Here is a 113523-nt window from a genome sequence, read left to right on the forward strand (position 1 = left end):
CACTAGATACACTTGATAGTATAGGCGTCATGCGTTTTATTTTTTAAATTTTCGATAAAAATGCGATACACAATACATAATGTGGTGAAGAGATTGGAGTAAGTCGCTTCCTTTCCCCTTTCCTTCGATTTCTTGTATAAGCCGTTCATCTGGCATGCGAGCGAGCGATGTAAAATGTAATCTTGCTCGTCACCGGCATGTGTATCTGTGAATTCAAGATATAATAATATGATAAGATATAATATGGAACCTTGACAGTATTTTTCTGAAGCTGGTCTTTAATATTATTGGTGCTGTTATATGCATTTTCTTTAATGAGTCGATACGTCTAGGCATTTTCCCAGATGCACTGAAAACTGCCAGAGTAATGCCAGTGTTTAAGAAAGGCTGTAAAAAGCTAATTTCTAACTACCGACCAATATCTGTTTTGCCAAATCTTGCCACGGTTTTTGAGAAACTGATTGACTGCAGACTTAAGAACTTTTTTGAATTGAATGCAGTACTGTCTCCGACCCAGCATGGATTCAGATCCAACCACAACACCAACCATGCAATACTATCAATTGTAACGGACTATTACAAAACCATCAAGCAAAAAGAAAGTGGCTGCAGCATTTTTATCGATCTCCGCAAAGCTTTCGACACAGTTAACCACAGAATCTTAAGATACAAGCTAGAACACTATGGAATCAGGGGTATTGCAGCAACTCTACTTGAAAGCTACCTGGCAAACCGCAAACAATATGTTAAACTGGGGACATTAAGAACGACTACCAGAGATATAACTTGTGGAGTGCCACAAGGCTCAGTCCTTGGACCGACTTTTTTCCTCATTTATATTAACGACATTGTTAATGCATCTTTATTCCGCACAACGCTATTTGCTGATGATACTCACCTCTTCATAACCTCCAACACTGTCGATGATTTGCATGCATCTGTGAATAGGGAACTCCCAAAAGTGTCGAGATGGCTGCAAGCAAACAAACTAAGTTTGAATGCAGATAAGACCGAGATGCTCGTTTTAAATAATGCCAGTCATAATTTCACTGTGAACATCAATCATAAACAAATCTCAATATGTGACTCAGCAAAATATCTCGGCGTCACCATTGATTCCAAATTGTCTTGGAAGCAGCATATTGAATGCACAATATCAAAATTAGCTCGGTGTGTGGGAATAATGACCCGTCTCCAATCTTTGGTTTCCAGATCAGTACTACGAACCATCTACTTCTCTCTTTTCCACTCGCATCTGCAATATGGAATCGTAGTATGGGGAAATGCATGTACAACATTTTTGTGCAGAATTCGAACCCTGCAAAACCGTGCGATACGGCTGATCTCATCTGTACCTTTACGTACCAATTTATCGCCTTACTACCGTAAGCATCGAATTTTGCGAGTTGATGAACTGTATCGCTTCGAAGTATCAAAAGTTGTTCACAAATATTTTTCCAATAGTCTCCCTCCTGTGTTTGATGACTTTTTCATACCTGCTAAACATGTCCATTCCCATTACACGAGATCTTCGTCTAAAGGAAACGTCTACTTACCCCAACCCAATAGCAACCTAACTAAGAGATCTATCGACTACTCGGGACCTATCATCTGGAATGCATTACCATCACATATCCGTGAATTGCCTTATAATAGATTCAAAAAAGCCCTACTTGATCACCTCTTGTCGTTACACTAACTGTTGCCCTACCTCGCCCAGACATTGCTTCATTGATCATTTGCTACCATTGTTTAATTTTTTTCTATTTTCCTTTCCTAACTAAACAATTTTTTACAGCCAGACTGTTCTGAGTCAAGTGTACCTGTTTGATGCTGGTGTGATCAGACTAGATGACCTTCACGGTCTTATCGATCATTCCTATCTAATACCGAATACTGTGCACGCATATTTTCTGTACCACCATCACTGCCGTTTGTTATGTATTTTGGTTCGATGAAAATAAAGACTCTCTCTCTCTCTCTCTCTCTCTAGTGGGGAGCATAGTCGGTAACTACGTGAAGCACTATGAATTCCGACAGTTTCAGGTGCAGCACTGAAGTTTCAGGTGCAACACTGATCGGTGGTGGTCATGGGGAACACTGGCCGGATTCTACACTTGACCCTATAGCTTTCCTGTGGCATTCCGTGATATTTACAGTCAAATCAAAAACGGATCCAAAGAAAGTAAATTTGAAGATGTTGCGTTCTGAGTAGTTGCCGCGTGCACAATGAGGATAGGCGAAATGTGCGTGCGCAAAATCCCCATATGTATTTCAAGTCTCTTTTTCGACTTTGAATTTGACTTTCGATATGAATAAAAATAGCGACATTTTGATTATCGAACGACCATACAAACCAAATGAAATTTATAATTGATTTCATCACAATATTATCCATTACATGAATACATTTATAATAACTCAAAAGAATTTTCCTGTACCTTTTATCCTGTACTGTCAATCTGTCTGACTAAAGGAATTATAGTAACAGATTCAAAAGTGAAATTTAGTATCTAAAAGTGAATTTTCATGAGGTAAAATTCGGACTTCGATGGATGATGGCCAACTAACATTTAGATTTGAAATATAGTCATGGGTTTTGTGCATGGGCTGTCATTGTGCATTCTATGTTTCAGTCATACCAAGCCTGAAGCTTTTACCAGCAATAGCATGTCAATTCGATGACTGCCTTCTGTTGCTCTGTATTTCATTTATTAGCAGTTCTTGAACAGGTAGGCCTATACTTCACAATTATCAGTCAAATATAGGCAGAAAGTTACACGGAATTGTTCATTGCCCAGTCATATTATGATAAATGAAGCTGCAGCCATGATATATCAATTGTAAGGGAAAGTATATTACTATAACAGGCCTAACACATACATGGTAAAGTGAACCAGTTGCAATAATTAGTTGGATGTGTTTGCTATGATACTTCAAGAAGAGAGTAGGGCAACTTTCTTAATATCACAACAGTACAGGATCCTTGGCATAGCACGGAAATTTGTCCACGGCCCTAGCTAGGAATGAAAATACTGGTAAATGTCTGAAATACTCAAAATTCAGGTTTTGGTGCTGATAATTCACGTATGTAATACACCATACATGTCGTTGATAAATATATACATTCTGTATTGGGTCTCTATTTCAACAGCATCAGGAAGGCACTCTATGTAAGAAAATGGCCATAAGGAAGACGGCAGGGCTTTAGGTAGTTTCAAAAATATTTACGTGATATAATATTTGAAATTTGACCATTGGTAATTAGCTGAGCTCTACTTGTTATTGTCCAAGACTTGTATGGAATTATAGTCTTGAGCATTAGCATTGTTCAGACTTCTATAGTGTTGGCAGTGCATCTATATATCATCTGTAAATATGTTCTGTGACTCCTGTATGGAATCGGTGTCCTGTGCTGACACTGTTGTTTTCTTTTTATATTAATTTTTATTCAATTATACCAGGCGAAACGTACCGAGATTCCAGTAGGGCTGTGACTCAACTCCACAGGAGTTTTCCAAACTTGGAGAGCAACCCAAAATCCAAGTTTTATGCAAGTCGAACAAATCAAAACGTGCTTTCTTACTACTATCGTGTAACAGTTTCATGTATAAAGTAAACAAGGTCATTGATTGAGTGTAATTTTTGTCACATAATTGTTCGGAACCTCCAAGAGCCTGTCTATTTGTAATGAAGTTTCAATGTCACATACCCATCAAACCGTGACGCTGTCCAATGATTTTGTTGACCTAGCATTAAACTGCAATATAAGCTCTCATGTGAAAGGTGAAGGTGGTATGTCATCAGGGCTTTTATGAGATTATGATCCTGTTTGCGCGATCCCACAGTAGCCTATGACAAGCCAACCAACAGATAATCTGTAATGTGACTTCGATATCAGTGCTTTAACCTCACCAGGTCTGACGCCAATTCTCTCTGGTTTGAATATTTGTTACATATAGGCTACAAACTGCTGCTTTCTCAAGATTGGCAACCAAATGTCAGGCAAATATGGGTATGGTATAAAACCGCATTGCATAAGGAAGGGTGGTCACCCTCTCTTCATCATCAGATCATATATTCATCACAACTCGTCTCCGCCAACCACTTAGTGGCTAGCGACCGATGCCAAAGACTTGAAAATATACAGATACACAGGATAACTGTTGCAAAGATTGTGTGAAGGTAGCATTAACTGTAACATTTGAGGAAAATTTTAGGTAACTTGAAAGATCCATCAGATTTGGCATTTACGAATCCTGTACTTGAATCAGCGTTGTCGCCCAACCCAAGGTTACACCCTCACTGTCTCTTGAGGCGACACCCATGCTTCGGGAACCACTGTCCTGGTCGGTTACAAACATTTATTTGGACCTGCATACAATTATGCTAGATTGCCTGTTCTCACCGCAAACTTACTCTCCTATCTGAGTTTGTTAGATTTGACATAATTGCAAATGCAGGAGGAGAGTAACGTCTGTAGTGGGGCATACCGGTAGCTAAAGTTCCCGGTTATGTTTACAAATGTTATATTATATATACTTCTCATGCTGGTCAACTTTGATCATGACTGCGAGTAGAATTGTAACGTTTATTAGGTGGGCAGTGGGCACGTAATGTTGTTTGAATTAGGGGCCCGGCAACCTGTTTTTACTCTGTGGACTGGTTTGAAAATGAATTCTTTTAGTTAAACAGATTTCAAAAAACACATTCATTCAACATTTAAAATGGGGCGCCTCCTAATCACACATTCCATAACGAGCCAGTGTTGTTTCTTGCACTCACGTCATCAGTGAATCATCATGCAAAAGTATACAAATTTTATGTAGACCACGGAGGATGCTTACCACTGCTCTAGTTGAGCATCAAATTCATCAAGCTCTCTTTCAATTATGAGGTCTTCGCACCAGTTAACTGTCATGTTTTTGATACATTTACTTATAATAGCTGATCAGTTCTACGGTTTTGGCGTACGAATGCAGGTTTTGTTTTCTTGCAGTCTTCAACAAACTGGTAGTATTCTACAGATTACTGTGTGTCGGTTGTAAGATTTTTCTAGGAGGATGTGTGTCAAATTTATGCGTGAAATTGTCATGACTGCATTGCATCATAACCCATGCATAAGGACAATAGAATCTAATTTAAAAATTGCAGCGCTGCCAGTAGTTTTCCAGGAACTCAGTTACCATACCACAATAATAATGCTGAATTGGGAAAAATTTAAGGAGTACAAGCAATATTTGAAGGAAGGGTTCAGTGAGATGTTAACGGTCCCTGACATCAAAGACCCTCAAAAGGGGTAAGTGACTTTTCATACGATTTTAATGCGAGTGATAACAATGGATTTGTCTTTAGGGTACAACCTTACCGAAGTTGTAGAGATTGCGAACTTATTACGGCTGGCTTTTCATTCTCTCTGTGTGGCTACTTCTACTACTTGACAAGAATGGGTAGGATCCAGCCTCAGATTGGATTGATTCTTGGCATCGGTAAATTTATATTTCATATATAGATATAAATTGTTGTTCAAAGGTTATTAGAATGGTACAGCTACGAATTATTGACCATGCATTTCCAAGCATACTCTCCCTATTGTTGCCAATATTGCTGCCATAAGTCGAGTAGCCAGGCTTCTCATTGCATAGTTAGGGGTGGGGATCCCCTACAACTAAACTTTACATTATATTACTTCACGTGATCTGCATGATGTCACATTGTGTGACTAAACCTTTCCGGGTGAAAACATCAGATATACTTATCAGTCTGGTAAGGAACACTGACGCTGTTGATAGCCATATGCACAAGCATATTCAATTGCAATTTATTGCACTGTTTTAGTATCTAACCCAGTTGTTGGCAATCAAATTGCAAATTGAATATCACCACACTCGGGGTTGCAGTCGTTCGTCGAATTGAATATCTTCTGAATACAACCAAACATGAGGTTGCAATCTTGACTGAGGCATCCTGAAAAGAAGTATAATCTGATATAAATTAAACAAGGAGTTGCTATGACCTAGCTTTCAACGTGTTCCAAATCAACACAGCATGATTCACGAACCCCTGCTGTGCTAAAATTCACTAATAGGGAAACAGGCAGGAGTAATTGGTTTCCTGTATTGTTGAAATGTTACATCTAGTACTCAAGTGTTCAAATCAAAAGCATCAAAGTCTCTACATTGGTGGTCATCCTCAGATATTCAATGATCACTTTTGTTACTATGCAACTACGTGGATATATTTAAAGTTGCATAGTACGAAAATGACAGCGAATACCGAGCTACCTTCTGAAGTGTCCTAATTTGTATTAAACAGCTACATACATTCCGAAATATTGAGTCAACAAATTCTGTAGTACAAACATTAAATTACTGTTACGCCAGGATATCTCACCTAGTCATACTACAACTACTAAATATATGATACACGATTCCCCTGTACTTACATACATACAGAGTACATCGTCAAACTCTCACAGGAAATAGCCTATTTGTAATTGAATGCTTCTGGGAGCCACAGCACAGCGCGTTCACCGAGGAAGCCCATAGAAATGATTTCGCTATACTGACACCACAATGACTGCATCGCCAATTGAGGGAAGGGCGCGTAACGTTCTCTTCAAGTGGCACTACTCCCATGGGAAGCTACTTTCCACTTTATTGAGCTATAGAGTTGCCATGCGCAACTTACTAAATACGCTAGCGTTTCACTCTGAAACTATGTTCAAGTGGCAAGAAGAGGCGTACTCTTGAAAAAGGTCTGATAGTCGTTGGATACGGCTCACCAGACACACACAAAAAATAACAAGTGAATAAAACCAACAGTCAAAATTATCACAGTAGTCCAGCAATTACAACCATTGTTTGGTTGAAAAAACTAAGGGAGGTAGCTTTCGAGTGGGCTACTGCTCGACAATGACAATACAACACTATTACAACACAGCACAGATATTCGGATCCTCACTGATATTAGGATCTTAACTTTTACTTTCACTCCCATCTAGTCATTGAAACAATAATTTTGTAATGGATAAGATGATGAATCACTCTCAAGACAGTGATCCACCCTCTGAATCATGATCAGCGCTTTCAAGTACTGTCTATATTATATCTATTATTTCAATGTTGTGAACACATCACACAATCAGTAAATAAACAATGTTTTGCAGGAACTACATTATGTGGCATAGCTGCTTTGACCAACCAACGTCCATATAACAAAGTTAGAGGTGAGGTAACAAACTTATTAGCTCGGATTTTCAATAAGCAACTGCACAGTGCAGACAGTAATTGCCTTGCTCTATTCAACTTGTGACTAAAGTCAACAGATAACCACCAGGAATTAGTTGATAATAACCAGACGTTTTTTCCATTCCAGACATCTCCATATCTGACGTATTTACAGACAGCCGCACTCCTACAGTAGATCCTACCACCAACGATTCTAAATGAAGAAACATTGCCAGGAGACACAAGTATTCTGGATACCCCTATAACGCAGCTTGCGCGGCCTACGGAGGCAGCTGGCATGCATCAGAGTTGCGGCATTTTTTCTGTTTCACGTTTTGTCTGAATAATTCATGACACGGAACAACTTTATATCACCTGTAAGGGATATATTGCGTACGAAAACAAGGGAGAGAATAAATAATGGGATTGAAAAATTGTGTTTCTTCAGCTCGATTGAGATGGGAGCGGGTTTTTAACAAGTTCAACATTTACGCAACAAAATCTATCCTTACCAAAGTGCTTTATGTGCGTTAAGGCGGACATCTTCGCTGAATGATAAGGTTGCTGTGCGTCGCATAAACACGGTCGGTTAAGACACAGCGTGTGGTCATTTGAGATCACCTTTGGACATGCCAAGGCTCTGTTCAAGGAAAATTTTCATTCAGACTCAAAAACGCGAATATCAATCAGAATAACTTACAGGCATTTTCCAGGGACGAAGTATGATGTTCCTCACACTGCCAAGCAAAATGTTACAGATACCAATAAAACTTACAGGTATCACTGGAAATGAAATGTCTGCTCCGATCACAATATATTCACTTTTCCACATTTTAATCTGAATTTGCACACTTCAGAAATATAACTGGAAGAAAACCTTCACCACATTCGAAGTTACAGTGTGTTATCTCAACTCAAAATTGAGTATACCACATCAACCACAATCGTAAATTAATATCAGTACCAAGAGAGTTGAATATACACCCAGTCACAAATGCATGCATAATACAAGGACATTGATTCGTGGATTTGCGCAAGCTTAAGGATGAAATTTGAAAAAATTCATCTTCCATCCGATGGAAGTCAGTAGGCTTGATCATTGATGCGCAATTATTTCAGGCTTTGGGTCTGAAAAAATTAAAGCTTATCATCTGAATCAAGCCCCAGTATACTTGCATTGAACCGAAAGGATCTCTACTAGTTGCTGGTAGGTATTTCAATACGAATTTATTATTCAAAAACTTGTGCCAAGACAGTTGTTCATGTGATACCTGTGTGTCAACGGTAGAATCTTCGGTCTGCATGAGACACCGATTCCATATTGATTAAAAACCGTGTACCGAAATTGCCATAGAATTTCAGTACAAGATTTAGACAATATTCATCGAACCAAAGACAAGCATCACCAGTTTGAACTTGATGCAGGCTTAGGAAAAAACCAAGCAGGATTCGTACACTCGATTTGACTATTTCCGGATTTCATACAATACGAAATATTACACAAAGCTTGCTTCAAGCAAAATGAACACCATTAGAATTAAACAAATGAAGTAAATTGAGAAAATCATCCATGTCCATCGTTCGAGCTCGCTTGTCACTTAACCCATTATTATCTAATATATCATCAACAAATGTTTTCATACAAAAGTCATCCGGTATGCTATTATTATTGATGGAAGAATGGATTCGGTAGTTTTTCTCTAGCATTTCAACCACGGAATTGTTTTTGAACGCAGCTCCCAGCGTTTTGTTTTTACGCAAGAAAGCAATTCTGACGAGACCGTCCCACTCGGTGAAATTAATTGCGGGCGGTGGATTTTTTGGTTCGATTCGAACAACACTCGACTCCACCTTGGGGGGTGGTTTGAAATTATTTTTACCGACTTTCATGAGCAGGTCAACACGAGCAAGCAATTGGGTGTTTACAGATAACCGACAATAGAGCTTATCTCCGGGTTTGGCAACAAGTCTGTGAGCAAATTCTCTTTGAAACATCAACACCGCACACCTGAAGAACGGACGGTGTAGCAAAAGTTTGAACACAATGGGGGAAGAAATTTGGTATGGTAGATTTGCAACACAAATGTCAAAGAAGGGTAACGGATCAACTTTCAGTACATCTCCAACGATGAGATTGAGTTTTCTTTGTAAATGTGTCCCTTGCACCCGCTTTTGTAGCTCAGCAGCTAGTCTTGGATCGATTTCACAAGCAACTACCTTTTTCACAGTCTCCAGCATCCGCACTGTCATGTTCCCAGTCCCAGGTCCTACTTCAAGAACGGTGTCAGTAGCGCGCAGCGCAGCTTTCTCTATCATAGTCTTGACAACCAGCGGATTCTTCAGTATATGCTGTCCCACTTGCGTGTTGAATGTAACACCTTGCCTCGCCCTTGCGGCGTGCTCCCGCGATTTCTTTTCCGCCTTGACTTTCGGCATTTTTTATATCGCAAAAAGATGTGACCGCGTGCAAACGCACTGATGTAATGCTATCAATTGTTTCTAGCGCTGATAAACTACCGTATGTTAGCTGGGCCTAATCTGACAATAATATCATAGCTGTTGATTCCATGCTTTCACTGTCAGTGAAGCGGTGACCTACATCGTTATCGTACATTGTATTATACGCGGGTGTCGCACCACACGAGATACGATGAAGCGACCCCCTTGCATTCAAAATCAGTACACAAAATGACACGTAGCTGAAACCGGCTTAGTTAGCTTGTCTGGTTTAATGCTCCATATATAGACGAATATTCATTATCAAAATACGGTCCCCGCACGTGCCAGCGGCGATAGTATTTCGCAATACAGGAAATTGCGTAACGCCTTGACTGCGTTCCCGCCCAGAGGGACAACTGGCGTTGGTGACGTCATACACTGGCGCGACGACGCCTCGAGCTCGTCGGGTCCGCTTCGTTTTCGTTCCGCGCGAATAAAGAATTTGAGAAAAACGCAAGAGTGTTTATATTTCTGACAACGCTGTGCAAGAAATTGACAGGTTCATGTGTCAGTGGTGTCAAGTTCACTTTTGGCCTCTGTCTTGTCAAATTTTACCACATGAGCCTGTGCAATGCAGCGTGAATATTTACAAGACCTACACTGGACCTCGTCATCATTATTTTATATCAGTCAATCTAAAGTTTTGATGGTCACGAAATCAGTATCCGTAGTAAGATGGTTTTGGCCTGGGTCACTGGGTGGCTCCGCCCACGTTTTGATGACTCTGCTATAAAAATATATATTGACTCGCCGCCCGTCTATCCATGCTTGTAAATCGCATTTGCCGAATTTCAATTTTGTTATTGATGATTTCCACAGTTGACAAATAATCTCCGCCCCGTCGCTCAAATGTCATTCAGATTAACCATTATCTACGACCTGGGCAATGGGCATATTGGGTTGTTGTGATTAATCCACTATTACAATACGTTTCGGTTCTGTCCTATAATAGTGTCCTATGGTGTCGACACAGCCAAATCTCACGCCTCAGTGAAATTGTATCACGTCACAATGTCCATTTGGCTACAGGCAATTTGACGGTCAGTTTTGACCGGCTTGCCGAGCTTGCCAACAATTAATGCTGTCTGGCGAAACGAGAGAGTTAGTCTCTCGTTACTCTCTCGTTTCGCCAGACAGCATTGTTGCGTCCCAATGCCAATCTCCATAACAATGAAAGATTCGAGGCTGATTGTGGGGGTTCCAGGACCGCGAGCGGAATAAAATTTATATTTTCGTAATCAGTGCAGAGACACCTTCCGATTGATACCCGTTACACCAAATTTAATGCTCGGCAAGTCGGTCAAAAATGACCGTCAAATTGCCTGTAGCCAATATGGAAATTGTGGCGTGTGATACAATTTCACTGAGCCGTAAGATTTGCCTGTGTCGACACCGTGTGTCCTATCATTTCATTGTCCCGATCCGTAAATAACACCATGTAAAAAAATTTTGCTAAAATTGGCCAAATTTTTTTATGTATAGTGTTTTAGTATTTTAAACTAATTATCAAAATACCCAAATTTTTCCTGAAGTGTCCCAAATTTTGAAGAAATGTCAATTTCTCTAATTTTCTATTTTACTCATAATTGCTCCGTTAGTTAGAGACGTAAGAAAACGCTAATGAAACGGATAATATGAACAAATATAGCTAACTCATACTCATGCATCATACAACATTGCGACACTCTAAAAATCGGCAGTGTGTAAAGGCCGAGTTATCAAAAGATACGACATAGGCCTGAATCACCTGAAATCGGTGCCATTACAGAACAAATTCCACAGCAGACTTCAGTCGTAATAATTTGTGAAACAGTTCGGTGTCACCGATGTTGCGCATCCAGTTGTTCGCGCGCGTGTTAGTGAATATAGTGAATAGTTGATATTGAAGTGAGATCGAGGAATTGCTAATTAACCACTGGACTCGCAGGCAAGCTTATGCGCATAACGCGCAAATTCGTCAACACGATGAAGCTTGTCCTATCCATGTATTATGAGCATTTACGAATGTACTTAACCGTAATAAATTGATGCTACCTTGCTATTTTGAAACAATTTCAAACCCCTTTCTTTTTATTCAACCGAATCCCATTTTTTCATCTGCAGGCAACCCCATGTAAAAATAAAAGTCGGCGCCTATGGTATGGTTGCAATGTAACACGATAGGACGACCACGAGCAGTCCATCAATCTAGCCTCGGCTTACTGATATTGCATTGTGAAGAATACAGTCACAAACTTAATTCCTTCATTCTGAATTTTGTAAACATACATCGGCGTTCAAGTTCAAGTTTATTCATAGAATTCCATCACTTCAAAACATTACAAGTCTGCAATACAATGAATGATAGGAAGATGCCGAAACGACCAGGAGTAGTCTTAAGATCATAGATACCCAAACCTGGGCCTAGGCGATCGATGTAAAGAGGAGGCATAGTACACTGAATGAAAGTAAAAGATGATAATATAAAGTGGCAAGCGATAAAATCAGGCGGCAATAAGTGACGGAAGGCGAGATCGATATATGTCAGCTGGTCGTGGTCCGGTAAATGGTGAGGGCTGACTAGTATTCATTTAGCAGAAATTGCTTGTATTTCGACTTGAATGTGTACAATGTAGCCTATACATGCTCGACGACTGTCGGATAGCCGGCGAGACTGTTCCTCTTATCATTCGATATAGTTCCATACATCAGGTCCGGCATATTTGATGGAGCGATGATCTTTTTTGTCAACCATGTACTGATAGTTGGACGACGTGAACGCACGTGTGTCGTATTTATGCACTTTTGATACCGAGGTAAAGAACTCATTGAAGTTTTTGGGGCAGTGGTCGCAGTGGAACTGATAGATAAACTTTGCAATTTCTAGTTTCCGCATATCTTTTATGTTTAGGACACCAAATTTTTTGAGCAGTGATTTGTTGGACAGGACACACATCCTGGTCTTTTTGGGGCCCTGGCTATAATACGGAGGTCTAATGTTGTAGATCCTGTAGCGGCTTCAGCGCAGTTTTACTTTTACAGCCCCCCAACTAATGATGCCATATATTGTAACTTCGACAGGAAAAATGATTTAAAGAGTATCAGAAGGACTCAGACTGGCATGTAGTTTCTAAGGCTATAGAACAGACCACAGTTTCGTGATAATTGTTTTTCTTGCGACTGAATGTGACTCTTCCAGAGATATGTTCGAGTCTAGTAAAACCCCAAGGTATTTTGCATTTTCCGAGTTGAAAATAGATTGACCAGCGATTGTAACGGTTAATTTTTTTTCCGGAGTTTAAGGCCAATACCTGAGATTTCGTGGCGTGACCAAAGATACTTCCAGACTTTCGTATATTTGTTCTACTTGTCCGGAGTTGCCAATATCATTGGTAGTGCAATCGACGATTTCAGCGCGATAAGTATTTCATTTGCTAATTGGATCACCTTCGTTTTGAGCGGGCTGTCTCGCTGAAGTAGACTGATTTCTAGCTAATCAGAATCAGTATCAGTTTAGTAATATTTTCATCATTTCAAAACACCACAAAACTGCGATACAATGAATAGATAGGAAGGTGTCGAAACGACTTAGTGAAGTAGAGAAGAGGCATGCACACTGAATGAAAAGTAAAGCAGAAATATAAAAAGCAAGCGACAAAATGAGGGGGCATATGACGGAAGGTGAGATCGATGTTAGGTAGCGGTCAGGTAATCTTGAAGGCTAGTTTTATTCAGAGTCGGGATTTTGTTCATTGAATATCAAGTTCTTCATCCAAACGATACCATCCGTCTCAAGATGAAATCGCATGATAAAAACTTGACTTTTCCTTTAGGCAGGCATGGAACACGATGTTTGGTCACGGCCAAAGTCACCCAACTATAGTTGAGTGACTTTGGTCACGGTGAAATTATGAAAAATATTTTATATAATATTTGAAATTTCAAATTCTATAAACCTCAATTCTACTGGTTGGAAATGAGCAAATTTCGGTTTGCATCATTTTTTAGTCAACTCAACAGTATTTTCGGTATTCAGTTCGGCTTGTCTTTTTGTATTATCTTATACTTTTCATTGTGCATTGCGCATGCATCCAATTTATATCGCCTAGGTCCGGGTGGGTGTCTGATTTCAAAGACCATTCCAAGTCGCTTCGACACCACCCTCCTATATTTTCGCTGTATCGCAGTCCTGTCATGATGAAAATGATGAATATTCATAATAAACTCAACTGAGAAAGAAAATAAGGAAACAATTTTTTTTATTGTGCAACACTACTGTACTCCCATCAGTTTTCGAGGAGCCTTTTATTCACTGTTGTTTTTATCATTTGCAACAAGGGTCGGTTAGTTCGTCATCATTAATGACATTGTGATTGCTATGAAATACTAGAAATAGTATGTTTTGCAATAAGCGCTGGATTAATTATTCCACGAATATCATTCTGTTCGCAATCGTAGTGCTCGGCTGGGTCTACGCTCTCATCGGCGGGAGGATTATCGCCGTAGAACTTCTCACGCGAGACAGCCAAACGCAATGAAGATGTTCCACACGGAAGATACAAAATCCTCTGGAATTACGCACATCAAAGATGTCAGACCAGGCATGAAAAGCCTGAAAATGAAAATAATAGTGTTGCAAGTTAATAACCCGTACAAAACCAAAGACGGAAACGAGGTTCGCTCCTGCAAAGTTGCTGATAAGTCGGGCAGTGTTAATATCTCGATTTGGGGGGACGATGGAAACTACGTACAGCCTGGCGATATCTTACAAATTACTAGAGGATATGGTACATTGTTCAAGAACTGTTTAACATTATATGTTGGCAAAGGCGGCACCTTGATAAAAACTGGAGAATTTTGTTTTACGTTCAATGAGGTTCCGGACTTGAGTGAACCGAACCAAGAATGGATACAGCAGGCAAAGGATAAGGCCGCTCAAGGTCCAGCCGACCCTCGCCTTCAAGGTGGCAGTGCTGCACATGCCGTAAAACCACCTCAAAAACAAAAATCTTGAGACAAGCTGCTGTAGATTTTGTAGTCGGTTTCTTTGCGACTATATGTGAACTGAATTTTGTATTTTGAACATGTCATATTCAATAATGATGAAAATTGTAGTGGCTTTAAATATGACGAGTCGGGCTGGTCAAAATTGAGTAAGTGAGTGATTCGATTCTGAATCGAGTATTATAGGCTTCAAGTTCCAAGTTGAATATCACCGATTATGACCCTGTATGGGATCGGTGTCCTGTGCTCACAGCATTAGTTATTATACTTTTTATTGAATTACTTCAAATTGTAGAATCATCGCTGCTCACCTGTTATATTAAGCAAAACGTACCGAGATTCCAGTTGGGATTATGACGTCGCAGCAATATGAATGGCGTGGAAAGTCCGGATATGTACCATTTACGCGACCACCAAGAATGCAATGCCAGTTCTAAATCACATTAAAGATTATTCGGTATTTTTTCGACCATCCCTATTTCATTGCACTAATCTTGGTATGCTTCAGGTTGATTGCGACTTCACAGAATATCATTTCCACTAATGTGCGTAGCTTTGTAGTGCACTTTTCGTACGCTTTGATACGACTAATCACAATTTACATCCTTCTACATTGGAAAATTGTATCGGAACTGTAATTCTCGTTGATAAATTAGCTTAGTGGGAATGGATGTATAATTTCAGTAGTCAAAATACTCATCTCTTCATACTCAACTCAAATTACAATTAATACTCGGTTCAGATTCGAGTGCTCGAATCATTTTGCCCAGCCCTAATGACGAGCAATACACGGTTTTATTCACGTTACTGCACCGAAGCAAAACTTTTGAAACTGGTTATCTGACATGCATTGCATATTCCAACCTGACGGTGTCCTAGAAAAATGCGCATTATTTTGTCTGTTTAACAATTAGTGAATCTTGTCTTGGTATGTGAGCTAAAATATTGATGAGGTGAATAACGCACTGTAGGGATGAATGTATTATGATTGCTGCTAATTATACTTACTATTGTGTAGGCTACATCCTTGTAGGCTACTTGTTTATATATGCATGCATTTTAGAAATCCGTTGATAGTAATGTGTGGAAATTTTTCGTGTCGCGGACAAGTTGAATGCCGTGTCATTATTCCTTTTCGTACATAAAGGATGGGCTTGTTACCAATGTTCCCTCTAAGCTGTGCAAATGCGCAGTGCTGACTCGGTCTCTGCGCACGGAAAATCTAAGTTGTGCACAAAAAATCCGAAGTGGTGACCTTTTTTTAGTCGTTACACACTGTCGTCCAAGAGTCTGCGCAGTAAGTTGGAGTGTGCGCACACTCATTAAAAATTAGAGGGAACATTGCTTGTTACCGTGTTATTTTCTTTTTTTAGATAAATGGCAAACACGCTGTCCTCTAGAAAATTAGCGACTCGATTTATATCCTATAGCAGGAACACGAAAAGCATCCGAACATTGGCGTGTCAAATACGTAAATTCAGCGGTCAGGAAGACGGGGGTGACCAATATTCCGTTTCCAACGACCGAACGCGATCAGTGATATGGCCGGATGAAAAAATGGGGCCGCTGAACGTGCCTGACTTAAGATTTGCACTGCCAGGGAACACTGGAATACTTGGATCCACAGAAAGCGATAAAAACGAGCCAGAATCTATTGATATCCTGCCCGAAGGAAACCAGCAAAGGCATTTGACTGTTGTGTCTCAACTCATCTCGGAGTCAGACTATCTAGATCCCGAAGATAGGCCTGGTACGGAAATGGCTGATTATATGATCCGCAAATACTTTGAAAATGCAAAAGTCGAGTTGATAATTCAAGACTGCCCGGATATAATATTGAAAGATTTTAAAGCGTTATTTCCAGATCTGTCCAGTTCTGGTAAGCTAACTGTAGTCACCATCACGCACCGTACGAAAAACGACATGTCAGGATGGTCGCAAGAAGTGGAAGAGGAACGTGATGAATTACTAGAGAACTTTATCGACACTGCGAAAGAAGTATGCCACTTATTGAAAGCACATCATTACTGGTGCGACTTTGTCGATCCGTCGTCCGGCCAGCCGCACTTTGGGCCGTACACGAATACAACATTTTACGAAACTGATGAAAGATACAGGCATTTGGGGTTCACTATTGAAGATTTGGGTTGCTGCAAGGTGATTTATCATAAGAAATGGGGCTCGAAGGTGTTTGTCGGGAGCATCTTCACCACCGCTCCCAAGGAGCATCTGGTGATGCGGGACTTGCTGAAGAATAAAGATTAATGTAGCGTTTGAAATTCAAATGATTCATCTACACTTCGTAATACAAGAATGATATGATATTGCATCATACTCATTAAAACGACTCCTCAATATTGATTGTTCATTTCAGATCTTTCCATTTCATTCTTTGAAAAAAGGTAACTCGAACCATTCCATCATCTTTGAGGTATGGTATCTGTTATAGGCCTTTAGTGCCAGTTGTGCATCCTGCTCAGGCTGGACAAAATCGAGTATTAGGCGTTGTGTATCACTCATTTTGAGTTGAAATATTTACCTTTTGTGCTACGGCGCTACCACAAAGAATATATGTCCATTTTACATCACATTGAATATAATTCTGTAATTTTTCGACCATGCCCATTTCATTGCACTTTGTGGCAATGCTATGGTTTGATCATGACTTCTTGCAGCTTTTTAGGCTACAACCTGTTCTGTATTCTATGATACGACAAATTGTATGGTGGCAATGTTACGAGTTGATCAAAATTTCACAGATAGGTAATTTCTACATACGTGTTTCGTATGCTCTGTGATACATCCAATTGAGGTTTCAAGGCTGCCGCAGTGGAATATAGTATCGGAACTATAATTCTTGTAGATAAATCAACTCTTGATCGAGAGCATAACGTCAGTAGCCTACTCAAAATCATATCTCGCCACTGGAATCATATCGCAGTCCTCAATCATTGTGCCTAGCCCTGATCTCCACTAGGTGCAGCAAATTCCGAAACTGGATTCAAAAGTTGGACTATTACTGTTAGCTAAATACAGACTGGACCGTTCTATCCTATTTTCCCATTCTGTATCATGCAGCTCTTTTTTGTCTGTTTCAGACATATCTCTTGCCCATATATTTGATAAGCCTAATAAAGGTCAAGGTCTTGAGTTTCTATTTCTCCATCACACGCCCACCCAAGAATTTCATATTTGACAGAGTTCATTAACCATGTTGTTAGCAGTAAGAACAGAATAAAATTGTAGTTAAATAATTGCCAGCAGCCGTAATGGCATGCTGACTGGAGCACAAAAGAACAACAAGATTGCATGACATGAGCTAAGCTAGAAAGTCCATATTTTTCTCATGGATGTCAGAAAATTCTTATTCAACGAGTAAATTAGTACATGGACACCTGACATACTCATCCTACCTCTTTCTGTTAGACGCCGGATACTTTTCACATGGAACATGCTTAGCTGCATGGTAATTTGACATTTACACTTGTAAAAACTCTACAAAATTTGAGACATCAATATTTGTTACCAGTACAGACGAGCTACGAAGAAGTCAACCCAAGAAATGTCCGGTTCTGATTAGAGCAGATCGGCTTTCCATATTGAAGTGACGTTACTGTTATCCAAATAACATCACCCACTATTTGCAACTCAAGATTAATGGCAAGTAGTGAAAAGTCACAAATTGACACACAATCTCGTTTTAGAAATGATGACAATGTTAAACTAGGACTCTCGCTGACCTGTCAGTTGCATGATCGACCAAACATTCAAATAGGGATTTGTGACTTGCATGCCATGCGACTGACTCTGGCATACAGCAGACCGTATCGTAATCTACAAGCTATATAGTGTAACAACACACCAGCACATGATGAAGGACAAGTTACATGTCCAGACAAGAGGGCTAGAAAAGTGGGATGCTCGATGACAATTCAAGTGAAAGAAGGTCACAGCAGCCTAAACGTACGAATGACGAACTCGTCGAAGAATACCGAGCAGAGATTATTACACTCAAGTTTCTATCACAGTACTATATAATAGAGAGTTCAATGTAAAGAAAATTTCTTGAAAATCGCCCCGATTTTAACAGTAAAGCCAACAACCTCCTCTCCCATTTAGTAACGCGGAAAGCTGTGAAACTCTTTGCGAACCACAGTAAAAGTGTGTTTAAGCAGTAAGAACAGGTAACATTGCGGTCAAAGTCAAGTCATCAATCTTTCGGTTTTCGCTTACTCTCTGTCGAGGGAACGTCACCAGATGGGTAAGTTATCGCGGCGGCACTTCTCCTTGAATGAGGATGGGGTCTGCGGTATGGCTCGTGACGGCCGCTCAGTCTGTGATGTGACACGCCGCGACGGTGACGCCCGGCGGAGGACATTTTCTGGGTCCATTCATGATTGAATGAGTCTGCGTCGTCTGTAATACGCAAGAATTTCAAAAACAAGTAAGAAAAAAGGAATTTTGCTGCAGCAGTAAGTTATGGTCACACAGGAAAGCAAAAGTAGCAATCGTAGTACCAAACTCAAACCTACAACACGATAGCTAGCAAATATCAATCATATCCCATCAAGATACATTTTGCCGGCAGCATTTACATATCGGACTTGCGGATGCTTTTATGTCTTCTTCCTCTTGAATATATTTTCTTATCATTATCATAGTTGGATTAGTACCTTCTTCGATATTGATGTATTCCTGTGTTTCTTCTTCGTCTCCTGTCCTCTGGTTCTTAGACTTCTCAACAACATGGGCTCTTTCATCTAGACGTGAATGGGCAATGCATCGTTTATTCAAAATGTCACCGGCGCAGTTTCATGACTTGGAAATGAAAGAGATTGTTTACCAACTATGAATAGGGAAAACTAACCTTTCAGTTCGAATTTAGATTGACAATAGCATTCTCTTCCGAGACCAGATAACGTAGAAAACTAGTCTGCATGTAAATTGCGAGCTAAGTCGACGCTACAACTTGACTACTTTGTTTCAGAAAAGCAGGGTATCGTTCCATCACTCATAGAGAGGGATGAAAAGTCTTTTGACCAGTTAAAAACAAGTCAATCAAACAGTGAAGCTCCATACAATAAGAAATAAGACCAGAAAAAATATGCACACGACTACTTACTGATGTGATGTCCGATTGCCATTCGCATTTCACCGGTCCCAGAGTCCTTATGTGATCGCTGCGTCTCACGAACCTTGATCGAGAAACATAAAAATTCGAAAATGCAGCAGTTACATCTTGCCACATATTTCGTTAACTAAACACACATTATCAGTTAAGGAAACGCATATATTTACTATGTTCTGATCACGGCAAAACACTACTTTTGAACTACTTGTATGTGCTTTAACATCCAGCAACATCCTTCAACCGCTTTTGGAAGGTCTTATAAAAATATTCCCCTTACCCCATCAGGTCCAACCCGTGATGAAGACGACGATTGAATTACCCTTGGTCCATTGCCGTAATTAGTCATTACCATGGACGAAGACTGGAAGGAGTGAGCCCCGCCGTTGATTGACGGCATAGCGTGCATGCCCTGAGAAATATCACAAATTCAAAACAGAGATTTGAACAGGCCCTCATTTGTTTCAAAGTGACGCACAGTAGGCTAACATAGAGGCTATCTTGGTGCAGAGATGGTCAATGTAGCCACCATCAGTTCAAGTACAAGTAATGCCGTCAATTTCTACTAAAGCCGAAGTATTGATTGGCAAGTAAAAAAGTGAATATTCTAGGGCTATTTTTGCATAAGAAGTAGAAGTAGTCTCAAATCATAACCACTTGAGGAAGTAGTTCAACTACTGACCACTTGTATTGGTGGCATTTTAAATACCATAGGGGCTGTATTTCCCGGTGGTGTCTTCTTTTGCGGAAATCGTGAATAAGATCATCCAAAAACGGCTTTTTGTACTGAAATTCTACGCAGACTAGAGCGGTGCTTTTCAAGCGGGGGTCCGTGAAGCATTTTTAGGGGGTCCGCGAAACCTTCAAATTTGCAAAATGGTTGATAACCTAATTTGCATTTCTTTAAATTAGAGAAATCACAAGGCAGTTTTGCTCCATAACCGCCAAAACTTCGGGACCCACATAAACAGAATGGCAATCTGAGATGAAGTATTCTACAGTGCAAGCTCATTTTGATTGCCAATAGCCCAAACATATTGCTGTTTCGAGATGTTTTGTTGGGGTTTTGTAAAAATGTTTGTAAAAATATTTTTTCTTCTGTGATATCGGCTGCATAACCGCTATTCCAGAATAACTTCAAGAAAAGCTGCTAGAGAAAAATGACTAGGCTGGACGGTACATGTTCATTAAAAATTCTAGTGTCATACATGTCGTGACTTGCGATCATACCCGAGGATGGCCTTGTAAGCGTTACGTGTTATTACTACATTCGCCACCATCTTTGGAAATGAATTTTAGGCACTCGATCATATCAAATCGACGTGGATTTTCAAGACTTGACCGCGTAGTTCAAGAAATGCAGCTACTGGTACAAAATTCGTTTTGAAACAATAAAAGTTTTCCCAAATTTCTACTTAATAGTATGATGCTATTTTTAAAAAAGTCCTTTTATTGCTGTTTATCACTACACTAGTAAAATATAATTGCACAAGACAGATGACAGCTGCACGATAATTGAGCTAAAATTGTGCTAAAACTTGAGGGTTCGTGACGGCGAAAGGGCCCGCGAAGACAAAAAAGGTTGAGAACCACTGGACTAGATGATGAAATAGTAGGACAAGACTGTTCAGAAAGAATACCCTGTGTCGATGCACATACATCATGAGTTTTTTTCATGTAAACGCGGGCAGAGGTGGTCAGTAACGAAGTACTTTTACTTTTAAAAGTACTCCAAGTAGGTTTTGCCTACTTGCACTTCTTCCTGAAGTAGTTATAACTTCTGACTACTTCCACTTTAGTTTTCACATTCTTAGGCAAAACTAGGTCCAGAATACTTTGGTTGAAAATTGCTACTTCTATTCGTCTAGTCATTTACGATTTTACTTATATTTCTAGTTGAGTACCAACAATGACTACTTTGACGCCTACCATCATGCTCTGCTGCATACTTCTCATCATTTGACTCATCCCGCTCATTTCTCCCATCATGCCGTCGAATGGTGACATGCTCTGCGAAGAAAAAAAACATATGTCATACGGTGTCTTGGATCAACATCTTTTCATGACATGAAAAATATCAGTTCAATCCATTCCATCGTGCCAAAGCAAGATATAGATTAGGGCTGGCTGGGTGCAGTGATTGGAACACTCAATATCTAGTTAAATATTGATAGCACCGGGGAAGTAGATTAAAAACAGTCCCTGAAAGTATTCTGTGTGAACGTGTTAAGAAACATATTTTATGTAAGCTTTACTTCAAGATAAGGGATGGATCTTACATGCAGGAACACTCAATTTTTTCAATGATGTATTTCTGAATACAATTCCTTAATGTCACAAACCTCCAACAAAAACCTTTTTCTTTAACCTGGTCTTAAGATTAATTTGAAACCTGCCCTCAGTTGAATATCTATAATACTAAGATCCTCACTACATAAATATTATACAAGATCGCTATTACATAAATACATTACCTGTCGTACTTGTAGCTGTCGAGTTGACGGTATTCCGCTTTCAAGTTGTAGCATTCTTTGTGGCCGATGCATCATAAATGGGTCACTATACATTGGAGCCAATGAATTTCTCATTATTCTGTCCATTTGGTCGAATGGATCCCTGTAAAAGTGTTAACTTTATCATTTGAAGTCAAATTTCAAACTGTAAACAACCTACACACAACCAAACATACTTGATCATGTCATATAAGCTAGATACTGAGCATTAAGAGTGCAAGTTTATATTTTTAGCTGTGTAAAATAATTATTAGGCAGTTTACTCACATGGAAAACAGGTCACTGCCAAACATTGATGGAAACATTTCCCAAGTTGTGATGAATGGACAAGATGAACAGGAAGATATGATGCTTGCTACAGTATTCGCCTATTTGGCAATAACTATCAATTCTTCTTTACAAATAACTAGATATAAGCTTGAAAGAAATTGACAAGAAATTGAAATAACACATGCGGACACCGCACCTGTCAAAATATAGTTACCGAGTGCTAGCCAGGCCAGTACAAGTAAATGTTGGAACGAGTCATGACTTGACGCCTGCTTTTATTTTTGAATGGGGTGGCGGCAGGCTCGTAGCCAGGGGGTTTCGAAACCCCCTCTTTTTGAAATGACCATTCTGATGCTAATATTCAGTTGCAATTCAACTATAGTAATATCAGTGCTACGCACGGCCGCGACCAATTAGCGAGATTCGCTTGTGCATGCATAACATAGGGTTGCCATATTTTTGTGAAGCAAAATTCCGGACACTCTTTAGCGCCCACTAGCGGATTTCAAAATGAGGCGTAACTCATTGACCATCAATATGACGTCACACTAGCAAAGCATTGCCCATCGACTGTGTACACCAGTGGTTCTCAACCGGTGTGCCGCGGCACACTAGTGTGCCAATTGGACTGATCAGGTGTGCCGCGAGCAAATGTGGTAAAATAGGTCGGAGTATAACAAAAATCCAAATTTTGAGTGTGTCATTGTCGGTTTTTCTATTGAATATACCATATCAAGACACGCTACGTGGGAGGTGACTAGATAGAGCAGTGGTATATTCCACGGCTGCAACACCAATGGGTTGCGGGTTCGAGTCCGACCGATATCGACTATAGAATTCCTACCTAAGTGTTGGAGGTATATTTAGCTAGGCTCTTCGCCATCTCATCCGCGTAAGAGGTGTCTTACAAAAAGCCTAGAAGTGGGCCGTGCGTCGGCAGATACGGAATCATAAATGCACAAAATCGGCCTGGTGTGAATGACCGTTGTAGTCGACAAACACCATGAATACCCCAAACACACAAACGCGCGATGTAGGCTATAATCTGACGCAGTGAACAGATACAAGGATGTCGAGACGACCATAGTTACGGTATCTGAATCAGGCATCCCCATTAGATTTGGTCTTTCTCTGGCTTTTTATAGTAAAGACGCTCTGAGCGTTGGAGAATCTCATAAATCTGCGACGCTTCGTAACTTGTCGTAACTGTCATGAATAAAACTGGGGTCTCCACCGTCAATGGCTGTGATACGCTAGTTTGCCCACATATTCTAGCATTTAGGACGGTGGTAGATAACTAAACTCGAGAAATTGGACCGTGATGTTGAGGTGTGGCCGAAGGTGTTCACCTTTTACTTGTCACCCCATCAGAACCGGAGGCAGAACAGGGACATGACGCAGGTTGATGAACTTTTCTGTTTCTGTTTGTAGTCGTATTTCTTGCCATGCCTTCGTCGTCGATGATCATTTTTCACCATGCCGATATTACTTATTTTGATTCCTGAGATGCCAACTAGAAGCACGGACCACTTTTTGTAAGACACTGCTTTTGCGGATCGGAGGACGAGTAGAAGCCTATATAAACCTCTTAACACCTAGGAAGGCATTCCCACCATCGAGAAATGAACTCATTGTAAGTGATGTTCACGTTTACAAATTAGAATTGCCAGCATAGCCATTCACATTGCGATTGTTAGGTAGCGTGCCAGCACTGCAGGTAGAATGTAGGCTCAGGACGCAACGTAATGTTGCAGGGGACAAGTTTGAGAATTGAGAAGTGTGCCGCAGAGTGACACACAAGTGAAGCTCCGGCGGGTATTTCGGAGTGAAAAACGGTGATTTTAGCTCTGAGCGAAAAGATGACCTTTTTTTTTTTAGTCAACCGATCAATTCACCGGTTTTTGAGAATTCTACTCCGGTTTTGCATCTTGCAAATTTCTGAAAAAGTGTCCTCTTTTTCAATTTCCAAAATGTGGTTGGCCCCGGTCGTGTTGCATATTTTAAGTTTGTACTCTGGGGATTGGCAGTCGCACTGCGTGGCTTCATCTTCATTAGTAACATTGTTGTAAACACACCTTCACAACGATCTGCTCATGGGAAAGGCAGCAGCAATGGCATGTAAATTGCCTGTAGTATGTTTTTTTTTATTAAATTGTAATTGGTAAGTGCAGTAGACTTAGAGATTATAAGTTTTCATCTCTCCTCGTGGTTTAAAGTTTCCGGAGCCGGAATCGGTATATTAAAAATTTCTGGAGTCGGAGTTGGGTGGTAAATTCAACCGACGCATCCCTGGTTCAAACCCTCTCTTTGAAACATAATTCCTTAACTAATGTCTTGAACAGCTCCACATTTTTGAAGTTGTATACTTATGCCATAATGGTGTAATTAAATACTTTACTTTTCAAAAACATGCTGTATGAGCCTACGATTATCACCCGATATAGCCGACGTCCATATGTACGCCATATACCAGTGGTCGGGAACCTTTTTCGTCTGAGAGAGCCATGTTAACCCTATATTTTCCATACTAACTTCCAAAGAGCCATACAGGACACTCGATTGTTACGTCACACTAGAAAATTCATGACGTTATGGTACTACTAATTTGAACTCACTATATGAGATTCGTCGTGGGCGCCATATAAACTCGTAGGCTACTAATCATCCTGTGATAGCGCAATTAATCGTAAATAGCTCAGAATTTCTAATAACTGATATTAATCTAATATAGCATAACTATATCACTGATTCCGAAATTCTAAATATTGATCGACTTCTTTTTCCGGCGATAAAACAAACGTTGCACTGTACGCCTACATTTTAACGGCAGTATTAGAACGCTACTTATCGACTGGTTCTATCTATACCAACCAATACCGAGATAACCATTACCGAGAATAGACTCTACCGTGAATAGTTAGTCAGTCAGGTTTATTAATATTTTCATCGTTTCAAAACATCACAAGACTGCGATACAATGAAAAGATAGGAGGGTGTCGAAACAACTTGGAGTAGCCATTAAGATCAGACACCGAGAATGGCCAATGCCAAGAATCTAGCCTACTGAGACGGACGTTGTCGAGTAATTTATATCTTAGAATCGACACCGAATTGGCCACGTCGCGATGTAGCCTACATTAAAAACACGGCATGTACAATGCAGACACGGGGTGATTACTTCATGAATGTAATCGATTGCGATTACGATTACGATTACATTGGAAAAGTAATCACGATTACTCACGATTACATCACTATTATTACACCGAAATTGTGTTTTTTAAGTTGTAAAATTATGACATAGTTGTGTAAATACTTTCCAAAAAACATTTTGTATGAGCCTACGGACAATTACTACCCGATTTAGCCGACGTACATCGATATGGTATGGTTGGAACCCTCAAAATAGTCTGTTCAACAGTTGTACTATAGATATTTCGTCAAAGGAACTATATTTACCCTACATATTTTCAATTGTCAATGTCAATCCACTATGACGTCCCAAATGAATATTCGTGACGTCATGGCTTAAAAAAAACATGTTTTAAACAAGGGCCTTGTTTCATACGTGTTTGCTTTAAATTGCTTTTTGCTTGAATTGCAACCCCAATTTATAGTAATTTTAGGCATTTAGGTTCCAGTCAATATCGTGCCACGACACACCAAAAGACATATGCAGTTTCGACCAACACGCGACTTAACGAAGTGTGCTACTAAAGAAAGAACTAGGCCGAAACTTAGGGTATGTGTCCATTGTCAATAGCCGCGCTGGGTGGGCGTGACTAATAGTCCGATCCGTTTGTCGTCTGTCGACTCCGTTTGGGCTGGGGGACGAATTGCTGTTTTGGTACTGATTCTAGCTACAACCCACGCTAACATGGTATATAAGCCCATGGCTATGGCGGCGGGGCCCAATGTTGAGTAAGAATTGTGAAATAACGATTGGCGCCCGTTTCAAGTAGAGTCATATGAGAATAACAGTGTTGGGATGACTCGAGTCATGACTTGACTCGAGTCTGACTCGAGTTAACTTTTTCGAATGACTTGACTTGACTCGAGTCACTTTGCAAAAATGACTTGACTTGACTTGGCTCGGCGCTTCAAATATGTGGATTGACTCGTGACTCGGAGCAAAATTTACGAGTCAATTTCAAGTCATCAAGTAAACGGTGTCGACTAAATCAATGAATTTGTGTATGTTTGGATTATTCACGATATGCCGCTGTAACTTGTGAGAGCAAACAGTCATTCACTGATTGTACGTTTCAATGATCCCACATTGTTACATCATAACACTAACCGCAAACGAAATGATAACAGCTTGTCGTAGTACCAGATTAATTTAATAGCAACGTATCGCTGTTTATTGGACGGTTCTGTCCTAACATTGCACGGCGCTCACCTTTACCAACTGGTACGATTTAAATCGAACAAATATATTTTATGCATGTATATCCTCACAGATGTGCATAGATGACTATAGTGTATTGTACAATATCAATTTCTTTCATCTTCACGAGGCTACGTATTCGATCCTTTTCAACTCCAATTCGCTTCTACCAGTCGGAATTTCATTACATTGCATGACAATTCCAGTAAAATTTGAAAATAATTTATTGTTTTTTTTATAATACGGTAAATTCTAAATTTTCCAACTCGGATAGCTTCACTTTTACTAGTAGGAATTGGGTAAAATTTGGTGTGCGACGTTTTTTTAGCAAACCCAACAATTTCAGCTAATAGCCGCGAAAATCTGAAAAAAAGTTATGTTTCAACAACCCTACTTTACAAACATTGTGCGTTGATATTGATTCTTGAAAGTTTCAAAAAAGGTTTGAAATCTGTAAAATTAGGTGTGAAATATTCACTGGTACGCAAGTTGAAAGGGTTGGGAACCACTGAAGTGCAGGGTAATACTTGAAAAGTAGTGATCGCAACACATAAAAATACTGTACCCAGATCAATTTGGAAAACGAAATTGCTGTATCTCCACTCCGGATGAAATCCAGATATGATAATCATCACTGTTTTGCCGTTAACATCCACAGCGTGAGCTGTGTGTCCAAATAATGGAGGTGGTGTTCCAGATAAAGTAATTTCTTGCCAGCTTCGGGTCGTAGCGTTGAATTTCCGAAATTCGTTTGTGACCGTGAAATTGGTCGACTTGAGTCCGCCGTACATCAAGAAAGAATCCTATAGTATGCAATGAATATGATTTCATATAAATTCATTTACGAGTCGATATTTCAAGTAAAAATGCAAGATTCTAATGAAGTACTGATTAGCGCTGGATTTCAACCAGTGGAAGCAAAGTTATTACAGTAAAAAATTTTGGATTTATTTAATAAAAATAGATGAAAATTTTTCTCAAATTTCACTGGATTCGCCATGGAATTGTTAAGTTGACTGAAAAACCAACGCTTCTACTGGTTGGAATTGACCCAAATTTGCTGTGCATCGTTTTTTCAATCAACGTTACAGTTTCATAGGGTACTTTGCCAGTAAAATTCGAAAATTGTTTTATTTATTTATATAAAATAAATCCCAGAATTTTCTGCTACAATAACTCCGCTTCCACTGGTAGTATTGGAGTCAGTGTTCTGCGTTCCTGGTCATTGGATATAGGGTCTAAGTTAGGACACTAGAGAAATAGGCCTATCGACATTGAACAGGATTATGACTATAGGATAGGAGGTGGGCCACAAAACATTTTCAAACCCGCCAAAAGAAGGCTGAGAAACACTGGTATAGGGTATTGCACCATATCATTTTAAAACTTTCTGAGGTTTCGTATGTTATCCTGTGTTTTGGCTGTAGTTTAGCAGTTTACGTATACGTGAGCGATACAGCGCCCATTTGCACGTATAATCAACTCTTAATTTGTTCCTCGATTCAGAATAAATGGAGACTCCATCTGTATTGAAAATAGTTAGCAAATGCGATGACTTTGAATCATGTCTCGTACTTCGAAAATTCAACTTGACTTGATTAGTGACTAGACTCGAGTCCCTTCAAAAATGGAGTGACTTTACTTGACTCGAGTCAAAATGTGCAATACCTAAAGCCTGGAAGTGGGCGGTGTTACAAATAAAGAATATTGACTTGATGTAAAATGACCAATGTAGTCGAAACATCATGAATATCAAACAAACAAACCAAAGGAGTGGTTAATGCAGCGAATTAAATATTGCGAATACATGGTAATAATGTTCTGTCGCCCGTCGCGTCTGTCGTAAGGCGCCGAGTTACGGGGTGGCGAGGTGGCGCAGCCACCCCGTGACACATTTATGGGGTGGCGGCCACCCCGTACAATTAGACTAAACGCCCGCCGTCTGCGATTTTAAATCACCAGCGATGTCAATTAGCCAGTCCGTGATAGCACGTAAATGCCAACTATTTAGCATTAACCGATACGCGCGCGAATAATTGAATGAGCAGCTTCGTCGGCGATGACGAACTAGTGCTTAAACGCCCCAATAAGTTGTAATCCGTGATCAGACAATCGTAGCAACCTCGTTTACGACGTCGATTTCGACACGCTTGTGCTGAGAAACACCATCTTCTTTCTCGACCAGAGAAGCGAATTCACGTTCTCTTCTCCTAATTAAATTGTATTTGCGCCCATATTCGTTTACAAAATAATTCTCGAGTTAGTTCCGTGATAGTCTCTGTAATTGGAGGCTTGGAGCGCGAAATAGGACAGTGCGTTTGTGTATGACTACGAATTGAAAGTCATTCCTGCGCAAAGTGCGCATATTCATTACTTTAACAAAGCTTTGCCAATCCAACTTTTATCGGAAAATGCAACAATGCAGCTCAAACGTCGTTATAATGAGCAAGCAATTGTCGCGATGTCAGACTTGGAAGTTCCAAGTTGGAACCCCATTATGCTGTACGCAAGTTGATGAATTACTGATTAGATGCGCGCTTTCTCGTTTGCTATCATCTGTAGGCTACTGATTCTTGTTTGCTTCATACACTCGTATTCCCTAGGTGTCACTTATTGTCAGTGTTTGATTTGTTATCAATACTGCACATTGTGCAGTGCACAGCGTTGATAAGGTCGCGCCATGCGCCCATATTGCTCTTACTGCAATAACACGTGGATGATTAAAAGCGGGGTCCCGGGCTGATATTAACTAGCGTGTTGTCGGCATTAAAATCCCAGGTGCATAGCCAGGGAGCTTGTCATTTAGAACTAGAAATCCCGTCCTTTTAAACTGCCATTTCACTAATTCGTATTATCGATGTTGCGTACTGCAAATTAGCGAGAATCATTTGTATGCGAAATGGGTCATCGGTATTCCATGTGCACTATCGGCGGTGGTTTGATTTAGCGCGTCCGTATGTAGGCTTGCTACCGTCCGCAGATACACTTTCGCCAAATAGTAACAATTTCGGAGTGTAATATTGTTTGTCTTTATGTATCTTTTTGATTAAAACTTATGCCCGCGTCTGAACAAATTGTGCTTGTTGCCATTGTCGAATCTGTGTATTTAGGTATAACTAGCACACCCTGTAATTGTAATTATTGCAGGTTTGCGGCATGTCTGCAATTTCTTAATCAGCGCAACCTTGCCGGCCGTTTGTACAGTCCAATAAAATTGATCACTACTCAGTATTTCGCACAGCGTATTGAGGCTGATTTCAGCAAACTAACGATCCTTATTAAATGTGCAAATTTGACCTCATCGTTAGAAACGTAAATTCGAAACACTATCGTGATTTGACGACCAAATATACGGTCACCTTCTACAAATTAAGGTGCATTATTCGCATTGATGAGGGCCGCAAACTGCGTTTGAAGTATTTTGTGAATCATTTTTGTGACAAATATTCTCGGAGTGCAAAGTTGAACAGTGTTTAATTGTGTGTGCCTGCTAGTTGGAATTTATTCCAGTGCCCATAATATTAATCCAATTATGCTTTGCGAACGTAAATCGGGAAATGCAGCAATGCAGTCAAAATCGATGTTTTAAATAGCAACCAATTGTCGCGATGCGAGCTAGTCAATACTAATTAAAAATCCTTTGTGTTGGCGGTAAGGGATAATTAAAATTACTGATTGGCCACGCGCGTTTGTAATCATAATTCTTGTCTGTCTTTCGTGTTCTAAAATTCTCGCGCCGTGTTACTGCTCAGTGCTCAGTCCAGCGACGAATGCCGAGCGCGCGGCAATCAATGACACAATTTCGCAATCGTCGTGAGACGAATCTCGCTAATTGTTCGCGACCCGCGTAACACTGATAATACGACTTGTTGAATTGCAACTGAATATTTGCGTCAGAATGGTCATTTCAAAAGGACGGGGTTTTGCGTTTCAAAAGGAGGGGGTTTCGACACCCCCCTGGCTACGCGCCTGCCGCCACCCCATGCCAAAATAAAAGTCAGCGCTTATAGAGTCGGTGTCCTGTGCTCACACTATATTCTATTTTTTAATTATTTTTTTATTAAATTACTTTAACTTGGAAAATCATCGCTGGTCACCTGGTATATCAGGCAAAAAGGCCAGTTGCTACAATGTCGTCCGCTATGCATAGAAAGTTTACAATCGCTGCCCTATTGATAGGAATAGTTGTTGCCTGTTTTGTGATGGTCGTGGAAAATTCCATGACACCAAAACCCTATATAGTTTGTTAGAAAGTCGTTTCCTTGTTTGCGTCAAACCATCAGATCTGATGGTTCATCAGGCGAGCTTCCTGATGAAAGCGATTCCGCGTATTTCATAAACGATATCGATGATCTGACTTCCTCGAAATCACGCAGTCGGCTCTGAAACAACACACCAAATCGTCATTGCACAGTTGCAGAGGTTTTGCAATTGATAGAAAGTTGATTGCGTATCTAAAACCTAAATTCCTAATAAATTGTTGCAAGCGGCACTGTGATAGACATTTAGGTGTGAGGCTTAGTTGAAGTCGGTCGCATTATATTGCGCACCTATCCACCACCATCTATCTATCTTATCAATTCAGTTCCGAAAATGTCGCTCAAGTATTGGATTCTCATTATTTTCGTTATCGCCGTCTGCTCGCGTTCGTCAGGTACGAGCGAATTGTGTTCCATTTAGAATCGGATTGAGATTTCTCTTTTTCAGCTCAATTTTGCATGAGACGTTACGTCGATGGCAGATGGATCTCAAAGGGGGATTGCAGGGTTGGTATCCGTGTAGCTTTACGTCTCCGACAAACGTTCTACTCAGTGTACATTTCATGTAGGGTGCGGAAAGGATGTCGGAGATGATGAGGGATCTTCAACGCAGATCAGAAGAAGAGAAGGAGAAATGGACTGTGGGAAACGGTGGGAACAGTGGGAAATGTAATATCCAATGTAATATCTAATGCAAAAGAGTATTCAGTAAATGCGGGCTCTGGGACTGGTAGATTGAGACAGGGGAAAATTGGGCATGAAATATATGATCTAATCACGCATTGGGTCATATAAATTCCACCACAAAGCAGGGAATTGTAGTTTATGTTTTGAAAATGATAAATTCTGATCAACATCCCGGTCAAAATACGAGACACCGTCGCAATTAACCGCAACAGACACGTGTTCAATCCACACAGAATGCAAGTGCGTACTCTGCATGAGTAATATATAAAAGAATGTATAGCTAGGAGACATATCCTCCAAAATCTGACTGTTACATTGTGACGTCACTAGTTTTAGCCACGTTACGATGGAATCGTGACTTATTGTCATCGTTAAAAATATTGCGGGCTAAGAATAAACGCGGAGTAAGCATATGCTTTCGACTACTTGCAAGACCCATCATATCATGATTGGCAGAGATGATATGGATTATATATCAATAAATTAATTAAATAGTATTGTCATATTGAAATGAACCCGAATATTTTCGGCTAACACTCGTCAGGGGTAATCGTCAGCAACTAGTAGAGAATTGGAAAGAACATTGTATATCAACAATCGTATCACAAAATATGACGTCACCAGCATGAAATTTCGAATGAGAGAGCGTTCAATGTACTATTTTTAGGTGGTACACGAACTCCTTTTGTTGACAGAGTTTTGGTTGGTGTATTTTGATAAAAGTTGATTCCAAGGCACACAAATGGAATTGTGAACGGCCATTTGTGTGCCTTGGAATCAACTTTTATCAAAATACACCAACCAAAACTCTGTCAACAAAAATCGCTCGTGTACCACCTAAAAATAGTATATTGAACGCTCTCTCATTCGAAATTTCATGCTGGTGACGTCATATTTTGTGATACGATTGTTGATATACAATGTTCTTTCCAATTCTCTACTAGTTGCTGACGATTACCCCTGACGAGTGTCAGCCGAAAATATTCGGGTTCATTTCAATATGAATATACTATTTAATTGTATATTGAAGTTCTGTACCTCCAAGAAGCTCATCAATAAATTAGATACCGCTCCATAAATACCAATCGCAAACAGCAATAAGTACACTGCACGAGGCGCGAAGTATTTTGTTGTTATTGAATACACTTGACAGAAATATTCATGTGAATAGTTAGCATATACAATATACATATTAGTGTCTCTTCGTGGCTTACAAGAACTTAGTATCGGACTTAGCTAAATCGTAAACCCATCCCGCAAGGCGTAGCCTATACAGTATTTAAAATAGGCACTTCCCGAATCGCTGTATTATTGAAGGCACATTAAAAAAAATAACAAGTAACAGTACTATTCGAGTATACATGCAAGTGAACCAGTGAATCCGTTGGATTACGGGTGATAGTTCTTCTCGACAAGAAGAGATATAGTCGGGACCCAGCACATTCGCCGGTATCTATGCTACCTAGGGATGGTGTGAACGTGAGCTTCACGTTCGCGTTCTGTGTGTGAGCCGGAGAAATTTAGAGGTTCCCGTTCACAACAAAACCTTGGTAGGTTCTGCCCTGTGAACCTTTTTCATACATTACAATTTTTACGTCACTATAACATCTTTGGTTCGAATTTTATTGCATTTCAACTACTGGTCACTCTAAGCATGGCGCTGGCAGCATAAGAAATCAACACAGAACGAGCATGCACCTTGACAATCTCGAAGATTTTACTTGCTTTGTTACAAAAGTTTGCTCGAAATATCCATCTTTCCGTTTGTGAATAATTAGTGACTCTCTGCTGTGAGGTTGACCCGCAATCACACAACATCATGAGCAACATACACTACGTGTAGTCAGAGAATGATGCTTATTCAACCAATCGATGAGATTGATATCGTTTTTTGATGTAACAAATCTAGCAGACGCACGCGGTCAATCTTGACTTCATATGTTTAATACATCATTAAAACCAAATCCGTGCGATTGAGGTGTTGGCTACAGCTGTATAACTTGTGTGGTAACCTGATATCGGTTACACTCTGTTCAATATCAACGTAGCAATACTCAGACGCCGAATACATTTTCCGGCCCGGCCAGGACCGTTAAGGCGTGAGCTTATATTCCCTGGCAAGTCCTCGTCGAAATTGTTGGCAAAGCGACAGAATTTATTGGATCATTTGATTGCCTCAGTTGCTACATTTAGCGACGTTTAAAACGCCCATATGTTTTTACGCATTGTGTCATTATGTGGCCCAAATCGTCGCTAGGTACTGTGTATATTAATATAGCCTATTACTTCATTGAAAGATAGGGTATGAATCAGTGTTGGGATGACTTCAACTTTTTGAATGACTTGACTTGAGTCACTTTGCAAAAATGACTTGACTTGACTTGACTCGGCGCTTCAAAAATATGGATTGACTCGTGACTCGGAGCAAAATTTACGAGTCAATTTCAAGTCATCAAGTAAACGGTGTCGATTAAATCATTGTGCATGTTCGGATTATTCACGATACGCCGTTGTAACTTGTGAGAGCAACCAGTCATTCACTGATCGTACGTTTCGATCACTGATCCTACATTATTACATCACAAATACACTGACCGCATACGAAATGATCACAGCTGGCGTTGTCGTAGTATAGCAGATTAATTTAATAGCAACGTATCGCTGTTTATTGGACGGCTCTGTACTTACATTGCACGGCGCTCACTTACCAACCCTCATGTATGATTTGAATCCAACAAATATATTTTATGCATTTATATCCTCACGGATGTATATATATATGGCTAGTGTGTTGTACGATATCAATTTCTTTCATCTTCTCGAGGCTTCGTATTCGATCCTCTATTTTGGCTGATAATAAGAGAATGTAGCATGTAGCTCAGAGCTGTCAAACTCAGCTGACGTCGCGGATCGAATTCAAATATACAGATCACTTGCGGGCCGCACCAATCAAATGATTCCAAAATATTACTAACTTTTAACAGACTTAACTCAATATATGCACTTTTTCGCATTCTCGGAATTGGGTGTTAATGTCAGCGATTTTCTCCTGACGATAACTACAATCACAACTCCGCTGTCGGGTTGTTTTAATGTGGCCTATGAACATACCCGAAATTTGCCATCTTGAAGGAATATTTTTAGTAGTATTTCTTACTACAAATTCGAGAAATGTGTTGGATAAAATCACGCAATTTACAACATATACTCAGAATTTCTTCGCGGCCCGAATGAAATCATTTGGCTGGTCGTATGTTTGACACCCCTGATGTAGCTATACAGTTACTTACGTGTTTTATTAGCAGTTCTACGTGTGCGTGAGCGATACAACGCATTTTTGCATGTATATTTAACGTTGAATTCGTTATTTGATTCAAGATAAATGACCAATTGATCTCTTTAACACAGCAAGTAAAATATAATGAATTTAAATGATCACCCATACTTCGAAAATTCAATTAGACTTGAATTGTGACTTGACTCGTGACTTGACTTGACTTGACTCGAGTCACCTTTGAAAATCGATTGACTTGACTTGACTCTAGTCAAAATGTGCAATGACACGAGATGACTCGTTACTCGAAGGTAGTGACTTGATCCCAACACTGGCATGAATTAGCAATATGATATCACGTGACGTCATGAGGTTCACGTTCGCATTCATACAGAACCTTTCAAAAAGGTTCGCGTTCACACGATCCTGAACCTTTCAGAGGTTCACAACATCCCTAAATTGCTACCATGCTAATAACCAAGAACTTCAAAATGATGTCGCTTTTGTCAATAAAGGTGACTATTGCAATTATCACCAGAAATGTCAGAATTATGACACTCAACAGTACTATACGTGTAATTGCACCGACGGATATTATCGAAAAAACTGCAGCCGTAAGTATATCGCTTCTAATTTTTGAGCAATGCCCAAGAAATATGTCACTCAGTGCCATAACTATAGGGTTCATTTAAAAATAAAAGCCAATTTAAAACAAACATGCTTAAAACATGGCTCTTGTTTAAAACATGTTTTGTTTTCAAGTCAAGCTGTAATTGTGACGACACAAGGGAGTGGCATTGACAATTGAAAATATAGTGTAGCCTATATATGGACGCTTCGACGAAAAGGGCTTCCGGCTACGGTCATAAAGAGACCAACAATATCTTTAACCAGGACTACGTCGTTATGCAGCATTTTTACGGTCGACGGTCATCATCATAAGAACACCCATTCCGTACCAATCTATGTCTACTTACTATAACTGTCGAACCAACGATGAGGTCCAGGGTTCGAGCCACTCGATATCGTATACGTCGATATTATCGTATATCATCATCATCATCATTAGTTTATTGGCAATTTTATCAGTTCAAAACACCACAAAAAAGCGATACAATGAAAAGATAGGAATATGTCGAAGCGACTTGGAGTAGTCTATGGAATCAGACACCCACCTTGGCCAAGGCGATGTAAAGAGGAGGCATGCACACTGAATGAAAGTAAAGAAGATAGTATAGAAAAAACGACAAGAAATCGGGCGGCATTTCATGAAAAGCGAGATCGATATGTCAGTCGTGGTCCGGTAATTTTGAGGATGGACTGTATTTATTTAGTAGTAGCCTAATTGTTTGTATTTCGACTTGAATGTGGACATGCTCGTCGACCGTCGGATGGCCGGCGGGATACTGTTCCACACATCAGGTCCGGCATATTTGATAGAGCGATGATCTTTTCGGTCGATCATATGATATTTGGACGACGTGGACGCGCGTGTGCTGTATACTTGTGAGTCAGTATTGGGTGCAAATCGTCCGTAGGCTCCTACTACACGTTTTCGAAAGTTCTAGCACAATTACGGCTGTATTATGCTACGTTTGAAAAAAAAAATTTTGTTTAAAAAATGCATTTGTTTAAAACTCTGTTAATAAGATGTTTTAAGCAAAGTGTTTAAAAAAACGTTTGTTTTAAATGCAACCCTAGTCACAACACTTGGCTGTGTATAAATTCAGTAGGTTTGACACATCTCTTCGTTTCATCTAGAAAATTACTGCAAACACCATAAGAATGTATGTCAACATAACGGAACGTGTCTTAATACTGTCACTCATCCGTACTATTCGTGTAATTGCACCGATAAGTTGTATGTATTGCGCCCGATTTGGAAAATGGAGAGGATGTGTTCCTTTTCTTTCTTCAGTTGTGGGTGTGTTATTATTGCATCTATAACTGCCGATGCATGGATTTGTGCGGGAACCAGCAGGTCAAGCGACCTGGGTCTTGTCCCATATGTAATCCTATTGGTGTTGTAGTTCTCGTTTCTAATTGCATTGGCGTATGCCATGTTATAGTGGTTAGGTAGAGTGGTTAGCTCTGCTGGTAAGTGGTGTCTGACGTCTGCTGCAGTCCACTGTATGTTGTCTACGTGCGCTGTTTGTCAGCGCTAAGCCTGTATATCCTCTGCAGTAGGTTATCTGCAAGATTAACTGCAACTTCAGGCTGCTTTAGCGTGTTTGTTAAACGCGTTTTTAAAGGCGTTTCTGCGCGCTTTCGAAAGGTGAAACTAGAGTATCGGTTGCGCTAGACTAGCGTACGAGCACTGTCTAGACCAGTGGTTCTCAACCTTTTTCGCCTCGCGGACCCCTTTTGACCGTCACGGACCCTCGCGGACCCCCTCAAGTTTTAGTACAATTTTAGCTCCATTATGGTACAACCTTCATCTGTCTTGTGCTAATATGAACTGTAGGCTCGTGATAAACAGCAAAATAATGATTTTTCTTGAAGATAACATCCTCCTATTTATGTAGAAATTGGTGGAATTTTATTATTTCAAAGCTATTTTGCAGTGGTATTTCTTGAAGTACATGGTCGTGTCTTGAAAATCCGCGGCTTCGTTTTGATATGAACGAGGAGTGCCGAAAACCATTTCCGCTAATGTAGATGGAGGCTAATGCAATATTAACGCATAACGCTTCCGACGATAGTTTTGGTGTGATCGCAACATTTATGGCACCAAAATGAAGAAACACATATTTTATGAACACAACACGTCTAGCATCTAGCGCAGGGACGGGCAACATACGGACCGCTGGCCGGATTAGGCCTGCAACGGCATTTTAATCGGCCCGCAGAGAGTTTCTACCGTCAAAGTGAAATCCTAATCTAAAAGTATAGACAAATTTTATGCTCCAAAGAATGGATCCAAGTTTTCCAACCAGAGAAAGACTGTCATGAAACGATTTGTTCTGTTCGGGTATACATATATAATTACGAGCAAACATTTTCGACCATGAACAATTGAACATTAACAAGACAGGGCTGCATACCAATATAACTTGTGATATGAATTTCAGGGTTGGAGGGTAATGCTTTGATAGCAACGAAACACTCCTTGTTCATCAAAAAATCAGCCTTGTCGATAGGGAATCCGCAATAAGAGTGCTCAAAATCTGATAGCCCGGCTAAGAGCAGGTATATCATTGTCCGATTTATGACGAGTGTGAGCCGAAAATATTCGGGTTCATATCAATATGAATATGCTATTCAATTGTATATGAAGTTCTGTGCCTCCAAGAAGCTGTTCCCTGCATTGGGACAAATTATGGAAATACTTCGGAAACGACTTCGCAAACGACTGCTAACTTCAAATCGAAAAGGTTTCGCAGACATTACGAAGTCACCCTGATTGACGTTACTATCTCCATATTTTTATTTTTTCCACCAACTCCAACAAAACAACATTTTGATGATATGAGTCATGAGGTTTTAGCAGTTGTGGTGCGAAACTGCTTCATGCTTTCTCGAATTCAAAAATAGAATAAAAATTAGGTTATCAACCATTTTAAAAATTTAGAGGTCTCGCGGACCCCCTGAAATTGCTTCGCGGACCCCCGGTTGAGAACCGCTGGTCTAGACGGTGTCGTAGCGCTTCGGTAATTTAAAAAGAGAGCCAGACAGTCTCTCGTCGCCTCAAGGGAGAGGCGCGAGAGAGAGGAGAAAAGTGGACGCTTGACTCAAGAGAGAGTCAAGTCTCCAAAGAAAAGACTCAACAAGTCCTGACTCGAGAGAGAGAGTCGGGACTCGAAGAGAATAGACTCACCCAGACTCGACCCACGAAGAGGAGTCGAGTCTAGGGGAGGTAGAGCTGAAGAGTCTGAAGGAGACTCGAAGAGGAAATCCGAACGTTGACGAAAAGAGTGAAGAAGGAAGTAAGTAGTCTAGTTAAGGCTAGGTTATAACTAAGGTTTACGGTAGTTATCTAGTGCCCCAGCGGCTCCGGTACGCTCCTCGATTCTGAAAAAGCCGTTATTTACCTGTGGATATATCACTCTAATGATATGCGTTGCATACTGTACCGTTCGCTGTATCGAGAGCACCAATGGTAGTTGAGTGAATAACCAAGATGGACAAATATACCCGTAAGTTTGTCCGAATTTTACATTGGATCTCCAAGCCTTCCGTCGTCTATGCCACCGATTGAATATACAAAATTGATTTTATTGACCTCGCGATGCAATAACGAAGTCCTGGAGGGTATGATGATGTTGTCTATAGGTCATACCGATGTGTGCATAAACACCCAACATTTGTACACCGACACATTGTATGTAATGTCATAAACCACATTTACGTGAATACTTGGTAGGGTTGAACAATCGTAAAATATATTCGATATGTATTGTCATTTTTTACGAAGAAAAAAAAATCAAGGGTTGTGAATCTACATGTTTAATTACATTTGGTCATTGATTCTGCTTTATCGCTTTGCATTGAATATCCGGATCCGGTTATGAACTGACCTGTATTGGGTTTGTAATTCCATACTGAATGGGGCGATATGTATTGACCAAACCGATTACCGCTACATATCCCTGTACGTATAATCTGTATAGGGTGAGCAAGAAAATTATTTACAAGTAACCTGGAATCGTTAGCACGACGGGTAGCATGCATTCCTACATTTTCCGAAGATTGTTATCCGTGTATCAACCAGTTAACAAAGTCGGGGGATTACAACTTTAGACGGATTGATTCTGGAAAATCTAAAGCACGAACCCGGACATCGCAGTCATATCGAAATAGCGCATTGTTATTGTGTGTGTGTGTGGCTAACCGTCGATTTTGATGGGATGCACCAGAACAAGTGAGTATGCGATTACACAAATGTATCGGAGTCGTTGTTGGTGTATATTTTGTCACTGTCTGTTGTAACAATATACAAAAATATCAAATTGGCCGGTGTGGTGGTCAGTTTTCAAAACGAAAATGGTATTGTTACCCAGGGAAAAGATAGATTTCCAAGTGAAAACGGTATTGGTACTCAGGTAAATGATAGTTTTCCAAACGAAAAAGGTTTGTTACCCAGGGAGAAAATATATTTCCAAAAGAAAATGGATAGTTACTTTAGGTAAAAGTATTTTTCCAAGTGAAAATGGTTTGTTGTTGTAGGAAAAAAATAAATTTGCAAACGAAAAGGGTTTTGTTACTCTAGGAAAGGATAGAACCCAGAGTGAAAATGTATTGTTACTCCGGGTAAACGATAGATCTCCAAAGGAAAGTAATGTTTTTACTCAGGTAAACGACGACCCGCCGAGTGAAAATGGTTTCTTGCCCAGGGAAAAAATATATTTCCAAGTGAAAATGGTTTGTTGTTCAGGGAAAAAATATATTTCCAAGTGAAAATGGTTTGTTTCTCAAGGAAAAAATATATTTCCAAGCGAAAAAGGTTTGTTACCCGGGGGAAAAATATATTTGCAAGTGAAAAAGGTTTGTTACCCAGGGAAAAATCGATTTCCAAAGGAAAGGGGGCTTGTTACTCTTGGAAACGATAGACCCCCAAATGAAAATGTTTTGTTACTCTGATTAAACGATAAATCTCCTAAGAATAATGGTATTTTTACTCAGGTAACGGCCGACCTCCAGGTGAAAATGGGAATTTTACTTGGGTAGGTATCGTATGTTTAGTGTCGTTGGTGTTGTTAAACGTTGTCGCCGGTAGCCGTTGGGATACTATTACGAGTGTGAAAAGGATTTACTCGTCCTGTGCAGAGTATCGCGATAGTGAACATATTTTTCGCGTGATGAAACAAGATCGCTGTTTAAATTTTAATGCATTTCGATTACCGAGTTGCTGTACAATAGAGATGACTCTACATTAGACCGGGCTGTGTACTTCGATTAAAACCACAAGACCACATGTAAATCTATTCACACAACTCGATGATGTTGATATAGTGTTACTAAAATGAATTATTACCTATTTACACAACATAAAAATAACAATTCATGTCGTAGTAAGTAGGTTTCGTGAACTCGTGCTTGATGAAAACGAATGGTGACAAGTATGTGTTTGTGTTTGAGTGAAAAATAATTATTTAGAGTAGTGACATTTTGTGACCAACGAATGCAAATCGATCATGATATTACAATAGACGCTTTCGTCAACATAACGACTTGGCGCAGGAGAAACACTTTCACGTTTTTTCAATAACTGGATTCTCGAGACTTGTTACTTGTACCATGTACCGTTGGTGACTATAACGGCCATTTTGTATAATAGTACGTTTAGCTGTTTTGTTGCTAGGGCAATCACTTGATGACTCAGCACTTTTTGTTAGCAAAGTAGATTGATTTGTGTGTAAGATGTAAGCACCGTAACTAGAAAACATATGTACTCTGTTGTTGGAGTAGCTGATTTATTGCTATGACATGGACATATCCTGAAGCCTTGGTTGGTTTGTTGTCTTACGAAAGATGAGGCGACCTCGGTGTCGTAAATTGTGTTAACTAAACCCGGATGGATACCACAATTGTGTTGGACTTACACATGATATTCGCATACTGTACACATACAAACTTTTGTGTAAACAACTCTGATGTTTCTGTTAATACTAGTTCTGTGTTGAACTATTTGATTATTAAGATAAATGAACAACCATTCAGACAATAAAGGTCTTGAGGTATCGAAACAGTTTGAAAGCGTCACCAATCATTGTACAGGTTCGTAGCATGGGAATATCGAGTATTTTCGTGTAACATGAATATATTTCATATGCCTTCGGTAAGAAATGAGTTGCGTGGGGTAATCATACACAACCTACAAAAGTTAAACTTGTAGCGTTTGATTGCCTACTTTTTATCAATGTCTTTGTGATGTTAAAAGACGGCTGAGTTTACATTTACATTAAGCGGAGAAACTCAAGAAATATGAGTATCAATATGAGTGGTATATTATTTTTCACGATATGCAACCAATCTTCTAAGCATAACTTGTCAAAAATTTATCATGTCATAGACACGCCGGTTGTTACGAATTCGAAAGAAATGTACTTCGATTATCACGATGATGGAAATTAAGATCAACGCAGTATTTCGGAGGTGGATGTGTATCGTTTGGTATGTTCACCAATCACTAAATTTCGGTTAGTTAAACGATACATTTACAAGTTTACCGAAATCTTGATTTACAAATGACAGCTTGATGATGTAAAGCTCAACCACTCAAATGTGTTCATTGCAAAGTATTTGACACAAACAAAATATCGAATGGAGACCAACAAATTGGTTTCATTTCCGAGTGAGTGAAAATTGTTTTCTGATGGACATATATGATTTACATTTAGTAAAACGATCTACACCGATTAAGGACGCTGTTTCATAGCCGATGAGTGAGTGGAATTTCTTAGGGTTTGATTTAGCGAGTTAATTACCGGCGATTCAATCACATACAAGTAAGTTCTTTTAGTGACTATGATTACATCTACTTTGACGAATGACAATGGGGAGATTTCTAATTTCTCTGATCGTCTGTGTGTTTTACAAATAATTGTAATACGCCTAACTATAGGATACATTTAGCAAACGTCATGCAAATTGTTTTTGTGATGACGACTTTCAGTAGTCTGGTTAGATGATGACAATTATTTTAGGCGGTTCAAATCGGTATCACTACTTTGAACGACAATACAAACAGATTTTTGTAGATTTCAGTGTAGGACATATTTCGATTTTAATACGGCTATCAGTTTTATATATTACCCAAGTGTAGTAGAATGAGGTGTGCCCAGTGAAGATATTCCAGATCGCTTCTGTGCTGATCAAAGCCTTGAAGTGTAAATCTGTAGACTTCACAATGTTTTTACATTTAGCGCCTACGACAGAGAGTGTGGATGTAATTGAGTATTGGTCGCACGCTTCGAACGATGTTCGATATCCAAAAGTGATATTTTACCACTCTGTAAAGTGCATATGTTTCAAGTCCTGTCACAACTCCGACAACAAATTGTATCAATTGCTGGATTCAATATAGTAACGACATGAAATTGTGATATACTGACTCTATACGTAGTCGTTTCAATTAGCCGTCACGAATTTGACCAATAAAGCATTTTGCGTCGGGTGTTCAATGTTTTAATAACGAAATTGTTGTTTCATCTTTAGTCATGGTTACTGGAAACAATTACATTTGTAAAAATATTTTCTGATATCCGTTATACGCAGAGTGATTTGTACCAACATGGAATATCTTTCAAATCAAGAACATTTCGCACATGTAAGTCTAGTTTTACAAATCAATATGTTAATAACAATGTTTCTGAAAAGTTTGTTGGTATCGTAATAACTTTTAACACAACCCCGGTCTAATTACGTCATAATTTATTAATCAAGTCGTGATCGACTATTACAAAATCTCGTATGTCAAACCAACGTGTTAATAAGAATGTTTACAACATGATAACTTTCAATGTAACACCGGTGTTCGATCGTAAGAAATGAATTCTTTACTACGTTGGTCAGACATTCAAATATCATATACTCAAAACATATGTTAATCTCAAGTTGTGCGCACCGAGTAGTAATTACTTTAGGTGTCAGAATAGTAACGACTTTTACAGTTGAATAAAAAAATACGAGTTGGCGGACTATGAATACAACCGAACTTGCTATGGATTTTGGATTGTGGTGATTACTCGCGTAGTCTTGTTTACTTTTCATAAGGATACTGTTGAGTTGGTTGGGTAAGTTACAAACGGATTGACTTGACAAGGTTTTTGTATTTTACTCTTTTGTGTATGGCAAGATGTTAAAATGTTGAGATGTCATAGTGATAGTATTTCTGAAACTATCTTTGCCAAACGGAAAGTCCGATCGCGAATATAGTTGTAATATTTCATTACTTGTTTCAAATCAATATGCGTATAATTTCGAAATGTGACTGGGTGAAAGTTGGTAGTTATGTTTGTCAATCTATTTCAATTCAGATTATGTCAAAGTCCTAATATTTCATTTTGGATTATCTGAATTTACCTTTAGTACATCCCGCGAACGGATTCCGACGCCGTACTATAACATTCTTAATAATACAGGTTCGAGGATTTTCATGATAGAGTTGACAAGTGATAAGATGGGTGTTTGTATTAAGAGTTTGATTTCAAGTTGACAAAGACAATAACTGTATAATGCACATACTTGTGATTCTTGATTCTTGTAGAGTTATAGTTGGTATTGATTCTATAGGTGTGAAAACAGCGGCGCGAATGTGTGAATAATTCAATGTGACTGAAAGTCGGCGTCAGTAATATTCAGGTTACGGTCGAATCAAAAGATCGCGAAAAGATTTCTCAAAATAATTAGAATTGTACCGAATTAACACATTCAGATACGAATCAACTTGAGCCGTGTAGTAAGTTTCATTTCAAGTTGACAAATTGACACATTACTTGTATATTCGCATGATTCTTATCATACAACTAAAGCCAACCACGTTCCGAAGTGTCGAACACATAGCGACCACCAGAAAGTGTCAAATTGTTGGTTTACGAATCACCGTCTGCGACGACTCTGTGACAAACTAATTACGGAAATATTACCTTGTGAGCGATCGGTATGTCTGTAACACCAAATCATGAGCGATCGCTATGTCTGGAGCATTACCCTGTGAGCGGTCGTAGGATTTTAAAATTATTTCACACCTTTTTGAATAAGCGAGATCAATGATATTCTCTATAACCATCCTGATACACGAAGTCTATATCTAGGGACTTATCCAGTAGACCAATTACCAAAGAAACCAACTAGCGGAAAATTCGCTATCACCATTAATTACGACGAATCGAGTTTGCCTGGGTCTCACTGGGTGTGTATATACAGAGATGACGATACTCATTTTCATGATTCACTAGGTTTCGGCCCGCTGAAACCTCAGATAATCGAATTCCTGGCGCCGGATGAATTTTCCGTGACTGGGAGACAGTTACAGAGTAAAACTTCGGATGTGTGTGGAGATCATGCTATAGCATTCTTGATAAAAACAGCTCAAGGATTTTCAGCCAAGGAATACTTGAATAATTTTGGTGATGATAAAAAAGTTAATGATACGATTGTGCGTGCTTTTGTGAAGAGTTTGATTTCAAAGTAATAAATTCAACGAATGTATAATGTGTATACTTGTGATTCTTGTTGCGACTGTGAACAGCAGACTATTCTGTAGGTGCGAAACAGCGGTATGGAAGGTGCGAATAATCCGATCTGAAAGTACTATTCAGGTTACGTAGGAATCAATAGCGAGGAAAGAGTTAGAACACGATCGGTCATTTGTCACGACTGAACTACGGTGTCTTCGTGTGAGCGATCCCTATACCTGTAACGTTATCATGTTGCGTCTATATCAGCTACCGTGTCGCCGCGGTCTATGCCCGAAAGTACGAATCACCGCCGCGTCCATAAGAATAACGATATATTGAAGTCGCATTCACCGTAAACGTTAGGATTCCCTCGAATACGAGACCGCAGGTCATCGCCGCATCTTACACCTGAAAGGGTGGTATCATCACCGCACCCATAAGAACACATGGCGACTCACCAGCGATAGGGGGGTCTAAAAGGGTGGGGTCATCACCCCGGGTTTTCAGGCAGGTCACCACCCTGCCCATAAGAGCCCCTGCCACCTCACGACCGATCATACTAACTACTTACGTGTAATTTCACCGACGGATATTATGGACAAAACTGCAGTGGTAAGTAGCCTACCTGGTTTCTAATTCTTGAGATATCTTCAGAAATTGACTTGCTCACTGCCACAACACTTGGTTGTGTATAAATTCAGTACGATTGACACATCGCTTCGTTTCTATTTAGAAAATTTCTGTGAACACCACCCCGATGTTTGTCAACATAACGGGACATGTCTAAAGAATGTCACTCATCCGTACTATTCGTGTGACTGCACCGACGGATCTTATGGAAAAAACTGCAGCCGTAAGTATATCGCTTCTATAATTTTTGAGCAATGCCCAGGAAATAAGTCGCTCAGTGCCGTAACTAGGGTTCTTTCAAATATAAAAGCCAATTTAAAACAAACATGTTTAAAACATGGCCCTTGTTTAAAACATGTTTGTTTTCAAGTCGTGACGCCACCAAGCTGTGATTGTGACGTCACAGTGGAGTGGCATTGGCAATTTAAAATGTAGGGTATATATGGCTATGCTTCGACGAAAAGGGCTTCCGGCTACTGTCATAAAGAGACCGACAATATCTTTAACCAGGACTACGTCGTTATGCAGCATTTTTTCGGTCGACGGTCATCATCATAAGAACACCCATTCCGCACCAATCTTTATATACTTACTATAACTGTCGAACCAACGATGATTTCCAGGGTTCGAGCCGCTCGATAGTCGATATCGTATACGTCCACAGTGTTGGGTGCAAATCGTCCGTAGGCTCCTGTTATACGTTTTCGAAAGTTTTCGCACAATTTTGTTTAAAAAAGGCATTTGTTTAAAACACTGTTAATAAGACGTTTTAAGCAAAGTGTTTAAAAAAGCGTTTGTTTTAAATGCAACCCTATCGTCACAACACTTGTCTGTGTATAGATTCAGTAGGTTTGACACAACGCTTCGTTTCCATCTAGAAAATTACTGCGAACACCATCCGAATGTATGTCAACATAACGGAACGTGTCTTAGTACTGTCACTCATCCGTACTATTCGTGTAATTGCACCGATGGATATTATGGTAAAAACTGTAGTGGTAAGTACATCGTTGTTAATTCTTGAGCTATACGCCCAGAAGTACACTCGATCACTGCCACAAAACCTGGATGTTACTAAATTCAGAAGGTTTGTCTTGTCGCGTTGTTTCCGTACACAAAATTACTATAAACATCACCCAAATCCCTGTCAACATAGCGGAACATGTCTGCATAACGAAACCCAACCGTATACTTTACGTGTAACTGCACCGAAAGATATTATGGCAAAAACTGCAGCCGTTAGTAGGCTATATTGCTTCTAGGTTTTGAGCTATGCGCAGGAAATGAGTCGCTCAATACTTGACTGAGTCTAACTTGAGTAGGTGTGATACATCGCCTCCTCTCCACACATAAATTACCGTGAATCAGTGTTGATGCGGATCGAGTCATGACTTGACGTGTCTTGACTCGGCGTTTCAGAGATGTGGATTGACTCGTGATTCGAAGCAAAATATTCGAGTCAATTTTAAGTCACCAAGTAATCGGTGTGGACTAAATTGCTTACGTTGTTGTAGACTAGAAGCAGACTAGGAGAAATTATGGACACCCGGCATTGATACCGCAATGTATATCTGTGACGAGACACAAGAGCATTGCTCGTTTTCGCGCTGCCCATTGATTACTCTCACTCTCGTCACAGCTGATACATTAAACGCGTATTTATCCACCTATGGAATTAATCGTATTTAATGTAAACTATAAGTTAAAGGCATAGACACCAAAACCCATTCAACAAAATGGGAAGCGAACGCCTGGCGTCCCAGTCAACAAAATCGGATGCGATCGTCCCGCGCATTCGATGTCAAAATGATGCTTCAAAAGATACAATTTTCGCACTTCAGCTGCAGACTCATTAACCCTTTTGTTGCCGTGCATTTACCCTCTCGCTACTACAGCTTACAATCGCTAGTAACCCTATCGCTACCTGAATCATTGTTGCTTTCTGACAGATATATTATAACCTTATGTTGTAAGACATCACAATTTGACAATATGTTTTTTCATTATCATGTTAGTTATAATAATAATAAAATCCACCACGAGCATACATGCAAAATACCGGCAAATACAGACAGTCAATCATATAAAATGCATAAAACGACGCATTGGTTTCAGTCGAGAGATCTTCTTTCCGGGCCAAGTTTGATACAACTATTCCTGATCTTGAATTGAAATACAGACAAGATCTGGTTTATCAAGCAAGGCAACGAGGAGCTACAATCAGCAGCCAACTCACTGTTTGGCACGCTAACCAGTGATGAGCATCGGAGCGGAGTCGCAGTGGATTCGGAGCGGAATTTTGCCGATTTTGTGACAGTCGGAGCGGAGTCGGAGTTTACTACAGATATTTTTCGGAGAATTGTAACTTTTGTCTCCGATATCTTTGGATAGCTCTGACCAGAATACACTCTTGATTATCATTACAAACCAAAACACGGACAGTTTACACGTTGTAAAGTTGTAATATTACGGGTAACAAGCAAAAATGATTGCCAAGTGCATAAAGATCAGCCATCTGCACTGCAATTGGGGGACTGGAGAGTAAACAATACTATGAAGCCAACCATATTATCACATGTACCATGTTGTACCGTGTGTGCCATGTATACCGTGCTTGCCACTGTTTCGGATACTTGACGAGATTCACCGGAGTATCTCGGAGTCTGGAATTGAGCTCTTCGGAGTCGAAATGAGTTTTCCTCAGACACTAAAGTTGTCGGAGGTATTCGGAGTCTCGAAAAGCAATATCCGCTCATCACTGAGGGGTACCGACACGCTTCGGCGGTTTAGCATTAAAATATCAACGGACGCATTACGTTCAGAGCGATAATAACTTGACAAGTATCACGCTGTTCAGTGTTCACTGCCACCAATCTGACATTTCAAGGCTGGAGAGATTTCCATCGCTGTCATTCGTCGATTGACGATTATGAAACGAATTGTATTATTTCTAGCTCTTGTGAGAAGTTGTGAAGACGCCCAATCAGCATTAGCGCGCAATGACTCTGGAGGTGTGTTTAAATTAGACATACCGGAAGTCGGGATCACGAATGTATTCTGTGACGTAACTGACGATGGAGGAAACTGGACCGTGAGTTCAATGTGCGATTATTGCAGAAAAATTTGATTTATTTCCATTTTCATTTCAGATTTTCCAGCGAAGAATGAACGGAGCCGTTGATTTCAACAGAGGTTGGGATGATTACGTGAAAGGATTCGGCGATTTGCAAGGAGATCATTGGTTGGGTAGGACTTTTGTATTATCTCATGAAGTGCGCAACATGAGGAGCGCCATATTCATTGGTTGTGATCTAAGCACATCTACGGCAAGGTCAATTGACGATCGAGTTTAGAGTGAGCACTAATAGAGTATTTGTTCCACCATCTTGTCACTGAGCCCACGCCCAGAGCTCCTTCGCATATGTTAGTTTGTAAATCATCTGGCAATCAACTTTCTTCCAGGCCTGGAAGCGTTGCATCAATTGACCAAGACAGGGAATATGGAGATGAAAATCGAAATGATCAAGAAAGATGGGGTTCATTTGGTTGCTAAATACAGGTGAATATGAATCGTTGGTATTAGCATTCCGGCGCATTTCATAAATCTTGTATTTCTCACAACGCGCGCGCAAGGGTATAACCAGGGTTACCACACATCCTCTTTTAAGAGGATTTGTCCTCTTTTTTGACTTTTTTTTAAAGTGGCCTCGGAGGACGCCCTTTGTCCTCTTTTTGAGGGAGCTATAACGCAATAATTTTATGCGACCTCCTCGCATCCGCAGCTCCTTCCGCATCGGACCCGGCTCCGACTTCTACAGACTGCACGTATCCGGATATTCCGGGAATGCGACCCACGATGGTCTCTCATATCACAACAAGCAGCAATTCTCAACGAAGGACGTGGATCGCGATTCTCATCAGTCATTGAGTTGCGCTTCTGGCCTCGAAGGAGCCTGGTGGCACCACAACTGCGCTGACAGCCACCTGAACGGGAACTTCAGCGGAACAGGCGACAAGGGATTCTACTGGCAGAGTTCCCCCAACCCCGATCTCCTGCGGTTCTCGGAGATGAAGATCCGGAAAAGAACGTGAAATGAATTTTCAAAACTCTGTGACGTCGCTCTCCAAAAGGATCCCACTCATGTGAGCGTGACGTCACCGCCGGGGTACGACTGTGTCGACTCAAACTCCATATCACAACAATCTCCAATTCTCAACGAAGGCCGCGGCAACTTATGCGGCGTCGCCAACCTGAACGGAAACTCCAACAAAACAGGCATCGAGGGAATCCTCCTTCGACCTTCTGCGCTTCTCCGAGATGAGGGTTCGGAGGAGGTTTTGAAATTGACTTTCGTGGATCTGTGACGTCACGCTCCTCTTGTGTGAGTGTGACGTCACACCAACGCGTGACTGTATTGACTGAAACTGTATTATTGTTTATATAGCTCACTGGTATTGACTCAAACTCCATAGCGCCCTCTCGCGGTCAGCGATTTGCGAAAGGTTGCGAAAAGAGGAGAAAGGAATTGGGCTTCATAGCGCCATCTCGCGGTCCGCAATATGAAATTTTTCTTACCATATCCTGCAGTCTGAATCAAAATATGTGTCTGAAATATCCTATGACCATAGATGGGTGAAAGCACTAGACGGCCTGGAGATTTTGAAGGGGGCGGAAACGCTCAGGGGGCGATATGGGGGGGCGGTGTGGGATGCGCTGGAGAAAAATGGCTTTGCAGTAGATGATGTGGTGGTAGGACATATCCCTAATGAGTAGTTTGAAGTAGTTTGGCATGAAAAAACGTTTTTGGCTTAGAAACATGCAACATTTTACACGGACAAACCAATATTTTAACGAAATCTGGCCCTATGAAGAATTCTAGTGGTTACAATATGTCTTATGGTGGAAATTTTTTAGAAAAAATTGTAGTACAACGAGAGATACTTTCCTACATTCTTGGGTAGAAAGTGCATGTCTTTACTAAGAAGCTTGACAAGGACGTTCAACAGCAGCAGTTGTTGGCTGACAACACTCAAGTTGTGCGTACACTGCTGGTGATAAACCGTGTTGTTTCATTCTGACAATGTTGTCTGCATCACAATTTTTCATCAAGCGCTTCTTAATATAAAAATGATGCAATGCGTAAGAAGTCTTTCTTCAGTTAGGATATTGTGGTACGTTCACCATAACACCATGTTTACCAACTTGCTTTATTTGACCGTTTATGATTCACAATGAGCAGACAATTAGCCGTTTACAACGGTAGGCCTGTAAAATAGGCTACAACCTACAAGCTGTAAAATATCAAATGATAAGTTCACCGACAGTGCAAAATCTACGATACGAACGAAATGCAGACGTCTAAAAAATTTTGACAAATTTTGACCTAACGCTACACTTTTGACAAAATTTTGACAAATTTTGACATGTCAAAAAAAACTGCCCTACTAATGAATATTCAGAGTAAATTAACACCAAAAACTTCGTTATATATAGCCTACAAAAGACATATAGGTTTAATTGTCCATGGCCGCCTAAATAACTGGCACCGAGTGTTCCTGTCTTGGCAATCCGAACCCCAGAAGACGAATTCCATCTGGCAGGGAAGAATTATATGCAAGAGAAGAAATACCACTCTGAAATCGTGTGCGTCTTTTAGTTTAGTACGATTTGGCGACAGGGATATCTAAAACTAGATATCTAAAACAGGATATCTAAAACTAGATATTCCGGTTGGGCGATGTTACTCGTTACTTCATAGCCGACGGCTATGACCAAATCCCATCATGGTTTTTAAAAATGATAAGCCTGCATATCGGTCAATATATGGCCCATTTTTTCAACTTCATGATAGAAAATGGAGTCTACCCAAGCTATCTAAAAAAAGCCAGAGTAGTCCCTGTACACAAAGCTGGGGATAGAACTAATGTCACCAACTACCGTCCGATATCCGTTCTCCCATGCATCGGGATTGTATTCGAAAAGTTGCTCCTCTCCAGCCTGTCCTGATTCCTCGCCAAAATGTCTGTCATTTCCCCTCAACAATTTGGCTTCCGAAACAAACACCAAACCGCTCATGCCCTCCTAACAGTGGCCGAACAGTACTATGATATCTCAGAGAAGCGAAATGTGGGATGTAGCATTTTTCTCGACCTAAAAAAGGCGTTTGACTGCGTAGATCATAAAATTCTCATCTCGAAATTGGCGCGTTACGGACTTCGGGGCCCACAACTTGAGCTCATGAAAAGTTACCTCACTGGACGCCAACAAATGGTTGCGATCTCAGACACCTTGTCCTCTCCTCGCCCGGTGACCTGTGGTGTGCCCCAGGGCTCAGTACTTGGACCGGTCCTTTTCACCTTATATGTCAACGACATTTTTGAAACCTCCTCATTGAACACCACACTGTTCGCTGATGATACTCACCTCCTCTCTTCCGCATCTTCGACGGCTGAGCTGGATGCCCTGACTGGTGACCAAATGCCCAAAGTCCATGAGTGGACGGCCCAGAACAACCTTTGCATAAACGCCTCGAAATCGCAATTGCTGACAGTAAATTCAAAAAATAACCTAACCGTTAATATCGCTGGTCAGCCCGTTTCCAACACAGATAATGCCAAATATCTCGGAGTTTTACTGGACTCGAACATGTCCTGGAAGAGTCATATTCAGTCCCTAGAAACTAAATTATCACCGAAGTGCGGCCTGTTCTACAGCCTTGGGCGCTTCATGCCAGCATGGGTTCTTCTGATACTCTTTAAATCCTTAATCCAATCGAAGTTACATTATGGCATCCTCTGTTGGGGGGCTGCCAGTAAAACTGCACTCAAGCCACTGCAGAAACTACAGCATAAAGTACTCCGAATCATAGCTAGGGCCCCAAAGGGGCCTGGCTGCCCATCCAATAAGTCGCTGCTGAAGAGATTCGGCGTCCTAAACATAGAAGATATGCGGAAACTAGAAATCGCCAAGTTTATGTATCAGTTTCACTGCGGTCGTTGCCCCGAATATTTCAACGACTTCTTTACCTCTGAATCAAAAGCGCACAAGTACAACACACGCGCGTCCACGTCGTCCAAATATCATATGATCGATCGAAAAGATCATCGCTCCATCAAATATGCCGGACCTGATGTGTGGAACAGTATCCCGCCGGCCATCCGACAGTCGACGAGCATGTCCACATTAAAGTCGAAATACAAGCAATTACTACTAAACAAATACAGTCCATCCTCAAGATTACCGGACCACGACTGACCTATCGATCTCGCTTCCCATGACATGCCGCCCTATTTCTTGTCGCATTCTTTTTCTGTACTATCTTCTTTACTTTCATTCAGTGTGCATGCCTCCTCTTTACATCGCCTAGGCCAAGGTGGGTGTCAGATTCCATAGACTACTCCTTGTCGCTTCGACATCTTCCTGTCTTTTCATTGTATCGCATTTTTGTGGTGTATTGAACTGATAAATTGCTAATAAACCAATGATGAACAGGCTATTGGCAAAATTGATTAGCTTCCAAATCGCTGCAGCCAATGTATAATGTATATGTTAAACTGAATGTTACTAATATAACATTCTCGTGGTGATTTGACCTGATTCAACCTCGTTCGCGAGACAGGGGTAGGTCATACGGTATGGTTGACCCTAGTACCGGGGTTCTCAGCCCTTTCTCGGCAGTGGCCCAATTTCCGATTTGAAAATGTGTTGTGGCCCACCTCTTGTCTTTGAGTCATAACCCTGTTCAAAGCGTGGTAATCAACAGCGGCGATATGACTATTTCTCTGAATATGCGCGTTTTTCACTTAATTTACTGAAGATATTTAAATCTACACATCCAGGGACAAAAAATCGCGCCAAGCGCGACGAAATTTTTCAAGTTGAATAAATATGCTCCAACAAACGACCGACGAAATAATCTTGGGCCCCTTGGAGCTATTTAGAAATCCGTTAAGCAATTTGTTATTGAGCCTAACGTCGTGTCGGAAATTATTATCTGTAAATGAAATACAACAAACCTAATCTGTGATAGCATAATAGCAACAATTGATTATAGCATTAGTACCTTCCTTCTACCCTAACTAATCTTCACTACGTCACTCAGCACATACAAAACATTCTGGTAAAATATTTCCGCGACCAATGTTTAGTCGGCTACCCTAAAATACTAAATCCATTCTTGTTATGCTTGCAATTAGGCCGGAATCTTGTATACAGCCTGTCATTGCCTGCATTATAGCAGTTGCAAAATGAAAGTCAGCACTGTCTACCATTTCTGCCTCCCTTGCGTTAAATGAACAGAGATGCGCCTCGTTCTTGTGTTTCAATAACGTTTTTTGAACTCAGAAATGGCCTACCAACCTATACCTACCAGCTACCACCTTATGACGACCAACACATATATGGCATTACAATAAAAGAGGTGAAGAGGCCGCTGGTTACCTGAGTATTTGAACATGCTATTTGGGGGTACAGAACTTCAGAATAACGCGAAACAATAACTTCATATTGTTAATTTATTCGCTAAAACCTTTTCGACTGACTCTCACCAGTAGCGAAGGTCAGTAATACTCTAACCTACCGATAGGCTAGTTATCTATAGTGATACCTGAGTCAGGGTTGTAATGACTCGAGTCAGACTCGAGTCACGATTTTCTGATGACTCGACTTGACTCGAGTCATTTTCTCAAAATGCGGAAATGACTCGACTCGACTCGAGTCAATCTATGTATTGACTCGACTTGGACTCGAGTCATTGCGCACGACTCGAACCAAGTCATATGACTCGAGACTCAGACGGCCAATACCAACATTTCATTGTAATTTCGAAGAATAGTAAAGTAACCACCCTATTTGGGCTTCGTCTATTGGTACTGGCACTTGAAAATGCGACCGGAAACTGTTAAGTGAGGGAAATTAGTATATTATAAATGCGAACCGTTTGATATCACCAAACAGAGTTATAAAAGCGAGTAAGACCTTAACTGAGAACTGAGCAGTCAACACAATGACTTGGACTCGGACTCGAGTCATTATCCCATGACTCGGACTCGAACCTCTGCTCGACGACTTGGACTCGGACTTGACTCGGTGGCGAATTGAAAATGACTCGACTTGACTCGAGGCAAAACTATAAAAGTGAGATGGACTTGTGACTCGGAGTCTTGTGACTTGGTTACAACCCTGACCTGAGTACTGAGTATGTTACCTATCCACTAGTAGTGCTGTCGGTCAAACCATCGTTAGTTCTCAAAGCGGAGTCTCCATGTCAGTATAGAGATTGTACAATCTCTATAATGCCAGCTACGTTGTAAATTGCTATGGAATAGGTGTTGCCAGTTTTGTGATGGTCGTAGAAAATTCCATGACACCAAAACCCTATAGTTTGTTAGAAAGTCGTTTCCTTGTTTGCGTCAAAACATCAGATCTGATGGTTCATCTGGCGAGCTTCCTGATAAAAGCGATTCTACGTATTTCATAAACGGTATCGATGAATTGACTTCTTCGAAATCACGCAGTCGGCGCTACACAGCTTATCGTCATTGCACACGGTATGCAGTTGATAGAAAGTTGATTGCGTATCTAAACATGAAATTCCTAATAAATTGTTGCACGCGGAACTATGATGGACATTTGGGTGTGTGGCTTAGTTGAAGTTGGTCGCATTATATTGTGCACCTACCCACCCCATCAGTAGTTAGTATGATCGGTCGCGATTCGTAATGGGGTTCTTATGGGCCCGCTGGTGACCTGCCGCGAAACTCGTGTTGGTGACCCCACCCTTTTGACCCCCCCTTCCGCTGGTGACCTGCCATGTGTTCTTATGGGATCTCTGGTGACCCCACCCTTTCAGGTATAGGGCTCGCTCATGACCAGCCGTGAAAACTCGTGTTGGTGACTCCACCCTGCCGTATCGTCGGTGATACCACTCTTTCAGGTATACGTTGTGTCGATGACCTGTCTGATAACGTTACGGGTATAGGGATCTCTGGTGAGGTGGTGTTGAATATCAATTATAGTAAACAGTGACGCCAGTACTTAGCATATATATTCAATATTATTATATATGACCGATTTGAGTTATTCCCAACGTTTACGGCGAGCGCGACTTCGATATATCGTTTTTCTTATGGGTGCGGCGATGATTCGTACTTTCGTTTATAGACTGCGGACGGCATGTCGTACTTTCAGCAAAAAGGTGTGAAATAGTTTGCTAAATCTAGAAATCACTTGAAAGGTAATATTTTGGTAATTAGTTTACCACAGAACCGGTGTAGACGGCGATTCCAATACCAACAATAGCCGCGTTCACATATTAACACTCCAAATAGGTGTGAAATAGTTTGCAAACCCTGCGATCGCTGACAAGATAATGTCTCGGACATAGCCATCTTTCGCGGCTTCGTGTTACAGGCATATCAATCGCTCACGCGGTGAAATTTTCGTAAGCAGTTTGTCACAGAACTTGATTTCACTCACAAAGATTTAATAAGTAACGAATAACAGACCGCCAGTGTCGGTAACTTGAATAGCGACAAATTGTCACTTATTTCTACTCTAACCCTAATCCTTTGTGAAGTGTACGCTTATTCAAAAAGGTGCGAAATAATTCTAAAATCCTACGATCGCTCACAAGATAACACCTATAAGACATAACCATCTCTCGTGACTTGTCGTTACATACATCGCAATCGCTACAATGTAGAATGTTGGTAGTTTGGTGTAGAACTGGATTTCACGAGTCTGATATAATAAGAATATTACCTATTAAGTAATAAGCACCGAATAACAGAACCGTCGCAGACGGTGACTTGAATATCCAAGATTTGATACTTTTCGCGATCGCTATATGTTTCACGTTGACTTTGGTTGCGTGATGCAAATCATGAGAATATTCAATCAATGTGTCAATTTGTCAACTTGAAATGAAACTCACTACACAAACCAAGTTGATTCGTATTTGAATGTGTTGATCCGGTACAACTCTAATCCTTTGAGAAATCCATTTACCGCGATCAGTTGATTCGAACGTAACTTGAATATTGCTGACTCCAACTTCAGTCGCATCGAATTATTCCCACATTCCACGCTGCTGTTTCACACCTATAGAATCAATACCAACTAACTAAACAAGAATCAAGAATCACAAGTATGCACATACAATAATTGTATTTATTACTGAGAAATCAAACGCTTAACAAAACCACGCAACTTATCATTTGCCAACTCTAGCATTACCAAAAAATCAGGTAGGCCTATTGTTGATTGAAAATCCTTGAGTCCTTATTATCAAAAATGTTATAGTGCGGCGTCGGAATCCATTCGCGGGATGTACTAAAGGTAAATTCAGATAATCCAAAATGAAATATCTCGACTTTGACATAATTTGAATTGAAATAGATTGACAAACATGACTACCAACTTTCAACCCAGTCATATTTAGAGATTATACGCATATTGATTTGAAACAAGTAATGAAACCTTACAACTCTATTCACGACTAAGTTTTCCGTTTGTCAAATAGAGTTTCAGTAAATAATTTCACTATGCTATCGCGATATTTTAATGTGTTACTACACACAATCAAGTCAATCAATGAAATAGCACCTGTTGTAAATATTTCTTACTTGACAGCCACTTGTGCATACCGCGATCGAGTTGCGACGCGATGAGTTAAATCGGAATATTTCAATCTATTTGTCGAAACCTTGAACAAGCTGTCTGATTATTTTTTTGTTGCAATTGAGTTAACGGAAATAGTATTACGCATCGACATCTTACCATCTTACCATACTCCAAAGAGTCAACAAGGAAAAACCTTGCCAAGTAAACCCGTTTGTAACTCACCCAATCAACTCAAACAGTATCAGTATGAAAACACCCAAGCATACAGGAGTCCATACAATCACTAAAACCTAAAGTCCGTAACAAGCTCGGCTGTATTCATATCCCTACGACGGGTCTTTTTTTTTCAACTGTAAAAGTCGTTACTATTTCGCAAGACAAAGTAATTACTACTCGATATATTTTGTAAGATAAAAGTAATTTCTACTCGGTGCAGGTGACTTGAGATTAACACATTACATTTGAGTATACGAGATTTGAATGTCTGACCAACGTAGTTGAGAATTCATTTCTTACAATCGAACGCTGGTGTTATATTCAAAGTTATCATGCTGTAAACATAAGGATTGACACATTGATTTGACATATGTTATAGTTGATCATGACTTGAATATTAAATTGTTTGCGTTAATTAGACACGGCGTTGTGGTAAATGTTATGACAGCAACAAACTTTTCAGTGCCATTGTTCTTAACATATTAAGTTGTAAAACTATACGTGTCTGAAATGTTCTTGATTGGAGAATTACTCCACCTCGATAAAAATCACTCTGCGTATCGCGATATCAGGAAATATTTTACAAATGTAATTGTTTCCAGTAACCAAGACTAAAGATGAAACAGCAATATCGGTATTATTACATTCAACAACCAGTACAATTATTAAAATCTATCGTTTGCGATAAACAACGCTAAAGATGCAATAATTCCAATATTCATACATTGAACATCCGATACAAAATGCTTTATTATCCCGATTCGCAACGGGTAATTGAAACGACTAAGTGTAGAGTCAGTATATCACAATGACACGTCGTTACTATTGAATCCAGCAATTGATACGATTTATTGCCGGAATTTGTGACAGCGCATTGAAACATACACAACTTACAGAGTGTGAAAATATCACTTTGGGTATCGAGTACCCTTTGAAGCGCGCAATCAATACATAATTCCAGTCGCACTCTCTAAGACATTTAGAAGTCTACGGATTTACACTTCAAGACTTTGATCAACACAGAAGCAATTTGGAATATCTTTACTGGACGCATCCTATTCAACTAGACTTGAGTATACGCAAAACTCATAGCATTAACAAAATCGCAATAGGCGCTACACTGAAATTTACAAAATGTGTTTGTATTCTTGCTCAAAGTAGTGATCATGAATTATCATTTGAATCTTCTAAAGTAATTGTAATCGTACAACCAAACTTGCGAAAGTCATTACCATAACAAAAGAATATTGTAGGTTGCTTGCTAAATGTATGCCGGAAATATTTGTAGAACGCTCACGACCAAAGAAATCGGAAATTGTCATTCATCAAAGTAAATGTCGTCACAATACTCTGCCACTAAAAGACGTTACTCGTATGTGATTGAATCGCCGGTAATTAACTCGCTAAATCAAACCCTAAGAAATTTCACTCACTCATCGGATATTAAACAGCGTCGCTTAATCGGTGTAGTTCGTTTGTTTCTAAATACAAATCATACCTAGCCAACAGAAAACAATTTTCACTCACTCGGTAATGAAACCAAGTGGTGGGTCTCCATTCGATATTTTGTTTGTGTCAAATACTTTGCAATGAACACATTTGAGTGGTTGAGCTTTACATCATCAAGCTGTCATTTTTAAATCAAGATTTCGGTCAACTTGTAAATGTATCATTTAACTAACCGACATTTAGTGATTCGTGAACATACCAAACGATACACATCCACCTCCGATCTTAGTTTCCATCATCGTGATAATCGAAGTACATTTCTTTCGAATTCGTAACAACCGGCTTTTCTGTGACATGATAAATTTTTGACAAGTTATGCTTAGAAGATTGGTTGCATATCTCGAAAAATAATATACCGCTCATATTGATACTGTTACTCGGTATTTTCCCGTTGTCGATTTTCAAACGAGTAAAATTTATTACTTGAGTTTCTCCGCTTACTATATGTAAATGTAAACTCAGTTGTCTTTTAACATCACAAATACATTGATAAAAGTAGGCAATCAAACGCTACAAGTTTAACTTTTGTAGGATGTGTATGATTACCCCACGCAACTCATTTCTTACCAAAGGTATATGAAATATATTCATGGTACACGAAAATACTCGATATTCCCATACTACGAACCTGTACAACGATTGGCGGTGCTTTCAACTGTTTCGATACCTCAAGAACTTTATTGTCTGAATGGATGTTCATGTATCTTAATAATCAAATAGTTCAACACAGAACTAGTATTAACAGAAACATCAGAGTTGTCTACACAAAAGTTTGTATGTGTACAGTATGCGAATACCATGTGTAAGTCCAGCACAATTGTGGTATACATCCGAGTTTAGTCTCGAGAACCAGTTATTCAAAAAACGTGAAAGTGTTTCTACGTCAAGTCGTTATGTTGACGAAAGCGTATATTGTAATATCATGATCGATTTGCATTCGTTGGTCACAAAATGTCACTACTCTAAATAATTATTTTTCGCCCAAACACAAACGCATACTTGTCACCATTCTTTTTCATCAAGCACGAGTTCAAGAAACCTACTTACTACGACATGAATTGTTATTTTTATGTTGTGTAAATAGGTAATAATTCATTTTAGTAACACTATATCAACATCATCGAGTTGCGCGAATAGATTTACATGTGGTCTTGTGGTTTTAATCGAAGTACACAGCTCGGTCTAATGTAGAGTCATCTCTGTTGTACAGCAACTCGGTAATCGAAATGCATGCATTAAAATTTAAACAGCGATCTTGTTTCGTCACGCGAAAAATATGTTCACTATCGCGATACTCTGCACAGGACGTGTAAATCCTTTTCACACTCGTAATAGTATACCAACGGCTACCGGCGACAACGTTTAACAACACCAACGACACTAAACATACGATACCTACCCAAGTAAAATTTCCATTTTCACCTGGAGGTCAGCCGTTACCTGAGTAAAAATACCATTAGTCTTTGGAGATTTATCGTTTAATCAGAGTAACAATACATTTTCACTTGAGGGTCTATCGTTTCCAAGAGTAACGAACCCCTTTTCCTTTGGAAATCTATTTTTCCCTGGGTAACAAACCATTTTCACTTGGAAATATATTTTTTCCCATGGTAACAAACCTTTTTCACTTGGAAATATATTTTTCCCCGGGTAACAAACCTTTTTCGCTTGGCGTTCCGTCGTTTACCTGAGTAAAAATATCATTTTCCTTTGGAGATCCGGCGTTTACCCATTGTAACAAACCATTTTCACTTGGAAATATATTTTTTCCCTGAGCAACAAACCATTTTCACTTGGAAATACATTTTTTCCCTGAGCAACAAACCATTTTCACTTGGCGGTCCGTCGTTTACCTGAGTAAAAATATCATTTTCCTTTGGAGATCGGGCGTTGACCCATTGTAACAATACATTTTCACTTGGAAATCTGTCGTTTACCTGAGTACCAATACCGTTTTCACTTGGAAATCCATCTTTTCCCTGGGTAACAATACCATTTTCGTTTTGCAAACTGACCACCACACCGGCCAATTTGATATTTTTGTATATTGTTACAACGAACAGTGACAAAATACACACCAACAACGACTCCGATACATTTGTGTAATCGCATACTCACTCGATCTGGTGCATCCCATCAAAATCGGCGGTTAGCCACACACACACACACACACAATACCAATGCGCTATTTCGATATGACTGCGATGTCCGGGTTCGTGCTTTAGATTTTCCAGAATCAATCCGTCTAAAGGTGTAATCCCCCGACTTTGTTAACTGGTTGATACACGATTAACAATCTTCGGAAAATGTAGGAACGCATGCTACCCATCGTGCTAACGATTCCAGGGTACTTGTGATTAATTTCCTTGCTCACCCTATACAGATTATACGTACAGGGATATGTAGCGGCAATCGGTTTGGTCAATACATATCACCCCATTCAGTATGGAATTACAAACCCAATACAGGTCAGTTCATAACCGGATCCGGATATTCAATGCAAAGCGATAAAGCAGAACCAATGACCAAATGTAATTAAACATGTAGATTCACAACCCTTGATTTTTTTTTTCGTGAAAAATGACAATACATATCGAATATAAATTACGATTGTTAAACCCTACCAAGTATTCACGTAAATGCGGTTTATGACATTACATACAATGTGTCGGTGTACAAATGTTGGGTGTTTATGCACACATCGGTATGACCCATAGACAACATCATCATACCCGCCAGGACTTTGTTATTGCATCGCGAGGTCAATAAAATCAATTTTGTATATTCAATCGGTGGCATAGACGACGGAAGGCTTGGAGATCCAATGTAAAATTCAGACAAACAAACGGGTATATTTGTCCATCTTGGTTATTCACTCAACTACCATTGGTGCTCTCGATACAGCGAACGGTACAGTATGCAACGCATATTATTAGAGTGATATATCCACAGGTAAATATGGGGACTGGCCACAATAATTGTACGACGCCGACAAATCGATGCACGCAAGGTGTGGTTGATAATAATTGTTTCATGTGTCAAAGAGACAGCACTTTCTCGTAAAGGTTAGCAGATCCCGCAGAAACACACCTTGGATTACATTACCAAATCGATTTCAAACTTAAACCGAATCACTGGTGTTGAGAGTAGTGATATCCGATTTTTCGAATATTCATATCGACTTAGTGAACGATCGGTAACGACACTTATCATAAACATTATGAATATTAGTAATTCCAGTCGTGTCTATCTTGTGTTGTTACAAGTTGCTAAAACCTTCGAGTGAATGAGTGAACGGATAGTAATCTGGGTTAAATCTCGATACAATTATTGTGGCCAGTCCCCATATTTACCTGTGGATATATCACTCTAATAATATGCGTTGCATACTGTACCGTTCGCTGTATCGAGAGCACCAATGGTAGTTGAGTGAATAACCAAGATGGACAAATATACCCGTTTGTTTGTCTGAATTTTACATTGGATCTCCAAGCCTTCCGTCGTCTATGCCACCGATTGAATATACAAAATTGATTTTATTGACCTCGCGATGCAATAACAAAGTCCTGGCGGGTATGATGATGTTGTCTATGGGTCATACCGATGTGTGCATAAACACCCAACATTTGTACACCGACACATTGTATGTAATGTCATAAACCGCATTTACGTGAATACTTGGTAGGGTTTAACAATCGTAATTTATATTCGATATGTATTGTCATTTTTCACGAAAAAAAAAATCAAGGGTTGTGAATCTACATGTTTAATTACATTTGGTCATTGGTTCTGCTTTATCGCTTTGCATTGAATATCCGGATCCGGTTATGAACTGACCTGTATTGGGTTTGTAATTCCATACTGAATGGGGTGATATGTATTGACCAAACCGATTGCCGCTACATATCCCTGTACGTATAATCTGTATAGGGTGAGCAAGGAAATTAATCACAAGTACCCTGGAATCGTTAGCACGATGGGTAGCATGCGTTCCTACATTTTCCGAAGATTGTTAATCGTGTATCAACCAGTTAACAAAGTCGGGGGATTACACCTTTAGACGGATTGATTCTGGAAAATCTAAAGCACGAACCCGGACATCGCAGTCATATCGAAATAGCGCATTGGTATTGTGTGTGTGTGTGTGTGTGTGGCTAACCGCCGATTTTGATGGGATGCACCAGATCGAGTGAGTATGCGATTACACAAATGTATCGGAGTCGTTGTTGGTGTGTATTTTGTCACTGTTCGTTGTAACAATATACAAAAATATCAAATTGGCCGGTGTGGTGGTCAGTTTGCAAAACGAAAATGGTATTGTTACCCAGGGAAAAGATGGATTTCCAAGTGAAAACGGTATTGGTACTCAGGTAAACGACAGATTTCCAAGTGAAAATGTATTGTTACAATGGGTCAACGCCCGATCTCCAAAGGAAAATGATATTTTTACTCAGGTAAACGACGGACCGCCAAGTGAAAATGGTTTGTTGCTCAGGGAAAAAATGTATTTCCAAGTGAAAATGGTTTGTTGCTCAGGGAAAAAATATATTTCCAAGTGAAAATGGTTTGTTACAATGGGTAAACGCCGGATCTCCAAAGGAAAATGATATTTTTACTCAGGTAAACGACGGAACGCCAAGCGAAAAAGGTTTGTTACCCGGGGAAAAATATATTTCCAAGTGAAAAAGGTTTGTTACCATGGGAAAAAATATATTTCCAAGTGAAATTGGTTTGTTACCCAGGGAAAAATAGATTTCCAAAGGAAAAGGGGTTCGTTACTCTTGGAAACGATAGACCCTCAAGTGAAAATGTATTGTTACTCTGATTAAACGATAAATCTCCAAAGACTAATGGTATTTTTACTCAGGTAACGGCTGACCTCCAGGTGAAAATGGAAATTTTACTTGGGTAGGTATCGTATGTTTAGTGTCGTTGGTGTTGTTAAACGTTGTCGCCGGTAGCCGTTGGTATACTATTACGAGTGTGAAAAGGATTTACACGTCCTGTGCAGAGTATCGCGATAGTGAACATATTTTTCGCGTGACGAAACAAGATCGCTGTTTAAATTTTAATGCATGCATTTCGATTACCGAGTTGCTGTACAACAGAGATGACTCTACATTAGACCGAGCTGTGTACTTCGATTAAAACCACAAGACCACATGTAAATCTATTCGCGCAACTCGATGATGTTGATATAGTGTTACTAAAATGAATTATTACCTATTTACACAACATAAAAATAACAATTCATGTCGTAGTAAGTAGGTTTCTTGAACTCGTGCTTGATGAAAAAGAATGGTGACAAGTATGCGTTTGTGTTTGGGCGAAAAATAATTATTTAGAGTAGTGACATTTTGTGACCAACGAATGCAAATCGATCATGATATTACAATATACGCTTTCGTCAACATAACGACTTGACGTAGAAACACTTTCACGTTTTTTGAATAACTGGTTCTCGAGACTAAACTCGGATGTATACCACAATTGTGCTGGACTTACACATGGTATTCGCATACTGTACACATACAAACTTTTGTGTAGACAACTCTGATGTTTCTGTTAATACTAGTTCTGTGTTGAACTATTTGATTATTAAGATACATGAACATCCATTCAGACAATAAAGTTCTTGAGGTATCGAAACAGTTGAAAGCACCGCCAATCGTTGTACAGGTTCGTAGTATGGGAATATCGAGTATTTTCGTGTACCATGAATATATTTCATATACCTTTGGTAAGAAATGAGTTGCGTGGGGTAATCATACACATCCTACAAAAGTTAAACTTGTAGCGTTTGATTGCCTACTTTTATCAATGTATTTGTGATGTTAAAAGACAACTGAGTTTACATTTACATATAGTAAGCGGAGAAACTCAAGTAATAAATTTTACTCGTTTGAAAATCGACAACGGGAAAATACCGAGTAACAGTATCAATATGAGCGGTATATTATTTTTCGAGATATGCAACCAATCTTCTAAGCATAACTTGTCAAAAATTTATCATGTCACAGAAAAGCCGGTTGTTACGAATTCGAAAGAAATGTACTTCGATTATCACGATGATGGAAACTAAGATCGGAGGTGGATGTGTATCGTTTGGTATGTTCACGAATCACTAAATGTCGGTTAGTTAAATGATACATTTACAAGTTGACCGAAATCTTGATTTAAAAATGACAGCTTGATGATGTAAAGCTCAACCACTCAAATGTGTTCATTGCAAAGTATTTGACACAAACAAAATATCGAATGGAGACCCACCACTTGGTTTCATTACCGAGTGAGTGAAAATTGTTTTCTGTTGGCTAGGTATGATTTGTATTTAGAAACAAACGAACTACACCGATTAAGCGACGCTGTTTAATATCCGATGAGTGAGTGAAATTTCTTAGGGTTTGATTTAGCGAGTTAATTACCGGCGATTCAATCACATACGAGTAACGTCTTTTAGTGGCAGAGTATTGTGACGACATTTACTTTGATGAATGACAATTTCCGATTTCTTTGGTCGTGAGCGTTCTACAAATATTTCCGGCATACATTTAGCAAGCAACCTACAATATTCTTTTGTTATGGTAATGACTTTCGCAAGTTTGGTTGTACGATTACAATTACTTTAGAAGATTCAAATGATAATTCATGATCACTACTTTGAGCAAGAATACAAACACATTTTGTAAATTTCAGTGTAGCGCCTATTGCGATTTTGTTAATGCTATGAGTTTTGCGTATACTCAAGTCTAGTTGAATAGGATGCGTCCAGTAAAGATATTCCAAATTGCTTCTGTGTTGATCAAAGTCTTGAAGTGTAAATCCGTAGACTTCTAAATGTCTTAGAGAGTGCGACTGGAATTATGTATTGATTGCGCGCTTCAAAGGGTACTCGATACCCAAAGTGATATTTTCACACTCTGTAAGTTGTGTATGTTTCAATGCGCTGTCACAAATTCCGGCAATAAATCGTATCAATTGCTGGATTCAATAGTAACGACGTGTCATTGTGATATACTGACTCTACACTTAGTCGTTTCAATTACCCGTTGCGAATCGGGATAATAAAGCATTTTGTATCGGATGTTCAATGTATGAATATTGGAATTATTGCATCTTTAGCGTTGTTTATCGCAAACGATAGATTTTAATAATTGTACTGGTTGTTGAATGTAATAATACCGATATTGCTGTTTCATCTTTAGTCTTGGTTACTGGAAACAATTACATTTGTAAAATATTTCCTGATATCGCGATACGCAGAGTGATTTTTATCGAGGTGGAGTAATTCTCCAATCAAGAACATTTCAGACACGTATAGTTTTACAACTTAATATGTTAAGAACAATGGCACTGAAAAGTTTGTTGCTGTCATAACATTTACCACAACGCCGTGTCTAATTAACGCAAACAATTTAATATTCAAGTCATGATCAACTATAACATATGTCAAATCAATGTGTCAATCCTTATGTTTACAGCATGATAACTTTGAATATAACACCAGCGTTCGATTGTAAGAAATGAATTCTCAACTACGTTGGTCAGACATTCAAATCTCGTATACTCAAATGTAATGTGTTAATCTCAAGTCACCTGCACCGAGTAGAAATTACTTTTATCTTACAAAATATATCGAGTAGTAATTACTTTGTCTTGCGAAATAGTAACGACTTTTACAGTTGAAAAAAAAAGACCCGTCGTAGGGATATGAATACAGCCGAGCTTGTTACGGACTTTAGGTTTTAGTGATTGTATGGACTCCTGTATGCTTGGGTGTTTTCATACTGATACTGTTTGAGTTGATTGGGTGAGTTACAAACGGGTTTACTTGGCAAGGTTTTTCCTTGTTGACTCTTTGGAGTATGGTAAGATGGTAAGATGTCGATGCGTAATACTATTTCCGTTAACTCAATTGCAACAAAAAAATAATCAGACAGCTTGTTCAAGGTTTCGACAAATAGATTGAAATATTCCGATTTAACTCATCGCGTCGCAACTCGATCGCGGTATGCACAAGTGGCTGTCAAGTAAGAAATATTTACAACAGGTGCTATTTCATTGATTGACTTGATTGTGTGTAGTAACACATTAAAATATCGCGATAGCATAGTGAAATTATTTACTGAAACTCTATTTGACAAACGGAAAACTTAGTCGTGAATAGAGTTGTAAGGTTTCATTACTTGTTTCAAATCAATATGCGTATAATCTCTAAATATGACTGGGTTGAAAGTTGGTAGTCATGTTTGTCAATCTATTTCAATTCAAATTATGTCAAAGTCGAGATATTTCATTTTGGATTATCTGAATTTACCTTTAGTACATCCCGCGAATGGATTCCGACGCCGCACTATAACATTTTTGATAATAAGGACTCAAGGATTTTCAATCAACAATAGGCCTACCTGATTTTTTGGTAATGCTAGAGTTGGCAAATGATAAGTTGCGTGGTTTTGTTAAGCGTTTGATTTCTCAGTAATAAATACAATTATTGTATGTGCATACTTGTGATTCTTGATTCTTGTTTAGTTAGTTGGTATTGATTCTATAGGTGTGAAACAGCAGCGTGGAATGTGGGAATAATTCGATGCGACTGAAGTTGGAGTCAGCAATATTCAAGTTACGTTCGAATCAACTGATCGCGGTAAATGGATTTCTCAAAGGATTAGAGTTGTACCGGATCAACACATTCAAATACGAATCAACTTGGTTTGTGTAGTGAGTTTCATTTCAAGTTGACAAATTGACACATTGATTGAATATTCTCATGATTTGCATCACGCAACCAAAGTCAACGTGAAACATATAGCGATCGCGAAAAGTATCAAATCTTGGATATTCAAGTCACCGTCTGCGACGGTTCTGTTATTCGGTGCTTATTACTTAATAGGTAATATTCTTATTATATCAGACTCGTGAAATCCAGTTCTACACCAAACTACCAACATTCTACATTGTAGCGATTGCGATGTATGTAACGACAAGTCACGAGAGATGGTTATGTCTTATAGGTGTTATCTTGTGAGCGATCGTAGGATTTTAGAATTATTTCGCACCTTTTTGAATAAGCGTACACTTCACAAAGGATTAGGGTTAGAGTAGAAATAAGTGACAATTTGTCGCTATTCAAGTTACCGACACTGGCGGTCTGTTATTCGTTACTTATTAAATCTTTGTGAGTGAAATCAAGTTCTGTGACAAACTGCTTACGAAAATTTCACCGCGTGAGCGATTGATATGCCTGTAACACGAAGCCGCGAAAGATGGCTATGTCCGAGACATTATCTTGTCAGCGATCGCAGGGTTTGCAAACTATTTCACACCTATTTGGAGTGTTAATATGTGAACGCGGCTATTGTTGGTATTGGAATCGCCGTCTACACCGGTTCTGTGGTAAACTAATTACCAAAATATTACCTTTCAAGTGATTTCTAGATTTAGCAAACTATTTCACACCTTTTTGCTGAAAGTACGACATGCCGTCCGCAGTCTATAAACGAAAGTACGAATCATCGCCGCACCCATAAGAAAAACGATATATCGAAGTCGCGCTCGCCGTAAACGTTGGGAATAACTCAAATCGGTCATATATAATAATATTGAATATATATGCTAAGTACTGGCGTCACTGTTTACTATAATTGATATTCAACACCACCTCACCAGAGATCCCTATACCCGTAACGTTATCAGACAGGTCATCGACACAACGTATACCTGAAAGAGTGGTATCACCGACGATACGGCAGGGTGGAGTCACCAACACGAGTTTTCACGGCTGGTCATGAGCGAGCCCTATACCTGAAAGGGTGGGGTCACCAGAGATCCCATAAGAACACATGGCAGGTCACCAGCGGAAGGGGGGGTCAAAAGGGTGGGGTCACCAACACGAGTTTCGCGGCAGGTCACCAGCGGGCCCATAAGAACCCCATTACGAATCGCGACCGATCATACTAACTACTGATGGGGTGGGTAGGTGCACAATATAATGCGACCAACTTCAACTAAGCCACACACCCAAATGTCCATCATAGTTCCGCGTGCAACAATTTATTAGGAATTTCATGTTTAGATACGCAATCAACTTTCTATCAACTGCATACCGTGTGCAATGACGATAAGCTGTGTAGCGCCGACTGCGTGATTTCGAAGAAGTCAATTCATCGATACCGTTTATGAAATACGTAGAATCGCTTTTATCAGGAAGCTCGCCAGATGAACCATCAGATCTGATGTTTTGACGCAAACAAGGAAACGACTTTCTAACAAACTATAGGGTTTTGGTGTCATGGAATTTTCTACGACCATCACAAAACTGGCAACACCTATTCCATAGCAATTTACAACGTAGCTGGCATTATAGAGATTGTACAATCTCTATACTGACATGGAGACTCCGCTTTGAGAACTAACGATGGTTTGACCGACAGCACTACTAGTGGATAGGTAACATACTCAGTACTCAGGTCAGGGTTGTAACCAAGTCACAAGACTCCGAGTCACAAGTCCATCTCACTTTTATAGTTTTGCCTCGAGTCAAGTCGAGTCATTTTCAATTCGCCACCGAGTCAAGTCCGAGTCCAAGTCGTCGAGCAGAGGTTCGAGTCCGAGTCATGGGATAATGACTCGAGTCCGAGTCCAAGTCATTGTGTTGACTGCTCAGTTCTCAGTTAAGGTCTTACTCGCTTTTATAACTCTGTTTGGTGATATCAAACGGTTCGCATTTATAATATACTAATTTCCCTCACTTAACAGTTTCCGGTCGCATTTTCAAGTGCCAGTACCAATAGACGAAGCCCAAATAGGGTGGTTACTTTACTATTCTTCGAAATTACAATGAAATGTTGGTATTGGCCGTCTGAGTCTCGAGTCATATGACTTGGTTCGAGTCGTGCGCAATGACTCGAGTCCAAGTCGAGTCAATACATAGATTGACTCGAGTCGAGTCGAGTCATTTCCGCATTTTGAGAAAATGACTCGAGTCAAGTCGAGTCATCAGAAAATCGTGACTCGAGTCTGACTCGAGTCATTACAACCCTGACTCAGGTATCACTATAGATAACTAGCCTATCGGTAGGTTAGAGTATTACTGACCTTCGCTACTGGTGAGAGTCAGTCGAAAAGGTTTTAGCGAATAAATTAACAATATGAAGTTATTGTTTCGCGTTATTCTGAAGTTCTGTACCCCCAAATAGCATGTTCAAATACTCAGGTAACCAGCGGCCTCTTCACCTCTTTTATTGTAATGCCATATATGTGTTGGTCGTCATAAGGTGGTAGCTGGTAGGTATAGGTTGGTAGGCCATTTCTGAGTTCAAAAAACGTTATTGAAACACAAGAACGAGGCGCATCTCTGTTCATTTAACGCAAGGGAGGCAGAAATGGTAGACAGTGCTGACTTTCATTTTGCAACTGCTATAATGCAGGCAATGACAGGCTGTATACAAGATTCCGGCCTAATTGCAAGCATAACAAGAATGGATTTAGTATTTTAGGGTAGCCGACTAAACATTGGTCGCGGAAATATTTTACCAGAATGTTTTGTATGTGCTGAGTGACGTAGTGAAGATTAGTTAGGGTAGAAGGAAGGTACTAATGCTATAATCAATTGTTGCTATTATGCTATCACAGATTAGGTTTGTTGTATTTCATTTACAGATAATAATTTCCGACACGACGTTAGGCTCAATAACAAATTGCTTAACGGATTTCTAAATAGCTCCAAGGGGCCCAAGATTATTTCGTCGGTCGTTTGTTGGAGCATATTTATTCAACTTGAAAAATTTCGTCGCGCTTGGCGCGATTTTTTGTCCCTGGATGTGTAGATTTAAATATCTTCAGTAAATTAAGTGAAAAACGCGCATATTCAGAGAAATAGTCATATCGCCGCTGTTGATTACCACGCTTTGAACAGGGTTATGACTCAAAGACAAGAGGTGGGCCACAACACATTTTCAAATCGGAAATTGGGCCACTGCCGAGAAAGGGCTGAGAACCCCGGTACTAGGGTCAACCATACCGTATGACCTACCCCTGTCTCGCGAACGAGGTTGAATCAGGTCAAATCACCACGAGAATGTTATATTAGTAACATTCAGTTTAACATATACATTATACATTGGCTGCAGCGATTTGGAAGCTAATCAATTTTGCCAATAGCCTGTTCATCATTGGTTTATTAGCAATTTATCAGTTCAATACACCACAAAAATGCGATACAATGAAAAGACAGGAAGATGTCGAAGCGACAAGGAGTAGTCTATGGAATCTGACACCCACCTTGGCCTAGGCGATGTAAAGAGGAGGCATGCACACTGAATGAAAGTAAAGAAGATAGTACAGAAAAAGAATGCGACAAGAAATAGGGCGGCATGTCATGGGAAGCGAGATCGATAGGTCAGTCGTGGTCCGGTAATCTTGAGGATGGACTGTATTTGTTTAGTAGTAATTGCTTGTATTTCGACTTTAATGTGGACATGCTCGTCGACTGTCGGATGGCCGGCGGGATACTGTTCCACACATCAGGTCCGGCATATTTGATGGAGCGATGATCTTTTCGATCGATCATATGATATTTGGACGACGTGGACGCGCGTGTGTTGTACTTGTGCGCTTTTGATTCAGAGGTAAAGAAGTCGTTGAAATATTCGGGGCAACGACCGCAGTGAAACTGATACATAAACTTGGCGATTTCTAGTTTCCGCATATCTTCTATGTTTAGGACGCCGAATCTCTTCAGCAGCGACTTATTGGATGGGCAGCCAGGCCCCTTTGGGGCCCTAGCTATGATTCGGAGTACTTTATGCTGTAGTTTCTGCAGTGGCTTGAGTGCAGTTTTACTGGCAGCCCCCCAACAGAGGATGCCATAATGTAACTTCGATTGGATTAAGGATTTAAAGAGTATCAGAAGAACCCATGCTGGCATGAAGCGCCCAAGGCTGTAGAACAGGCCGCACTTCGGTGATAATTTAGTTTCTAGGGACTGAATATGACTCTTCCAGGACATGTTCGAGTCCAGTAAAACTCCGAGATATTTGGCATTATCTGTGTTGGAAACGGGCTGACCAGCGATATTAACGGTTAGGTTATTTTTTGAATTTACTGTCAGCAATTGCGATTTCGAGGCGTTTATGCAAAGGTTGTTCTGGGCCGTCCACTCATGGACTTTGGGCATTTGGTCACCAGTCAGGGCATCCAGCTCAGCCGTCGAAGATGCGGAAGAGAGGAGGTGAGTATCATCAGCGAACAGTGTGGTGTTCAATGAGGAGGTTTCAAAAATGTCGTTGACATATAAGGTGAAAAGGACCGGTCCAAGTACTGAGCCCTGGGGCACACCACAGGTCACCGGGCGAGGAGAGGACAAGGTGTCTGAGATCGCAACCATTTGTTGGCGTCCAGTGAGGTAACTTTTCATGAGCTCAAGTTGTGGGCCCCGAAGTCCGTAACGCGCCAATTTCGAGATGAGAATTTTATGATCTACGCAGTCAAACGCCTTTTTTAGGTCGAGAAAAATGCTACATCCCACATTTCGCTTCTCTGAGATATCATAGTACTGTTCGGCCACTGTTAGGAGGGCATGAGCGGTTTGGTGTTTGTTTCGGAAGCCAAATTGTTGAGGGGAAATGACAGACATTTTGGCGAGGAATCAGGACAGGCTGGAGAGGAGCAACTTTTCGAATACAATCCCGATGCATGGGAGAACGGATATCGGACGGTAGTTGGTGACATTAGTTCTATCCCCAGCTTTGTGTACAGGGACTACTCTGGCTTTTTTTAGATAGCTTGGGTAGACTCCATTTTCTATCATGAAGTTGAAAAAATGGGCCATATATTGACCGATATGCAGGCTTATCATTTTTAAAAACCATGATGGGATTTGGTCATAGCCGTCGGCTATGAAGTAACGAGTAACATCGCCCAACCGGAATATCTAGTTTTAGATATCCTGTTTTAGATATCTATATAATATATATATAAAAAGCTAATCTCTAACTACCGACCAATATCTGTTTTGCCAAATCTTGCCACGGTTTTTGAGAAACTGATTGACTGCCGACTCAAGAACTTTTTTGAATTGAATGCAGTACTGTCTCCGACTCCGACATGGATTCAGATCAAACCACAACACCAACCATGCAATACTATCAATTGTAGCGGACTATTACAAAATCATCTGCAAAAAAAAAGTGGCTGCAGCATTTTTATTGACCTCCGCAAAGCTTTCGACACAGTTAACCATAGAATCTTAAGATACAAGCTAGAACACTATGGAATCAGGGGTATTGCAGCAACTCTACTTGAAAGCTACCTGGCAAACCGCAAACAATTTGTTAAACTGGGGACATTAAGAACGACTACCGGAAATATAACTTGTGGAGTGCCACAAGGCTCAGTCCTTGGACCGAATTTTTTCCTCATTTATATTAATGACATTGTTAATGCATCTTCATTCCGCACAACCCTATTTGCTGATGATACTCACTTCTTCATAACCTCCAACACTGTCGATGATTTGCATGCATCTGTGAATGGGAGCTCCCAAAAGTGTCGAGATGGCTGGAAGCAAACAAACTAAGTTTGAATGCAGATAGGACCGAGATGCTCCTTTTAAATAATGCCAGTCACAGCTTCACTGTGAACATCAATCATAAACAAATCTCCACATGTGACTCAGCAAAATATCTCGGTGTCACCATTGATACCAAAATGTCTTGGAAGCAGCATATTGAAAGCACAATATCAAAACTAGCTCGGTGTGTGGGAATAATGACCCGTCTGCAATCTTTGGTTTCCAGATCAATACTACGAACCATATATTTCTCTCTTTTCCACTCTCACCTGCAATATGGAATCGTAGTATGGGGAAGTGCATGCACAACATTTTTGTGCAGAATTCGAACCCTGCAAAACCGTGCGATACGGCTGATCTCATCTGTACCTTTACGTACCAAACTATCGCGTTACTACCGTAAGCACCGAATTTTGCAACTACATCGATTCGAAGTATCAAAAGTCATTCACAAATACTTTTCCAATAGTTTGCCTCCTCTGTTTGATGACTTTTTCATGCCTGCCAAAAATGTCCACTCCCACTACACGAGATCCTCGTCTAAAGGAAATACCTACTTACCGCCACCCAATAGCAACCTAACTAAAAGATCTATCGACTACTCGGGACCTATCATCTGGAATGCATTACCACCACATATCCGTGAATTGCCTTATAATAGATTCAGAAAAGCCCTACTTGATCACCTCTTGTCGTTACACTAACACTGTTGCCTTACCTCGCCCAGACATTGCTTCATTGATCATTTGCTACCATCGTTTAATTTTTCTTCTAGTTTATTTTTTTCACTACTGTAACCTTTTTTACAGCCAGACTGTTTAGAGTCAAGTGTACCTGTTTGATGCTGGTGTGATCAGACTAGATGACCTTCACGGTCTTATCGATCATTCCTATCTAATATCAAATACTGTGCAAGCATATTTTCTGTACCACCACCACTGCCGTGTGTTATGTATTTTGGTTGGATGAAAATAAAGACTCTCTCTCTCTCTCTGGTCGCCGAATTCCTTGCAGGTTTTCCAGCGAAGAAAACACGGAAACGTGGATTTCTACCGAAGTTGGGATGATTACGTGAAAGGATTCGGGAATCCTGAAGGAGATTTCTGGCTCGGTAGGAAGGTTTCTACTTTCATTTAATTCCTTCAAGTGCTAGGATTTTATCAATCTGCACTTGGCTATTGTACGAGTAATAAAGCTGATTCTGTATTGAATAATATTTTCTGCGTCATCTAGAGCAGTACTCTTCAACCTTTTTGTCACGATACACCCTTTTCACGTTAACTCAGAACTCGTACACCCCTGACTACATGATACACCTATTCCTTAGTAGGCCTAACCCAGGGATGTTAAAACCCTTTCGCTGTTCACGGCCGTATTTCGATTACTATTATGAATACTTTGTTGCGTCGATAGCAGACGATATATATAAACGTAAGACCTTGGTAGCTTTCACACTCTATTTAACGTCCACTTGCGAATGAATAGAACTTTATTAGTTACACGAGCTTTCGGAGCGCCGCTCCTTCATCAGGTGTCAAAGCGAAAGTAACACAAAAAGAGCAACGCATAAATATTTTCAATTTGAACATATGCATATTATGACATCATACGGAATGAGAAATTCTAGATTTCAAAGTCGCGTGCTCTATGACGTCATAAACACAAATATCAAGTTTAGATTTGAAATGCAAAATAGTGAGTTGTGTGCCTAAAATCGGATTGGATAAGGTGTTTATAGGCTAATTTGAAAAGAACAAAAGGTGTCAAGTCAAGCATTCATGGTGTAGTGAGACATACATCCTCTATCTATATTCAGCCCTTGTCGGAAAGTATCAAATTTGTCGATATATTTTTGTTCGGTAGCCTTGCGGAGAGTAGAGTCTTCCATGTTCCCGACCAATACATTGACAGTCATGTCGCTATTATGTAATCTAGACGCTTTTCGCAGCTACTTATCACAGGGTTGTAATGACTCGAGTCATGACTCGACTCGAGTCACGAATTTTTGGTGACTCGACTTGACTCGAGTCATTTTGTTGAAAAGGGAAAATGACTCGACTCGACTCGAGTCAATATTTGGATTGACTCGACTTGTACTCGAGTCGAGTCATTTTCCCTTTTCAACAAAATGACTCGAGTCAAGTCGAGTCACCAAAAATTCGTGACTCGAGTCGAGTCATGACTCGAGTCATTACAACCCTGTGATAAGTAGCTGCGAAAAGCGTCTAGATTTGGATTGACTCGACTTGTACTCGAGTCATTACGCATGACTCGACCCAAGTCATTGACTCGGCATATCTTATATGACTTGAAAATGAAGAAATTTGCGAATCGTACTGGCTAGATCAACGCATATGACGAATTCTGCCGATATCGCTATTTGTCGCCGCTGCTTTCGTTGCACTCGTCTGATATCAGATATCCCGCCGCAAAAACAACAGACAATGTCACATATAGTAGCAATGCATTGTACAAAATCATCCTATGATGAAGAGGTAATAGATCCTCCGCAATCAAAGTACTCGAGACTTTTCAATTATACAAGCAAACAATCGAAGCAAAGTTCAATTAAAGGCAATGAAATACATCAGATGGTCAAGTACTTGGAAGAGACTGATAAGCTCATGTGTAGATTTGAAGGCGATGATTCTTTGCATTATTGGGCGACCAGAAATAATGAGTATCCAATGCTCTTCAATGTGGTTAAAAAATGCTTGTCAATTCCTGTATCTAGTGCACCAGTGGAACGTGTTTCGGTAGATGTGGATTTATTCTAAGGCCATGCCGCTATAACATATATGAGGATCTCCTTTCCACTTTAGTATTTTTGAATTGTAACTCATCATTGATTTTATCTGCTGTCAGTGAAAACACACAATACACTCCGTCCATTTGACGTTTTGTTAGGTATTGGCATTGTGCACGTGAGTAATAATGAATGGCTAATGTTGTATGATGTTTGTACAATAGGGTTGTTTAAAAATAACTTCTTATTTATTTTACTGGGTGGCTACTTGGTAAAATTGTTATGTTGCATAAAAAGAACACTGAATCTGGCTTAATTTTAAAAAGTAAAATCAATGATATGAGAGGAGAAAATTTTATATTTGAAAATAAAGGGAGTGTTTTTGGTGAGAAATTATTTCATATAATATAATTATATGCTAGTAGTAAGCCGACTATTTTTTCATATCCAAAATATTCCACTCTAATAAATTCGCTTTTTCTAGTTGGAATTGAGCCAAATTTGCTATGAATCATATTTTTACACAATATAACAATATCTTGAGGTGGCCGGTAAAATTCGAAAATCTCTATTTGTAGTTAATCCAAAATTTCCTCTCATATTAGTAACGCTCCGGCGGCTATTTCGGGAGCTGAGCAGGAAAGCTGACCTTTTTTTAGTCAACCACCTGATAATGTGAAATAAAAACTGTACGTCTACATAAACATGCATCTGTTGATTCTCTATCAGCTGGTATCTAGACGTGAATTCGTTGGTTCTATATCAGATAGCATGTAGAATGAATTCGTTGATTCTCTATAAGCTATAAGCTAATTCAGGATTGAAAACATGAGTTGAACATGACTTCAATACTGTGACTTGGACTCGACTCGAGTCATAACACTATGACTCGGACTTGAGCCTTTAAACGGTGACTTGGACTCGGACTCGACTCGGTGATGAATTGAAAATGACTCGACTTGACTCGAGTCAAAACCACAAAAGTAAGATTGACTCGTGACTCGGAACAATGTGACTTGGTTACAACCCTGACTTATCATCTACATTGGATGTCCGTTTAGTGAGGGATCTTGTACCTCCTAAACGCGCGAAGCGCGAAAAACATTCTATAATTCATGATTGAATCAGTCAATATGATTGGGAATTGCATATATGTTGCCATAAATTTGTATCCTCTCTCTGCTAACATAATCAGATTTACCGGTAGAGCTGACTGAGTTTTGTTGGAAAAGATAGGACCCCTAAATAATAATTAAACATCTTCGGGCGTACCCGTTGGTATAATGACTTCGTTACATGATGTTATTTCGTTACCTCTTATCTGCTTTGTCACAATATATTGAAATCGCCCAAACCTACCACACTAAAAGACGTACACGATTTAAAATTGGTGCTTCTTTACTGGCAAATAATGTTCCCTCGAGATGGCATTTGTCTTGTGGGGGTCAGATCGCCAGGACAGGAACATTCGGCGCCGGCCATTTAGGTGCCTATGGACAATGAAACATATATTGGATATGTATGTACATCGAAGTTTACGGTCAGCACAAGGGCAGTCCTATTCGGCCAAGGTCTTCTCGCTGCTGATCGTTATTGCACACTTCTCGGAGTCGCATGTTTCTTGGCCTATAACTTCATATGTCTTGGTGCGTCGTGGCGCCGTAATGGCGGAAATTGTTTTGAAAAAGTTGCTTAAATTTCTCAAAAAATACTCTATGATTTGTGGTGTTCCGTTCCCTTGAGGTGTTCCGTGCCATCATTGATTTCTTGAGATATAGCCTTCTTGCGTATAAAACTTTCAAATTGTACCAGCATACCGCAGGCCTACTATATATGCACCAAAATCACGACTATAAATGCCAGGAAAAGTTATCGGATCTGTTTTCTGATCTCGTGGGGGCGAAAAATATTTCAACCTGGTGAATGAATTCCATCGATAATATTGGTCGTTTCATATATTACTTTAAAACATTTATATATTGTCATCCCACCCGATCAGATTAACCGGTAGAGCTGATGGACAAGGTGTCTTCGAAAATTTGGGCACAGATTAATGATGAATTGATTTTGCATCTTCCGGCTTTTAGTAATCACTTTGTTGCATGCTGTCCCATTGTTGTAGGTAGGATTGTAAGTATATACTCAATTTATACATCGGAATCGCCCAAACGTACCAAAAAACTTTCATTCATGAGACGAACACGATTCCAACTTGGTATGTTTTTATGGGACGCCTCATTTCCTCTGCTGTTCGCATTTGTAAGGTGGGGCTCAGATTGCAAGGACACTATATTATATAAAAAACGAAAAATCCAAGTCACCCCGAATGGCGCTAAGCGTGAATTAATTCTTACGTTGAATTAAAACCTCTCAAAGATTTGGGAATCAATTCGTAGATTCAAATTGCATATTGATGGCAGCCAACACGCGCTAATTTAATTATGTGTAGACGGCCGTCGTAGATATAATCACTGGTGACCTGGCAGGGGCTCTTTTGGGCGGGGTGGCATGGTGCCGAGAAACCGGGGGTCGCATGGTGACCCTTTCAGGTATAGGCGGGGGTCGCATGGTGCCATTGTGTCTTATTGGTGCGGCGGTGATGCCACCTTTCAGACATAGGCGGGGTCGACATGGTGTCGTGAAAACCGGGGGTCGCATGGTTACCTTTTCAGGTACAGGCGGGGCGACATGGTGATGGATGTGGTCGAATGGTGACCCTTTCACGTATAGGTTGTGGTGATTACCTGCCGTGTATTCTTGTTTGGTAGTGAACTAACGTTATAGGAACTTCCAGTAAACTCGGCCCTCGGTAAATTCGGCCACGTAAATTCGGCCCCGTGAATATCCGCGCTATCTCCCGCGATTACGCGATCTACGCATGCCCTGACATCCAAATCACTTAATAATAGTATAATCAAGTAATTAATTGATGTTAACGGATGGTAATACATTTTAATACAATATTCTCGGAGGGCCGAATTTACTGGCAACCCGTTCTAGGTATAGGCGGTGGGGTGGTGTTGTTTATGTATCAGGTATAGTAAACAGTCACGTGATTAGCCCTTACTTAATGATTATATCCTAGATTATTAGGCACTTCTTCGTTATTCCCCACACATCGAAAAAATCATCCCCATGACACCAATAAATGCTTCCCATGAGTATCAACAGAAAAATTTATGAACTTCAACATGAATGGTTTTTCGCGTTGGGGTGTGGTGGACAGATATTAGGGATGGGGGAGGGGGATATTAGGGTGGGTTAGGGTTAGGATATTCTGCGATTAGGGTTGGGATATTAGGAATGAGGGTATTAGGGTAGGGTAGGTTAGAGTTAGGTTAGGATATCCTAAGATTAAGGTCGGGAGATATTAGGGATGAGGGAGGGGATATTAGGGTGGGTTAGGGTTAGAATAACCTAAGATAATGGTTGGGGATATTAGGGTGGGTTAGAGTCAAGGATGGGGATAGGATATACTAAGATTACAGTTGGGGAGGGGTATCAGGGTCAAGGATGGGTTAGGATATCCTAAGATTAGAGTTGGGGGTGAAGATTACAATATTCCCAACCCTAATCTTGGGATACCCTGACCCCAAATTAAACCCTAATCTTGGGATATCCTACCTCAACCTTGACCCTAACCTACCCTAGCACCCGCGTCCCGCAACCCTAATCTTAGGATATCCTAACCCACCCTAATACCCCCTTCCCACGCCCCTGATATCCCCGACCCTAATATTCTCCTAGCCCTAATCCCAACGCGAAAAACAAATTATTTTGACGTTTATAAATTTTCACATGTTCATGGGAATCATTTATTGGTTTCATGGTGATCACTTCTGGATGTGTGGGGAATAACGTTCAAGTGCCGATTACTATATATGACCGATTCGAGTCAATCCTAACGTTTACGGTGAGCGTGACACCAATATATCCTTATTCTTACGGGTGTGGTCGCATGCTAACGTTTTCAGCACAGAACCGTCGTAGACGGTGATTCGAAAACCAACAATAGTGTGCTCGCGAACTAACACTTATTCAAATGGGTGTGAAATAGTTTGCAAATCCCGCGATCGCTGACAAGATAACTCCTCAGACATATCGATCTCTCGTGACTTGGGTGTTACAGACATACCGATCACTCACATTGTACTATTTTGGTAATCAGTTTGTCGCAGAACTGGATTTCACTGGTAAGATTTAATAAGTATAATAAGTAACGAATAACAGAACTGCCACCGGCGGTGACTTGAATACCGACAAATTGTCACTTATTTCTGTTCTAACCCTGTCCTTTGTGAGGTTAACACTTATTCAAATAGGTGCGAAATAGTTTGCAAAATCCAACGGTTGCAGACAAGATAATGCCTCACTACACAAGTGAAGTTGAATCGTATCCGAATGTGTTTATTCGTCACCTTGACATCGAGATAATATTATTCAAAGTTTGTAAACACGGCAATGGCTTATATCAATGTCGATCGCGTGTTCATCGGGTTATTCACACAATGATTTGAAACAAACCTTGAAACTTACAAGTTACAACTCTATAAGTTATCTATAACTATTTTTGTTGCAACTGAGTTTCTGGAAATGTAATCACAAGTGAATTTCGACATTTCAACATCTTACCATACTCAAAAGAGGCAATCACGAAAACATTGTCAAGTAAATCCGTTTGTAACCAACCTGACCAAATCTAAGAGTATCCGTACGAAAAGTAGACAAGATTACGCGAGTACATACAAGCACTACAGCCCACAAACATATCAAGTTCAGTTGTATTTATATTCCGGCGACCCGTCTTTTTTATTCAACCGTAAACGTCGTTACTACTCGTTATATTCTGTAACATAAAGTAATTACTAATCGGTGCACACGATTTGAGATTAACATAATATGTTTGAGTATACGAGATTTGAATGTCTGACCAACGTAACTCGAGAATCCATTTTTTACGATTGAGCTTATTGTGTTACAGAGAAAGTTATCATGTTGTAAACATCCTTCACATTGATTTGACATACGAGATTTTGTAATAGTCAACCATTACTTGATTATTAAATTATTCTCATTAATTAGACCCGGTGTTAGGGTGAAGGTTATTATGATAGCATCAAACTTTTCAGAAACATCGTTATTAACATATTGATTTGTAAAACTAGATTAGCGTGTCTGAAATGTTCTTGATTGGAAAATTATTCTATGTTGGTACAAGCCACTCGATGTATTGCAGATATCAGAAAATATTTTACAATTGCAATTGTTCCAGTAACCAAGACCAAAGATGAAACAACAATTTCGTTATTAAAACATTGAACACCCGATGCAAAATGCTTTATTGGCCGAATTGGCGACGGTTAATTGAAACGGCTACGTGTGGAGACAGTATATATCTCAATGTCATGTCGTTACTGTTGAATCCAACACTTGATAAAATGATTTATTATCGATATTTATGACGGGGAATTGAAAAATACGCACATTACACAGTGTGAAAATATCTCTTTGATACCGAGCACTATTCTAAGCGCGAGATTAACACTCAATTCCGTTCACACTCTCTATCGAACGTGTTAAATGTCAAACATTGCGAGGTCTACAGATTTATACTATAAGACTTTGATCATTACAAAAGTAAATTGGAATATGTTTTCTAGACGCATCCCATTCAACCAGACTTGAGTAATACACAGACCTCATAATATTAAAGAAATACTTGCTACACTGTAATTTGCTAAACGCGTTTTGTATTGTTGTTCATTTGTAGTATTGATTAAAATTGTTTATTTCAGTGGTTGCCATCCTGGGGGGGATTCACCCCTTGAGGGGAATTTTGAAATTTTTAGGGGGGAATCTGGCTTAAAATTTTAGGGGGAAACTGGCTTTGGCGTTGTATCGGAAGATACACTGGGTTTACAAGGTTTTTAGATTTTTATGGTATAGAACTGTCAAGTAGAAATTAGTTCTTAAGAATTGTATGTTTTTTTTGGCGGATTTCAAGCTAGGTGTGTGTTTAAATGCCTTCCGTAGATATTACACCCCCTGATAAATGGAGGCTTACGAGACGATTTCGTTGGGCCCGCGCCAGCCTCTCGATCATATTATACTACTAAGCCGGAAAATGTCAAGCCAAATTCAGCAAGAAAGCCGCTAGTGAAATCGCTTAACTTTCTAAACCAACATATGAGCTAACGTGAGAAACCTACCGTACCAAATTCATCGATTCAATTCAAGTCCATAGGAAGCAGACTTGTCGATTTATTTTTCGTCAGCGGCTACATGACCGGTCAAATTTAACTGTACCTTACCAGAGTTTAGTGCGGCCGGCATTCGACATAGTTCGGACATATCTGAATATGTTTGGCCATTAATTGCTCAGTCAAAAAATGGTTGAGCGGTAAAAAGCACATTTTTAAATCACGGGCAACTTTTTCATAGGGGGGGTAGCTCAAATATCGGCCAAGGGGGGCATGAGACGAAAAAGGTTGGGAACCACTGGTTTATTTGAACCCTCGAAAAATAATTTCCGACATGAAACCAAGCCGCTGAAAGTCGTTGCCATCACAAAGAAACAATGTGTACGATGTTTGCTAAATGAATCAGTCTCATAGGCCTGAAATTGCTCGTTGCACACCCCTTCACTAGTTCATCCCAACGATCTTCGACCATGTTTTCCAGAAAAACCAGTCCGACAAATCTTATCATGAATTCTCATGATAAAGCCATATTTTCCGCGTGTTTCGCTTATTGGTTACAGTACCTAACACAGTGACCTTGGATATGTAAAAACTATTGCAGGATTTTTTGCAATAAATTCAAGAAATATTACATACACCGTGTCAACCCAAAATTATACCCTTTGCGGTACATACTTTAATAACCCTTGAAGGGGTAAAAATTTGCGTTACAGTAACTTGCAAATGTGAGTCTGTAATGATGGTATTTATTACTACTACCCTCGTGCCTCGCGTTAATCGAACAGTTATTACGAAAATATGATGATTCTTTAGCGAAAGAAAGCAGAAAGTCAATTTGACGTCATTTTTCCAGCCTGTCGCCGGCTCAGACGGGCTTATATACAGTATGTCTGCCACTGCACCAGCTGCCAAACCAGGCTTTTGGTTACGTAATAATTATAGTGCGAAAATATTAATTCACTACGGTTTGTGAGACTTACGATTAGTGGTGCGTCGTAAATTAAACAAGTTTTTGCAATTGCATCGAAGCTACAAAAGTTACATTGGCCATGAATTTCCTATTAGTTTTATTTGAATTATTCCACGTCAGAAACATTAACAATCATCCACGATTTTCATTCGCACTTGATCCGGATTTTCATTCACTCTATTCGCACCACCTTCGTCATTCGCACTGCAATTATTTTCATTCGCACAAGTGCGAGCCGTCACGTAGGCTGAAAAGCACTGGTCCGGAGCATTAACCCGCCCGTTTATTGTGATAGCTACTAGAGGTTGTCGAAGTTATCATCGTGGTTACTGATGTAGAAGTATAGAAGTACGACGCTATTTCCAAGACATGCCCACATTAATTCAAGCGGAAGTACTTTTAGATGCAGCTGGAAGGCGGCTACTTTTGAGATTGCTACTGATACAGAAAGACAGATAGCACTGCTGCAAATTAGTGCAATAGTCAAAAATGGTATCTAATTTTTCCCCAAAATCTCTGAAATAGAAATGAAAGTAGCTCAAAATGCAGAATCATTTGAGTATAAGTAGTGAAATTACAGGCAAAACCAATTTTAGTACTCCGAAAAAGTACAGATACGTCGTTACTGACCACCCGAGTCATCGGACTATTGTATTGCGGTAGCTGGTACGACTCTCGTCCAACTTCACAGCGTTTGTCTCCAGGGCTCGAGAAATTGCATGAAAGGACAAAGGACGGAAATATGGAATTGGAAATCAACATGATCATGAAAGATACAGGAGGTCACTGGGTTGCTAAATACAGGCAAGCTCGACTAGATGCATCTATTCACACACAAATCATGAAATATGAATTGGTGAGATAAAAGCCGATGAACAAAGTCAAACAAAGAGCAACTACTCTTTCGAGTCGTAAACATCACCGGTATTTGCTGCAGAAAAGGAGAGGCTAATTTGCCCTGCTCGCACCTTTACCACCCCTGATGACGTGAGCAGGGCCGTAACAGCACTTCGTCAGGACCCCCCAAAACTTTGGTCTTGGGCCCCCCATAGGGTTATAGGCCGAACTTCTGGGGGGATTCGCCCCCCAGACCCCCCCCCCTCCTGCGATACACTGTTTACCGCTATTTATCATATTCGTTGGGAGTTTGTTGGTTGAATCCGCTATTGTGGTCTAAGCGCGCGAAGCGCGGAAAATTTCTGGAATTCATGATTGAATCGGTCGGTATGATCGGGAATTGCATGTATATTGTTATCAATTTTATCTTCTCTCTGCTCACGTAATCAGATTTGCCGGTAGAGCTGAGTGAGGTGTGTTTGAAAAGGTAGGACCACTCAATAATAATTAAACATCTTCGGGCGTATACCCGTTGCCAGGAACGAAACAGTACCTCGTCAGGCCCCCAAAAACGTGGGTCTTGGGCTCCCGTAGGGTGATAAAACGACCCCCCATCAAGGTTTTCTCGCTGCCGATCGTTCTGGCACACTTCTTGGAGTCGCATCTTATATGGCCTAAAACTCAAATGTATTTCTTGGTGGGTCGTGCCGCGGTAATGGCCCAATACCCCATAATAAAGATAAATGGCTACTTGAATTCGCGCGCAGCGCGAAAAAATTTTGAAAAAATTGTATAAATTTTCAAAAAGTACTCTATGATTTATGCTAATTCACGAAATAATTTTGGGCCACCTTCGAGCTCGCCCCCCCCCCCAATTGGGGGGTTTGGGGTGCGGTAGTTACGATGCTGGACGTAAGGTGCTAAATGGAGTTGCATTGAACTGAGTCATATCCATAGTAAAAATAGTACATTGAATGCTCTCTCATTCGAAATTTCATGCTGGTGACGTCATATTTTGTGATACGATCGTTGATATATAATGTTCTTTTCGATTCTCTACTACAGGGATGGGCAAACTATGGCCCGCGGGCCGCATGCGGCCCGCAACACCGTTCTGTGCGGCCCGCGAGAGTCCAAAGAAACTTTTTAAAAATATTGATAGAATGCGTACTAAAAATCGAAATAATGCAGGGACTTGATTAAACTTTTTCTTAGTATATTTCACCATGATAATTCAAGACAGTGGTTCTCAAACTAGTGGGCACCCCCTTGGAGGCGTGAAAGCATCTGACGGGGGGGGGGGGGGAGCTAAGCTCAACTGCTAATAAACCAATGATGATGATGAACTGAAAAAATTTTTCGCGCTATGCGCGATTTACATCCAATTCATAGTTATTGCTCTGTATTCAGTCTGAATTTCACATTTCAAAATCTCTCATCCACAGTCATAACCTTTCATGCCATCATACTATCCATTAGGTTTGCTAGCATCCTGGTTGCGTTTTGTGATATGACGATATGGGGGGGGGGGTCGCGAAATCTTTCACCATCATAAGGGGAAGGGGGGCGTGTCTTGAAAAGTTTGAGAACCAATGTTCTAAGGTAAATAATTCCTATACTATTTTTTATGTTTTATTTCGACAGCACCATCTCAAGGCCCGCACAGTTTGGAAGGTTTCAACTGCTAAACATCACAGAAATCCTAAACGAGATTGACATATTTCGGATCACGAGTGGGATTTCAGATTGGCCACTCCAGTTTTAATTATTTCAGTGATGTGCTTATAAAAAACGATTCGCTCGAGTATTAGGTAGATTTGTTCTGTGTATGCGTAGAATTGGGGTATTAATATTTTATCTACACCTGCGTGTTTGAAGCTAGGGCTGGGCACAGTATTCGAGTAGTCGAATCTGGATCGAGTATTAATTTTAATGATCCGAGTCGAGCAGTAAAAGACAATTTTCTCGAGTACTGAAATTATACGCTCCTCGCAACTGAAAGTTAATTTACTAACGAAAATTATAGTTTTGATAGTATTTTCCACCGAGGAAGTCTTGAATCCTTGATTGGCCGTGTCGTAGCATCATACGACACATAGTACAAAGCTACGAACGTTACTGGAAAAAAGACATTTCCGAAATCATGATCATCCCGCCACAACATTACCAAGAAGTGCAATAAAATCGGTATGGCCGAAAAAAATACTAAAGTATCTTTAATGAGATAACAGGCATTATGCTCTTTGTGGTGGCATAAAAGGTAGCCTACATATTTGAACTTTGACATTGTACATTCTCTTGTGACGTCCTAATGAATGATACTCGAATACTCGACTCGACGCTTAATACGGGATTCAGAATCGAATCACTCAAGTACTCGATTTTGCCCAGCCCTATTTGAAGCTATCCAGGTAGTGATGCTGTCAGTATTGTGTGTCCTGTAACTGAACCAAAAGTGGAATCAGTAAATCTAAGAACAGATCGCTGCTCACAGATTTAAATTTCAATCCTGTTCCAAGAATCGGGACAACCGACTTTCATCTCTATAGTTTTGACAAATTGATTATTGAGGTCGACTAGTCTATGAAATCTCGCCACTATGTTCTGAAGCGTGTAAGATATCATCAAAGCAATGTTTGGTTTGTTTTAAATAAGCACATTTATCTCCATGTCCTCACCATGTAATCAAATACCAATATTGCGTTTTGGTTTATAATCCCAATTTTGTATAGTGCGGCCCGCGAATGGATTCAGATGTTGAATGTGGCCTGCGAGCTCAAAAGTTTGCCCACCCCTGCTCTACTAGTTGCTGACGATTACCCCTGACGAGTGTCAGCCGAAAATAGTCGGGTTCATTTCAATATAAATATACTATTCAATTGTATATTGAAGTTCTGTACCTCCAAGAAGCTCTTCAAATATCCATAGTACTATATTACTATCCTCCGCTTTATTATATATATTTATACATATTCTTGTCGTCATTTATACATAACATAACTAGAATTATACCAATCGTTTCGATCAATAAATTTCTTGTCACGTAATAAACAACCGAAACCACCCAATCCATTTACTTCCGTGGAATAAAAGCAACAAAGTGAACAAAGTGCATAGACCTTTTGACTCTTTGATGATATTTGACTCACAATTTAACTTTTTTTATTCTCATATCAAGTGCCTTCCGCATCGGACCCGGATCCGACAACTACAGACTGCACGTATCCGGATACTCCGGGAATTCAACCGGAGACGGTCTCTTACACAGCAACAATCAACAGTTCTCGACGAAAGACGCGGATAACGATGGCGATTCCGGGAATTGTGCTGCTGGCCGCGAAGGAGCCTGGTGGTATCGGAGCTGCGCCTCCAGCAATCTGAACGGAAACTTCAACAAAACAGGCCTGGAGGGAATTTGGTGGCGGGCTCACCGCCCGGTCACCATCCGTTACCCCCTGCGCTTCTCGGAGATGAAGTTCCGAAAAAGATTGTGAAAAATGGAAATGACGTCACGGGTCTGGAAATCCTGGCTCTCTTTGATATAGTGTAGTTGAAGAAATAAAAATATTATCATCAAGGGATGTAGGAATTGGGATGAGGAAGGAAATCAAAAAGGTGGTTTGTCGGATAAGATGTTATATAATATCCAGTGGTCTGGTTAGTAAGGCAATCTAAGAACTGCACAGACGGAGGTACGATCGAGTATCGTGATCCGAAATCGCATACAATGTTAAGCTGCCAAAGGCTGCATAGCGATAAAAACACAAAACACTGCGCCCGCAAGTGTGCAGTCTTGGGCAGAGGACTCATACACGCGGCCCGCGAGAGCATTTTGTGCGGCCCGCGACGGCACTTTGGGTTTTCATGTATTCGACAATATATTTAACTTACACATATCATTTTCATATTTGACTACTTGAAGTTCAATGCAAAACCATTTGAAAAACCTGAAATTTCCTCAAACTTCACTATCATAACACTTGCAATACCATGTGGTGGAAGATCAGCCCTTATGTCACATTTCTAGTTCATGATGATGAAACATGATCATAAGTTGATGATTTGTGACTGAAAATTGGGATTTGGACTTGAGCGCGACAGTTCGGGAAATTACCTCGAATTCGTACTGACTGCCGGGTGATAAAATGATGATGATTCGAGTAGTCGGGTTGAACGCTAAAATCAGAGAAACCCCGTAAATTTAAATGCCGACGCGATCAACAGCTTGTGCAGCGGTGTGGATTATGCCAAGTATCGCTGGGAACACTTCATAAGTCCGAGTGGACTATTTGTGGCGACACAATGGGCTCGCGCACTCAATCGCGCATTGTTTAGAAGATTTTCGATTGTCTAAAACAATGGGAATTTTCATCTTTGAGGACGTTTTTGGGGGGGTTCCAGTGCCCGGAACCAGATAAAAATTATATATTCGGAATCAGTATAACAATAGCTCTCGGATAATACCGGTTATATTGAATTTTGAGGTGTGGCCGCCAACGCTAAGATTACCGCTAATTAAACAGAAAATTCTGCGTGACGTTGCCACCAATTCCACTCTGGCCAGTAACTAAGATCATTAGAGACGTATTAACAATATGGTAACGAGAAACAGTTATGTACACTAGCAATAACTATATAGCCTATATTGCCGGGTAGCTGTTATGTTATGTCTTTTAAAAGAAGGCACATTTCCCGGAGTTTAAAATAATTTGAATATCAAATAATGTGCGACTATTCATGATTTACACATTATGAGTGATGTTTCCAGAAAGAATTAAAACAAGGCTAATTATCAAAATATATATAGGCCTATACCACTTGATTCAATCAACTAGGCAGCTTTGTCACTCGACAGCTGTGTTAACATTTCACTGATAAATGATAATAGGCTATAAATATCCTCAAGCTCGACAAAATATATTACTGTAGCAGGTAGCTGAGTTAAAACCTAGTCAAAAAAGCTCTATTCATAAAAGATATAGACCGAACTTCACCAGTTGTAACCAGCGGCTGTGGCCCTCTGGGATGATCAGAATTGAGGATTGTGGCGAGAACTAAAATCAAGTTGAGCGATGAATAAGACACGCATGCAGTGATGATAATTTCCAGTGTAAATTATGGCGTGGAAATGGGCAGTTTCCAGATTATTAATATATCAGAATATAAGGCTTACGATGTTTTTTTTTTAATTTTAAGAAACAAAGACGTGGATACTAGTAGTTGTAGATACAATGTAGAGGAGACGAATCAACGAAGCATAACGTAAAAAGCAAGCGCTGATAGATATATCAGAGGGCAGTTTCCGGATTATTAATATATCGGAAAATAAGGCTTACGATGTTTGTTTTTTTTAATTTTAAGAGACAAATATAGACGTGGATACTTGTAGAGGAGATGAATCAACAAAGCATAACGTACGAAGAAAGCGCAGATAGTAGGTTAGTAATCTATAATATATCAGACTCAGAGTCGTTTACATACATTACATTCACCACCAAGCGTCGCATCACAAACAGCTGACCAGCCACACCATTGATCACAATCATAATAATCCGCTAATCACAGAAATTTTAAGCTATGGTGCAATGAACAGATTTGAGGTCGAAACATCCAGGAAAAATAGCTATGTAAACATAGTTCGGTCATTCAGTGATAGAGTACAGACTCCATCCATAGATCATTTGCCGAGTGTGACAGAGATATATCACAGTCTGTTTCGTCTGCACCCATCGATGTGCTTAAACGACGGAAATGCGATACGGCGCCTGCGCCTAGCAGGATAGCTGCAGATACCAGTTTTCGAGTCTTTGCGGTCTGATCCGACTGGGGATCAAACACACAACCTACCGATCATGAAGCCGGATGCATCACCGTTACACTATCTCGCTCAGTGTTTGTGACGCGTTTCCAAAATCGCCCAGTTAACTCCTCTACTCACCTATGCGGTTTAGTGCGGAAGCGGGGTTTGCGTAGTGGTGACTGACTGACTATACCACCGCTAGCTGCGCAGTACGTATAAGCCAATATTATATATCATTGGTATGGGTGTTCCAGTTCAGGATTATATTCCCGCCGGTAGGCGAAGCTTCGCAGGTTTATCATACTACGACAAAAAAGCCCAGAAATAAAGACCCGATAAATACAGAAAAAAGCAAGAAATAGCTTCTAAAAAAAGGACCGACGAAGAAAAAAATATCATCGAAGAAGACTCTGACATCGGGCACCAAGTCGAGGTGGATACCAGGTCAAGAGACCCCAACTGGTTCGTTGTTCGGCATCCCCCAATCTGTTCGCATCGTATTGTGTGTCTTTCGCATTGAACATTGTGTGTGTGTCTTGGGCAGATGAAAATATAATCTGTCGATTGATTGATTGATTGAAAAAGCCCAGAGCAAGGAAGAGCTGTCCAAGAAATGACCGGCGCGAAAAGATCAAGATCGAAAACAATGATAGATTTACATCGGGCATTAGGCCGTAATGCATGCCAGATTGAAATAGGCTACTGTAAATGCTTGTTTCGGAATCCTCCTGTATGTTCAACTTTTGCCAGGGTTGTAATGTACCAAATATGTCACATGTGACAGAGTCGCGAAAAGTCGATTCTACTATTACAGTGTTTTTCAATTCTCCATCGAGTCAAGTCCTGGTCCAAGTCAGGGTTCAAATAAGGTTCGAATCCGAGTCACGATTAGAGTCTCGAGTCGAGTCATCGCGTGTTCACGGTTTCGAGTTCACGTCCTGATCAAATCACCTTTTCACAACTCTGACTTAGAAAGCCGTAAATGCTATATCTGCACTTCCTTGTCCAGCGGCATATGCACATCATGCACTCATGGTAAGCATATGCGCAGACCGTGTGTAGGTGTATCATGAGTCGGTGTATATGCCGCAAAAACATCAAGGACAAAAATAAACTACGTCCTTTCCTTTCCTCTGCTTGGGTGATATTGAATGCCTCGTAATCATAATATATAATAATTTTCCTGACTTTAAAGATTTACTGGCCCTACAAATGCCAGTACTGATAGACGAAATCCCAATAATGTGGTAGCACTATTATTCCGAGTTAAAACGAAATGCTTGTCTTGGCCGTCAAAGTCGCGAGGAATGCGCAACAGGGTTGTAATGACTCGAGTCCCACTCGACTTGTACTCGAGTCAATGTGCATGACGCGAACCAAGTCATATGACTCGAGACTAGGACGGCCAAGACAGACATTTCATTGCGTCTTTCAAGAATAGTAAAGTCACCACCAGAGGTGATCAAAGTAGTCAAGAAAGCTACTCAAGTAGAAGTAGAAGTAGCGACGAAAAAAATCTACTCAAGTACGAGTTGAAATACTTTTTCCATAAGCCACCTAAAACTACTTGAAGTAGAAGTAGAATTGACCGACTTTAAAAGTACTCAAGTAAGTAAGTAGTTTTAAAAACAGTCTTAATTCGTTCGCATGGACTGTCAAAAGCTGCAAATTGAGCTATGCGGAAGGTGCAGAGAGCTTGATTCGTATTGATGCATCCCAGAAAGTATCAATTTTCGACAGAATAAGCATTCTTTCGCATCATGGAATGCAAATTATAGTAGTGATTTGAAAATGCGATACTAACTCATTGTTTATTAGAAGACCCCGTTTTAGAGAATATCGTGGCATGGCGCCCTACCCCATATTTTAAGGCCCCTAGTTTAGGCGAGGAGCAATACGGAGAATTTGTATTGGATACGGTTTCAACACTTTTCGCGATTAGTATACGTTAATGACAAATATTATGGATTGTAAAATTTATATGTAGTGTATCTTTATTTTCCGAGAATAGAGGCATTACTACACTTGCTTTTATGCTTCAACATGTATGTTCTGCAGACAAAAGAACTGAAAGTATTTAGAACCCAAAGTATGATACTCGGAATTGAAAGTAAAGTACAAATACCACTTCTAAAATGCGGAAAATAAAATTTATGTCTTTTGTACATAAAGCTTTAAAGGTGACCAAAGGTGTTACGTTCCAAAAAGCTGCATTTTCCAGATTAGCAGGACACGTCACGGACTGCTAGAAAACGACAGGATAGGTAATTGCTAGATTGCGAAACGGTAGTTTTAAACATTATTATAGTGGGCCATATTACCTGTGATGAAATATTTGATATGGGCAACAATGCGGTGTGAGCGGTACCATAGGCAATCCGGTACATAAGTTATATTCACTGTTACTTTCGTGAAAACATATTTGTCACTCCATAACTACTGTGCGCGAAGCGCAAAAAAATTTCTGGGCTTTACTTGACTTTTATGAATAATAAATGTTGGTACTCCGCGAAAACAGCCCCGAAATTGCTCAGGCTCTCTTTCGTATTGGGGGATTAAACTACTTCTTCTTGACAAACTGAAAATAGCGAAAAGTAAGTAAGTAGATCACAAAATATTACGAAGTAAAAGTAGAGAAAATCATCATGTCTACTTGAGTAAGTACTAGAAGTAGAGGAAAACTACTTGAGTACTTTCAAAAAGTAGAAGTACTTCGTTACTGACCACCTCTGGTCACAACATTATAATGGTATTTCGTCCATCAGTACTCAATCCTCGTACTTGGAAAATAGGACCAGAAACATTTAGGACCGAGGAAAATTACGATATTATGAATGCGAGCCATTCTATATATCCCTCGAGCAGAGTTGAAAAAGTGGGTTGAACCGGATTGAACTCAAAACTGAACACAGTGAACAAGTGAACACAAAGAATTGGACTCGGACTCGCATCACAACACTATGACTCGGACTCGACCCTCATCTACTCACTGCCTTGGGCTTGGACTTGACTCGGTGGTGAATTGAAAATGATGCGACTTGACTTGAGTCAAAACTAAAACTAAAAGTCAAAACTAAAAGTGAGATTGACTTGCGACCTGGAACCTTGTGACTTGGTTACATCTAGGCCTGGGCAAAATTGAGTACCTGAGTGATTCGATTCTGAATCACGGAATATGCTTCGAGTCGAGTCGTGTAATCGGGTATCACTCATTATGACGTCATAACAAATGTAATATGTCAAAGTTCAAATATGTACGTTTTGTGCGACCACAAAGAATATAATGCCTGTTATCCGTCACATCAAAGATACTTTGGTATTTTTTTCGACCATACCGATTTCATTGCACTTGGTGACAATGTTGTGGGATAATCATGACTTCGGAAATGTGCTATTTCCAGTAACGTTCGTAGCTTTGTACTATATGTTTCGTATGCTACGATACGGCCAATCAAGGTTTCAAGGCTTCAACAGTGAAAATTAGTATTGAAACTATAATTCTCGTTGATAAATTTTCTTTCAGTGGCGAGGAGCGTGTAATTTCGGTACTCGAAAAATCATGTTTTACTACTCGACTCGAATCATTAAAATTAATACTCGATTCAGATTCGAGTACTCAAATCATTGTGCCCAGCCCTGGTTACAACCCTGATGCGCAATGACTCGAGTGCAAGTCGGGTTAACACACAAATCGAATGAAGTCGAGTTGAGTCATTTTCCATAGGCCTATATAAGAAAATGACTCGAATCAAGTCGAGTCACCAAAAATCGTGACTCGGGTCGAGTCATTACAACCCTGCCTGTCGCTTTTACCGCCCGGCTTCGTGACTCGACCTGCACTAAGCATTATTTGCTGGGCTTGGGCGAACAGTAGCGTATAGATGATTACTGATATTAGTGGTTGAATTTATCATCACCTCTATCAGTAGGCTATGACACAATAAAAATTGATATTTTCAAAATTATTCACAATATCTATAATTCTACATTCTGCCTGCTAACACCAGATACGGTTAGTACGTTGCCGATTGCAATTATAATAATTAAACCTTCCTCCACACGTTTTATCTGCATATATTTTATTGACGTTTCTGATGGTTACAGACGAATAAACCTGCCATCACGTACTGCCTTGACTTTGTATTCACAATATTGTATTTGCCGTTGTGGAATAAATGTATTGCACTGCATAAACGACGCGAATAATTGCTATATTGTCATCGAAATTACATTATGATGACATAGAAAATCATTCAATTGTTAACACCACTATATAGTTAAAATATGGGTTTGCGTTCATGTAAACATGGCAGTTTGGAAGCGCCAACTATTTTTTTTTCAAAATTATATACCCGTCTCAGTAACCTGGTTGTCCGAATACACTCTGTACATAATTATTACAGGCATAAAGATTATATTAATTTTTCCGTCACGCCTTTTTCGCCAGGTACCTAACAGCAATAACATAACTAATGCAACCCACGGCGACAGCTCCGGCGATAGTTTTACCGACACGCCATTTGAAGCTGAAATAGAAAATTGGAGATGTGAAACATAAACCGAAGACTGATGAGTATTCGAAATATATATAATATTCAATTTACTTGGAAGTTTTCTTCTCAAGGTCGGAGTTGAATTTTCGAAAATGTTCAAAGGCTGGCGAGACTCTCCAGTCAGTAGCCGGCAACGATTCACCGTTTACAACCTCCGATACTGACCGTAAGGAGGATTCAATGGCGCCATCAATGTAACCTGTCCATATTCTCGCTGTTTCAGTTGATGCCCAATGAATCCTGAAGTTCGATTAACATATTTCACAATCCATCATGGTATTATTGAAATTCACCCAGAAAATGTGCGTATCATATAACTGAAACCCAGTTTGTAGGCTACTATATTTTAGAAGAGGTTAAGCTGTTAAATATCCCATACACTCCATCTTCCACCCTATCGCCATGATTGATGGGTGCAAATTACCAACGTTTCAGCTTTCATAACAACGATGAATTTGTCAGGCCCCTTTTTCAGGTATTGCGGAATAAAACTACTGACGTCGGAGCTTTGCAAAACTGCCTGGTAGCCTATACATAAGCATAAGCAAACACTCAAGTCATAACTTTCTTACCTCCCGTATGGTTGCCTAAGCGCGTGATGATAATACAGCAATGTTCGTGGTCTCATGGCACTGACGGGACAGCCTCCGTTATACGGTTCGCTAGACCAATCTTTGTCGACATAGTCAATAGCGTCCAAAGCCTCGTCCCCAAGCGTGGCCGCAAGGGCTTCTAAGATAGCAACTCGTCTTTCTGCCATCTGCGAGAGCAATATCATCAGTAACGTACTGAAAAGAGTTGGTTATAAAAGTCGAACTACACTGAACGCATTAACATCATCTTACCGACTTAGTAGTCCAATATATCGCATGGTCAGCGCATATGAAACCTATGATTGCTGGATTATCGTGTGATGTCGTTCCGTCAAATGTCACAGTAATGGGTCCAGTAGTGCATGGCATACTTGTGCAGGTTACTTCACCTGACATGCCTTTGGCCTGGAGCAGTAGAGTTTCACACAGTTGTGTAATTGTGAGTAGAACTGGCGCACTGATTTGATCAGTTATAGAAATCATTGGGATCAACGCAGATAGAATAACAATAATATCATTTTGACGAAAAAAATACGAGTATATACGAGTATAGGAAGATACCAAATGCAGTGGCGTATAGTATACTGACCTTCCAGAACGCTTTGTTGTACGTAGCGACAAATTTCATGTAATTTGATGGGGGCATTCCTTCTCCAAGCCTAATCCGGTCGTTTGGCAAAGTAGGGACAAACTCCACGTTATTGACAAGGTGCGGAGGGATCGCAACAATGACGTTCTTGCATTTGTATTGCTTCCCCGTTTTGGTAACGACTGATATATTTTCACAGTCACTCTGAAAAAGCGACGGTACACATAAAAACCATGTGTGAATACGACATAGCTGCTATACGAGTGTAGAAGTATAGCTTATAGACCTGGTACTAGGGGCTTGACTCCGTCAATTTCAATTATACTCGAGATAACGGCCGGATTCGATTAAACCTGGAAACGAGTTTTGAATACTTATAACTCACTATAGTCATGTTCACAATTTTTGACCTGGACTCAATTATGAATGAAAATTTGGAATGCGAGCCAGTGAAAGCGTGTCGACTGAAGAATTACACACTACAAACACCCAAAAATTAATGAAAATTGAGTTGGTGCTCATCATTTACCTGATCAATTAAAGTGACCGGCTCACCGACTAACACATTTTTCAGTTCCTTTGCGATTTTCTCGCACAAAGAATGCATGGTTCCCTGAAAAATAATTGGCAGAATTATGACAACTGAGTCAATAAATCAGATACGATACCTAAATTCGGTAAGCCGCTCTTTAAGATATATTTAATATTCATACTATACGATAAATCAAGATGTCTGATCGACGAAACTCAACGGCGAATCACACAGCAATAATAACACGTGCGCGACTGCACGTGCGATTGGCAGGCCGTGACTGAGATGCATTTATAATGATGGTAACGTAGAACGTGACCATAATGAGGGACGGATGTCGCATATTTGGTAACAGTGTGATTATCATCAAATGGAACACTGAAGATTGGCGATACACGAACCTTAATTCGATATCCCTGCGCCCCGCCGTTTTTCACGTCGAGCAGTGTTTCAAAACTGCCCCCTTGTTTGCAATAATACAAAAAATAAAGCAACGAAATACTGGAGAGTTCGACTCCAAAAACCACGCGAACCGCGGTGTCGAGTATTTCTTGCGTTGATTGAAAACGACAGTGCTCGTTCATGAACGTATGGAGAGTGATGGAATCCCACTCGACGGCGTCTGGATGAGTGGATATCTTCTCAAGGTCAATTGTGTCGCACAATCTTTCAATCTGAAAATAAGGATATCAATTTCTATGTGCATGAGCCCTATAGCAAAATAAGTGAACGGGCTAAAAGTTCAGGGGCTGAAAGTTCAGGTGATGCGCGGCTTAATTACTACAAGAATCAATATATACGGACATAATATAGGTAGGCCTACAATTAAAAACTGCGAGCATGGAAACTTTCCGGGTAACAATTGGTGTGTAACACCAAGACTTAACAATGTAAATTAACAGAAAGCACAGAAATCTAAATCCTTTATTCATTTGGTGACGTCTTAAATTGATGAAGAATGCGATCATACACGCTTTATCATGCTGTCGATTTCCAGCAGCTCCAAAGGGCCCAACGATGGAATCAATCCTGAGTACGATCGTATATCGGTTAAGTCACGAATCACCAATTTCTTTTCCCCAGTTGAAAATTGATCATACATCTCCATTTTGAAGTCGGAAAGAACTTTTAACAATCGAGCTTGAGTTCTGGAATTACAAATGTACAATGGGGCTATGCGTGCCGATTACGTTTACTCAAAACCCATCAAAGGTGTTTCTAATCAAGAACCGGGACATTGAGCGCAAATATACATGATTATATTATAATCAGAGGCATGTAAATATCCTATCATTATGAATTGCCGCCGTATAGATACTGGACGCCAAATCTCAAAAACAAGGCTAAAGATGCAATACTGGTAGCACTAATGTTCTCAGATCAATGGTACACCTATTTTACTTGCTGTACTGAACATTGTGTGTACAATGTACCTAATGAGATCAAAGACGGTGTTTAGTTGTTGCACGAAGCTCATTGTACACTATATTGCATAATACGTAGTATATTCGAACGAGCATTTACACTCTCCCTCTGCGTAAGCGACGTCATACAAAAGCCTAGAAGCGGGCCGTGCTACAAGTCTGTGAATACGGAATCATCATGAATATCGAACAAACAAACAAACAAGCATACTCTCCCACCCACTGTCCACCAAGATCCCATCGATCATCACCTTTCGCACATTTTATATCTGTGGCGTAGATTCGGCCACCAATCCGGTCTAAAAGCACGAAAGGTATTATACGGTCTCCATATTACTTCATGATTCAGTACCTTTTGCTTCAAGAACCAATACATTATGATTGTGGTTGTTTTGTAAAAGATAAGCAGCATACAAGCCCGCTATGCCACCTCCAACCACCACTGTATCAAAAGTGTCGTCGGTTATTGGCATTTCCACCAAGTAATGATAGTAGATTCCCCGAATGCAACGAGCAGCTAACTATGATCTGAAGGATTCCCGGAATTGAACTTTCATAATTAAAATTATGACCTTATAGAATTCTACCTATACGACAATAATGCTCTTCTTATATAACCGATCATAACAATACTATAGAATGCAGCAGTGCTCGTTACTTATCCGTCGCTTTTACAGCTTTCAATTTAAGCCAAAACAGAAAAGCCATGTAAACATGGCCATGCAGATGAGAATGTCAATATTATTTTGATTGCTTTTGCACCGATTATCAAATAGTGCGGATAGACATTTGCTGAGCTGTACCTTTCTGTTTGTAGGTACTGTCTTTATAAAAATACCGCACGGTAAATAAAAATGGTGGCCGTGAACCGTACATTAGGGGTCTTCAAAAATGACTTTTTTTCTCAAATCGTATTGGCTACTTGATAAAATTGATAGGTTACCTAATTTAAGCCTACACACCAAATTTGGTTCAATTCCAAACAGTAAACGCATTGCTACAGGAGAAGAAAGTTTCTATTTATTATATATAAAAAAAATAACACAAAATTTGAAAATTTTCTGTTCACCCCATGAAAGTGTTAGGTTGTCTATAGAAACGATGTTCAACAAATTTGGTTCAATTTCAACCAGTCGAAGCGGAGTTATTGCCATCGACAAATTTGAATTATGAATAAACTAGTATATTTACGGTGACTAATTCTTTAATTATTTATTATAGTGGTGCCCACCGTTAATACTATTTTATTTAAATCCAATGCACAATGAGTACGTCTTTCGTTTCCAGCCTTCTTCTATGGACGGACTCCCAGTATGAAATCTTATAGTGACGTGCCAAGGGGTTCATAGTAGGTGAGGCACTGACCCTTTAGAGTCATATTTACACATGTAGTATATAAACCCAAAAGGCTAGTTGATTGAGTTGATGACTCGTTTGTTATAAATACTCTTCACACGCGCGACACGTAAGAAGCTACTATATCTACAATTGAAGGTAGGTATGGATATAAAATACATAACAACCAGATCATAACGGGAATGTATTTGCTCTGTCGATTTTGTTGTCTCCCTCGATCACAGGCTACCGTAATACCATCCTAACCCCTGCATTTTCAAAAATGACTTTACCCAATGATTTTACAAATATGTGCTTTGAACAAAAACATATAAAAGGTTGCAAACATAACTCAGAATTTTACTTTTCCGATACCGCGTTTTACCCAATTCACAGTAGCCAGCGACAAGACCGGCCGTGTAGAAGGTTTGTTTAGGCTCCTCCTCGCCATCTCATCCGTGTGAGCCATGTCTCACAAAAAGCCTAGACGCGGGCCGTACTACAATAATAATGAAGAAAATTGGCTTGGTGTAAACGACCATAGTAGTCGACTAACACCATGAATACGCCACAGAAACAACGAAAAAAACGGCCATGAACCAGTGCAAACGCGACTTTGATGCCGGAGACTTAACCTCACCGGGGCGGTCGCCAATAGCGTGTTAACTGCAATGATTAAATTGAATGTCTATCTTGTTCGGAATCTACGATTCTGATACATAAAATGAACTTTGTTGTGATCCAAATTTATATCCTTCGCGACCTATGTTTAGCTCACGACGCAGAGGCTACTTGGAGAAAAACGGCACTCTTCGTCAACCGGGAGGTGTGTTGAACTAACAGGATGAAGATAAATATTTAATTCTAACTTAGCCGTCAAATTATGACGTATCAATTATGATATGCTCGATCGGAAATGCCATAATTCGTGTCATAGTCACATGTGGTTTCAAGTCGCGTGCTTTCTTGTATGCCTTGATTGATGTATTTATACAGTTCTTTTCCGTAATTCCCAAAATATTCGTGACACACATGAGAATCTGGGGCTCCTGGAAATCACTGCTCTACAAGATTACTCTAACTTAACTTCCCTATGCTCGGCCAGCGTATGGAGACACTGGTGCAGTCAAAACTGATTCGCACCCTCTGTTACTGAAAAAGGTTGTCTGAACTTGCCAGGACGGCTCAAGCGAATAACTGAGTCAACACACCGACGAATATCGCGCATCTATCTTCGCCTGACTGCACAGTGCACACAAGCAGCGCGGCTGTTTCTACAGCATTAGCTCATGCACCGGTGGTCGAATTCAAGTCGTAGGGGCGATAAGCATCACTCTAAACCCCGACAATATTAAGTCAACTAATGATTGAAGTGCAGTTCAATAGTGATCGCTGATTTTTCGAGGACCGAAATTCCGCGAGAATTATCGATTCTGCCACGTCGGTGCTTGGTTCTTATATTGTAGGTAAACATCTTTATGCAATCTACAAAAGTATATATGTGTAGGTAATGGCGTTCTTATATTAAGACGAAATGGAGGCAATTGCGAACTCGAGCCTCTGGTATCATTGCCATGGTGATATTTATTATATATTCCTTCATGAAAACTAAATGGGCACGGCGCATAGAAACCATGGCACCGGGTATTGGACCTATAGCGCTTCAAATGAATTCGTTGATGTATCAAACGACATGACCTTCGCGCGATTCGGCATTGAATTTACACACTATAATTGACTGGATTATGCATACATATTAAAACAAGCCCTCCAGATTACCGGACCGCGATCTGACATATCGACCTCGCCTACCGATACATGCAGCATTCATTTTGTCGCTTCCTTTTATGTTATCCTTTCTGTGCACTGTGCAGTGTGCACTAGTGTAGTGGTTCTCAACCTTTTTCACCTCGCGGACCGGTAAAATTTCAAAAAATATTCGGCGGACCGGTGAACTTTCAAAAATCGAAAACAACTCAGAACGTGAAGTATGCAACTGTTTTATGCAAGTATATGAAGCTAGAGAGTGACATTTTAGGGGTTTTATCGTAAATAAAGATGTTCATAATGGCATCCATCTGATTATACCGTAGTGGGTCTGCTGAGACGAGGTAAAATTGCCCTGCCCAAATAAACGTGCTAGCGCCGAGAGTCGTTTTATACAGTCTTTCGCGCCGAAGGTCATGGATTTAACCGACCACGTCAACTCGAGAATTAATAATCTCTTCGACAATATCGAGAGAAAAAGCGCTCCGGAGTCGAACCAAGCACCTTGTCGTGCTACCTTGCTCATTGCCCACTACCACCAGTCGTATAGGTTACTCTGGCTATACTATGAATTAGGAATGGTGAGAATGTGAGGTTCACGTTCGCGTTCTATGTGTGAACCTCGAAAATCTAGGGGGTGACGTTCACAAACGAACAATCGTAGGTTCTGGACTGTGAACCTTTTTCATATAATACAATTTTTCACATCATAACATCATTGGTTGAAATTCTTTGCTTTTCAACTTCGGGCCATTATACATGACGCTGGCAATATATAAAAAAATCAACACTAATCGAGCATGCACCTTGTCAATCCCAAATATGTTACTTGCTTTGATACAATAGTTTGCTCGAAATATACATCTTTCCGTTTGTGAATACTTAGTGACTCTCTACTTTGAGCATGACCCGCAGTCAGACAACATCAAGATGGAAATACTCTACATGTAGGTAGTCAGCGAATCATCCTTCTTATTCCACCAATCAATGAAGTTGATATGAAGAATACATCGCTGTCTACTGTAAAAAATCTAACAGGCGTATGGGATCGATCATTATTTTATATGTTTATTGTATTATAAACACCCAAATCCGTGCGATCGGGGTGTTGGCTACTGTATAACTTGTTAATGGAGCAATATCGGAAGCAAGAATACAATCCCGTTTTATACTTAGCTCAATATCAATATATCAAGAGTCAGACACGTCAGACATTGTCCGGTCTGGCAGAGATCGTTAAGGCGTAAGCTTGTATTCCCTTGCAAGACCTCGTCGAAATTGTTGGCAAAGCGACGGAAGAATTGATTTTATGGGATTTAGATCAGTTGATTGCTCCAGATGATACATTTGGTGACTTTTAAAAAGTCAGCATGTACTTCAGCATTGTGGCATAATGTGGCCTCAGTCGTCGCTGTACATTAATATATCACTTCACTGAAATATGTAAGGTTGACGTCACGTAACGTCATAGGTACACGATGGCGTTCACACAGAACTTTTAAAAAAGATTCGCGCTCACACGAACCTGAACCTATCAGAGGTTCGTACGACCCCTACCATGAATGCAATGCGCCCAAGCGTACTTAACTTAAGAACGCACACGATTCCAAATTGGTATTTCTTCACCGGTAAATAATTTTACTCTGGCCTTTGTCATTTGTGCTGTGGAGCACAGATTGCCAGGACAGTCAGATTAGGTGCCAGCCATTATGGGGCCTATGGACAATTATACATATATATATCGAACTTATCGGTCGAAAAGGGCAGTATTCTTCGGTCAAGGTTATCCCACCGGCGAGTTTATCGCACACTTTCCGGATTCCTATGCTAGCCTGAACTTCATTATGCGATGGTGCGTCCCTTCACAAAAGGAATGAATCGAAAACGAATGATCGCGCAAACTGCGCAGATTAGTGAGTAAGCTCGTATTAGTCCTTGCCGCTCATATTTCGTCAAATGACACGGGTTGAACTTCAAGTCAAATCGAACATGCTCCCAGACCTAAAATCTTACTTCACGACGTTCTGAATGAGTTTGAAATTTGATATTTATTTTATTCTATCAATGGACAAGCCTTCAACATATTGAATCTTGAAATTTTGTTATAAAATTGCAAAATACCTCGCGGACCGGCTGGAAAGTCGTCGCGCACCACTGCACTAGTGCATACCTCTTATTTGCACGTTGTAGACCAAGGTGTGTGCGTGTGATTAAAAGACTACTCCACGTCGTTTTAGCACCCTCCTATCTTTTCAATATGTCGCAATCTTGTGGTGTATTGATTTGGTAAAAAAAATAATAAAATGATGATGGTGATTGAGTTTTCTATTGCGTCATAATAAAATGTCGTTTGGTGTTCCACGAGAATGTCGCCACGCGCAAAAACACTGATGCTCTTGAATTAGGTTCCTGCATGTTATCAGTTATCACATTACCAGAAATGACTTGCAATGACTGCCATCGGCAAGCATTTGACTGAGAATGCAACTTGCGCTAAAAACTATCGCGATGAAAGATTTTCTATATTAGGTAGAGGCCGTACTAATTTCCATCTGTCTGCACTGGAATCGACTTATATTAAAATCCACCGACCGCGCTTGTGTAAGCAGAAGGAATTTTCAGTGAATCTAAAAATTGGCCACTAGCTGCGCTCGCGGTTTGCCTGTATATCATGTCGTTTGTTTCTATGACGTCATAATTGGTTGTATGCAATGCAGCTAGATGCATGTTTTTGAAATTCCTCATTTGCTGACGATTGCCCTTGAAAAGTGTCAGCTCGAAAAGCTTCGGGTTTTAATATATTTTACTATGAATATATTATTAAAATGTAAATTATATTTACATATATTGTCGCGTATTAATGTATGTATGAATTAAGTTAAATGTGGAAATATGTTGCTGTCATTATCGACACGGTCAGCGAATAAAATTACGCATTAAAATTCGCGTTTTATTGATATCAATTACACGAATGGAAACATGGAATGAAACATAATGAAACGAAAAATGCAGGGATGTCAAACCGTAACTTATAGAGAAGGAATGGGACAGGAATTAAATGTATAATACTGAAGTTGCAATACAGATGTTGAAGGCTACTGCATAGATGATATCATGATCAGCGAGATAACATATCAGTTTCTATATAGTGATACAACACCGAAGACATATAATTACATTTCAGATCATCAAAGATTTCACGCTATACGACCCATCATTACTGGCATGTGCTCGCACAGTGTGCACTCTGATGGCATGAAGAATTCTTCAAAATCATTGATCCAATCGTCCCAATGTGACTGCATGCACAAGAATCATCAGTCAGTCACTGATCTTTCGCCAAGTACCGAACAGCAATAATGTAACTTATGCAACCCATGGCGATAGCCCCGGCCAGTGCCATTTTCGCAAATCGCCATTTGAAGCTGAAACGGAACAATAACAGTCTTTTTTAAACTTCAAGTCACGCTGTGGAGTAAAGGGAATAATTGACTCACGCGGAAGATTTCTTCTCGAGGTCGGAGTTGAATTTTTGGAAATGTTGAAAGGCGGGTGAGACCTTCCATTCACTGACTGGTAGCGATTCAGCGTTCACAATCTCTGAGACAGACCGCAGGGAGGATTCAATGGCCCCGTCGATGTACCCTGTCCACACCCTGGCCGTTTCTGTACCGGCCCAATGAATCCTGCAATTCGAGTAGCTCCGTTCACAATCGAGTAATAGTAGGGTTACCATACGTCCTCCTTCAGGATTTGCACTCCTTTTTCGTGTATTCGAAAATGTCGTCCGAGGACGCCTGAATGTCCTTTTGGCAAGTCGTCCTCCTTTACAACGTTTACAGCTAGTATAATGGATATGTTTAACTAAAAATCAGCATAAATAACAAGAAATAGGTAACACGGACGTGCGAGCGGGACATTCTGGACTCGAATCAAAGTGGTGACCTTTTCTGATGTGGTAAAAGTGTCCACCATCCTCGATTCCAAAATACGGTAACCCTACGAAATAGGTGAGATCATACCATGTGTTTTCTGCTAGAATCTGACAGGAATATTTTAGCGACCGAATGATATCAACACATTCGAGGGTCTTTTAGGCCGAGGTTCAGCCTGAGGAAGTGAGCTATATAAACAGCCCGAGCAGTGAGCACCATTTACGAATGCTGCCATCTTGGGAGATGTTGCCGAGAATCAGTCGTTTCATCGATTCCACCGCGGTCTCCGCGCGGCAATTTGACTTATAAGGGTAAGCTGACGACAGTCTGTGGCGCACTCCCCATTTTCGAAAAAAATCCCGAGTGATGTGCCCAGCTAATTGAGGGCCCCCATCACTGCTAAGTTCAAAAGTGCCGAAGTAACCTAGTAGTGTATCTTGGAGTCCACGGGCTCCAGACGTTTGGCCACCGTGCTTTACATGGAATATTTCTGGTCAGTTGCTGGCGAGGTCAACAATGACTAAATATAGTGGTGACCTGCGGCGGTGCAATAATCAGCAGAAACAGCTTGGAAAGGGTAGGTCGGGATGAATGGCTTGGCCGGAGGCATGCTTGACTTGGTGCCATTTCGCTGCAATTGTCACAACGTGCTCGTGACTTGTAGACCTATACGCCTCCGGTCATGGAAAGAGGATGTGTTGGTCAGAGGTGGTCAGTAACGAAATACTATCTACTTTCTAGTATTTAAGTAGTTTGCGCCTACTTGCACTACGTAGTCTGGTGGTTATGTTTTATAGGCTACTTTCACTTAAACGTCACTCATACACACATTTTACATTTTGTTAAGTAGAAAGTAGTTTTAGGACAAGTTCGCGTCACTTTCGTGAAAAAAATCGCCTTATCAACTGCTGGGCGACCAATCTTATATGACGGAAAATTGCACTTTCTGTAGTGTCATCATGAAGGACCCATTGATCATTTTGCGTTGGTCGCGACTCGCGAAGATACCATACTGGATGCTGGATGCAATTGCCAAAATAGCCACATCCGATTAACTGCTAAAGATATGCAAATCTTCGACGAAATTGACTTTTTGAAACTTCTTACTACAGTACGCTTCAGGCCTTCTTTTTTACCTCGATTTAAAGTATCTTTGATATGCCTTGATATCGATACCGCCATTTGTAATTGCGTGGAAAATTAAATCGTGACTTGTACTCCTACTTCTACTTGTGTACCGACGCTGTCTACTTTGAACAACTCGGTATTGCTGTTGGTAAATTCACCGCTAAGGTGTCGCACAAATTTTCATGGTCTACTGAACTGGAGGCGACTGGAAACTCGCCTGTCCTGTTCGGCATACTGTATGGAAAATGAGCGTCGGTAGACACAAAAAGCTCATAAACCCAATACCTTCCATACGGTTGCTTGAGCGCGTGATGATAATATAACAAAGTGCGTGGTCTCATCACATTCACGGGACACCCGCCATTGTACGGTTCGTTAGACCAATCTTTGTCGACGTAATCAATAATGTCTAAAGCCTCGTTTCCTAACGAGGCGGCCAAGGTTTTTAGGACGGCAACCCGTCTTTCTGCCATCTGTGAGAGAAGAAAGAGTTTTTTCACGGCTAAAAAGTCCGATATCGGCTTACGGTCTTGGAAGTCCAATAGATCGCGTGCTCGGCGCATATAAAACCCACGACAGCTGGGTTGTCTTGAGATGTCGTTCCGTCAAACGTAACAGTGATGGGCCCAGTCGCGCAAGGCAGTGTTGTGCACGTCACTTCACCCGACATGCCTTTGTTCTGAAGTAATCAAGTGTACAAATATAGGGATTTCAATAGTGAACACAGCCGACCCGCTGAATTAAAATCCGCAGGCTTGATGCTACAAAAAGAGCATATTTGTAACGAAACTCAGTGTCAGTTATATCAGTGATTCTCAAACATATTTGAATCATCGCCCCCAATGAAGCTCGATATGTTTACCGGCCAACTCATATCTAGAGGTCATTAGTAGCGAATTACATTTACCGTACTACTCCAGTCAGTTTCAACAATTTACGGTAGTTCTCTCACTAAAATAGTTCTACTTCAACAGTTTTTTTTTTGCTGTTGAAATACCAATTTTGCAAGGGAAAGCTATAGGAGCATTGCTACGGAGTTGAGAGAATTCGTAAAAAAGTTCAATTGGTGTAATATACAATTGAATAGTATATTCATATTTAAATAAACCCGAATATTCTCGGCTGACACTCGTCAGGGGTAATCGTCAGCAACTAGTAGAGAATTGGAAAGAACACTGTGTATCAACAATCGTATCTTGAAATATGACGTCACCAGCACGAAATGAGATCTCAAATAAGAGAGCGTTCAATTATAGATAACTAACCTAGGTTAGTTATCTATAGTTCAATGTACTATTTTAAGATGGTACACGAACTCCTTTTGTTGACAATTCGTGTAATGTAAAAAAATTGAGTCATGCATTGAGCCGTTTTTTCAGCAACATCAATGGATTATTATATATTCAAGCTTGCATGAAAACAAACAGTAAATTAAATATAATTGACTGAACGTTCTAACATTTTCCGTCCTCGTATCGCCCCATTCCTATGTTTTCGCACCCGTTTTTGCTCGACTCATTATCTCTCAAAAGCGCTCCACGAGCGCAAGGTGCAATATCGCCCACTTTGAGAACCATACTGGTCTGTATGACATAAACTATAACCTTGAGTATAGGCCAGTGGTGTCAAACATACGGCCAGCCAAACAATTTCATCCGGCCCGCGAAGCAATTCTGTTTACATTGAAAAATTCCTCTATTATCCAGCACATTTGTAATAGATGTTCAGCTGTTTTACGGGAAATACTTTCATTATAGATACTCCCACAAGACAGCAAATTTCGAGCACGTTCATAGCCCACATTATAACCAACTGGCTATGGAGTTGTGGTTTCACTCTATATATTTCGAGAATGCAAAAAATGCACACAGAGCTTTATGGAAAATGGACCAAAAAGTTGCTATCAACAGAAGCGAAAACGCCAATGCGGAACCGTTATATGCAATTTACATGGAGAATATAATAGTCACACAAATATATGTGATCGCACTGTTGTGTCACTTCCAACCCAACAGGTCCCCGGACGTATAAGCGAAACCCGACTCGCGATTAAATAATAATAATCCAAATTCCAACGTCCGCGTTTACAGTTAAATATCTGGTAATCTCCACCGCGCATACGCAGAGCTAAGGCCAGTTAACGACTAAAGCAAAGGAAACACAGAAATATACCAACTTATATCGTCGTTAGCGCCACTGGTTTATCGGTTTTAACTCTAACTGTTCTTAACTGTGTAGCCAAGTGATTCAACCGGACACGGCGGACAGTCATCGTATTTTTGCCAATTCCATTGTTCGCGAATAAAGGTGTTGTCACTCGCTAGAATAAGAGAATAAGACCCCCCTGATCCGTGTATTGTCTATATATGCTTGAGAATAAAGTATTCAAGTGAAAAGAAAGGACGCGAGGTAACATTTTGGAATCAGTTGACTGCTGGTCCGGCCCGCGAGCGATTTGAAGGCTTGAATCCGGCCCGCGACGCAATTTGAGTTTGACACCCCTGGTATAGGCTATACTCACCTTCCAGAATGCCTTTTTATAAGTAGCCACAAATTTGATATAATGTGCAGGCGGCATAGCTTCACCAAGCCTGACCCGGTCGTTCGGCAGAGCCGGTACGAACTCCACGTTATTGACAAGATGCGGTGCGATCGCCATAATCACGTTCTTGCATTTGTACGCGTTGCCCGATTTTGAGACGACGGATATATTGTCGGAGTCGCTCTGTAAAAGCGTAAGGCGTGTCAGGTGTCATTATTTCATCATTGCAATTTCAGCTCTGACCCTAATACGATGTCTCGAGAGCTTCTCCAAGAAATACAGTTGCTACACTCGAAGCAATAATTCAATTTGTAATTTGGCGGCAGAAAACTACACCTGCATGGCAAACATGCAGTTCTTCTTATCTTACCCCGAACGTGTATATATTTATATCTCGCCTATTGGCAAATTAGAGTGATCTAAACACACGCTCCTAGTTATTGATACTCCAGATATTATATACAATATGAATCACGTTAGAGATGGACTGATATAGGCTGTTGTGGATTTTACACTGAGGATATAATCACTGATCAGTTACCTGATCAATTAGGGTGACCGGCTCACCGACCAACACATTCTTCAACTCTTTCGCGATTTTCTCACAGAGCGAGTACATTGTTCCCTGAAAATACACAAATTCCTCGAATTAGGGCAACCAAATCAATAGCAGACGCTGAAATCGATGTCTTGGCAGCGGCTGTTTCAATAAACGTAGCTACAATATATTTCACGATGTCCAATGGAGGGGACGAAATGGTAATCACGACACACTTCTGAAGCATTGTTGCATGTTATCAACAAATATGACATCGAAAATTGTCGATAATCCAACCTTTACTCGGAATCCCTGCGCCCCGCCGTTTTTCACGTCCAGTAAAGTTTCAAAACTTCCGCCTTGTTTGCAAAAGTACAGAAAGTACAGTAACGTGATATTGGCTAGGTCGACTCCGAAAACCACTCGAATCGCAGTTTCGAGCATTTCTTTCGTTGATTCGAAACGGCAGTGCTCGTTCATGAACGTGTGGAGAGTGATGGAGTCCCACTCGACTGCGTTAGGGTGAGTCGATATCTTCTCAGGGTCGATTGTTTCGCACAGCTTATCAATCTGAAAAAGGAAACAGGGTATCCGGGCATGTAGCTAGAAAAAATCATAGGAAGAGGGATTTCCATGATGAAATTTTGAAAAACTGTCGTGGTCCGCACCTCGAAGCAAACCAAGAATATTTCATTGAATTACTTCACCTTTTCCTATTTGGTTATTTAATTTCTTAATGGGCATTCAATATACATGTCTGCTCTCAACTCTCTTCAATATTTTGTATATATTATAGACCCAGACAAATGGAATCCACAGCTTCCGGGTGTGATAGATTCAATAATGTACCAGGTCCGAGTACAGAATTGAACGCATACCTGCTTTATCATGCTGTCGATTTCCAAGAGCTCCAGAGGTCCCAGCGATGGAATCAATCCCGAGTATGATCGTATGTCGCTCAAGTCACGAAGAACCAATTTCTTTTTCCCCGTTGTGAATTGGTCGTACATCTCGATTTTGAAGTCGGAAAGCACTTTTAACAATCTAACTTGGGTTCTGAAATAGAACAGAACTCGACTATAGCGACCCTCCTAGTTTCTAAATAAACCACTAAATTTGTTTTCCAACATTGCATCAAGAAGGAATCTTAAACAAATGATGCAAAACATTTCTTGGTATAGTATGGTAATCAAATAGGGGAGCTTACATCGGATATCGGACATGATTTGATGAAATTTATCTCTTCGGTGTCAATCCTTTGATATATTATAACAAGTTCGGAAATACAGAGATACAAACTCCCAATGATATGTTACATGATGTACCAAACTTCATGCATAGGTAGGGTTGCATTTGAAAAAAATCTATTTAAAACAAACATGTTTAAGACATGGCCCTTGTTTCAAACATGTTTTTATTGTTTTTCCTTTTTTAGTCATGACGTCACGTAACCTTAATTGTGACGTCAAATTGGATTGGCATTTGCAAATGAAAATATAGGGTAAATACGTCTCCTTCGACGAAAAAGACTCCCGACTACTGTCATAAACAGACCAAAAATGTCTTTAATTAGGACTATATCGTTATACAACATTTATACGGTCGGTGGTCATCATCATCAGAACACCCATTCCGTACCAATGATAGATATATCTACAGTATCTGTCTAAACTGTTGAACCGACGACGAGTTCGAGGGTTCCAGCCACCGCACGGGCGCACATCGTATATATGTCGACGGTGTTGGGTGCAAATAGTCCGTACCCACGTACTACGTGGTTTTTCGAAAGTATTTACTCAATTATGGCATAATTATACAACGTCTGAAAAAAAAACAATTTTTTAAAGACATTGTTTTAAAATACTTTTTTAAATGCAACCCTAATAATAGGGCATAGCGGGGCCAAGTTAAGTAGTGTCATAATATAAGAGAATACCGTGACCAAGTATGGTGTAGTAGAATTTATATATACAGCACATTTACTCTTTGTAACATACAGTACGACGAAAACATACTCTCCGACCCATTGTCCACCAAGGTCCCATCTGTCGGTCCCTTTAGCGCATTTTACGTCGGCGGCGTAGACTCTACCTCCAATCCGATCTAGAAGAACAATCATTTTCAAAACACAGTCTGGTTTCGATACGACTTCATCCCACAGTACTTTTTGCTTCAAGAACCAACACGCTATGATTGTGCGTCTTTTCCAGAAGATAAGCAGCATATAAGCCTGCTATGCCACCTCCGATCACCACCGTATCGAAATCGTTGTTGCTCTCCATTTTAATCAACTAACGTTAGCATATATCCCTACGCATAAAATACCAATCCAAGTACAGGGAATTTAATTATAGTCAGACTGTTTGAGTGCTTAATCTTAAATTCAACCAGTTTCATTACGCAATAGCGTCACGCAAAAACTAACCAGCTTGTAGCCTCGCATTATCTCAACCAGGGCGTCCCAAACTTCTAAAATTCATCGACTTGCTTCACTAGTAATATATGATAAACAAAGCGGAATATAAGGTATCCACAGAAAATCATGCTCCATCGAGGATCATGCCTGTTAAGGCTGTTATGAAGATGTTCGACGGGCATTTGCACATGATTCGAATGCATTGAACTGAAACATACATGATTTATCTGCTCATCTCCGGCAGTTCTGTTCAGTTCAGATATTTTTTCATATATATGGAATACATTGATGCAAATTCAGCAATCATCAAGAGTAGTTACGGACCACAAGTTTGGAAAGCCTTATTCCAAACAATATACACCTAGGCCTACGTTTCAACTTGGAACACTTATTTGTGCAATATAACGTCGTAATCTTGCGGTGTTCTGACCAGGTAATGTTATTAAATAACGACCGAAGGGTTCAATGCATTTGGAAAACAGAATTTAGCAAAGCATAAAATATCCTTTGTCCAAGTATACGCACCTTCTCACTCTTGAGTCTTTACATGAGCCGTGTCAAATCAACTCAATATCGAATGATTGTTAAATATCCGTAGGAATATCAGATTAGCATTCAAATGAAATTCGGAAATGGCCGATGGGTCATGACGGGAAATAGTGATTAACACAATGAAATTCTAGTGACACGTATTCCACGCAAAAATAGTCATTAGCGAATTCGCGCCATTTTAGTCACACAGCCACCGAGCCTGACATGTGAATGAATGCGGCTTTTCCATACCTACAAGACTGGGACATCACCCCATGCACTTAATTATGCGTTGGCAGAAAACTGATATATGTACTTGTTGTTATCTGTAAGATACACGATCGGTAACAACCATTAGGTTGGCACTGGCTCCAGGTTGACCGTTTACCCTCAGTTGCTAGCAAGATCGAACTCCTCACACCTTGACGCTTGAACGGCTTGATATCGGACAGCAAAAACGTCAACACGACTGCGAGAATGAATGCCGTGTCCAATAGCTGCGCTTGACTGCACACTGTGCACAGTATGCACAGTGTATCTGCGGCATTTGTTCATATTGCGGGTCGTGATTCAAGAGAATAATATTTGCTCAATCCGAGATGGTGATATCATGAACTCTTGCCGGTAATCCGACCGATCTTAACCCTTTGTAACCGGCCGGCCTGCCGACCAAAATTTTACTGCATCCACATAAAAAACGATAAAATGTCATCAATATGGCTTAAATCGACGCCCAATATATTGCCGTGAACCTGAAGTAGCCGCCTAGCGGTCTGAGATACTCTCACGGCTCAGACGCCAGAGGTAATAGCGTTATGCGAGAAAATGTTCTCGATTTCTTGAAAATGAAATGCAATTTTGTTCTTCTATATCTCCTGACGTCATACCTAGGCCCTCTCTTAGTATATGACCACCTGATTGCCTTCCGCATGAATCTCTACGTTCCAACGAGACATTACAGGCTACTATGATCTTGGAGAGGTAGAGATGATAAGCACAATCACGCGGCCGCCGCCGATGAGTAATCGATTACGTCATCTCGTATTCTCGCTGAAGGCAACGCGCGTCCATTTCTACATAACATAGTAACTGCCTCGGCAATTTTGCCGTTAGTATACATCTCCATGCTATTGAAGTGTTATCAACCCCAGTTGCTTGTTATATGTAACTTGCAACTGCAAGGG

The 113523-nt window shown here is 40.2% G+C and overlaps 8 protein-coding genes and 1 long non-coding RNA gene across 10 annotated transcripts; 4 read left to right on the top strand and 5 right to left on the bottom strand.

The window, feature by feature from the left end:
- Positions 1–672: 672 nt before the first annotated feature.
- On the bottom strand, positions 673–1991 carry LOC145455680 (uncharacterized). The gene is made up of 2 exons (XR_013920396.1): positions 1189–1991; positions 673–1018 (listed from the first exon to the last, which is right to left on the bottom strand). It is a non-coding gene; the product is annotated as an uncharacterized LOC145455680 (long non-coding RNA).
- A 3163-nt stretch (positions 1992–5154) lies between these two features.
- On the top strand, positions 5155–7663 carry LOC145455693 (uncharacterized). The gene is made up of 4 exons (XM_080333674.1): positions 5155–5299; positions 5356–5489; positions 7169–7228; positions 7378–7663. The coding sequence occupies exons 1-4, from the start codon at positions 5202–5204 to the stop codon at positions 7449–7451; spliced, it is 366 nt and encodes a 121-aa protein (XP_080189800.1). The 5' UTR covers positions 5155–5201; the 3' UTR covers positions 7452–7663.
- Positions 7664–8012: 349 nt separating this feature from the next.
- Positions 8013–80327, bottom strand: LOC145455688 (putative dimethyladenosine transferase). The gene is made up of 2 exons (XM_080333670.1): positions 80318–80327; positions 8013–9762 (listed from the first exon to the last, which is right to left on the bottom strand). Exon 2 carries the CDS (start codon positions 9663–9665, stop codon positions 8742–8744), a length of 924 nt encoding a protein of 307 aa, XP_080189796.1. The 5' UTR covers positions 9666–9762; positions 80318–80327; the 3' UTR covers positions 8013–8741.
- On the top strand, positions 14242–14721 carry LOC145455976 (SOSS complex subunit B1-like). The gene has a single exon (XM_080334004.1). It carries the CDS (start codon positions 14242–14244, stop codon positions 14719–14721), a length of 480 nt encoding a protein of 159 aa, XP_080190130.1.
- On the top strand, positions 16086–17055 carry LOC145455507 (methylmalonic aciduria and homocystinuria type D homolog, mitochondrial-like). Its single transcript, XM_080333488.1, has one exon. It carries the CDS (start codon positions 16089–16091, stop codon positions 16974–16976), a length of 888 nt encoding a protein of 295 aa, XP_080189614.1. The 5' UTR covers positions 16086–16088; the 3' UTR covers positions 16977–17055.
- LOC145455508 (myeloid leukemia factor 2-like) lies at positions 18815–22778 on the bottom strand. Its single transcript, XM_080333489.1, has 7 exons — positions 22620–22778; positions 22314–22455; positions 21769–21849; positions 20120–20251; positions 19834–19906; positions 19385–19471; positions 18815–19127 (listed from the first exon to the last, which is right to left on the bottom strand). Exons 1-7 carry the CDS (start codon positions 22655–22657, stop codon positions 18922–18924), a joined length of 759 nt encoding a protein of 252 aa, XP_080189615.1. The 5' UTR covers positions 22658–22778; the 3' UTR covers positions 18815–18921.
- On the top strand, positions 31606–50075 carry LOC145455942 (fibrinogen-like protein A). The gene is made up of 10 exons (XM_080333973.1): positions 31606–31666; positions 31720–31778; positions 31841–31912; positions 35771–35846; positions 46087–46206; positions 46862–46981; positions 48938–49074; positions 49133–49229; positions 49446–49542; positions 49766–50075. The coding sequence occupies exons 1-10, from the start codon at positions 31606–31608 to the stop codon at positions 50073–50075; spliced, it is 1149 nt and encodes a 382-aa protein (XP_080190099.1).
- Positions 80328–94581: 14254 nt separating the features above from the next.
- Positions 94582–98734, bottom strand: LOC145456039 (putative flavin-containing monoamine oxidase A). Its single transcript, XM_080334067.1, has 10 exons — positions 98500–98734; positions 98359–98446; positions 97694–97871; positions 97125–97397; positions 96721–96804; positions 96192–96395; positions 95855–96007; positions 95582–95769; positions 95061–95249; positions 94582–94982 (listed from the first exon to the last, which is right to left on the bottom strand). The coding sequence occupies exons 1-10, from the start codon at positions 98618–98620 to the stop codon at positions 94886–94888; spliced, it is 1575 nt and encodes a 524-aa protein (XP_080190193.1). The 5' UTR covers positions 98621–98734; the 3' UTR covers positions 94582–94885.
- Positions 98735–104185: 5451 nt separating this feature from the next.
- On the bottom strand, positions 104186–112771 carry LOC145456062 (putative flavin-containing monoamine oxidase A). 2 transcript variants are annotated; one of them, XM_080334096.1, is made up of 10 exons: positions 112334–112771; positions 111408–111495; positions 110271–110448; positions 109690–109962; positions 109396–109479; positions 108834–109037; positions 106839–106991; positions 106598–106785; positions 104747–104935; positions 104186–104674 (listed from the first exon to the last, which is right to left on the bottom strand). In XM_080334096.1, the coding sequence occupies exons 3-10, from the start codon at positions 110400–110402 to the stop codon at positions 104575–104577; spliced, it is 1323 nt and encodes a 440-aa protein (XP_080190222.1). In that variant the 5' UTR covers positions 110403–110448; positions 111408–111495; positions 112334–112771; the 3' UTR covers positions 104186–104574. The 2 variants fall into 2 exon arrangements, with proteins under 2 accessions (XP_080190222.1, XP_080190221.1); XM_080334095.1 differs by lacking the exon at positions 112334–112771 and adding an exon at positions 111557–111801.
- Positions 112772–113523: the final 752 nt, after the last annotated feature.

This window comes from Botryllus schlosseri, chromosome 14, assembly GCF_051294905.1.
Source record: "Botryllus schlosseri isolate E-star chromosome 14, Bs_hap1, whole genome shotgun sequence".
Classification (NCBI taxonomy): Eukaryota; Metazoa; Chordata; class Ascidiacea; order Stolidobranchia; family Styelidae; genus Botryllus; species Botryllus schlosseri.

Bases quoted from the DNA above. Each gene is read 5' to 3' on its own strand.
- LOC145455976 (XM_080334004.1), top strand. From the start codon at position 14,242: ATGAAGATGTTCCACACGGAAGATACAAAATCCTCTGGAATTACGCAC.
- LOC145456039 (XM_080334067.1), bottom strand. From the start codon at position 98,620: ATGCCAATAACCGACGACACTTTTGATACAGTGGTGGTTGGAGGTGGC. The intron at 97,872-98,358 runs GTATGCTTGTTT...TTGTAATTCCAG, and splicing joins GGTGGACAGTGGGTGGGAGA to AACTCAAGCTCGATTGTTAA. The intron at 96,008-96,191 runs GTCAGTATACTA...CTACTGCTCCAG, and splicing joins ACAACAAAGCGTTCTGGAAG to GCCAAAGGCATGTCAGGTGA.
- LOC145456062 (XM_080334095.1), bottom strand. From the start codon at position 111,674: ATGGAGAGCAACAACGATTTCGATACGGTGGTGATCGGAGGTGGCATA. The intron at 109,480-109,689 runs GTTGGATTATCG...GTGTATTTTCAG, and splicing joins CGCAGGGATTCCGAGTAAAG to GGAACAATGTACTCGCTCTG. The intron at 106,992-108,833 runs GTGAGTATAGCC...TGATTACTTCAG, and splicing joins ATAAAAAGGCATTCTGGAAG to AACAAAGGCATGTCGGGTGA.
- LOC145455942 (XM_080333973.1), top strand. From the start codon at position 31,606: ATGTCGCTCAAGTATTGGATTCTCATTATTTTCGTTATCGCCGTCTGC. The intron at 49,075-49,132 runs GTGAGTTCAATG...TTTTCATTTCAG, and splicing joins ACGATGGAGGAAACTGGACC to ATTTTCCAGCGAAGAATGAA. The intron at 49,230-49,445 runs GTAGGACTTTTG...ACTTTCTTCCAG, and splicing joins GCAAGGAGATCATTGGTTGG to GCCTGGAAGCGTTGCATCAA.
- LOC145455688 (XM_080333670.1), bottom strand. From the start codon at position 9,665: ATGCCGAAAGTCAAGGCGGAAAAGAAATCGCGGGAGCACGCCGCAAGG.
- LOC145455508 (XM_080333489.1), bottom strand. From the start codon at position 22,657: ATGTTTCCATCAATGTTTGGCAGTGACCTGTTTTCCAT. The intron at 21,850-22,313 runs GTAATGTATTTA...TTTTCTTCGCAG, and splicing joins GACAGCTACAAGTACGACAG to AGCATGTCACCATTCGACGG. The intron at 19,128-19,384 runs GTACTAATCCAA...TGCGTATTACAG, and splicing joins ATACATCAATATCGAAGAAG to ACGACGCAGACTCATTCAAT.
- LOC145455507 (XM_080333488.1), top strand. From the start codon at position 16,089: ATGGCAAACACGCTGTCCTCTAGAAAATTAGCGACTCGATTTATATCC.
- LOC145455693 (XM_080333674.1), top strand. From the start codon at position 5,202: ATGCTGAATTGGGAAAAATTTAAGGAGTACAAGCAATATTTGAAGGAA. The intron at 5,300-5,355 runs GTAAGTGACTTT...ATTTGTCTTTAG, and splicing joins ATCAAAGACCCTCAAAAGGG to GGTACAACCTTACCGAAGTT. The intron at 7,229-7,377 runs GTGAGGTAACAA...TTTCCATTCCAG, and splicing joins TCCATATAACAAAGTTAGAG to ACATCTCCATATCTGACGTA.